The following is a 144,179-nucleotide window of genomic DNA, read 5'->3' as shown; positions in this document are numbered from 1 at the left end:
ATGGGGTCAGTGTGTGTATGGGGGCAGTGTGTGTAGTGTGTGTATAGTGTGTGTATGGGGCAGTGTATGTGGGGCAGTGTGTATGGGGGGGAGGGGAGGAGGGAAGGGGGGCTTTTTTAATAAATAAAAAAAATGTATTTAATAAAATATATGTATGCCCCCCTCATGGGGGGGAGGGGAGGAGGGAAGGGAGGCTTTTTAATGAAAAAACAAAAAAAATGTATTTAATGAAATATATTTATGCCCCCCCTCCCTTCTTACCTTTATTGAGGAGGAGGGGGGACATTTCTGGATCCCTGGTGGTCCCAGTGGGGAATCCCTGGTGGTCCAGTGGTTCCAGTGAACTCTAGCCCGCGCTCCAGGGCTAGAGTTCACTCTCGCGAGATTTGGAGCGTTGCCGTGGTAACCGCGGCAACGCTCCAAATCTCGCGAGAGGAGGACCCGGAGGAGCTGCTGGTAACAGCTCCCGGGTCCTCTCTCCCTCCCCTGCCGGCTGTCAGCACAGTGCCTGCGGACCGGGGAGGGAGATCACTGATCACTCTCCCCGATCCGCAGGCACATTGCAGGGCTGGCGCTTAGGAATGCCAGCCCTGCACTAGCCGGCAGGGGGAAATCTCGGGGGGGGCAATTGCCCCGTTGCCCCCCCCCTGGATCCGCCAATGGAAGGGGCATAACATCACAGCAGATGCACTATTCTATTTTTAATTTCAACAATCATCAACTTACACCCACCATCAACATACATCCGACAAAAAAATGTCAGCACTTACAGAAGCTGGTTATGGATTTATGTTACTTGCACAGTCACTATTCAATCACACTCATTCCATGAATACCAAAACACTTACGTCAGGGTATTAACAGATGTTAGTAGGCTTAGTTTGAGAGTCTCACTGTTGGGAATAACTACAGCAAGACCATGATGACTTTTGGACCTTTCTACCATTTACAAATTAACACATAACACCTCCCCAATCATACACCGTTTTGTTCCTCATAACAGAATTACAACAGTCTCCTAAGACAGCACAAAAAGACCATTCTCTTTCGTCCATTAGTCTACTCATAACCGAACAAAAATTCAGGAGCCTATCAAAAGTATTGGATACCAAACCATTCGATAGTAAAGATAACACAGTTATTTATGTAGCAATTTTCATTGCGTTCCACGGTTTCTCTAGGCCCAGGGAAATCACAGTGGAACACCAATATGAAGTCAACTCCGACCTTGTCAAACACATCGCCCACTACATTTCCCCCTTAAATATTTCAAACTAACCAGACCAACCATCCAACCACGATATCACTATTCCTGACAGATGGCAATTTGACCCCTGTCAATACTAGATATATGCATACCCACATGCAACAGCTTCAACCTCATTCTGTTGCAGTCACTTCATGGGCATTCACTCATCCAATCCACTTTAAATTGAATAGATGGTAATCCCTGTATCCAATACTTAGATTCCGCTTCCTGAATAAGAACTCAGGGAATCATTCAAGTTTATCTTTGTAAGCATGCTAAAAGTGTGTTTTCACCGATCCTTTTCTGGCCCTCTTTATACAGGTTTACCCGTACATTGGTATCGGCAAAACACTACCAACTTACCACTCCTTCTACTGTCACGTTTACTATTACGTTCCGACCACAAGTAGAAGGCCATAGGCCTGAATTTGTGGGAGGAGTTCGTCCTAAAAAACGCAATCGCCCCTGCTTACCTGTGACGTTTCTCCGTTCGAGTGACCTCACTCCCTTAATTTATCTCAACTATTACACCCCTTTACCTTGGTAGGATCTCTTTATACAGGCCTATCCGTATGTTGGTATTGGAATAACACTACCAACTTACCACTCCTACTACTGTCAAAAATAATACATGAAAAATGCACCGAACTTACATATTGCTAACTTTAAAATAGTGAATAAAGTGGAGATTCATCATTTAGATATAATTTAAAAAAAATATGTATGTTTTGAGTGAAGTAAGGTACTTTTGTACTTAAGAAGTTTAAATTATATTGATTTACACAAATATTTTTTTTTAATTTAGGCATTATTTGTAGAAAAATTGAGAGGAGATTAAGTATTAGGTATTATATAGCACACATTTCAAAAACAAAACTGCAAATGGTAGTTGCCAAAGAACCCACAAATAAATACTGTTGCCTATTCACTGCCTTGTCGAAAATATAAGAAAAATGATATACCCTGTTATCATTTCATGCATTTGGAGTGTTAACCACTGTGTTAAATTAATCAGTAGCAATCATGTTGTCCTTTCATAACTTCTATTCATGGGAGTATATACCAATGAATAAGATAATATGAAACACTATTTGTGTTTTTTGGCACACTTAGCAGAATGCTTGTTGTGTTTTTGTTCTATATTTTGCATTTGTATTGTTCTAGTGATGAATAGATGCAAACACAAGACTGCTAGCTCCTTGGGTTTTTTTTTTTGTCATTCTAATATTTGTCTAATAGGCTTCTTTAAACACAATTCGTGTTTAACTGTTACAGATTTTATAATACAACTTTTCTTGGTAATTCTTCCAAAATGATAAAAAAAAACTAAATAGCACACAAAGGTAAATTTACACTTTAGCACAAACAGTAGTGATAAAATTAAAATGCACATAAAATTATGAAATCATTTGTTTATGGCATTTTGACTTTGACTTGATAGGCTTTCCAGATGATTCATTACTGTTTGAAAAACTTTCCAAAGGGTGGCCTCAATATAAACTTTAAATTTTTCTCAAAATGTTTTTTCTCAAAACATTAAAGTATACAAAATATATCAATATATCAAAAATATTACACTATTAAAAAAATGAAAACACTTTTCATATATTACATTTTAAAAGTTTATAATAAATATAAAATAATTTGAAGAACTTATCCAAAAAAGTTAAATAATTTGGAAAGCTGTTTTAAATTGAGACCTTTGATAGAATTGCCTGTCTATTTGAGGGAGCGTAGATTCCCAAAATTCCAGCAGAATATAAAGATGTTAACTGATTACAGACTGCAAGTATACCCTAGTTAACTATACTTACTATATTTTAGTTTGATGCCCTAAATCACGCTTTATAATAGCATATGGCATTTTTGTGGCATATGTGGGAATCTAAATTACAATCACAAAAAAATGTATGGAGCACTCTGTCTAAATTCCTGAAAATGTGGTCGCCCTGAGATGAAGTGCCCACCTAAACAGGCCATAGTTTGGGAAGTCCTCATGAGCCCACCCATCTCTTTCTAAGGTCTAACTTGCCATCTTTCAATCTTACAGTCATTTTCTTATATCTTCAATATCTCTTCTTCTCCTGTCCTTGTCCCTCCCCATCTTCTTGGCTTTAATCAACTCTACCTCTTTCTACCTTCTCAGCATGCAATGGCAACTTGATTAGTTCCTGACTAGTTCCTTGGTAAAGTGTCTTATTGGTTTGTTACATATGTTCACCTATTGCATTTCTGTATCATGTATCTGTTTCTATGTATTATCTGTATATCTTGACATATACCGTGACTATAGTCACCATCACTGGGACTAGAAGGACACCTCACAATGGTTCCTAAATGGCTACTATGTCTCAATCACCATGAGCCCATTATAGGTGCAGGGTGTTTATAATGTGTGTGTGTATACTGTTAAATGTTTTGCCTGCTCTTCTGTACTAACTAGGTAGATTTGGCTTTTGAGCCTGTGTAGTGCACAAGGGGTGGATAAATTGCATATTCAAGTAGATTTGCATATTGCTGTTTTCTGCAGGCAGGATAGATGTTTTGTGTTTATTACCATCTTCCCCACCCCATTATAAATATGTCATTGTGTTATAATAAGTTGCTGTCTGTTGTCTGCTATGATTTGGTTATTTGTATTTTATTAATTTGTCACAGCAATCTACATATAATGAGTCTTTGGGCTAGTCCCAAGAAAAATAAAGTATTTTTTATGTCAGTTGCTTTTGGAACTTAGGGATCCTAGTGACAGAGTCTTCGGACCTGTTTGATGGTTGCAGGATCCCTCTAGCTCTAGGATAATTCAAGAGAGCTGGGCCTGAGAGCCGCACAGCACTCCTCTCCTGATGGTCAATTACTGTAGTGTGAGCGCCAATACCTCCGCAGTCCGATGCGGAGCAGGTGAAGAGGCTCCCTCGCGCGCCCTGTAGAGGTCCTGGGAGCTGGAATAGGACGTCATATTCCAGCTCCCAGGACCTCTACAGGGCACACAAATGCGGATCTGGATAAGAACTCACGCAGAGGAGCCCCCGGATGTGGATCCACTCCAGGTCTCAAAAAGGTAGGGAGACTGGGTGGATTGAAGTGTGTGTGTGTGTCTTACAATACTGCCCCTGTTCCCTTACTCCCATAATGCTGCCCTAACCCCCCATAATGTTCCTCTCCCCCCATTAGCCCACAATGCGGCACCCTGTCCCTTCCCCCCACAGTAGCCCCAGTCCCCCACAATACCGCTCCTGCCCCCATACTGTTCTTAACCCCTCAACATAGCCCCAGTCCCCCACAATACTGCCCCCACTAAAGCTCCAAATCCCACAATACTATTCCGATCCCCCACCATTGCTCCAGACCCACAATACTGTTCCTATCTCCCCCCCCACCATAGACTCAATCCCCCACCATACTGTTCATATCCCCTCACAATACTGTCCATATCCCACCACACTAAAGCCCTATTCCCCACAATACTGTTCCTAACCCTACTACGAATGCCCCAATCCCCTATAATACCACCCCCCCCCCCCCCACACACACACACACTAGAAAATCAATCCCCCACAATATGGGCCCTGTCCCCATACTAAAGAATCAATCTGCGACAATACGGCCCCTGCCCCCGTCACAATAAGGCCCCAATCCCCTACAATACTGCAAAATCAGGGGGGAAGAGTCTGCGGTGGATAACAAGAATATAAGCAGCAACCCTAATTAGGGAATCCCTCAAAACCCTAATAAAACAAGCTAAAATTGAAAAAAACACTACCATTCTGATAAAGCCTTAAAGGTGAAACGTGTTAATGGTTTTAAATTGTGTATTTTAAACAATAAAAGTTTTTTTGGTTACCTTTTTTTATAGGACCAATCCTTACTTTATTGTACTTTATATGCACTTTTTTATTTACTGTTTCTGGCATTTTTTTATTTGTATCCTGATTTAAGAAATCCTAGGTGGGGATTATTCCACCAGCGCTGTATTAATAGAGCAGTATTTTCTACTCTATACTTGTAAGTATATTTTATTTTACTTATGTCATTATACTTTTCCAATTGAGAGCACTATCACTGTTTTTATATATTTTGGAGTACCAAGGTTGGATTGACGGACGCACTCTTCCAGTATATCCTGTAGCAGGGATTATACCGCTAAACGCCCTTCATCCTAGAGCTGGTCCAAGCTCCTCTAAATGTGAGTGTATTATCCTCTTTTCTTTTTATCTATTTTATCCTTGGAACCGCAATACTTCACAATTTTGTCTCCACATATACGGATTATTTTGCAACGCGGATGGATCAACTCCTGAGGACTGTACACATATCCCATCCAGCTATATCAGTGAGACGTTTCATTTATTTATTTTTATACAATATTTTTACCACTTCAAAGGACTCTTTTTATCTGTTTTATAGAGACTTTTTTATACTTTTTTGCTGTTACCATTTCATTGTGACCATTTGGTCTGGTTTTTACTGCTATTTATTACTGTGTTTTAGTTTTTAGCGCAGCCCTTAACCCCCTTTTCCCTACAATACTGCCCCTATTCCTCCCTCATTAAAGTCCCTATCCCCTCCACAATACTTCCTCTATTCCCCAATACTACTCCTATCTCACCTTTACTAAAGCCCTAAAGCACAGTGACACAGAAAGGGGCTGGTGAGCAAGTAAGAGACACGGGGGGAGGGGTGTAAGACACTAAAGGCGATATAATACACTAAAGGGGATGTAACACGCACAGAAATACACTAAAGGGGATGTAACACGCACAGGTAATCAAAATTCAGGGTCCCAGCTATCGCTCAACGCGTTTCGTCTCTGTGACTTCGTCAGGAGCTCCTGCTCCTGACGAAGTCACAGAGACGAAACGCGTTGAGCAATAGCTGGGACCCTGCATTTTGATTACCCATATAGTGACTGTGGCGCCCTGTACCTTCTACGGTTTGTCAGCAATATTCTTGGGATGTCTGGTGTGAATCGCTTTCTTGAGGTCATGCCACACCATTTCAATCGGGTTGAGGTCAGGCCACTTCAGAAGGTGTATTTTCTTCTGTTTGAGCCTTTCTGTTGTTGATTTACTTCTATGCTTTGGGTCATTGTCCTGTTGCAACACCCATCTTCTGTTGAGCTTCAGCTGGTAGACAGATGGCCTTAAGTTCTCCTGCAAAATGTCTTGATAAAATTGGAATTAATTTTTCCTCCGATGATAGCAATCCGTCCAGGCCCTGACGCAGCAAAGCAGCCCCAAACCATGATGCCCCCACCACCATACTTCACAGTTGGGATGAGGTTTTGATGTTGGTGTGCTGTGCCTCTTTTTCGCCACACATAGTGTTGTGTGTTTCTTCCAAACAACTCAACTTTGGTTTCATCTGTCCACAGAATATTTTGCCAGTACTGCTGTGGAACATCCAGGTGCTCTTGTGCAAACTGTAAACGTGCAGCAATGTTTTGTTTGGACAGCAGTGGCTTCCTCTGTGGTATCCTTCCATGAAATCCATTCTTGTTTAGTGTTTTACGTATTGTAGATTCGCTAACAGGGATGTTAGCATTTGCCAGTGACTTTTGTAAGTCTTTAGCTGACACTCTAGGATTATTCTTCACCTCATTGAGCAGTCTGCGCTGTGCTCTTGTAGTCATCTTTACATGTATGTACGTAGTGGGGAATCGCGATGCAGCCTAGAACAAAATCTAACCCCATTAAACCCCCCAATAACGACAGACCACTTAGTATGGATGAAACAGGCCACAGCATTTATTATCACAACTAAATTACTGCATAACACATCCATAACTTTATTTATTAAATCTCTTCTTTTCTGTAACCAAAACATTAGACATAAATAAGCATAAATTAACATATATACATATATAACTCCACCCATAGTGTTATACAGTGACCCAACCGTCCTTGCCAATAAAAACATGGAGTGGTTCCTAATCACCACTCCCTCTCACCTCCCCCCTCGTCATAAAAAATCCTTCCAATGCCTGCCATCAGCCGACCTTATCCACGCTCGATGGGCACGAGACCTCAGGCAACCTAAAGTTAAACCTTTAGAGCAGGGGAGGTTTGAGACCTTAAAAAACTTGTTCATCTCATTCCATCTACTTAAACGTAACCTCAAACTCAATTGGCAAGGACATACCCCCGGCTAGCTGCGACAAAATATAGTATAGGGTGGGCGGGAGGGAAGCTGTTTGCTGGCCCGAATCCCAAGTGGCACTGAGGTAAGACCTCCCCCACACTGTCTTACACAGAACATAATCACACCCACAGACTCTTCCCAACCAATCCCATGCATCTATCCCCACACTCCTACATGTGCCCTTGTCCGCTTAGCTGCGCTATCTCCCCAGGGCCTGGACGGCCACTCCTAGGGAGAGTAGCAGCAGTGCTGAACTTTCTCCATTTATAGACAATTGTCTTACCATGGACTGATGAACAGCAAGGCTTTTGGAGATACTTTTATAACCCTTTCCAGCTTTATGCAGGTCAACAATTCTTAATCGTAGGTCTTCTGAGAGCTCTTTTGTGCGAGGCATCATTCACATCAGGCAATGCTTCTTGTGAAAAGCAAACCCAGAACTGGTGTGTGTTTTTTCTAGGGCAGGGCAGCTGTAACCAACACCTCCAATCTCATTTCGTTGATTGGACTCCAGTTGGCTGACATCTCACTCCAATTAGCTCTTGGAGAGGTCATTAGTCTAGGGGTTCACATACTTTTTCCACCTGCACTGTGAATGTTTACATGGAGTGTTCAATAAAAACATGGCAACATTTCATTCTTTGTGTGTTATTAGTTTAAGCAGACTGTGATTGTCTATTGTTGTTACTTAGATGATGATCAGATCACATTTTATGACCAATTTGTGCAGAAATCCATATCATTCCAAAGGGTTCACATACTTTTTCTTGCAACTGTACATCTTAAGGAGGAAGTTCTCCAGTAGGTGCTTGGGTGACAGCAATTACAGTTGTAAACATTGCCCTTTCTTTCAAATAGCACTTTTTTACATTGTCTGAAAAAAGGAACATCATCTATGGGCCAAGAACTGCAGTAAGATAGGATTGATTTTTGTATGTTGATAGTTCCTTTAAAGTTTTACTGCATTTTTGTTTATTAAAACATGATGCTACAATCAAGTGTTAATTTTTACTGACAATGAATACATGTCTTTCTTCCTTCCTGTTTTAGTGACTCTATTAGCAGATGTCAAACATAAATTAAATATTCTAAATTGTCTATGACAATCTATTGTAGTTGCATTAGATTAAATAAAGTGTATAGATGTGATTTCTGGATTTTATTTGTAAGAATCTAACATATTTAACAGAAAATGTAATTTAAATTTTTTTCATTCATGTTAACATCACCATAGAATAAAAATGTCTTTCTATTTCCCTTTTGATGGCTCTTGACAGTGGATGGCAAATGTAAATTATATCTTTTGAATTTTCTAGACAAATCGATTGCAATTGCAGTAGGCGTGTTGGAGTAATGCAGGCTAATATTCCCAAGGTGTGAAATCTTCAGCGTATTCTGACCAAACCTGATTAAGTTCTCATTATTGGCCTCTACATATCCAATAAGCAATCACTGCTTCCTCTGCTGTCTCCATGTTAATTATTTAAACTGTATCCGATTCAAGTCCAGAAATCACTCGTCTACAGTTTGCTGGTGTTAATAGCCTCAAAAATGCAGTTTGCAAAGAAAATTCTTAAATGAAAAATAAATAAAATAATAAATATTTATTTTGTGTTCAGGCTGATGATATACTGTAACTAAATCCCCATTATTTTTGCCTAGATTAGGTGTTTTTAAAATAGACTATTACAATCTATAAGCTTTAAAGTTGTGGTTTAGTGGATGGGTGCGTTGGATCTTGTGTATTATATATATACAAAATAGATATAGGCATTTACTATACTGCTCCTCATTTACATAGTAATATCACATTTTATCATTTTAACATTTATAGAAAAAATACCAACACATTCTACTGCACTGAAGTAAATAAATAAAGTGTCTTCGAAAATATTATTTCAAGAATGATGTTTATTGTAGAATTTACACCATAAAAGGGAAACAGTACGTACCAGAGCATGACATAGGTTATGGGAACACACAATACACTATGTCACAATTCAGAGAATACAATGTTAGAACATTTAAAATCATGGGATAAAATATGCATTTTATAAGCAATAATATAAAATAATAAGACGTAATAATTAATTACTTCTGCGTATCCATGTTTTTCATTTTTTTTCCAGGCATCTGGTGCACCGGTTCTGATTCTTAGGAAAGGCTGAGATCTCTTCCTTGCTGAATATTTCAGGTGGAAACAAACAGATTATTCTGTCATCATCATAAATCAGGATGCATGTCCATTTGTCAAGCTGAGTGTTACAGTGCAGGCATGGTCTGCTTTACTCAATGAACAGCCTTCCTATATGAGCATTAAACTTGGGCCGATTGGGTGATGGGTCGAATTCCCAAACTCCAAGCCGAAATGTACTAAGGCATGTTGACATAAAGGTTTACTGAGCTACAAACTTTTCCTCATATCTAAATTTATGCTCATCCTCTTTTGCAACTAGTCTGTCATTGTAATGTGCCGGTGTCTGCTTCTGCATTGTAATTGACTTAAATGTCCATTTTCTCCTATTTTGTTCTCTCTTTCATTTTACTGGCTTCTCCACTAGGTAAATTGACAATATCATCCACAGATGATTGATCAACAATTCAACTGACAAGCACAAGGAACAACACACAGCAAGCTAATAGCATAAAGTGCTCACAAAGACAAAGCATATTGCCAATCCTTAGTTTGGTCAGAAAGGTATAGAGATCTCAAAGGTATAGAGCAGCGTTTCCCAATTGATGTTCCACAAACACAAAATGGCCACGGGCGGCGAGAGAGCAGTGATATCCCTGCTCAGCTCCCTTGCACCCACAGAAGTGATGCCGGAGCCGAAATATGATGTCACTCCCGCACGCGAGTGAGCTGTGCAGGGAGATCACTGCCCCCTAGCCGCCCGCACACCAGCCGCTCAGCAGCCCCACTGAACCCAAGAAACTGCATGCCAGACGTTCAGCAGCCCCAATGGACCCCCATGGACCGGATGCTCAGCCCAGCTGGACCACAGGGACAGAGTCTCCATGCAAGCACTCCCAAAAGTAGGGAGGCTGGGTGGAGTAAAAGGTTTTAAAAAAATTATAAATGTTATATGTGTCTGTTAGGGAGTTTGTATGTGTTTGCGTATCTGTCAAAGAGTGTATGTGTGTTTGTCAGTGAGAGTGTATGTGTACTTGTCAGTGAGTGTGTGAATGTGTATGTGTTTATCAGTGAGAATGTATGTGTGTTTGTCAGTGAGAGTGTATGTGTGTCTGTCAAAGAGTATGTGTGTATGTGTGTCTGTCAAAGAGTATGTATGTCACTGTATGTATCTCAGTGTGTGTGTATGTCAGTATATGTGTGTGTATGTGCCAGTGTATATCAGTGTGTTTGTATGTGCCTGTGTGTGTGTGTTTATGTCAGTGTGTGTATCTTAGTGTCTCAGCATGTGTATATGACACTGTGTGTATCTGAGTGTGTTTATCTGTGGGTGCAAGTGTGTGTATATGTCACTTTGTGTATCTGAGTGTGTGTATTTGTGAATCAAGATGTGTGTATGTGTCACTGTGTGCATCTGAGTGTGTGTATGTGTATCTGACTGTGTGTATCTGTGTGTCAATGTGTATCTGTGTGCCACTATGTGCCAGTGTGTGTGTGTGTCAGACATATACACACACCCACACACACAGAGATACACACTGACACACAGATACACACACTGGCACATATAAACACAGATACACACACACTTTGACACACAGATACATACACACTGATAAACACTGTGTATCAAGGTGTGTGTATCTGTGTCAGTGTGTGTATCTGTGTGCCACTATGTGCCAGTGTGTGTGTGTGTGTGTGTGTGTATATCTGTGTGTCAATTCATACACACTTGAACCAGAGCCGGCATTAGGCCTTTAGGTGCCCTGTGTGTAATATAGAAAATAGGAGATAACCTAGTGCAATATGTCAATATTATAAAATGCAAGTATATAAGGTTGCAAACTACTCACCCTTTCCAGAACCTATTATACCTGGCTCTTAGTGTGTAGACTCTTGTGTAGACTCTTGTGTGTGAGCAATACATCTAAAACCTGTAAAAAAAAATAAAAAAAAAATAAGCATCAGAAGTATTCTTTCTTCAAATTCTTCTGTTCTTCAGCCCAAACAAAAGGCCAAATTAAAATCCATAATAACCGACGCCACTGCTTAAAATAAAAAAGGCAGGGTGACAAATAAGCCATTTTCACTCGTGGAAAGCTTCCCGTAGAATTAGCTTTGAGAGTGGGGAAATCCCTTATATAGGCTTGCCCATGCTATGCCACATGGTTACGCTTTGCAACATGACTAAGCGCGCTCTGATTGGTTGTCTAGTAAGCAAAATAATCCTATAACTCTGACAGACAAATTTCTGGAGAAGTCTCACTTCTTTTAAACGGTAGTTTAGTATCCCTCGAATGACGATTAAAGTGTGAGCTCATCTGCCACATCAAGGCAAAGCTCTTATGTAAGTCCTACACTAACAATTTGCCTAAAAGGCAAAATCTCTAATGACACAGAAATAGGTATTTTTTATAAACCCCTACATGTTTATTACCCCTTAATAGGGTACACATAGGGTTGGCAGCAGCCCTGTAACATGGCTGTTTGATACGAAAGCAAATAGATAAGAAATTAAGCCTTGCATTGAGATTCCCACTATTCATGGGTGGAGGCATTTACTCCAGTACACATTAGCCCCAATACATAGAATAAAAAACTAAAATAAAAGTTCCTTGCACACTATCCCAAATACCTATTCACATTTGAATAACTGAAGTTTTTTTTTAGTATCACTCCAAAGTTCATCTGCCACGTCAAGGAAATCCTCCCGCATTAATATTAAGGTATCCGTCACCCAATGTCCATGGATAGGGATTAGGGGAGGGCGCTGTGCCTCCATTGTATGACGCTAATTCTAGTGAATGGCAACCCATTTGCTGTTTTTGAACATTTAGTACATATGCCCCCACCTAACACATGTCATGTGAGGCTATTATAGTAATACTGGGGCTTAATTGACACCGAAAAGATTTTTCTTGGATTCATTTTTTATATTTTCTTTACCATCCACCACATATTTAAACCCTGTCCTTAATTAAACCTCGTCCGGTGAGGTTCAGTCTGACCTAAATCCGGACCAAATTCAGGCCAGTTTGACTTGTATAAACAACATCCATATTTTGCAGTCTGCAGCCCCAGACAGCAGGGAATGGTTTTGTCCCATTTAATATAGGGCCATTCGGACTTTAGGGAATAACCCTGTGTATTATATATTTGCCTTTAGGTGCAGGGTTCTGTATCCACAGCCAAAGAGTATTCTTTCTTTAGCTCTGTCCCACAGCTTAAAACGTTTTTTTATTTGGAATGTAGACAAAAACGATTTTTCAAGCAATTTGATATATTCCATGCTTTCTCCATATAGCATTGGAAGCCTGTCTTGCAGATAACAGCCTCTCTTGAATATTTCTACAATATTCCGCTAACACATTCACCAATAAAGTGCAGTTGAAATGTTCCACTCACATAAAATTGAAATGGTAAATAATCACCCCTATTTCAATAACACGATTTGTAGATACAAAAGGAATCCTCTAAAAGCTCTACATATAACCACACAGAATATATCTACAAAAGATTTTACAAATTCCAAAATAGTGTAATAAAGTAACAACACCAAAGTGGTAGTGTGCTGTTGTCTTAAGGTTCAACTCACAAATTTAGGTGAAATAGTAAGCTCATCATTAATAATGATGGTAATTTCTGCTGAGGTTTGTCTTTGAGGCTGGAATCTTAGAGATGCAAACAAAAATGAATGATAAAAACCACAGTGCAACACTTTTAAATAACGAACGCTCTGCTTTATTATGGTACACTTATAAAGTGTACGAAGTTAAAAGGCCCATCAACAATATCAGAGGATCTGGAAACAAGATACAAATGTCACTTTGTTGGCAGTCTTCCTCTCAAAATAGATGTTTATGGGAAATCAAAGTACTAAAATAAACAAACAGACAAACAAAGAAGCAAACAAAAGCAGTTAAAAGTGAAGCACAAACCAATAGGCCCTATGTGTTTTGTCTTATCAAAGACTTTCTCAGGGCCAATAAAGTGCAGCATAATCTTCAACATACACAAAAAACAGTTGTTAAGTCATATTGAATCCACGTTCAGACCTCGGTAAGCCAATCCGAATAGGTTGCATGGATTGTAAGTGATGATGCTTCGGGCTTGGTGCAAATCAAAAAGTCCTCCTGTAAAGCCACAATGGAATGCATATGAGTTCCAGCAAAATTTCTTCACCATCCTCATCCAATTTTCACTCTGGCATCCCCCGGATATCATGTGTAGATACCTGTGATGTCTCATGGAATGCATGTGCGTTCTACCTCCCGGATGCAGCATCCAACGTTTCCACTCTGGTCCTGAACATCAATAATATGTCTCTATTAGGTCTGGAATGCTCATGCATTCCAAACATCCTCTCTTGAGGGGATAAAGTACCTTGTATGCCATGTCCACAAAGATGCCCCATAAAACCAATAAAAAACAAAATAAAAAAAATGCATTAAAAATTGTAATACATGACCCTATTTATAATAATATAAGATTAATGAAATATAAACTGTCCCTACTTATAACTGTAGATGAATAACATTAATGTTAATAATTATTTAAAAAAAAAATTAAAACTCAAAAGAGTGATGGAAAATATATACATATGTATATAAAAATTACACTAACTGTAAGAAATGTCAAATTTATATATAGATGTGTACACAAAAAAAAATGTATAAAGTAGCCAAGAAGGGGAAAGGGGAAAAAAACCTGAATGTTACAAAAAACATACAGTATCAAGTTCAATATTCAAGCCTTTGGGCTGCATTGTTTGGAGTCTGTGTATCCAAAATCCATCTCACCTACTCAGCGGCATCATAATATCCCCTCCTCTGTCAACCAACTGTACTTGTTCAATAATAGTGAACAGACGGCGGGGATCAAATGCCGGACACTGATTGCAATAACAAGGAACTAAATGTGTAGTTTAGACGTAGACGTTTTCTAATTTTAGTAAGGTGTTCTAAAAAACAGACCTTAGCTTGTCTCCTCATTCTTCCAACATACTGTGCATCACATCCGCAAGTGAGCAGGTACACAACATGTGTGGAAGAACAGGTGTCTCCTGGATATATGTTTTGTAAGTTGTCATCTGACACAGTACATCTGTTCATCTTCCCTAGGCTACAAGATTGTCTTCTTGCCCTCAATGTCATTTTGTATAGGTGTATGCTATAGCTATTTAGTGCTGGATCTCTCTAAAGAGTGTTCCACTTTTTTTTGAAAACGGTAAAGCAGTGAAGATATTTACAATACCTTTAGTTACTTTTGTTTAGAATGGTATCAGTCATGATATATTTGGGTGAAGGTGTGATGACCTCTTGTTTGATTGACTTGAAGACTGTTATGGAGCTATGTAATACTCATGGATTAATCCAAGGCTATATAGGGCACCTTGGGAGATTCATTAGAACTGAAATGCTGAAAAAATACACAGCAAAATAAGAAGTAAAAGGGCAAACAATCATGAGGTTATATCTTAGTTCTTTACAAATGACATACATCAGCACTTCTAAGGGAATTAAAATCTCTCCAGGGAAATCTCCATTAAAACACAATTTTAGATTAGAGTGTAAATTGATATCTTATTGGGGTAAACATTTCAACATTTCAAAAGAGCAATTCTATATGGATTACTTAATTCCTTTAAAAATGACCTGTTTGTAATTAGGAGATTGTTGGTTAATTTCCACCACTAGTTGTTTAGCTATTAACATTTATTTTCACATTCATTAAAATTTATTTATTTTAATATTTGTTGAGAGACATGGGTATATTTGCAAATACTATATTGTTCGTACTACTGTGTGTGTGTGTGAAATAATCACAAATAACTTTTCAGTCAAATGTCGCATTGGTGTTACAATTGCAATACTTGCAAGACACACACACACTCAATGCAATTCTATTATTTGTTTTTTGTAATCCAGGGTGATTAGACACAACTAGTCAAGAGCAATTAGTGCAGACGTGCATAAAATCTAGAATGTGTGTGCAGTTTTTTTACAACTTAATGTCCCTATAAACTTGTTAACAGAGCTAATGCAAAAGCTGTTTTGCCTTTATTCTTAAGCAAGGTGAGAAAAGAAGGCAGTGCCTAGACATGTAAATGGAGAATGGTCGAGTATAGCCCCCAGGGGATGTTATAAAATGGTGATAAAATGTTTTAATTGTGTGAGATAAACTCTCAGGGAAATCCAGTTAGTATAAAACTCACTCAATAACAAAGTTTCATTAAATTGAATGCATGGTTTAGGATATTTGATAGGCTGATAATCAAAAACTTATCAACAGTGTGAGTATAAGAAATAAAATCCAATGAGTAGGTAGACGTGCATATAACTGTAGATAACAAATATTATACCAGTTCGATGGTATTTTGTTTATCAGCCATTCTTATTAGGTATTAACTGGTCAACTAGTAAAGGTCAAGAAGTTCCACGTTACATCCTTAATGTTCCTTAGCTTCATGAGGTTAAATAATTAGCGTGATGGAAAGATTTTGGCATAAGTACCTTTATATATATATGACACAATATATATTTATGCTCTTACAACATATTATTGAAATTCCCTTTTGCTTATTTACTACTAGCACTATTTAATTTGTCTCCCATGTTGGAATTAGTGTAGGATCCACCAATACTGGGGTACTCTTAACACAATATGGCTATATGGTGGAACTGAATCCCCATGTTTGTTTGCTGAGATAGGTGATTTTAAGTAGTCTTTTTTTGAACTGTAAGATTAATTTTATGTGTTTGGTAAGGGTACACGAAAAGGTAAGAAGAGAAAGGGAAGGAGAGAAAAATCTACAATTTTTTTTTAATATATTCTATAAAATAATTCTTATTTCTATTTAGAAAAATATATTATTTACTTTAGGTCTAAGTATCCAATCTGCCATTACACAGTGGATGGATATTAGCCAACATATACCAATCACTAGAGTGCCTTACCAATCACAGGGATGTCATGGGATTTAGAAATATTAGTTTAACAATTTCTGACAAATTCCATTGTTCATGAAATTACTGATATATAATTTGGTAATTTGTTGCTAAGATTAATATGTTTAATATATTTTTTTTGCTGAATCGAATCAAAAGAACATGCTTGCCCATTGCACGACTGATTTGGTTCGTGACTTGGCTCCATTTTGGCCTGGAGTTCGTGAATTCAACCCAAATAGCAGTTTGTAAACAAAATTGATTTCCAAGTTTAATGTGTATCATTAGAGACCCCCAGTGTGTTTTACCATTCCCTTCTCTTACCCTCTCTCTCTTCTTTTCCCAAAGTCACCTTTCCCCTATGTCATTAATTTGTATTTTGTATTTTATTATGGTTAAAAACTAAACTAAGCAATCTCTGATTTGTCTATATAGAGGCTGTTTGTTGTCCTTGGAAAAATGTGATCATATAATTAAAATGTATTTTATTTAAAAAAAAATTAAATACCACCAATTGTATTGGTCAACACAAAACAGCAATTTTGCATACTTTCCTAAGACATCATGTAATATAGGTATGTATTTGTGCAAGAAAAACTATTTAACATGTACCAACTGGGACTCCATCTTTCAGCAAATTTACCTGGTGTCTTTTAAATCTAGTACACAGGGTCACCTGAAACCATTACACATCTTTCTGAAACCATGGCAGATTTTGCTGATACCATGGCACATCTTACATAAAGTTTGTGCTACTGTGATCACATGTTCCTCAAACCATTCCTGAACCAATTTTTCAGTGTCGCATTATCCTGCTGAAAGAGGCCACTGTTATCAGAGAACACCATTGCCATGAAGGAGTGTACATGGTCTGTAAATATTTCTTGGTAGGTGGTACACATCAAAGCAACATCTACATGAATGCCAGAAGCCAGGGTTTCCTAACAGAGCGTTGCCCAGAGCATAACACTGCCTCTGCCGGACTGCATTCTTCCACTACTGCACCCTGGTGCCATCTCTTCCCAAGGTAAGTGATGCACATGCACCAGCCATCCATCTGATCTAAAAAAAAATGTGATTCATCAGACAAAGCAACCTTCTTCCATTGCTCCATGGTCCTGTAAGAAATTGATATGCAAAACATTATATATAGTGATGTCCCGAACGGTTCGCTGGCGAATAGTTGCTGGCGAATAGTTCCTGGCGAACATAGCTTGTTCGCGTTCACCACGGATGGCAAACATATGCGATGTTCGGTCCGCCCCCTATTCATCATCATTGAGTAAACTTTGACCCTGTACCTCACAGTCAGCAGACACATTCCAGCCAATCAGCAGCAGACCCTCCCTCCCAGACCCTCCCACCTCCTAGACAGCATACAATTTAGATTAATTCTGAAGCTGCATTCTTTTTTTTTATTATTATTTTTATTTTTTTGTGTTTGTGTTTATTATACATTATCCTCCATAGCCAGTAACCTGTGTGTATTATACATTATCCCCCATAGCCAGTAACCTGTGTTTATTATACATTATCCCCCATAGCCAGTAACCTGTGTTTATTATACATTATCCCCCCATAGCCAGTAACCTGTGTTTATTATACATTATCCCCCATAGCCAGTAACCTGTGTTTATTATACATTATCCTCCCATAGCCAGTAACCTGTGTTTATTATACATTATCCCTCCCATAGCCAAATATTAATATTAGTGTTTCAAAGCAGTAAAATGTATTACAACGATAATATCGTCAGTGAAAGTGACATTTTTCTACACACAAATGGCACTTACCCAGACGAGATAGTTGTTGTGATATGTTTTACTGTTTTGAAACACAAATTTTTGTGTTCAGCGAAGTCTCCTGAGTATAACAGCACCCCTCATGTACAGGTTTTATGGTTGTAACTGATCGACGGGCACCCTGACTGGTTACCTTTGTTGGAGGATGCTCCTAGCGCTTCCTGAGGACTTCAAGCACTCCAGCCGACACCATAACCACCGTAGACTCCTTCAGAGCGCAAACCAGGAACAAGCTCTTGCAAGAGTTTAGGAGTGATTATAGGAAGGGAATATGCAGAGCATAGCAATCCCTTGAAGCAGATTCCCCCAATAAGAGACAGGACTCAAATTGAGGGTGAAGAAGAACTGAAGCTTTTAATGAGACACTGCTTTTATGCACATTTTGCACACATAGTACTGCCCACAGGGTTTTGTAAAACAACAATCAATACGTACAATAAATTCAGACACTCCCAGCAATTACAGACAAAACCCTCCCCTCTGCCTGTGATTTAATTACCTTACACAATGGGTTAATGTAATTATCACTGGCAGAGAAATAAAGTTTTTACACATGTACTATAACTTAAAAACTATACATTCAATATTCAAAAAAACAACATATTATTCAGCACACTTTAATTATAAACATAGTCAAAATTCAGCCAATTACATCCAGGGGTTTAAAAGTTAGCTGGAGGTCCCTTTATGACCGACCGCAAGCACATTTTCCTGCCCAAAACAGTTCCATAGATTTGGGCTGTGCGGTCGGTCAATTTCACACTGAAAAAATGACTAAGTCCCATCGCCGAAGAGTCTCTGCTGCTGCAAAATCATTGTGGGAGAAGGTAATGCTCAGCGGTGTTCGCGGAACTGTATAGCCGATTTCAGTTCCATGGATTTGGCTACACACATTGCTGATCGCATTGAATGAACAAAGATGGCCGCCGCCACGTGTTCGTTTGCACGAACGGCGGCCCCCCAGCGTTCGGCAATTTACCTACAGCAGGCTCCCAGCCTGGGAGGTAAATTGATGGCACACTTCCACTTCTGGGTGGTCCGCCTGTGTGGTACTTGGTTCAGTAAGCCCCATTTACTGAACCACGTGGAAAATAGCAATGAACAAAGGATTTTAACAGTCTGGGGACAATGTCTTAAAGGGGCATTGTTCCCAAAAGTCACAATATGTCCCCAGATGGTTCTTAAAGGGGCATACACAGTCCAATAAAAGTCCATTCACTGTGCTTAAAGGGCCAGTAGCCGCACAATAAAAATCTATTATGCCCAAATATGTTCTTAAAGGGCAATACATAATACGTAGTCACAGGGCAGGAGGCGGGCAAGCAGGCCCCTCCAAAAGCTCATGGCAAACTCCCTTAACCACTTAAGGACACATGACATGTGTGACATGTCATGATTCCCTTTTATTCCAGAAGCTTGGTCTTTAAGGGGTTAAAGGGGTGAGTTTGCTACAATGGTGTTTTCAAAAGTTACTGAGTCAAATATATAAGGTTTCAGTTTTTTCACATTAAAATTAGCCAGATTGGTTACGTTGCCTTTGAAACCGTATGGTAGCCCAGGAATGAGAATTACCCCCATGATGGCATACCATTTGCAATAGTAGACAACCCAAGGTATTTCAAAAGGGGCATGTCCAGTCTTTCTTAGTAGCCACTTAGTCACAAACACTGGCCAAAATTGGCATTCAGATTAGTTTTTTGCATTTTTCACACACAATCAAATATTAACAATAACTTTGGCCAGTGTTTGTGACCAAGTGGCTACTAAAAAAGACTGGACATACCCCTTTGCAATACTTTGGTTTGTCTACTATTGCAAATGTTATGCCATCGGTTTCATTCCTGGGCTACCATATGGTCACAAAGGCAACATAACTAATCTTGCGAATTTCAGTGTGAAAAATGTAACATGCTATATTTGACTCTGTAACTTCCCAAAACACCATAAAACCTGTACATACTGTTATACACGTGAGACATCGCTGAATACATATATGTGTTTTATTGCAGTAAAAGCAAAGCATATTATGACATTCACAGTTAAAATGTCATGCAGAAATAAAAAAATAAATCTTATTTCCTACCATTCTTTAATATATTATTCATATTAAATTATGTTTTATACCTGTGAATTATAGCTCCCAATCCCCCAAACATGAGCCCAGACTTCATGAAGGGGTAAAAACGGTCTGTTTAATGGTGGCCCCAGCTCAGCCTTTTATGCAGGTCCTCCAGCAAGGTATACTCCCACATGGACATTTTTTCACAATGTTAATCACTCCCACAGAAACAGTAAAATCCCTCCCCTCTATCATGGAGATAATTGGGTTAAGTAGCCATAGAAAACGTAAAGGATCACTATAGTGTCAGGAAAACAAAGCGGTTTTCCTGACACTATAGTGCCCTGATGGGGGCCCACATAGACATAGAATACATAGATGCCGCATTGACCGCTACTGCCAGCTGGCGCTGAGGAGCCGCGGGGATGCCATCTTGGAACGGGCACCACTCTACTCAAGGTATTGAAGAACACTTGGAAAGTCCATATGTCATTCTCATTATCCCTGCACTGACTGAGTACTACCATTCTCATTATCCCTGCACTGACTGAGTACTACCATTCCTATTATCCCTGTGTGGCGAAACCGACCTCGCCACGTGTCCTTGGAGGGGGCTGATTGCCCGCCTCTTGCCTTTGGACTATGGACCAGACTTTATGGGAATGTGATACCCCAGATAGCCATACCATGGAGCCTATTCATATAATGAAAGACTATGGGAAAGACTTTAGCTCCGCGGCAATTGTACTGTGTGAGTAGGATCTGCGCGCTATTCGGTAGTTTTGTGCGTGCAGATCCCAGCTATCTGGGGATAGGTGAAATGTCTGTGTGTTATGTGTAAATGTGACTTTATGTATTTTAAAGTGTTTTATGTTGTTTTGCAACCATGTGGTTAATGGAGTCTGCCTTTAGTCCTGGGTAATTGGATTACTTCTCCAATTAACTCCAGGGCAGAAGGGAGGAAACCAGGGTGCATTGTGGGGATGTTTTTCTGCCAGCCAGAAAGGAACAAAAGATACTTTTAGTAACTTTTGAACCCCTGGTCGGATTCATGCCATTTTTTAATATGTTGTTCCCCTGAATGGATTGATTGTGGATATGTATTTTTATGTGAATGTGATGTATGGTTTTAAAGTTATGAAAGTTGTGTAAAAGTATATTTTACACTGTATGCATAATGGGATTATGTGTCACACTAAGGGGAGGGGATGTGTGGGAGGTAACATCTATGTCATTGGTTCTTTTATGCCTCCCCCTGTGTGTGGCCTGTATGTGTGAGTTGGAAATAAAAGCCAGGCTGGATGAGCCAGTCCAGAGTTCCTGTTTTACCCTCAAAGTGATGTGTCGTCTCATTATTGGGGGAAGGATTTATTGTATGCTGTTCCAGTTGACTGCTAGGAGTACAAGCCTATTCGTATGGTTCCTATTCAATGGTCTACAGCATTCATACGCTTGGGAGAATTTAAAGGTTTCTCGGATTCGGTGATTATGGTGTCTGCCAGAGTGCTTGGAGTCCTCAGGAAGCACTAGGAGCATCCATTAACGGAGGTGCCCGGTCGGGGTGCCAGGTGATCCGTTACACCCTGCTCTACACTAACTAAGTACTACCATTCCTATTATCCCTGCTCTACACTAATTAGGCATTTCTCGCCGCTCAGAAGTCAATTCGGCGTCTATGTATACTATGTCTATGGGCGCCCTCACCCTCAGGGTCTACCTCCCGTGGCGCTGAAGGGGTTTAAACCCCTCTCCTCCCCGTCCGACGTCAGCTCCTGAGTGGAGTGGAATGCACATTTGAGGAGCCCATAGGAAAGCATTTCTCAATGCTTTCCTATGGATGCTCTGCGCGATGGATGCAAAATTCACATTCAGCGTCGCAGATGCGCCTCTAGCGGCTGCCCGGAAGACAGCCGCTAGAGCAGGGATAGGCAACCTTCGGCACTCCCGATGTTTTGGACTACATGCCCCATAATGCTCTTACACCCGTAATGCTGGCAAAGCATCATGGGAGGTGTAGTCCAAAACATCTGCAGTGCCGAAGGTTGCCTATGCCTGCACTAGAGGCTGGATTAACCCCTAATGTAAACATATCAGTTTCTCTGAAACTGCTATGTTTACATCTGAAGAGTTCAAACCTGAGGGACCTAGCACCCAGACCACTTCATTGAGCTGGAGTGGTCTGGGTGACTATAGTGTCACTTTAATCATCTCCAGGTACAGAAAATATTTCACATTTTTTACTGTACAAAAACACATTAAAATACATAACTCAAATTTCACACAACTGGACCCCCACATTTAACATATCCCCAGATAGCTTGGATCTGAGCGCTCAATATATCCAAACAGCACTCTGATCCCATGAACACAGTCGAATCGCCATGGAGTTAAAGGACCACTAAAGTGCCAGAAAAACAAACTGGCACTATAGGATCTTTAGGTCCCCCCCACCCTCAGCCCCCCCCCCCCCCCCGCTCCCCCGCCGGGCTAAAGGGGTTAATCACTTACCTTTTTCCAGTGCCGGGCTCCCTCTGCGCTGAAGAAATCTCTCTCTTCCGACGTCAGTGCTGAATGCGCATGCGGGTCAAGAGCCGCATGCGCATTAAATCAGTCCATAGGAAAGCATTACTGTAACGGATCGCCTGGCACCCCGACTGGGTACCTCCGTTGAAGGATGCTCCTAGCGCTTCCTGAGGGCTCCAAGCACTTCAGCAGACACCACAACCACCGCAGACCAAACCTCTCTTCCAACAGAGCGAAGCAGGAACAAGCTCTTAAATGAGCTTAGTAGTATAGCAAGAGAGTATGACGAGCATAGCAATCCCTTGTAGCAGATTCCCCCAATAAGAGACAGGACTCCAAATTGAGGGTGACGTAGAACTGAAGTTTTAATGAAACACTCAGCTTTTATGCCCATTTTCTACCCATAGTACCGCCCACAGGGTTTTGTAAGACGACCAATAAAACACGTAAATTATAGTAAAACACTCCCGACAATTACACACAAATCCTCCCCTCTGCCTGTGATATAATTACTGAACACAATGGGTTAAAGTAATTATCACTGGCAGGAAAAATACACTTTTTACACAGTTACTGTAATTTTAAAAATATACATCCAATCTTCCTAAAAGTAACCTATTACTAATCAGCATCTTTTAAATATAAACACTCTCAAAAACAATACAAATCCCTCCAGTAGATAAAAAGTTAGTTGGAAGCCCTTTGTGATCGGTCAATTTCAGGCATAAAAATGATTGTCTTATTCGAATGCACGAACGGGGCCGTTCGTGAAATTGGCTCAGTATAGCAGTGAGTGAGTCCAAATAGCCGAACTGTACCGAACGGCGACCACCAGCCGTTCGTCAATTAGGTAAATTAGTTGCGGTTAACCACAGCTTCTGGGAGGTTAACAGTCTGCACACTCCCATTGCGTGTGGTCTGGCCGTTCGGCAGTTTATTCGGTAAAATAAAAGGGAATAAATAGGACTAAATGCATGAACGGCATACAAAAAAGGGCACTGGTAGCCACAAAACTGGGGTTTTGTCAGTTACTTACTACACAGTAAAAGATATATAAAAAAAGAATATGATATAGACTTAGCCACGTGCACTGACCGCAGTGATCGGTCACATGGCCCGCCTGGCACTAGGAGCACGGCTCGAGTCATGAGCTCGCTCTTAAAGGGGCAGTGGGAGCCAAAAGTTGATTCAGGCTCCCATTGGCCCACGTCATTCCAGCACCCCCACACACGAACGTTTTGGGGGCGTAGACATGACGTGGGCCAATCACTGGTGTAACAGTAGTGTACATTAAAAAAAAAAAACTAGAAATTTGACTGTGAAATAATAGCAGTCAGTTTCCTTCACACGTGTGCGTTTCAGGGCCTGCCAGGGCACAGTGTCACACCAGTGCAACTCATATCTGGTGTAACAGTAGTGTACTTTTAAAACAAACACTTTTTTGACTGTGAAATAATAGCAGTCAGTTTCCTTCACACGTGTGTATTTCAGGGCCTGCCAGGGCACAGTGTAACACCAGTGCAACTCATATCTGGTGTAACAGTAGTGTACATTTAAAAAAAAAAATACAGGGGGCTTGTTGTCACCTTTCGGGGACCCTTGGTGTTGTACATGGCTGGGTGGAGGAAGAGACCTTCAATGACATCAGTGAGGACAAGGAACGGGACATGGCGAGCTTGGTATCCAACCTTGTGCAAATGGGGAGTTTGCGGTTGTGCAAATGGACTGTTTGCGGTTGTTTGCGGTGCGTTAAACGGGGAGTTTGGTCTGTCACTGTGAAGTGGGCGTAACCCTTACACCACCTGATCGATTCAACATCATACCTGATGTTTTAAAGCACGTTATTCCAAACAATTTAGGAATGTTAGGTGATTTATGCCCTTTATGGATTAAAACCAGACTCTGCATCAACTATGTAATTTTCCATGGGAGTTTTGCCATGGATCCCCCTCTGGCATGCCACAGTCCAGATGTTAGTCCCCTTGAAACAACTTTTCCATCACTATTGTGGCCAGAAAGAGTCCCTGTGGGTTTTAAAATTTGCCTGCCTATTGAAGTCTATGGCGGTTCGCCCGGTTCGCCCGTTCGCGAACATTTGCGGAAGTTTGCGTTCGCCATTCGCGAACCGAAAATTTTATGTTCGCGGCATCACTAATTATATATATTATATCTATATATTGTATGCAACTCTCTGTGCATGTGACTGGTTTCACAACTTGAGGTCATCTATTTGATAACAGTGTGATAATGATGAAAGCTTTCAGTTGTATTTTACAACACCCAGGTAAAACAAAAGCTTACATCACTCCAGCAGTTCTCCTGCCAACCAGTTTTCCATGCATGTTATGAAAAGAGTAATGAACATCTAGGTGTAATCATGGAATTACGTGTTTTCCCAAGCTATTCTGTCTCTAAAAGAAGTCCAGGCCTGCTCCCAACATAAACAAAAACCAACCCTAACTGCTCACATCTTACACAATGTTACAGTATAGCTGGAGGGAAGAGATCAAAGGGAAAGACTTGTGTAAAGACAGAACTCTCTGGAAAAGGGGGGCTGGATAAACCACTTTTGGGAGGGAAAAGGGATTCTGGGACTTTTAGTTAATGACTGCAAGAATCAGTATTTAAAAGAACAGCCAAGGAGGTTGGGCTCCTCTCCTCTCATTCTCTCTTTGCCTCTTTTGGGGAGGACAGCGCAGCAAGCAATGGTGCCATGGTGAACTGAAAGAGACTGTCCCAGACTAATAAAGATGAAGGCGCAAGGGGAAGATCTTAATTTAAATGTCTAAGTACTGCCCTTTTACGATGTATCTTTTGATTATGTGCTGGATATTGTTATAATGTGTATATCCTAAAAACTGTAACAGTATCCCAAATTAATAGTAATAATACATTTTATTATACACTTGTGTTTGTGTCCTATTTGTCACACATTCCCTAAAAGAATATCCTTGTAACAGGGTCATAATTTCTTAAAGTCCCATTCTGATAGCGATGTCTCCACTGAAGGCGGTCTGTGTTCAGGGGTCATCGTGGACACTCTGACCAGTCTGTGGTTAGGCAGCTGCATCGTCAGCAAACTGCCATGTACTGTGTTCTGACACCTTTCTTTCATGGACAGCATTACGTTTTTCAGGTATTTGAGCAACAGTATTTCTTCTGTGTGATTGGTCAAGACAGCTAGCCTTCACTACCCTCATAGATCAATGATCTTAATGCTAGTTCACTGTTTGTCCTTCCTTGCACCACTTTTGGTAGGTACTAACCACTGCATACTGGGAACACCCCACAAGACTTGCCATTTTGGAGATGCTCTGACCTAGTCGTCCAGCCATTACTATTTGACCCTTGGCAAAGTAATTCATATCTTTTTACCTGACCATTTTTCCTGCTTAAAAACACATGAAAGGCAAGAACTGGCAGTTCACTAATATATCACACCTCTATAAGTACCATTGTAACTATATCATAAACGTTATTAATTTCACCTGTCAGTTGCATTAATGTTGTGGCTGATCAGTGTGTATATGGCTTTAAAGGAATAACAAAACAATGGATGTTTTGATTCACATGAGTGATATGCCAGATCTTTTTTATATTTATTTCTAAATATATGCAAGCTCATAAATATGGAAGACTCTGTAACTATACTGTGTGTTCCTTCTTGATCATATGAGTTATTTGTGGCAGATGAGTGTTGTTTTAGTGCATAATATGCATATATCAACTCAAAGACAGGTGTTCGAATACACTGCAAGAATTTGTAAAAGAATGTGCCTTATTTATTTATTTTAGACGATTTTTGTGCAGCCAAGTAAGACAATTATAATGTTTTTACATACAGTTTTTGCAAACCTGTTTGTGAATAATATAATACGTATTGGTGTTTACTAAGTGTCAGGGTCTTACCTGAGATGGGAGTCTGTAGCGCAGATAGTCAAGGGATGCCAGAGGTCAGGATCAACAAAAGTCAGAAGCCGGGGTCAATATGAAGTTGTAGATCAAGAGACTTGAACACAAGAACATAACACACATAACAGGATCAAAGACTTGATAAATTTCACAGGGTGAGGCTGAGTTTATATGCCTTGCTGATGTCTGATCAGGGTCAGGTGAGGCACAGCAATAGTCAAAGCCCAGCGCCCAGTGCTGCAGACAAGCCAGGATGAACAGGACTGGAATAGCTCAAAATAAACAAAACTGCTGTGGCTCAAAGGTGACACTAAGTATTAGGTACATAATAATGCAATATTACCTTTAATAATTATCAGATTATTAAGTGCTGATGAGCTATTAAATATGTATGGGGCATGGAGCTCCTCATGTAACATTTGGAAACATCTTTCTGGAGTAATTACATCCTCAAAGACCATCTAAAAGAATAAAATGGTGCTCTGTGGAAGAGAGAGACATTTTAGCTGCTGCCCCGTTGCCCCATCTGGACCACTGGGGGGTATCCCGGTTCCCACCAAGGAACACTACTGCAACTCAAGAAGCAAAGCAGCTATTACTAACCCTGACGTGGGCATGGTCAAGATGGTCATTACACCAACAGAGGGATTGATACAGCAGTGGGAAACTACGTTCCCTGGAACTTTCAAGGTATTGTGCACAGACTTCTGGAGATGGATTGAGTCTCGACAAGAATGGCGAATACTCACCTTGTCCACAGAGGGGTATCCAGCAGCGTCCGGACAGTTTGCCTTCCTTCTGAGCCAAGATGGATGCCAAGCCCACCAGCCACCCGAAACCATTTGGGTTTGCATACAGAGAGGCTGTCCTACAAGAAATCAACCTTGCGGCTGCAAAAGTGTCCAGTGGCCTTCATTCACCAGCTTCTGGGCTTTTGGGAAAAGAGAAGCCAGAGCACAGTTGTATAAATCCTCGTGGCCTGGGAAGCCCTCCGGATGGACTGGGAAGCAGTGGAAGCAACACGCAGCTAATAGCTGAGAGTAGAGCTTCCTCCCAAGTGCAGTGTGTGTGTGGCATAGGCTGAAGAAAGGGTGCTCAACAACCTCAAGCATGTTACGTTCCTAATCTCCTGCCTCATCATATGTTATTTGTCCATTAGCTGTGTCATTGTTTTAATGCTTTCTTGAAGCTAGCCTACCATTGTGTTCAAATACTAGTTATATACCTGGTGGATTACTTCCATTTGTTGTACCTATGCCTGTCTATTTACTACTGGAATTTTGCATGCCTGTCTATTTACCTCTGACAACTTCTCCACTAGCTACAGATAGACATGTAAACCTAGCTTGTTTATGTAAAAAAAAGTGTGTGCCGTATATAGGAATCCCATGCAGCTTTTTCGTTATATTATATTTTCTGTTATTGATGTCACTGTTGTTGTTACATGCTATATTGTACTTTCACGCACAGAAAAAATAAAGAATTATAGTATATATATATATATAGTGTAAAATGTATCATAATCCTACATTTTCAGTATTTTTTTATATTGGTATTACCAATATTGTATCTGTGAAAGAGGGCCTTATTCAATACATTAACCGCTTTCGGTAGTCATAGCTCCCTGCTGAAGAGGAGTTATCAACCGTTTAACAGGACCATCAGAGACCTAGCAAGTTAAACCAATATCCCAAAATATTTCCAAATGTTTCTAGCTGATCATAAACAAACACCACAAACAAGTCCCCAAACCTGAAAATGTGTAAAAGCAAAGTTAACTAAAATTTCCTGGTTCAATAATTAAACCTATTAAAAGATAAACAAGCACTGTAACTACATATGTTTAAAACTTATTGACAACGTATAAAAGTAAATAAGTGCAAAACATCTAAAATGTCTATTTTGGCATTTTAACGAATCCTGTCCCTATGGAACTAATGGGTTAATGCCACACATGTCAACTATTAGCATTATCAATGCTCTTAGCTGTCTGTAACCTTCGAAGAATAATCCTGAATCAAGCTATCCATAGAGCAATCAAAGACCATGCAAGATGTATAACTTTGTCTACTTCATGGTTTAGAATTCCATAGACAGCTGGCTCCAGTCTTGTCCCATATGTTATATGGATTAGATGCCATTCAGGTTTTTTCAGCTCTGGAACAGATAACAACTGGTGTGTACCAAGCCTTCATTTGTATATTAATAACGATTTATGAGGATGCATTCCTACTTTAACAGTACTTCTACACTGTTAGGTGTGTTGATTGTCTATAACCTTTTAGCCTGTAATGTAATACAAGACCATGTGACAGTTTTTTTGTCGTTAACCTTGCAATATTGACCTATCAGGTTTGTCATGGCAAGACAAATGAGTAGATCAGGAGTTAGACTCAGTTTTAACACAATAACAGTTTCAGACTTTAGTAGTGTTACCAGCAGTCAGGCAGTAAAATATTTTGTGCAATTGATCTCTTTGATAACTGTCGCGCGATATTGTCTGAAACTCAGAAAACGCTATCGATTGGGTACCAACCAACATAGCCCCGAGTTAGTACAAGAATTGGTATATCAAAGGAAGCAAAATATAGAGTAAATGTTTTCTTTACTCATAAAGATCATTCCTAAAATATTTTGTTTTAAAATTCTCGCCTAAAATCCCTAATGGCCAATAAAGCTGTTCTGGCAGCTCTACAGTTTTTAGAGTAAGCTTTTCTAAAAGAGCTGTAAATAACCATATTTTTTAAAGTGCGATTTATAGAATCTATTCACTTCACACATTTTTACCATATGCCTTTTGCCTTTTATCAATAATATCATAACTGCAAAGCTAATTAGACAAGGATATTAGTGCACGTTTATTATGTCTGATCATTTCCTACTACAACTACATGATTAAGGTAAGAGGGTTAACCCCTTCAAGGCCAATAACGTGTTAGCACAGTCACTATCATAAGGGATTTGTCTAACCTTGATCCAGAGGGGCTTTAATAATGCTGAATGCATAACTTTACATCCGCTACTAGCTCCTACAAAAGCTAAAGAACTGCAGCGTTAAGGACACTTAATGCCACTTTAAACAGACTGCAGTTCTTTAGCATTTGAATGTGCTGGTAATGGATGCATAATTACACATTCAGCATTATTTTTATTAAAACCCCTTAGATCCAGAGCTTGACAAATTACTAGATAATCTAGGAGCCAAGGGCAAAAGTTAGGAGCCACATACAATTTTATTTATACAAGCATATAATATATGGGCATGTGTTTGTGTGTGTCTGTCTTTGTAATGTTTGATAATTGTATAACAAAAACTATTAAAACCCAATAGGCATTACATTAAGCCAGTGCCAAGCCAGATACAATTTTCACTATGTATAAAGAATACTCAAAAGTAAAAATACTGCATTGTTACATCAGCTATTCGGAGTAAACACAACTCATTTTGAAAATGGCATCTGGCTCACCATGTAGTCTGGTTTAACTTCTGTTTTCTCACTTCTTCTAGGAAATATTGCCTGATGGTGGTGTATGGTGCTTAGACTGTAGGAATAAATAGAATTACTATGTTCCACAGGGAAATAGAACTCTACTGGAAAAAACAGATCATTTAGCACAAGTGTAAATTTTTTATTTATTACGATGTTAGAAAAAGATGTAACATTTTGATCCAAATAAAAGATGACAAATTTCCAGTAGATTGTAACATTTACATTTTATTTGGTGCAAAAAAAAATTTAAAAAATGCAAAAAAAACACTAGTTTACATATAAAAGTCTTCCTTGAATTTTGTTTTGGATTGTGGCAGATATTCATATTGTTTACATCAGCTTCTGCCTGTTCAGTGTGCCATCGATATGTACCTCTTTCACTTAAGTATGAATTGTCAGAAATGCAAAGTAAATTCAGAGTGAATTTCACATTTAAGGCTAAATTGTCAAACGTAAAACAGCTGACGTGGGAGAATTTCTGTGATCTTGTTGCACATCAGCAATGGTGATGAATTATGTGTTATCTCAGGGGTCTTCAAACTATGGCCCTCCAGATGTTGCTGAACTACAACACCCATGATTCTTTGAATTACATAGATAGCCAGAGAATCATGGGAGTTGTAGTTCAGCTACATCTAGAGGGCCACAGTTTGAGGACCTCTGTTATCTGATTTATACCTTTTTCCTTACTATCTACCAATCAGGCCAGTGGGAGATGTTAATCCATATAAATATATACAAAATATAAAGATGAATATTGATGTAAATACATGGATTTAAACTAGAAAGTCAAACATTAGTGCTTATTCAGGATTTGTTTAGTAAAAAAACAAACAAAAAAAATGAAAATACTTTTCACTAATATGTACAGAAACTTTTCTTCTACAGAACGAGGAAGCTGAAAAGGAAACCACTGTCAGCTCAGCGCTGGACTACAGCCAGAATGTGTATCCAATGACACTGAGTGCTGAGCTATATCCTTCAGTACTGTCAGTGAGAAGCTAATCAGTAATAAAGCCTATATTACGCAACTGAGAATCAAATGGAGAAATAGAGTCAAAATACCACAGAAAACACTTTGAAGCAAAGCATAAGTAAGATTATCCAACCCTTACAAGAAACCAGTTCCAAAGAGAGGATCTTCAATAAGCTACAGGAGAGCAATGATGGACAAACTGAGAAAGGGGTAGAGAGGGATTCATTTTCAAACAAGAGGCCTGCAAGCACATATCAAGCTGAAAGTTCTGAAAGTGCGACAATCATTTAACCCCTTAAATATTCCGTCATGATTCCCTTTTATTTCTGAAGTTGTGTCCTTAAGGGGTTAATGAAAGAGGCTAACTCCATGTCATTGTTGTCATCTGATCATACCTCCCAGCTTTGGAAAGTATAAAATTTGGACAGGGGGTGGGTTGGTCTAAATGGGCATGACAGTGACACAACTTGCAGGGCTAGCCTACCATTGTGTTTAACCCCTTAAGACCGCAGGACGTTCCATGCCGTCCTTATTTGGGCACCTCTAAACGCCGCAGGACGGCATGGTACGTCCTGGGCGGTCTTACCCCCCACGTGGCCGGCGGAACATGGCCGCTGCAGATCGCGGTCGGGGGGCATGCCTGGCCCCCCAGGCAGCCCCCCTGTGCCTGGGGACCGCGGTCTGCAGCTTCCGATCGCAGTGACAGGCTGTCACTGCGATCGGTATTTACCATGTGTCAGCCGATTTTAAAATCGGCTGACACATGGAGCCGGCGGAATTCTCTGCAGCAGATCGCGGTCGGGGGACATGCCTGGCCCCCCAGGCAGTCCCCCTGCGGTCAGTGACCGCGATCTGCAGAGTATGATCGCAGGGAGAGGCTGTCTCTGCGATCTGAATGCAGAGACAGCCTCTCCCTGCGATCTGATCGCAGTGACAGCCTGTCACTGCGATCAGAGGTTACTATGTGTCAGCCTATTGGCTGACCCATAGTAACTGCAGGCAGGATCCCCCTGCAGATCGCGGTGGGGGGCATGCCTGGCCACCCAGGCACTCCCCCTGTGGCCAATTACCGCGATCTGCAGGAGGTGATCACAGTGACAGCCAGTCACTGTGATCACTGATCCTGTGTGTCAGCCAGTGATGTAAAATCACTGGCTGACACTGTCTCTGCCCCTCTCCTCCCCTATTAACCCCTTAATGTAAAAAAAAAAAAAAATTAAAGTTAAAAATAAAATACACTTACATCATTTATATCATGGTTCGTCAACCTGGTCCCTACCGCCCACTAGTGGGCGTTTCAGGATTCCAGGTGGGCGGTAGGGATTTCCAGGTTGATCGGGCGGGCGGGTGCGAGCCGGCGGTACCCGTGCGACTGGGTACCGCCGTGACCATTTGCGGCTCCGGCCCGCCCGGTAAACCGCCGGGGCCGCCTTCCAAAGTGTCCATCGGGTGGCCCATGCTGTCAGGGCCACCCGATGGATGCGGATTGTAAGGGGGCCCGGTCGCGCTGTTAAAGCGCCCAGCGCTGACCGGGCCCCCTGTGATGACATCAGAGCTGGGAGGAAGTGATTCCCCGGTCACTCCTCCCAGCTAAAACTGAGAGCCGCGCGGGAGGAAGCAGAGGGAGTCAGAGTGGGAACTCTGACTCCCATTCACCTGAGCCACCACTGGACCCCAGGGAAAGTCACCCTCCTGCACCTTAAAGGTAGGAAACAGGAGGGTGACTTAAATATAGTGTGTGTGTGTGTGTGTCTTTGTAGCTATGTCTTGTGTGTATGTGTCTGTCTGTGTATATGTGTGTGTGTGTGTCTTGTCTTTGTATGTATATGTCATTGTATGTGTGTCTGCATGTGTGTGTGCATGTCTGTGTGTCTGTTTGTATGTGTGCCTGTCTGTTTGTATGTATGTGTCTTGTGTGTATGTGTGCCTGTCTGTGTCTTTGTGTGTGTATGTATGTGTGTATGTGTGCCTGTCTGTGTCTTTGTGTGTGTGTATGTTTGTGTGTCTGTATGTGTGCCTGTCTGTGTCTGTATGTATGTCTTGTGTGTGTGTGTGTGTGTGTGTGTGTGTGTGTGCGTATGTCTGTATATATATGTGTGTGTGTGTCTGTCTGTATGTATGTGTGCCTTGTCTTTGTATGTATGTGTCATTGTATGTGTGTGTCTATGTATGTCTTATGTGTGTGCATGTCTGTTTGTATGTGTGCCTGTCTGTATGTATATGTCTTGTGTGTGTATGTGTGCCTGTTTGTGTCTTTGTATGTGTGTCCTGTGTGTGTGTCCTGTGTGTGTCTTGTCTTTGTATGTATGTGTCATTGTATGTGTGTGTCTATGTATGTCTTATGTGTGTCTGCATGTGTGTGTCTATGTATGTCTTATGTGTGTCTGCATGTGTGTGTGCCTGTCTGTTTGTATGTGTGCCTGTCTGTTTGTATGTATATGTCTTGTGTGTGTATGTGTGCCTGGCTGTGTCTTTGTATGTGTGTCCTGTGTGTGTGTCATTGTATGTGTGTGTCTATGTATGTCTTATGTGTGTGTCTGCATGTGTGTGTCTATGTATGTCTTATGTGTGTGTGCATGTATGTTTGTATGTGTGCCTGTCTGTTTGTATGTGTGCCTGTCTGTTTGTATGTATATGTCTTGTGTGTGTATGTGTGCCTGGCTGTGTCTTTGTATGTGTGTCCTGTGTGTGTGTCATTGTATGTGTGTGTCTATGTATGTCTTATGTGTGTGTCTGCATGTGTGTGTCTATGTATGTCTTATGTGTGTGTGCATGTCTGTTTGTATGTGTGCCTGTCTGTTTGTATGTGTGCCTGTCTGTTTGTATGTATATGTCTTGTGTGTGTATGTGTGCCTGGCTGTGTCTTTGTATGTGTGTCCTGTGTGTGTGTCATTGTATGTGTGTGTCTATGTATGTCTTATGTGTGTGTCTGCATGTGTGTGTCTATGTATGTCTTATGTGTGTGTCTGCATGTGTGTGTCTATGTATGTCTTATGTGTGTGTCTGCATGTGTGTGTGCATGTCTGTTTGTGTGTGTGCATGTCTGTTTGTATGTGTGCCTGTCTGTTTGTATGTATATGTTTTGTGTGTGTATGTGTGCCTGGCTGTGTCTTTGTATGTGTGTCCTGTGTGTGTGTCTGTCGGTATGTATGTGTGTCTTGTCTTTGTATGTATGTGTCATTGTATGTGTGTGTCTATGTATGTCTTGTGTGTGTCTGCATGTGTGTGTGCATGTCTGTTTGTATGTGTGCCTGTCTGTTTGTATGTATATGTCTTGTGTGTGTATGTGTGCCTGTCTGTGTCTTTGTGTGTGTGTCCTGTGTGTGTGTCCTGTGTGTGTGTCTGTCTTGTGTGTGTGTCTGTCTTGTGTGTGTGTGTGTCTTGTGTGTCTGTGCCTGTCTGTTATAGTGGACTATAGTAAGTGAGCTACCTAGCTCAGCCTTCCTACTGGGCATTGCTATAAGGACGGTTAAAAAATAGAAAAAAGGGGAAAAAAAGGTGGGGAGGGGAATTGAGGAGGGAGAGGAGATGAGCTGACGCACAAATGAGAAATCATATTATGCGCAAACAGAGAAGTCGTCTGAATATCACTGAAAGAGACCTTCGTTTGTTCCTTACGAAAATCGAACCAGATATCAAATATTTAGTCTCGCAGCATCAACCTCAAGGATCTCATTAATCACTAGTAAAGGTAATTTCAATTTACTTTATTGTTTTCTCATTAAACGTTATAAAGTTAAAAACCTTATAAACCTGCATTAAGTAGAAATAAAAAGATAAATGTACGTACATTTATTTTTTTTAAAAACACCCTCCTTTCTTAAAAATATTCCGCATTTGCGCGAAAACTGGTGGGCGGTAAGGAAATTTTTTCAACCAAAAAGATGCATTAGTGGGCGGTAGGTAGAAAAAGGTTGACTACCACTGATTTATATATATATATATTATATATATGATCTATATATAATATATATATATATATATACGCACACATTTACACATACACTAAGTGTATTTTAATATTTATATATATAATTATATATATATATATATATATTAATATCAAAATACACATAGAAGGATATTGATTAAATATATACATAATTATAATTATATATATATATATATATATATTATAATAAAAAAATATGTAAATACGTAAAAAAAATTAAAATAAAAAATAAATAATTAAAAATATATATGTGTGTAATTTCATTCTAACTGTATTTTGATAATATATATATATATATATATCTATAGATATCAAAATACACGTAGAACGAAATAATATATATATGTATATACCCAAGTATATACGTATACATCACTATATGTATACCTATATATAAATAAAAATAATAGTAAAAAAATTATATACATATATATGCATATATATATATACACACACGTGTATATATAATAATTTTACATATATATTTATGTAATAATTTTACATAATTAGGTATCCTAATTAATTACAATTAGCGGGACCTGCCTAACAACCCAGGCCGAAAGTATAGGGAATTTAATTTGCTAGCACTATATTTAACCCTATAACTTTCCAAGACACTATAAAACCTGTACATGGGGGGTACTGTTTTACTCGGGAGACATCGCTGAATACAAATATTTGTGTTTCAAAACCGTAAAATTTATTACAACAATGATATCGTCAGGGAAAGTGAAATTTATTGCCTTTTTCGCACACAAACGGCACTTACACTGACGATATTTTTGCTGTCATACTTTTTACTGTTTTGAAACACAAATATTTGTGTTCAGCAAAGTCTCCTGAGTATAACAGTACCCCTCATGTACAGGTTTTATGGTGTTTTCAAAAGTTACAGAGTCAAATATAAGGCTTGCGTTTCAGTTTTTTCACAATGAAATTCGCCAGATTGGTTACGTTGGCTTTGAGACCGTATAGTAGCCCAGAAATAAGAATTACCTCCATAATGGCATACCATTTGCAAAAGTAGACAACCCAAGGTATTGCAAATGGGGTATGTTCAGTCTTTTTTAGTAGCCACTTAGTCACAAACACTGGCCAAAATTGGCTTTCAAATTAGTTTTTTGCATTTTTCACACACAAACAAATATTAACGTTAACTTTGGCTAGTGTTTGTGACCAAGTGGCTACTAAAAAAGACTGGACATACCCCATTTGCAATACCTTGGGTTGTCTACTTTTGCAAATGGTATGCCATCATGGGGGTAATTTTCATTCCTGGGCTACCATACAGTCTCAAAGGCAACATAACCAAACTGGCAAATTTCAATGTGAAAAAACTGAAAAGTGTAACATGCTATATTTGACCCTGTAACTTCCCAAAACACCATAAAACCTGTACATAGGGGGTACTGTTTTACACGTGAGACATCGCTGAATACAAATATGTGTATTTTATTGCAGTAAAAGCAAACAGTATTATGACATTCACAGTTAGAATGTCACATAGAACTAAGAAAATTAAAAAAAAATCATATTTTCTCTCATTTTTTTATATTTTATTCATATTACGTTATGTTCCATACCTAAATATTTGATGTTAAATGAAAGCCCTGTTTCCCCTGAACAAAATGATATATAATAAGTGTGGGTGCATTTAATATGAAAGAGGTACATTATTGTTGAACAGACATATAGTCAAAATCTGTGGTTTGTTTACATTTTTTTTGGTTCACAACTTGTACATTTGGCTGCGGTCTTAAGGGGTTAAATACTAGCCTACCATTGTGTTTAAATACCAGTTTGATTGACAGCCTCTCTGGCCAACCACAGTCAGGACAGGTCATGCACAGAAAACCACTGAAATGCTCTCAGCATGGTACTACTGCCCTTAGCACAGCACAAGCTCCAGGAGGTTTACAAGAGGGGTATTGATAGGAGCCCCAAGTGAGGTCTTGTAAAGCATCAGATGTAATTTTGTCACTACTAATGTTAGCTATGATCCCCCTGTAATACCAAGAGATACAAGGCTGCAAGGGTAATTGAGACAATGGTGACTCCTGATGATAAATGTCCTCTAGTGTTAGGCTACTTTTGCATTTTTCAATCACAGTGGACCAGTGAAAAGGGGGTGGGGCCAAAGAGAGGTTGTTTTGTTATCACCAATGATAAGCACACCCTCTCTCAAAGTAAGCATTTTCGTTCAATGCTCTTTCAGTGCATACCATGCGCAGAGCCCTGCTGAAGAGCTCTTACATGAGAAAAGGCTCTGGATTTGTTCTGCACTGTGCAAGAAAATTTAATGACACACTTGTGCTGTGTTTGCTTGTGACTTATCTCTGGAGTTTCCATGAGTGTTATACCAGAGGACGAAACAACATATTGTGTTGGTGTTTAGAGATTGCTTGTGGAATTGCGTGTGTGTGATTTAGCGGATTTTGTGTAACTAGGTCAGTTTCAGTTGTTTTGTGATTGTGTAATAGGTGTACGTGTGTATAGGTGATGTAGTGGCTGTGGAGAGTGTGTGTCTAGGAAATGTAGTGTGTTTGTTTTCATACAGAGGATGCGGGATCCTGAGTTTGATTGTCTGCGAAGTAGTGTGTGAGTGTAGGTGGTGTAGTGTGTGTCTATAGAGGTTCTGTTGTGTGTAAGAAATCTGTGTGTTGGTGATCTGGTGTGTGTTTGTGTTGAAGATCCAGAGTGTGTATAGGGGATGTAGTGTGTGTGTTCCTGGAATGTAGTGTGTGTATGTGGTAGAGTGTGTGCATAAGAGAGGGAGTGTCTATAGAGGATCTAGTGTGTAGGGATGCAGTTCATGTGGGGGGGTGCCGCGTGTGGATTTGTTGGGAGGTAAAGGCCTATAGTGTGTATGTGTGGGGGGGGGGCAGATGGGAGCAATTATATACATAGAGTGAACTCTACGGCTAAAGTTCACTCTCTCCGGATGTGGCACTGTCGGGGCATTGCCATGGTAACCACAGCAATGCTCTGAGCTCGGGAGATGAAGATTACAGCCCCCGGATCCTCTCCTCTTTCCTCTCTGCCAGATTAAAGTGACAATGATAGAGATCTTTGGCCTTGGCCCATGACCATCACAGCCGGTTTGCCTGATGCCCTTTTCAGGCCTGGCATCTGCAACATGCTGACTTCTTTCTCTTATTAACTTTTTTTGTCTGATGAGATCCTCTCCACCTCCTGTGTGCAGCTATCCACCATGTTGATTTCTATACCGCCTAGAGTACAGACAGAAAAATTAATTTGAATTGGTTCATCCCAAAATAAAAACAGATTCTGACAAACCCGATTTCACTCATGCTTTGTTTCGTTTGTTTGAATTTTGTTTGCATAGTTTCAAAATTTGAATAAACCTGTTTAATTTCAAACCTCTCACTGATTGCTGGTGAGTGGAGGGGTTAAATGGTCTTTAATGACTAACTCTGTTATTCATAAAAAAATAAAAAAATTAAATGCAATAAAAGCTGGAGAGAAGCCATACCGGTGTCCCATAGTGTCTACCCATTGTCAGTGGGTGTAGATTATAATTATTATACTTGTACTTATGTTAGAGTTATATTAACCCCATAGACTTTTGTTTAATTTGTTTAATTCAGGGTCGACCCTGGGCAGGTGCACAAGGTGCACCGTGCCCTGGCGCCTGAAGGTAGGGGCACTGAAAGGAGCACTATCATAGGGGGCCCAGGAGGTGGCCGACTGGCCACCTAAGTGCACCCCTGAAGTGGCGCTTATTCGGTAAGGCAGAGTAGCCATTTGCTTACCTGGATGTTTGGCGCCTACTCTGCTGATATATGCTGGAGGGGGGGAAGAGAGGAGGCAGGCAGCCAGCCAGCATCGTTGAAGGACCACTGATCTTGCAGCTCTTCACTGCTCCTTTGTGCGCCCTCTGTGATGCCGGGAGCCAGAATATGACATAATTCTAAAAGATCACCGCACAGCCCCACACTGGACCCAGGCACACCAACTCTCCCAAAGGCAGGGAGACTGAATGGGCCTCAAAAAATTAAATTAGTTTGTAAGAGTGTACAAGAATGTGCCAGTGAGTATGTGTGTGTGTCTGTCTGTCTGTCAGTATGTGTGCCTGTCTGCCAGTGAGGGTGTGTCTGTCAGTATGTGTGTCTGTCAATGAGTGAGGGTGTGTCTGTCAGTATGTGTGTCTCTCAATGAGTGTGTGTGTCAGTGAGTGTGTGTGCCTGTCGGTGAGTGTGTGTGTCTGTCAGTGAGTGGGTTTATATATGTCAGTGAGTGTGTGTCAGTGAGTGTGTGTTTGTCAGTATGTGTGTGTGTGTCTGTCAGTGTATCTGTTAGTGAATGTGTGTCTGTCAATGTGCTTGTGTCTGTCAGCATGTGTGTGTGTCAGTTAGTGTGTGTGTTTCAGTGAGTGTATTTATGTCTGTCAATGAGTGTGTGTATGTCAGTGAATGTGTGTGTCTTGTCTGTCAGTGAATGTGCTTCAAATCAGTGAGATTGTGTGTATGTCATTGATGATGCAAGGATAATTAATTGCAAATAGATAAGAGTCACTGAAATATCTTCACACTTATTGAGCAATGTCTGAACAGTCGTGCATTTAGCATATCATAAAGAAAAAAAAATTGTAAAATAATTAGATATATTTTACATTTTGTAACATTAATTTGATTATTTTTAGTTTTAATAATTCATTGTTTAACTTTTCCTACATCATTCTTTACTCATGTAAAATATACATGTGATAGGTATGTGCAAACTGAGGTGGAAAAAAAGGAAAGACATATTAGCCATCAATTATCATTAACTGTGAGGTTTTCTGTCTTGACAATATCCTTCCAAGTTTTTTGACATTATGTTTCAGGAAACAAGCAAACGTGTACATAATGGACTATTTCTGAAAAAAACCAACAACATGTTTGTCTGTCAGTGAGTTTGTTTTAAATCAGTGAGATTGTGTGTCTGTCATTGAGAGTGTGTCTCTCTCAGTGAGTGTGTGTCTTATTGGAAAAATGGGTGGGACTTATAGATGGAGAGGTGGAGTTGTTGCCTTAGAAAGATGCATGTCTGAACATTTGCAAAAGGGAGGAGTTAGTAAGTTTGCCATGCCTACATGGGGGCGCCAAAAGAATTTCTGCACCGTAGGATCTGTGATCCTAGGATCCGCCTTGATTTAATTTCTTAGTAAGTCATTTAAAAAAGACTGATAAGTGTGCTACCGAACACATTTTTTTGAGAGTTTTCCTTGAGAATCTAATTACAAAGATGGATGTTGGTAGCTGCTGCCATGTAATCAGATAAACAAATAACTGAATTGCATGGATGGATTTTCAAACAATAAGCAATTTGGTTTTCATTCATTTCGTCATAAATTTAAGTAGGTCCTTGTACTAATGACCAAATTGCACAATATGTTGACTCACTTGAATTTGGCCAAAAATGAATGCACAAGTCTATAATTTGTTTTCTAATAACCCAGACTCACATCATCCTGCCTTCACAGATTACTTGCTAAAGAATTAATAAAGTAAGTTTTTTTTTTTTTATCATCAAGCAAATTACAAAGCTCTCTGGCTCATTTTATCTTGTTTTTGGTGGTAACACTTCCGGAGCATAAGACTTTACTAAATATAGTCTTAACAAAATTATTTTATTGTTCTTATCATTTATAAAGGGCCAACAAATTGAGCAGCACTGTAGAATATGTGGACTAACAGACAAGTATTTGCAACAAGACAAAGGACACATAGGAACAATAGGCAACCTATATGCAAATATCCACACTACCTTTTTGTTAATTCAGCCTATCCTGCTATATATTTTTCCTTGACAAAATTGACCTAGAGTTTGTAAAACAATTTACATCAGTCATACATCAGCATGGAATTATCATGTTAATCAGCCCTTTCAGTGGAACAAACTATTAATCTTGATTATTTTTATTATTGAAACAATCCTTCACTTTCATTCATATTCGATTTAGTCAACTATTGTAACTGCAGTTGTTATGGATATGTATGCAGGGCTGATGCAATACTATGTTGTGTCCTAGGCAAGACCAGTGAGTTGCGTTCCCCCCCACCCAAAAAAATCACACAACAATTTCTAACTTTGTGTGTGTCTTTCTTCTCCCAGCTCCTTCGTGTGTTTCTTTCTTCCACAACTATTTTGTGTGTAATATTTTCCTTTTCCTCAGCCACTCTATGTGTTTCTTCTCCCTCCAGCCTCTGTGTGTTTCTTTTTTGTCCCTCCCAGCCCCTCCGTGTTTCTCTTTATCTCCCCCAGTCTCTCTTTATTCCTCCCAGCCCTGATGTGCACCTCTTTGATCCCCCTCAGCACTCTGTATGTCTCTCCCCCAGCCCTCTGTGTTCCTCCCCCCCAGCCCTCTGTGTGAATCCCCCCCAGCTCTCTGTGTGCCCCTTCCCCCTTCAGCCCTGTGTGTACCTCTTCCCCCCACCCCTCTGTGCCTCTCCTGCCCCCCTTAGGCCTCTGTGTGCCTCTCCCCCTTAAACCTTCAAACCAACAATCAGTTAATCTGTGCAGAGGTTTAACCTTAAATGGACTGGCCAAAAAAAAGATAAAACTACCACAAAAATAAAACAAATTATGACTCTCTTACAAGGATATTCTTTTAGGGAATGTGTGACAAAATAAGACACAAACACAAGTGTATATAAAATGTATTGTAAATTTTAATGTAAGGATACTGTTAGATTTTAAAATGATATACACATTATACATTATATCCAGTAAATAATCAAAATATAAATAGTAAAAGGGCAATACTTAACCCCTTAAGGACGGAGGACGGTTCAGGACCGTCATCGGCATTTTTGCGTTGCCGACCGGTGACGGTCCTGAACCGTCCTATCCGTCCAATGTACTTATCCGATCGCCGTCGTTCCCCCGGCGGCGATTGGCGGTGCTCCCGGTGTGGGGAGACTGCCTGCAGCCCAGACAGTCTCCCCATGGCGGTTTAGGACCCCTGTGGCCATGTGATCGCCCAACAGGGTGACCACATGGTCACAATAGGTGTCCTAGTCTCTGCCTGCAGGGGGACTGTCTGTGCTGACAGGCAGTCTCCCAGCAACTGTAAAATCAAAAAAAAATTTAAAGTTATAGTTAATAAAAAAAAAAATATTATTATATATGTGTATATATATGATATATAGACATATATTATACCTATATAATATGTCTATATATCATATATATATAATGTCATGCTAAGTGTATTTTTATATTAATATGTACATATATTAATATAAAAATACACTTATAATTAATTTACACACGTATATATATAATATATATAATAACTATATATATTGTATATATATATTATTATAAAATACGAATAATAAATAATTTAAATTAAATTTAAAAAATTAAAAATAATAATAAAAATTAAAAATAAATTATATATCTATACAAAATTTTATTCTAACTGTATTTTGATATTAATATATATATATATTTATATCAAAATACACTTAGAATGAAATTGTATATATATCTATGTATATATAAATAAATAAAAAGAATGCAAACTATTCATATGTCCATATACAAAATTACATAAATAATTATATAAATATACACGTAGACTTCAAATATATAAATATGCATATATATTTAAATTCTACGTGCGTATTTATGTAATATTTTTACATAATTAAGTTATTTTATTGATTGCAATTTAAGGGACCTGCCTGCCAACCCAGGCCGAAAGTACAGAGAATTTAATTTGCTATCACTGTATTTTACCCTGTAACGTTCTACGACACCCTAAAACCTGTACATGGGGGGTACTGTTTTACTCGGGAGACTTCGCTGAACACAAATATTACTGATTCAAAACAGTAAAACATATCACAGCGATGATATTGTCAGTGAAAGTGACTTTTTTTGCATTTTTCACACACAAACAGCACTTTTACTGATGATATAATTGTTGTGATACATTTTCCAGTTTTGAAACACTAATATTTGTGTTCAGCAAAGTCTCCTGAGTAGAACAGGACCCCCATGTACAGGTTTTATAGCGTTTTTGAAAGTTACAGGGTCAAATATATGGGTCAAATATTTTTACATTGAAAATGGCCAGGTTGGTTACGTTGCCTTTGAGAGCGTATGGTAGCCCAGGAATGAGAATTACCCCCATGATGGCATACCATTTGCAAAAGAAGACAACCCAAGGTATTGCAAATGGGGTATGTCCAGTCTTTTTTAGTAACCACTTAGTCACAAACACTGGCCAAAATTAGCGTTCAATTTAGTTTTTTACTTTTTTCACACACAAACAAATATGAACGCTAACTTTGGCCAGTATTTGCGACTAAGAGGCTACTAAAAAAGTCTGGACATACCCCATATTGAATACCCTGGGTTGTCTACTTTTAAAAAAATATGTACATGTGGGGTGTTATTTAGCAATTTATGACAGATAATAGTGTTACAATGTCACTATTGATACATTTTAAAAATGTATGTTTTGAAACCGCAATATCCTACTTGTACTTATAGCCCTATAACATGCAAAAAAATAGCAAAAAGCATGTAAACACTGGGTATTTTTGAACTCAGGACAACATTTTGAATCTATTTAGCAGTTTTTTTCATTCGCTTTTGTAGATGAGTAAAAGATTTTTCACATAAAATTCAAAAAAACGTGTATTTTTTTCAATTTTTCATCATATTTTTTCATTTTTTTTAAAATTAAATTACATGAGATTATATAAATAATGGTATGTAAAGAAAGCCCCTTTTGTCCTGAAAAAAACAATATATAATTTGTATGGGAACAGTAAATGAGAGAGCGGAAAATTACAGCTAAACACAAACACCACAAAAGTGTCAAAAAGATGCCTGGTCGCAAATGTACAACATCGCAAAAAAAGTCCGGTCCTTAAGGGGTTAAATGATCACTATAGGGTCAGGAACACAAACATGTATTCCTGACCCTATAGTGTTAAAACCATCATCTAGCCCCCCTGGCCCCTCATGCCTCCATAAATATAGCTAAATCTTACTGTATTCAAGCCAGAAGCTGAAACTCTGCATGTTGTTTGCCTAAAAAAAAAAACAAGCAGTGTGCTGACATCATCAGAAGTGGTAGCCTGATCCAATCACAGTGCTTCCCCATAGGATTGGCTGAGACTGGCAAGGAGACAGATCAGGGGCAGAGCCAGCATGATTCAAACACAGTCCTGGCCAATCAGCGTCTCCTCATAGAGATGAATTGAATCAATGAATCTCTATGAGGAAAATTCAGTGTTTGCATGCAGAGGGAGGAGATACTGAATGTTTGGGTGCATTTTAGGCAGCCATGACCCAGGAAGGATCTCTAACAGACATCTGAGGAGTGGTGATTTAAGTTATCACTAGGCTGCAATGTAAACACTGCATTTTCTCTGAAAAGACAATGTTTACAGCAAAAAGCCTAAAGGTGATGATTCTACTCATCAGAACAAATTCAATAAGCTGTAGTTGTTCTGGTGACTATAGTGTCCCTTTAAACATTTAAATGGAGATTTTTCCCCTTGCGCCTTCATCTTGGGTAATCTGGGACAAACTTTCTCAGTTCACCATGGCACCTGCTTGCTGCGCTGAGAGAGAGAGAGAGAGAGAGAGGGCCAACCATAAATTTTTGGCTGTTGTCCTTTTAAAGGGAAACTCTATGGGGAAATGAGCAACGCTGGAGGTCCTCACACAGCGTGAGGACGTAAAGGGACGCTCTAGCTATGATGCAGGAAGTGCCCTCTAGTGGCTGTCTAGTAGACAGCCACTAGAGGTGGAGTTAACCCTGCAAGGTAATTATTGCAGTTTATAAAAACTGCAATAATTACACTTGCAGGGTTAAGAGTAGTGGGAGATGGCACCCAGACCACTCCAATGGGCAGAAGTTGTCTGGGTGCCTGGAGTGTCCCTTTAAAGACTGATTAATGCAGTAATTAACTACAAGTCCCAGAATCCATTTTCCCTCCCACAAGTGGTTTATCCAGCCCCCTTTTCCAGAGAGTTCTGTCTTTACACAAGTCTTTCCCTTTGATCTCTTCCCTCCAGCTACACTGTAACATTGTGAAAGAAGTGACAAGTTAGGGTTGGTTTCTGGGTAGATTGGACATGATGGCTTGGGAAAACACAAACTTCATGGTTACACCTAGATGTTAAAGGGAAACTCCTGTGCCAGGAAAACAATCAGTTTTCCTTGCACTGCAGGTCCCCTCTCCCTCCCACCACCCATCCGCCGGTAGCTGAAGGGGTGTAAACCCCTTCAGGTCACTTACCTGAGACCCCGCTGATAGCCCTCGGCAGTGGTTTCTGCTTGCCGCCGCTCCTCCCATTGATTACGTCAGCTGGTGGGCGAGACTGATCTCGCCCGCCCGCGCATTAGAGGTCTCCATAGGAAAGCATTGAAAATGTTCAATACTTTCCTATGGGGAATTGAGCGAGGCTGGAGGTCCTCACACAGCATGAGGACGTCCAGCGACGCTCTAGCACAGGTTTCCTGTGCTATGGACACGGAAGTGCCCTCTAGTGGCTGTCTGGTAGACAGCCACTAGAGGTGGAGTAACCCTACAAGGTAATTATTGCAGTTTATAAAAAACTGCAATAATTACACTTCCAGGGTTAAGAGTAGTGGGAGTTGGCACCCAGACCACTCCAATGGGCAGAAGTGGTCTGGGTGCCTACAGTGTCCCTTGAATTACTCTGATCTCCTGATAGCATGACCCTTGAAACCTTTATAGTAAAGATACACACATTTGTACCCTTTGATGACAAACTCCTTTGGTATGTAAATGGCATTCCATTGTGAAACCAGATAGCTTATTACACAACAGTAGTGATGTCGCGAACATAAAATTTTCCGTTTGCAAACGGCGAACGCGAACTTCCGCAAATGTTCGCGAACGGGCGAACCGCCATAGACTTCAATAGGCAGGCAAATTTTAAAACCCACAGGGACTCTTTCTGGCCACAATAGTGATGGAAAAGTTGTTTCAAGGGGACTAACACCTGGACTGTGGCATGCCGGATGGGGATCCATGGCAAAACTCCCATGGAAAATTACATAGTTGATGCAGAGTCTGGTTTTAATCCATAAAGGGCATAAATCACCTAACATTCCTAAATTGTTTGGAATAACGTGCTTTAAAACATCAGGTATGATGTTGTATCGATCAGGTAGTGTAAGGGTTACGCCCGCTTCACAGTGACAGACCAAACTCCCCGTTTAACGCACCGCAAACAACCGCAAACAGTCCATTTGCACAACCGCAAACTCCCCATTTGCAAAACGTTCGTGTGTGGGGGTGCTGGAATAACGTGGGCCAATGGGAGCCTGAATCAACTTTTGGCTCCGCGCTGCCCCTTTAAGAGCGAGCTCGTGACTCGAGCCGTGCTCCTAGTGCCAGGCGGGCCACGTGACCGATCACTGCGGTCAGTGCACGCGGCTAAGTCAGAAGAGGAGATCAAGCTGCATGCGGCTTGTGTGGAGGCAGGAGTGATCCAGCCACGCGCGGCTCAAGCTTAGGAGCCAGGTCGGTCCCAGGATAAGGTATCCCAATCACACACCTTTCCTAACGTCCTATCCCATGAAAATCATATTACTGCGTATTTAATAAAACAGATAGACCCCCTACTTCATCCAGGTTACCAATCGATGGTTCGATATTCTGAGCCCTCTCTGATTTACTGTACACGACTATTCGATATTCCCACAAATTTTATATAGCATTTTATGTTTGTTTGAGACCACCTTAAAAATATTGGATATCGCTAAAAATCATGATCACTATATACTTTCTCTACAAACCTCTAAAATAAACCAAACTACTCATCCATCCGCTATACCACTTTATCCCACCTAGAACTAGTGCCCAGTTAAAATACTTGACTCTTACTTACCCACACTCAGTCATGCCACACACATTTCACCACTACTCTCACTGAATCCCTCTGACTACGGCTAAATTCATCTTCTACATCAGAACACTACTCCTAAGATTGGGTTGTATCCATGTCTCGGGTCTTTCATTTAGAATAGGGGTAGCTTCGGTCTCCTTCAACACTGACACTCCAGTGCATATTATTAAAAGATTGGGCAGATGGAAATCCTCAGTCTACAACCGATATATTCCTCATCCCGAGAAAGAAATGAGGAAAGCTTTTAAAAGTTTGGCTTTGTAAATTTGATGCAATAAGTGTGTTTTTCTTTAATACCCTTTCACCCTCTTTGCATGAACCCCATTTACATATATTACTAATATGTTTCTGAACATATATATTATATTATTCACTCACTCACTCTCTGGGCCGGCCTACGACATTATGCTGCCTAGGTCCAACGATAAATTACTATGGGGGATAATGTATAATAAACACAGGTTACTGGCTATGGGGGGATAATGTATAATAAACACAGGTTACTGGCTATGGGGGATAATGTATAATAAACACAGGTTACTGGCTATGGGGGGATAATGTATAATAAACACAGGTTACTGGCTATGGGGGTTATTGTATAATAAACACAGGTTACTGGCTATGGGGGGGATAATGTATAATAAACACAGGTTACTGGCTATGGGAGGGATAATGTATAATAAACACAGGTTACTGGCTATGGGAGGGATAACGTATAATAAACACAGGTTACTGGCTACGGAGGGGATAATGTATAATAAACACAGGTTACTGGCTATGGGAGGGATAATGTATAATAAACACAGGTTACTGGCTATGGGGGGGATAATGTATAATAAACACAGGTTACTGGCTATGGGAGGGATAATGTATAATAAACACAGGTTACTGGCTATGGGGGGGATAATGTATAATAAACACAAACACAAAAAAAATAATACAAAAAAAAAGAATGCAGCTTCAGAATTAATCTAAATTGTATGCTGTCTAGGAGGTGGGAGGGTCTGCTGCTGATTGGCTGGAATGTGTCTGCTGACTGTGAGGTACAGGGTCAAAGGTTACTCAATGATGACGAATAGGGGGCGGACCGAACATCGCATATGTTCGCCATCTGTGGCGAACGCGAACAAGCTATGTTCGCCAGCGAACTGTTCGGGACATCACTACACAACAGACCTTCACAAAGTATATGTCAATATATTAAATAGAAAATATTATTTTTAAAGGCACCCCATTTCCTACAACAGCTGTTCCTCTTAAGTTGAAAAAGCCTTATTTGATTACAAGGTTGCTTTCAGGTTTTTCCCTAGATCAACAAGCCTTTTTCCTAAATAATAACTAAAATGTCCAGGAATATTCTATTTTTTAAAACAAAACATCCAGACATTATTTACAAACTCCCCATAAATAACCTCTTAATGTTAATGAACAGTTTATCAGAGAGCTGTCTGTGCTGTATATATTTGTAAAATGTTATCAGATTATAATTGTTTTTTAAACAAATTCAAGTTTTATGTCCTTTCTTCATAGGTATAATCTTCATTTCCCCGTATTAATTTCCCACACGCTCCAGTTTTTTTTTTTTTTTCTCTAGGATCTTTTAATCAGATGGCCAAAATTGCACTGCCTGTTCACGTTGAGGGTATTACCATTGATTTATAAAGAGGTTATATTTTCATCAATACCATTCTACTCTTTTAAACTGGTGACTGACATTGCACATTGTTGCCTAGCCTCAGCTATCACTAACATTATAGCGGAAGACAAGATGAAAATGGCAATGTGTCATTCTTAAATAAGGAAGGACGCAAAAGCAACCCACTAGGATACTTACGAAAGCCAAATTTTATGGCAAGACAGGAGGCTTCATATTTGCTTTATCTTTCTTTACTGAACCTCCCAGCAGCAAAGGAACAGTTAACAGTAATGTAAAAAGTTCAACCAATCAGATAGTATAACAGTATTATATGATGTCATCAAACTCCTCCCATATCCTTTCTTTGCTGCTTGCCTCCCAGGTGAGTCTACTCCAATTATATTGCTGTATCATTTAACCTTTAATACACTATTTCAATTAAAAAATGTATTACAATGGTCATATACCTTTAACACTTTATTCACTTATCATTTTAACAACACTTTCTGTGGAAACATTTATGCTCTATTTATTTTAATTTCATTCTATTCAATCTTGGACTACTTTGTCAATTTCCTATTAAACTTTATTTAGGTTTCCCCTTTAAATCGTAGGAGGTTTTTCCTCCTGCGACTCATTACTGCTTTTACTATTCTCAGTTTCGCGCCCTCGCGTTACCCCGCCCGTTCGCATCAGCACTTAGCAAGTGCATTGTTTCCCGCCCTTTTGCTGGCGGCGGCCATTTTATTCGCATTCCAGTCACCAGAGCAGTGATCAACTCGCCTGACTTCGGATCTGGTAAGTACTATTTTCCTCTTCTGTTATAGCACCTTAAAGTGCTAATACCTGAATTTCTTTAGTGATTTTTCCCCCCCTTTTATTTCCTTCTCAGGATTTTTTCCAACACCTGCTGTATTATCATTGTTGTTACTAAATAAAGGAAGGCTTTGTGGGTGACCCCCACCATTTTATTATCTGCCACTTCATTATATTGAGTGTCTTTAATATCAATTCTTAAGGTGTTTTTAACACCAATATTACTGTTCAGGGTGACCCCCTTATACAAATACACTATAATTACAGTGATACAACACTTTAATATCAATTCTTAAGGTGTTTTAACACCAATATTACTGTTAAGGGTGACCCCCTTATACAAATACACTATAATTACAGTGATACAACACTTTAATATCAATTCTTAAGGTGTTTTAACACCAATATTACTGTTCAGGGTGACCCCCTTATACAAATACACTATAATTACAGTGATACAACACTTTAATATCAATTCTTAAGGTGTTTTAACACCAATATTACTGTTAAGGGTGACCCCCTTATACAAATACACTATAATTACAGTGATACAACACTTTAATATCAATTCTTAAGGTGTTTTAACACCAATATTACTGTTCAGGGTGACCCCCTTATACAAATACACTATAATTACAGTGATACAACACTTTAATATCAATTCTTAAGGTGTTTTAACACCAATATTACTGTTAAGGGTGATCCCCTTATACAAATGCACTTTAATTAAAGTGATACAACACTTTAATATCAATTCTCAAGGTGATTTAACACCAATATTACTGTTAAGGGTGATCCCATTATACAAATGCACTATAATTAAAGTGATACAACACTTTAATATCAATTCTTAAGGTGTTTTAACACCAATATTACTGTTCAGGGTGACCCCCTTATACAAATGCACTATAATTAAAGTGATATAACACATTAATATCAATTCTTAAGGTGTTTTAACACCAATATTACTGCTAAGGGTGACCCCCTTATACAAATACACTATAATTAAGTGATACACAACACTTTATTACTACTCAGTGGTGAACCCCACTGTCTATGGTTATAATTAAGTGGTTAATCCCACTGTTTACTATCATAGTGGTACAACCCACTTGTGTATATTTTAGTGGACAACCCCACTAAATATTGAGTGCCGCCTACGTATTAAACTACACAAATATTTTGGGTGACCCCCATCTATACTCTGAAATAATTTTGGGTGAACCCCATTCAACTCCATTCTTTCAAATTAATATACTTAACTGTTTGGCAACCGCTCTAAGACATACCATGTCTGACAATAATGAGCCCGCTATATCCCAGGTACTCAGAGCCTGGTTGGTTTCAACCATTGCAGATTCCATCCCCAAGGCATTAGCAGCCTTTCATGAGAAGACTTCGGCCGAAGTCACCCCTACTGCACGTCAACTCTCTGATTCCGAGGACTCTCAACCCTCGGATCAGGAGGTTACACGCAAACGCCCCTGGAAAGGGGAGAGTAGGTCTGCGGGCAAGGGCAAGGCTCCTGCCATGTCCCAAAAATTGATTGCCACTCGCCCCGTTCAAGTTAACTTTACCCCTTAGAGGGTCTACATCCCACACGTTAGACGGGGTTGACGATTATTTCCTTGGATATTCTGGTGAGGACCCCTCGGCGAATGCGCTAGGGGATACCCCATCGGAATTTGTCAAGGAATCCTTTCTCACACATAAAGATCTAGATGCTATACTACCTAATCAAAAGGACCCGATTCAGACATCCTTCTGGATGCTTCGGGTGATCCTTTATTTGACCCCAGGGTCATCAGACACCCACGGTCGGCAGAATGGGCTCCACCAGAGCACATTTCCAACTTTTGTAAAATGTGGTTATGCAAACCACTGGACAAAGAAATTAGGGCAAAACTCAGAGCCGAGTGCCCTCGACCGACCATTCCAAACAAGGTAGCTCTCACGCCAGATTTGACCCAAACACAGTTAGAGAGTGAGCCCAGAGAGCCTTATGCTTACTAGGCTAATGTGGCCATGTCCACTGAGAGACGCTAGGCGGCACTGTACAAACTGGATGCAAAATTAGCCGATCTGAGCTCCCGAGAACTGGGACCAGAGGCAATGGATTACTGTTTGGGGACTCGTTCATGAAAGACCTTTCCAAACATGTAGCGGTGTTCACCACCCTAAATAAGGCCCAATCCTCCTTGCGCAGGGTTTTTCGTTCTCAGTCAGGCCGTTTTTCTGGGAGAGCTGGACGTTATAGAGGCCGAACGAACAGCAGAATCGCCTTCACAGGCTACAGGCCTCGCCCCTCTGAAAACTATTGGCAATCGGGACAACCCCGACCCTACCACAGGCAACTATTCACTAATAGAGGGTCTATCCGGGGACGTGGATCTGCCTTCCTACGCGGAAGAGCTGCTCCAGGTAATAAATCTCCCTTCTTTCAATGTACCTATAGCAGGTCGATTAACCAGTTTTTCCAACAGTGGGAATTACTTTCTCAGGATCTATGGATCCTACACACAGTCCAAGGGTTCAAATAGTTTTCCTTTCCACCCCTTCCAGGACACCCCACCTACACCACTACAGATGTCTGCAGCAGACAACCTGACACTACAAACCGAACTGCGCAAGCTAGTAAAAAAAGAGCCAATAGAGAAATCCCCTTTCCCGCATACTTTTCTAAGCAACATTTTTTTTTTGGCCACAAAAAACTGGAGACCTACGCCCAATTATCAACTTAAAAAAACTGAATCACTTTGTCAGGTATCGCCACTTCAAGATGGAGGGCATCCATCTACTCAGGGACCTCCTTTGCGTGGGAGATTGGTTCTCCAGCTTCGATCTCAAAGACGCATACCTCACAGTTCCTATTGCTCGCAACCATCGAGCTTTCCTTCAATTCCTCTGGCAAGAGGAAATCTGACAATTCACATGCCTCCCGTTCGGACTATGCTCCGCACCATGATGTTTCACGAAACTGATGAAACCAGTGATGGCGCTACTCCGATCACAGGGGATTCGATCCATCATATATTTGGATGACATCCTGATAATGGCACAAGACATTCGCAAATTGTTATCAACCCATCAGATTCGCTTACGCGATCTGGCCCATACTATAGGCCTACTGTCCGCCTCTATCCAAGCCATTTACCCAGGACCTTTACACTACCGAGCCATGCAACGGCTCAAGACACACTACCTACACCGTTCCACCTCCTACGATCAGTACATCCAACTGACAGACGAAGTTTGTATAGAACTTTACTGGTGGCTTCACAATATGGAAGCCTGGAATGGCAAAGCCATCTTCGGATCACAACCAGATTTCATTCTGGAACCCGATGCCAGTCTCCTGGGATGGGGCGCCACATGCGCCCAAGGGTCCACAGGGGGACTTTGGTCCCCATCCGAACAAGCACTGCACATCAATTGTTTGGAATTGATTACAGGATCTTTCGCAGTTTCACGAAAGACTGTTTCAACTGTAGTACTGCGCATGGACAACGTCTCTGCAGTGCGCTATGTGAATCGGTTAGGAGGCTCCCGATCCAAGCTACTATCCGATCTGACCAAAGATCTTTACCAATTCTGTCTAGAACGGAACTTATCTATCAGAGCGGAATATCTTCCGGGCACGGACAACCTAGTCGCGGATTGGTTCTCTCGCCATTGGAGGGATGTAAGCGACTGTCAATTAGACCCCCGCGTGTTCCACCAAATTCATTGCCTTCGCGGGCCCCTTACACTGGACCTGTTTGCATCCCGTCTGAACCGCCAGACGGAAGCCTTTATCAGCTGGCTCCCAGACCCCAGTCATGGGCAGTCGACGCCTTTCTACATCCTTGGCCGGAGACAGGAGCCTATGCGTTCCCACCTTTCTCCATGATCCAACGCACCCTCTACCGGGTCAAAGCCCTAATAGTGACGATAGTCATTGTCACTCCACTAAGGAGAACCCAGACTGGGTCAGCTGGTGTTTTTCAGCACCTCTGACGATCAACCTAAATTTTCTGTCTACCCTATTTGATCAAGGTAAATCCTATCGATCAATTAATGTCTATAGATCCACTATCTCTGCGGCCCATAATCCCATTGACAATGCGTCAATAGGGAAACATCCTTCAGTCTGTAGACTTTTACGAGGGATCAGGTTAGCCAGACCCCCTCTTCCTAAATACTCCTGTTTCTGGGATATCACTCAAGTCTTTTCCCTTTTAGAATCCTGGACCGCTAATGAAAATTAGCGAACAAAACTAATTCTTCCTCCGTATTCTACCTTACTTTCCTAATAGACAGTCACTCTGCGTGGCACTCTGCGTAAGGCATTATTTAGATGCCACCACCACTCTACGCCCCCCTACGGGACCCCTCCTCGTGTCTTATGTAAAACCACACAAAGCGGTATCCGCACCCACCGTCGCACGGTGGATCAGATGGATACTAGCGCAAGCAGGCATTGACTCAAATTTTGGCGCATATTCAGTCAGAGGAGCAGCCACATCCTCAGCCTTTCGCGCGGGAAGCTTCCTCTCAGACATTTTGTCATCTGCAGATTGGTCCAGAGAGTCCACATTCCGTACATTTTATTTCAAACCTATGACACATGCTGCATCTTCTATCATATAGGAGCGTTAAAACAGCAAATATGAAGCCTCCTGTCTTGCCATAAAATTAGAGATTATTCTAGCTTTAGTGACTGAATAATCTAAATTTTATTAATGACAGGAGGCGAATATTTTCCCCCCCTTTTTTATTTTCACTTTTTAACACCCGCCCAGGTAAGTTACTATGCATTCCAGTCTACTGGTTACACACACTTTATACACCATCTGCCATAGGTTCACGTCATAACACTTCTAATCTAGTGTTTGAAATATTCAATATTATATTCAAAGAGTAACTACAATTTGTTCTTAACATACATGCCATAAATTGCATTCACCTAGTATGAGAACCTATACTCTCATGTCTCTTCTCTATTCACTTAGTGTGAAAAATACCTACCTTTGTATATACGGCTCCTTCAAGCACGCTGAAGATTCCACATGTTGACTACTTCAGGACTCCAACTTAGTCCGCAGTTCATCATTACAGTTTACACGGTTGACACAGACATATCATCGACCACAGCAAGAAAGAGGATATGGGAGGAGTTTGATGACATCATATAATACTGTTATACTATCTGATTGGTTGAACTTTTTACATTACTGTTAACTGTTCCTTTGCTGCTGGGAGGTTCAGTAAAGAAAGATAAAGCAAATATTCGCCTCCTGTCATTAATAAAATTTAGATTATTCAGTCACTAAAGCTAGAATAATCTCTAATTATGGTCACAAATAAATATTCCATGGTTGCATCTATCAAATAGTTAACACAAATAAAAAAAAAAAAGTTTTCAATGGAGTGTTGCTTTAATAAATTATTTCAAAACAGGATCATTCACTGAACTGAAATTGCAGAAAATTAGCAAAGGAACTGCAAATTTTTAGCTAAGCAATTTCAGTTAAAAATGAAACTTGAAACATGAACATGTAATAAGAACATGCTTACTAATACAGCAAATATACTCATCTAATGTATCAAATATATTGGAAATGATAAACAGGAATTAAGATTATAATCTCCTTATTCCCCTTTTTTGTGATTTCAGCAGAGCATCAAGATCAGTGTATAGTGTATAAGTACTTAACAGGATGAAGATATAATCAGAAACGAACACACAATGAGCATTAATCTATACACAAGTAAAAACTGGGAGATGAAGCTTCCCTGTCCATTAGGAACAGCTGCTCCTAATTCCTGCCCCCTTTATGTCTCTGATTCCTCCTCTGAGCCAATATCAGCTTGTAAACAGCTAGTAGGTTCTCCTTTTCGCATTGTTTACTCCAGCAGTGCCCTAGTTTTGATTTCTTGCACTGTCTGAATATAGTTTGAATAAGTTGAGAGTACTGACTATTTTAGGCATATACGGAATACATGGCTAAGAAACGTTATTTACCCATGATGTATAGGAACAATTTTTCAACCCCTAACTCCTTTTTCAAGCTAAATACAGAATCACCAAAATGTGAATAAATGACTACAAAACAGGAGGTGACATATCTAGAGGGGAGTGCTTGTATTACTTTTCAATCAAATGTATAACAAAACACAAATTATTTGCAGAGTATCCATACCATACCACTAAATATAATGTGTGCACATAAATAAACAATGTTACCTAATGGACCAGTGCTGCTTGTAACACAGTACAAACAGAGCTGAATAGGATATTATTTCAACTTGGGTATATTGGTTAACACAGTGGTTCCCAAACCATTTAGGTTCAAGGCACCCTTAAAGGGACACTGTAGGCACCCAGACCACTTTTGCCCATTGGAGTGGTCTGGGTGCCAACTCCCACTACCCTTAACCCTGCAAGTGTAATTATTGCAGTTTTTTATAAACTGCAATAATTACCTTGCAGGGTTAAGTCCTCCCCTAGTGGCTGTCTATTAGACAGCCACTAGAGGGAACTTCCTGCTCTATAGCACAGGTTTTCTGTGCTAGAGCGTCGCTGGACGTCCTCACGCTGTGTGAGGACATCCAGCGTCGCTCAATTCCCCATAGGAAAACATTGAAAATCGTTTTCAATGCTTTCCTATGGGGTGCGCTAATGCGCATGCGCGGCATTGCCGCGCATGCGCATTAGGTCTCCTCGGCCGGTGGGCGGGATCAGTCTCGCCCACCGGCCGACGTAGGCAGATGGTGGAGCGGCAGGGGAGGAGCAGGCAGCGACGTGGGACATGTCGCTGCCTCAGGTAAGTCAATGAAGGTTTTTTTTTACCCCTTCAGCAACTGGGGATTGGGGGTGGGAGGGAGAGGAATCCTGCAGTGCCAGGAAAACAGATTGTTTTCCTGGCACTGGAGATTCCCTTTAATATTTCAGTATTTTTTCAAGGCACCCCAAGTCAAAATTTCTAGGTATATCTGTACAGCGCTGCCACATTTACTGGCGCTATAGTGTAATGTACAGTGCTGGTGTTTGAAGGGGTGCTTGTATACATTTATTGTGTTTTAATACAGGGGTGTGTTTGTATGTAATGTTTGCATTTGATTGCAGGGGTGTGTTTGAATGTAATGTTCACTTTTAAATGTGGATGTACATTTGTGTGAAGTATTTGTGTTTGGGTGAAGGGGTGTGTTTGTATTTTTTTTTTTAAATGCAGGGGTGTGTTTGTATGTAGTATTTGTGTTAGATTGCAGGAGTGTGCTTGTATGTTGTGCTGGTGTTTGACTGCTTGGATGTATGCACATACATACATACATACATACTTAAACAGATATTCATGCACATTAACACACAGATGCATATACACCGACACATACGCACAAATTCATATAGACACTGACACATACACACATATAGATACACACCAACATATGGATCCTCACACACACAAACATTGATACATGCCCACACCATGACACAGATACACATTGACATAAAAACACACACAGATGCACATTCACAGATGTGTGCGTGCACACAGATACTGAATCACACTGACATATATATACACATACAGATGCACACTCATACACACACACACTCACACGTGATTGTTTTTTATATCTCCAGCCACCCTCCTGATAGCAGTGGCGGATCCAGGGGGGGGGACAACGGGGCAATTGCCCCCCCCCCCCCGAGATTCTCCCCCTGCCGGCTAGTGCAGGGCTGACATTGTCCAAGTGCCAGCCCTGCAATGTGCCTGCGGACTGGGGAGATCAGAGTTCTCCCTCCCCGGTCCGCAGGCACTGTGCTGACAGCCGGCAGGGGAGGGAGAGAGGACCCGGGAGCTCAGCCAGCAGCTCCCCCGGGTCCTCCTCTCGCGAGATTTGGAGTGTTGCCGCGGTTACCACGGCAACGCTCCAAATCTCGCGAGAGTGAACTCTAGCCCTGGAGCGCGGGCTAGAGTTCACTCCTACCACTGGGACCACCAATGAACCCCACTGGACCACCAGGGAACCAAATATGTCCCCCCTCCTCCCAGTAAAGGTAAGAAGGGAGGGGGGACATAATGTATATATTTATTTTAATTAAATTAATAAAACACACACATATAAAAAAAAAGCCCCCCTATCCTTCTTATCATACACACACATTGCCCCTGCCCCCCATGCACACACACATTGCCCCTGCCCCCCCATACACACACACATTGCCCCTGCCCCCCATACACACACACATTGCCCCTGCCCCCCATACACACACACATTGCCCCTGCCCCCCATACACACACACATTGCCCCTGCCCCCCCATACACACACACATTGCCCCTGCCCCCCATAAACACACACATTGCCCCTGCCCCCCATACACACACGCATTGCCCCTGCCCCCCATACACACACACATTGCCCCTGCCCCCCATACACACACACATTGTCCCTGCCCCACATACACACACACATTGCCCCTGCCCCCCATACACACACACATTGCCCCTGCCCCCCATACACACACTGCCCCCAGATACATACTGCCCCCATACACACAGCCCCCACACACATACACTGCCCCCACATACTCACACATTGCCCCCACATACACACACACTGCCCCCATAAACACATTGCCCCCACACATACACTGCCCCCCATACACACATACACTGCAATACACACACACACTGTAACTGTCACACACACTGCACCCCTGACATATACTGCCGCCCTCACTTACACACTGCAACCTTCACACACACTGCTAACACACTGTCCCCCTCACACACACACACACTGCACCCCTCACACATTGCACCACTCACACATACCACTGCTCCTCACTGCTCCTCTGCCCTACTACAGCCCCATTTCCCAGAGGACCTCAGGTAAGTTGTCAAACTGTTCTTAAACAGTTTGACTACTTACTCTGGGAGGGGGTCTCGGCACTATTGGCACAATAACCACTACACTGAGCTGTAGTGGTTATTGTGTCTGGATTATTTATTTAAATAATCTACAAGTGCCCCTCCCGAGATCAGGCTCTGGATCCATATGGAGCCACTGCCTGATAGCTTATCTTATGTGCCAGGAGGTGGCTTGGAGTCGTGCTGCGGCACATAGTTTGGAAACCGCTGGGCTAACAAATGTAAATTCAGCAGTAAATGTCTTGCATTTCCCAATATGAAAACATATAGATATTTATATAGTAATATATATGTATTTATATAGCAGTATGGAAATGAGGGAGCAGCGCCTTCTAGATAGTCTTGAATCCAGGAGCTGGTCAGTGGATATGTGGAGAGAAAAGAGAAAATAATATAGTGTAGTATCTTCTGACACTTGGTGAAAGGAGTATAAAATACACACTTACAAGAGCTATAGATCAGCTCCAGATGGCTTGATTATCTGAAATCTTACATACTAGTTATGTCTTTGTTTCCCACCATTGGTGCTAAAAGTATCAATGTAAATCCTCCCTGTAATACATGTAAATATGTTTTTTCTTTTAATTTATGTTATCAGAATATCCTTATTGGTGCTTCCTTTAACAAATGAAAATGTTTGAATTGTAAACACATAATATGAATCTATTTTTATTTTATTTTTATCTGTTACCCTTGCACATCCCAAAATATATATTTTTTCCAGTTTTGAGAATCACTGCACAGTAAATATATCCATCCCCTAATTTGTCTCTCTTATGTCAGTGTTGACCACCATCTCTTTTTGTCCCTTAACTATTTTAAATGTGATTTCTCCAAAAAATTATAATCTTCTCTCCCGTAATTTGCAACATGAAATGCACTATTAACATTAAAGTGACCCTCTAAAAAAATCTAACCTATGCTCCCTACGTTTCTTCAGGCATTAGCAGGTAAATATGATTTTTTCAATATGTACCTACTTCTTCTTCCTTGCACTTTCCATACCCACCCCAGAAGGGGATAACTCCCCTTCTTTAAAACCCCTTCAGCAGCTTACCTTATTCTAGCGCCAAGCTTCCTCGGCGCTGGTGAACTCTCCTCCCCCGCCGACGTCAGCTCCCTCTGCAAGTGCCGCGCGTGCATTCAAAGTCTCCATAGGAAAGCATTTTTCAATGCTTTCCTATGGACACTCTGCACGATGGAGGCATAATATGCCTCCAGCGTCGCAGATGCGCCTCTAGTGGCTGTCCGGAAGACAGCCACTAGAGGCTGGCTTAACCCAAAATGTAAACATAGCAGTTTCTCTGAAACTGCTATGTTTGTATCTGAAGGGTTAAAACCTGAGGGACCTGGCACCCAGACCACTTAATTGAGCTGAAGTGGTCTGGCTGACTATAGTGTCCGTTTAATACTTTCCCATTGGAAAGCATTGGGAGGCAGCTGTGCATATGCGGCAAAACGCTGTGCTGCGCCAATCAGCATCTCCTCTTAGAGATGCATTGAATCAATGCATCTCTATGGAGAATGTGCAGTGCCTACATTCAGAACGTGCGGACGCTGAACGCTAGTGCTGCACACAATGCAGCATTGAGATATGAAGCGCCAATAGTGGCCTTCTGAGTGACTGCCGGTTACTAGGCAACAATGTAAACATTCTGTTTTCTCTGAAAAGGCAGCATTTACAATGCTCAGCCTGCACAGAGAGATTATAGACATCTAAGCTGTAGTGGTTCTGGCGACTATAGTGTACCTTTCAGTTTGTAGTGTTTAATACTAGCCAGATAGCATGCTGAGGGTGTAGATATAAAGTCTAAGCCGGTCAAAATATTAGGACTTTTCATCTATACATTTGCTATCAATTTGGTTATCACCACACATAGATATCATTTTATTCTATTTCACGTGACACCAAGTCATTCTGGTACTAGTGGCTTGAGAGAACATTTCTTATGCATGCTCACAGTCTAGTAGGGGATGTGGTGATAGGGGCTGAAGGTAAGGTGGCTGCATGGAAGACTTGATCAAATTGACTAAAGAAACTTTTAAAAGATATTGTGACTTTAATGGGAATCTGTTCAATAGTGATGCACCGAACTGTTCGCTGGCGAATAGATCCCGGCGAACATAGCGTGTTCGCGTTCGCCAAGGCGGGCGAACACATGCGAAGTTCTATCCGCACCCTATTCGTCATCATTGACTAAACTTTGACCCTGTGCCTCAGAGTCAGCAGACACATTCCAGCCAATCAGCAGCAGGCCCTCCCTTCCAGACCCTCCCACCTCCTGTACAGCATTCATTTTAGATTCATTCTGAAGCTGCATTCTTAGATAGAGGAGGGAAAGTGTAGCTGCTGCTCATTTGATAGGGAAATGTATAGCTAGGCAAGTGTATTCAGTGTCCACTACAGTCCTGAAGGACTCATCTGATCTCTGCTGTAAGGACAGCACCCCAAAAAGCCCTTTTTAGGGCTAGAACATCAGTCTGCTTTTTTTTTTTCTGTGTAATCTAATTGCAGTTGCCTGCCTGCCTGCCAGCTTCTGTGTCAGGCTCACAGTGGATACTATGCCCACTTGCCCAGTGCCACCACTCATATCTGGTGTCACAATAGCTTGCATTTAAAAACAAAACATTTTTTTTTCACTGTAATAGATTAATTAGCAGTTAGTTGTCTGCAAGCGTCTGTGTGTCAGGCCAACAGCGTGTACTCTGCCAGTGTGCACAGTGCCACTCATATCTGGTGGCACAATAGCGTGCATTTAAAAACCCACAAACTTTTTTTTCACTGTAATAGATTGAATAGCAGTTAGTTTTCTGCAAGCGTCTGTGTGTCAGGCTCACAGTGGATACTGTGCCCACTTGCCCAGTGCCACCACTCATTTCTGGTGTCACAATAGCTTGCATTTAAAAACAAAAACATTTTTTTCACTGTAATAGATTAATTAGCAGTTAGTTGTCTGCAAGCGTCTGTGTGTCAGGCCAACAGCGTATACACTGCCAGTGTGCACAGTGCCACTCATATCTGGTGGCACAATAGCGTGCATTTAAAAACCCACAAACTTTTTTTCACTGTAATAGATTGAATAGCAGTTAGTTGTCTGCAAGCGTCTGTGTGTCAGGCTCACAGTGGATACTGTGCCCACTTGCCCAGTGCCACCACTCATATCTGGTGTCACAATAGCTTGCATTTAAAAACAAAAACATTTTTTTCACTGTAATAGATTAATTAGCAGTTAGTTGTCTGCAAGCGTCTGTGTGTCAGGCCAACAGCGTGTACTCTGCCAACCTCTGCCCGTGCACATTGCCACTCATATCTGGTGTCACAATAGCGTGCATTTAAAACCCAAAAACTTTTTTACTGTTATAGATTGAATAGCAGTTACTTGTCTTCAAGCGGGTGTGTCAGGCCTACAGCGTGTACTCTGCCAACCTCTGCCAGTGCACATTGCCACAAATATCTGGTGTCACAATAGCGTGCATTTAAAAAGAAAAAACTTTTTTCACTGTTATAGATTGAATAGCAGTTAGTTGTCTTCAAGCGGGTGTGTCAGGCCTACAGCGTGTACTCTGCCAACCTCTGCCACTGCACAGTGCCACTCATATCTGGTCTCACAGTAGCTTGCACGGATAGTACCACTAATCCAAAAAAATGACAGGCAGATGCAGGCCACCCCGCAGGGGCCATCATGGTCGTGGTGCTGTGATTCCCTTTTGCCCTAGAATAATGCCCAGTTTTCAGAGGCCACATACCCTGAACTTGAAAAGTTCTGAGGACATAGTTGACTGGCTAACACAGGACACCCAATCTTCTACAGCTTCCGTTCGGAACCTTGACACACCATCCTGCTCCAGCTTAGCTTCGGGCACCTCTCAAGATACCACTCACCTGCCTGCCGCCACCACCAACACTAGCACCACAGCCGCTTTGGTATGTCAAAGGAGTTATTTACACATCCGTTTGAAGAAATGAGTAATGCGCAACCATTATTGCCAGAGGATGTAGATAACACGGATATGTCTCAGGCAGGCAGCATTACACACATGGACGTACGGTGTGTTGATGATGATGTTGTACCCGCTGCTGCTTCCTTTGCTGAGTTGTCAGATACAAGTGAAGCGGTTGATGATGACGATGCGTCAATGGATGTCATGTGGGTGCCCGCTCGGCAAGAAGAAGAACAAGGCGAAAGTTCAGATGGGGAGACAGAGAGGAGGAGGAGGAGACGAGTTGGAAGCAGGGGCAGGTCGTGGCAAGGAGCTAGTGGCACTGTCAGACAGCATGCATCGGCACCCGGGGTCAGCCCCTTCAGCACGCCAATCAACGCATGCTGTGTCCACCACCAGAATGCCGCCATTGCAGAGCTCAGCAGTGTAGCTTTTTTTTGTGTGTCTGCCTCTGACAACAGCGATGCCATTTGCAACCTGTGCCAAAAGAAACTGAGTCGTGGGAAGTCCAACACCCACCTAGGTACAACTCCTTTGCGTAGGCACATGATCGCACATCACAAACGCCTATGGGATCAACACATGAGTACAAGCAGCACACAAACTCAAAGCCGCCATCCTCCTCCTGGTCCAGCATCTTCAGCCATGTCAACCACTGCTGTCCTCCTTGCCCCCTCTCAACCATCCGCCACTCCATCTCTCGCCTGAGCAGTTCCCGCTCATCTGCCCACAGTCAGGTGTCTGTCAAGGACATGTTTGAGCGTAAGAATGTCAGAAAGTCACCCCCTTGCCCAGCGTCTGACAACTGGCTTGTCTGAACTATTAGCCCGCCAGCTTTTATCATTCAAGCTGGTGGAGTCTGAGGCGTTCAAAAATTTGTGGCTATTGGGATACCGCAGTGGAAGGTACCCAGACGAAATTTCTTTGCACAAAAGGCAATCTCCAACCTGTACTCGATTGTGCAAAAGGAAGTAATGGCATGTCTGGCACACAGTGTTGGGGCAAGGGTCCATCTGACCACTGATACCTGGTCTGCAAAGCATGGTCAGGGCAGGTATATCACCTACACTGCGCATTGGGTAAACCTGCTGACGGCTGCCAAGCATGGAATGCGTGGCTCTGCAGAGGAGTTGGTGACACCGCCATGACTTGCAGGCAGGCCTGCTGCCACCTCCTCTACTCCTCCTACTCCATCCTCTTCCATAACCTCCTCGGCTGAGTCCTCTTCTGCTGCTGCGTCTTGCTCCACATCAACGGCACCCCCCCAGCTCCCCAGGTACTATTCCACATCCCGGATACGGCAGTGTCACGCCGTCTTGGGTTTGACTTGCTTGAAAGCAGAGAGTCACACCGGACAAGCACTCCTGTCAGCCCTGAACGCACAGGTGGAAAAGTGGCTGACTCCGCAGCAACTGGATATCAGCAAAGTGGTTTGTGACAACGGAACAAATTTGTTGGCGGCATTGAAGTTGGGCAAGTTGACACATGTGCCGTGCATGGCACATGTGTGTAATCTGATCGTACAACACCTTGTGCATAAGTACACAGGCTTACAGGACGTCCTGAAGCAGGCCAGGAAGGAGTGTGGCCAATTCAGGCGTTCCTACACGGCCATGGCGCACTTTGCAGATATCCAGCGGCGAAACAACATGCCAGTGAGGCGCTTGATTTGCGACAGCCCGACACGTTGGAATTCAACACTCTTAATGTTCGACCGCCTGCTCCAACAAGAACAAGCCGTTAATGAATATTTTTATGACCGGGGTGCTAGGACAGCCTCTGGAGAGCTGGGAATTTTTTTGAGGAGGTGACAAACCTAGTCAGTAACACCGAAGGCACCATCAGCGACATCATACCATTTGTTTTCTTCCTGGAGCGTGCCCTGCGAAGAGTGCTGGATTAGGCCGTAGATGAGCGTGAAGAGGAAGAGTTGTGGCAGGGCCGTCTTTAACAAGGGGCAAACGGGGCAGCTGCCCCGGGCCCTGTTGCTCCTGGGGGCCCAAAGCAGCTGCCCTGTGGGCCCCCTGCCCACAGTCAGGTCTGAACAGCCCACCGGGATACTGAGAAATATCCCGGTGGGCTGCAGCAGGTGAGGTAATCAGGGCCCCCCGGCCCTTTAAGAGAGCTCCAGACCGGGCCTCTGTCTTCCTGCCTGCTGGGAGGAAGTGTTGTGAGGTCACTTCCTCCCAATTAACAAAGTGCCGCTGGGGAGGAGGAGGAGGAGGAGGAGGAGTACATGGAGAGAAGGTGACCAAGAGAGAAGGTACAGACCAAGAAGAAGAAGAAGACTCCCATCAATCTCAGCCATCCAGCTCCCACTGGACTCCAGAGAAGCCACACTTCTGTAAAGGTAAGGAGGGTGGCTAAACTATGTAAATTGATCTGACTGTGTGTGTGTATCTGAGTCTGTGTGTGTGTGTGTATCTGACTGTGGGTGTGTGTGTGTGTGTGTATCTGACTCTATGTGTGTCTGACTGTTTGTGTGTCTGTGTGTGTGTGTATCTCACTGTGTGTGTGTATATCTCACTGTGTGTATGTGTATCTCACTGTGTGTGTGTGTGTATCTATCTGTTTGTGTGTGTGTGTGATTGTGTGTGTGCGTGTATCTGACTGTGTATATCTGACTGTGTATGTGTGTGTATCTGACTGTGTATGTGTATCTCACTGTGTGTGTGTGCAGGGACGTTTTAGCCGCGAGGCAAACAAGGCATTTGCCTTGTGCAGCATTTTCCAGGGGGCGGCAAAAAAAGCCGCCCCAAATGCCCAAGGCAGATGTCTTGTTAGCCTTGCGGCTAACAGACATGCCGGCGGGCTGCTGGGCAGTCAGGGGGCGCTGGCGGGCGGCTGGTGAGGGAGCACTTCCTCTGAGCTGTCTGCTCAGCTCCCTCGCGCGCCGCAGAGTGAGGCTGGGAGCCGGAATATGACAATATGACATCATATTCCGGCTCCCAGCCTCACTGCGGCGCGTGAGGGAGCATGTGCAGACCGCTCAGAGGAAGTGCTCCCTCGCCAGCTGCCCGCCAGTGCCCCCTGACCGCCCAGCAGCCACTGGACCACCAGGGAGAAAGATGACCCCTCCCCCCCCCAGCATTCCCTAAGGAGGCTGGGGGGGGTTAAAGTAAAAAAGTGTTAATGTGAGTGTGAGTGAGTGTGTGTGTCTGTTAGTGTGTGTGTGTCTGTTAGTGTGTGTCTGTTTGTGTGTGTGTGTGTGTCTGTTAGTGTGTGTTTCTGTTAGTGTGTGTTTCTGTTTCCGGAGGCAGGATCCGTGTTTCCGGAGGCAGGATCCAGGGGGCCCAAGCAAATGCTTGCCCGGGGTCCAATCAATGTTAAAGACGGCCCTGAGTTGTGGTCACCATCACCACCAGAAACAGCCTTATCAGCATCGCTTGCTGGACCTGCGGCAACGCTGGAAGAGGATTGTGAGGAAGAGGAGTCAGAGGAGGAATGTGGCTTTGAGGAGGAGGAGGAAGACCAACTACAACAGGCATCCCAGGGTGCTCGTTGTCACCTATCTGGTACCCGTGGTGTTGTACGTGGCTGGGGGGAAGAACATACCTTCATTGAGATCACTGAGGAGGAGGAACGGGAAATGAGTAGCTCGGGATCCAACCTTGTTCAAATGGGGTCTTTCATGCTGTCGTGCCTGTTGAGGGACCCTCATATAAAAAGGCTGAAGGAGAACGACCTGTACTGGGTGTCCACGCTACTAGACCCCCGGTATAAGCAGAAAGTGGCTGAAATGTTACCAAATTACAACAAGTCGGAAAGGATGCAGCATTTGCAAAATAAATTAAAAACTATGCTTTAAACAGCGTATAAGGGTGATGTCACAGCACAACGGGAATCTAACAGGGGAAGAGGTGAAAGTAATCCTCCTCCTCCCACGACCACGCCGGCAAGGACAGGGCGCTTTAAAGATGTGTTGTTGATGGAGGACATGCAGAGCTTTTTAAGTCCTACGCATCGCCACAGCCCTTCGGGATCCACCCTCAGAGAACGACTCGACCGACAGGTAGCAGACTACCTCGCCTTAACTGCAGATATCGACACTCTGAGGAGCGATGAACCCCTTGAACACTGGGTTTGCAGGCTTGACCTGTGGCCTGAGCTATCCCAATTTGCGATAGAACTTCTGGCCTGCCCCGCTTCAAGTGTCCTGTCAGAATGGACCTTCAGTGCAGCAGGAGGTATTGTCACTGAGAAGAGAAGTCGCCTAGGTCAAAAAAGTCTAGATTACCACACCTTTATTACGATGAATGAGGGATGGATCCCGAAGGGATTGACACTGGACGATACATTCGACTAAAAAAGGCCTGATGAGATGAGCTGCCTTGGGCTAAAAATGGTGACCCTATGTAGGAGGAACAGTCCCTATTCTGCTCTGTGTCTGTGTGTATCAGGGTCCCTGAGGACAGGTGTCAATCCATATCTGCCAAGTGACCCTATGTAGGGGGAACAGTCCCTATTCTGCTCTGTGTCAGTGTGTATCAGGGTCTCTGAGGACAGGTGTCAATCCATATCTGCCAAGTGACCCTATGTAGGAGGAACAGTCCCTATTCTGCTCTGTGTCAGTGTGTATCAGGGTCCCTGAGGACAGGTGTCAATCCATATCTGCCAAGTGACCCTATGTAGGGGGAACAGTCCCTATTCTGCTCTGTGTCAGTGTGTATCAGGGATCCCTAGGATAGGTGTCAATCCATATCTGCCAAGTGACCCTATGTAGGGGGAACAGTCCCTATTCTGCTCTGTGTCAGTGTGTATCAGGGTCCCTGAGGACAGGTGTCAATCCATATCTGCCAAGTGACCCTATGTAGGGGGAACAGTCCCTATTCTGCTCTGTGTCAGTGTGCATCAGGGTCCCTGAGGACAGGTGTCAATCCATATCTGCCAAGTGAGCCTATGTAGGGGGAACAGTCCCTATTCTGCTCTGTGTCAGTGTGTATCAGGGTCCCTGAGGACAGGTGTCAATACATATCTGCCAAGTGACCCTATGTAGGGGGAACAGTCCCTATTCTGATCTGTGTCAGTGTGTATCAGGGTCCCTGAGGACAGGTGTCAATCCATAACTGCCAAGTGACCCTATGTAGGGGGAACAGTCCCTATTCTGCTCTGTGTCAGTGTGTATCAGGGGTTTTGAGGACAGGTGTCAATCCATAACTGCCAAGTGACCCTATGTAGGGGGAACAGTCCCTATTCTGCTCTGTGTCAGTGTGTATCAGGGTCTCAGAGGACAGGTGTCAATCCATATGTCAAGGTGTCAATATGTTATATGTCGGGTGTCAATCCATATCCATTGTGATTTAGGAATGTTAGGTGATTTATGCCCTTTATGGATTAAAACCAGACTCTGCATCTGTGTAATTTTCCATGGGAGTTTTGCCATGGATCCCCCTCCGGCATGCCACAGTCCAGGTGTTAGTCCCCTTGAAACAACTTTTCCATCACTATTGTGGCCAGAAAGAGTCCCTGTGGGTTTTAAAATTTGCCTGCCCATTGAAGTCAATGGCGGTTCGCCCGGTTCGCCGGTTCGCGAACGTTTGAGGAAGTTTGCGTTCGCCGTTCGCGGACCGAAAATTTTATGTTCGCGACATCACTACTATTCAATAGACTGTTAAGTGATTAGCTGCTCTGAACATGTGGGTGTTACAATGACTCTTAATATCAGAAAATTGTTTGGTCGCTGCTGTGTTAAAATACCAGGTATACTAGAAAGCTGTAGAAATACAAGGCAGCTTTAACTAATACTCATCTTTCTTGGCATTAAATTACATATGTCAGCCGAACTTACTCTGGCCAGAACTAGAAATAAATTGACTCTTGAATTCCAAGGCATCGGGTTCTTCATTCTATTGTCTTGACATAAAATATCTCCATTTACTTCTTCTAAGCCCACTTACAAAAAATAGATTATGGGCCTTTCAAGCTGCGTCCATCCTGTTAAATTTATTGCCCTGCTGCAGTTTTCATCACTCTCTTTAACAGCTCAATGCACCATTTCCCTGTTTTGTTGCTCTGTATGATTTTTCATTGTGAAACAAATATATAATTATATATCTTCCAGTTGCTAGTAGATTCAATAAACTGTCTTGTTCTTCTTTATGTTTAAACAACACTTTTTATCTCAATAAGAACACAGATGTAATTCAACTTATAAAGTCATGGGGTCTATTCATTGAACAGTAATTATCTAATTACACACACACACACACAAAACAAAATATCTCTATTATTTTACTTAAAGGAAAACTCCAGTGCCAGGAAAACAATCCGTTTTCCTGGCACTGCAGGTTCCCTCTCTCTCCCACCCCCCAATCCCCAGTTGCTGAAGGGGTTAAAACCCCTTCAGTCACTTACCTGAGGCAGCGACGATGTCCCTCATCGCTGCCTCCTCCTCCGCGCCGCTCCTTCTACCAAACATTGTTATATAGGGGAATATTCACTAAATGCAAAACATTGTAATATAGGGGAATATTCACTAAATGCAAAACGTTGTTATATAGGGGAATATTCACTAAATGCCAAACATTGTTATATAGGGGAATATAACAATGTTTGGCATTTAGTGAATATTCCCCTATATAACAATGTTTGGTATTTAGTGAATATTCCCCTGTATAACAATGTTTGGCATTTAGTGAATATTCCCCTATATTACAATGTTTTGCACTTAGTGAATATTCCCCTATATAACAATGTTTGGCATTTAGTGTATATTCCCCTTTATAACAATGTTTTGCATTTAGTGAATATTCCCCTATATTCACTAAATGCCAAACATTGTTATATAGAGGAATATTCACTAAATGCAAAACATTGTTATACAGGGGAATATTCACTAAATGCCAAACATTGTTATATAGGGGAATAAAAATAAGAGGGGGAGGGGGACCTACTGCCCCCCCCCCGGCCCCCACCCCTGAGCGTTGGGTGGGGGCCCTAAAAAATCCAATAAGAGGGGGACCTACTGTCCTCCCCCCGGCCCCCACACCTGCGCGGTGGGTGGGGGCCATAAATCACAATGGGGGGGGACTTACTGTCCTCCCCACCGCCCCCACCCGTGAGCGTTGGGTGAGGACCATAAAAATAATGAGAGGAGGACCTACTGTTCTCCCCCGCCCCTGCGCGGTGGGTGGGGGTCATAAAAATAATGAGGGGGGGACCTACTGTCCCCCCCCTGGCCCCCACCCCTGCACGGTGGGTGGGGGCCATAAATCACAATGGGGGGACCTACTGTCACCCCCCGGCCCCCACCCCTGAGCGATGGATGGGGGCCCAAAAAAAACAATAAGGGGGGACCTACTGTCCCCCCCGGCCCCCACCCCTGAGCGGTGGATGGGGGCCATAAAAATAATGAAGGGGGGACCTACTGTCCTCCCCCCCCGGCGACATCACTACCTGCAAGGTAATTATTGCAGTTTATAAAAAACTGCAATAATTACACTTGCAGGGTTAAGAGTAGTGTGAGTTGGCACCCAGACCACTCCAATGGGCAGAAGTGGTCTGGGTGCCTGGAGTGTCCCTTTAAAGAATTACCGTATATACTCGAGTATAAGCCGAGTTTTTCAGCACGTTTTTTGTGCTGAAAAACCCCAACTCGGCTTATACTCGAGTCAATTGTCTGTATTATGGCAATTTGCATTGCCATAATACAGACTGGGGGCTGTGGGGGCTGCAGAGAGATGTTACTTACCTTTCCTGCAGCTCCTGTCAGCTCTCTCCTCCTCCGCCGGTCCGTTCAGCTCTTCTGTCAGCTCACAGTGTAAATCTCGCGAGAGCCGCGGCTCTCGCGAGATTTACACTGGGAGCTGACCGAGGTGCTGAACGGACCGGCGGAGGAGGAGAGAGCTGACAGGAGCTGCAGGAAAGGTAAGTAACATCTCTCTGCAGCCCCCACAGCCCCCTCCTACACAGTGCCCATCCACTGGACCACCAGGGAAGGAGAAACCCCCTCCATGGCCAGCTAGCAAGCAGGGAGGGGGGACAAAAAAATGTATATATCTTAATAATAATAAAAAAAATACAAATAAAAAAATAATAAAATAAAAATAATAATAAAATAAAAAATAATAATAAAATTAAAAAATAATAATAATAAAACATGTAATGAAACAAAAAAATATTAAAATAATAATTAAAAAATAAAAATGCCCACCCCCCACCAAGGCTCTGCATCACACTCTGCATTACACACACACATACACACACTGCATTCATACACACACACTGCACTCATACACACACACACTGCATTCATGCACACACACTGCATTCATGCACACACACTGCACTCTCATACACACACACTGCACTCATACACACAGCATTCATACACACACTGCATTCATACACACACACTGTACTCATACACACACACTGCATTCATACACACACACTGCATTCATACACACACACTGCATTCATGCACGCACACTGCATTCATACACACTGCATTCATGCACACACACAGCACTCATACACACACACAGCACTCATACACACAGCACTCATACACACAGCATTCTCATACACACACACTGCACTCATACACACACACTGCACTCATACACACACACTGCATTCATACACACACACTGCACTCATACACACACACACTGCATTCATGCACACACACACTGCACTCATACACACACACACTGCATTCATGCACACACACACTGCATTCATACACACACACAGCACTCATACACACACACAGCACTCATACACACAGCATTCTCATACACACACACTGCATTCATACACACACACTGCACTCATACACACACACTGCATTCATTCATACACACTGCACTCATACACACACACACTGCATTCATGCACACACACACTGCATTCATGCACACACACTGCATTCATACACACACACTGCATTCATACACACAGCATTCTCATACACACACACTGCACTCATACACACAGCATTCATACACACACACAGCATTCATACACACACAGCATTCATACACACACACTGCATTCATACACACACACTGCATTCATACACACACACACTGCACTCATACACACAGCATTCTCATACACACACACAGCATTCATACACACACACTGCATTCATACACACACACTGCATTCATACACACACACTGCATTCATACACACAGCATTCATACACGCACAGCATTCATACACACACACTGCATTCATACACACACACTGCATTCATACACACACACACTGCACTCATACACACAGCATTCTCATACACACACACAGCATTCATACACACACACTGCATTCATACACACACACTGCATTCATACACACACTGCACTCATACACAGCATTCTCATACACACACACTGCACTCATACACACACACTGCACTCATACACACAGCATTCTCATACACACACACTGCATTCATATACACACTGCATTCTCATACACACACACTGCATTCTCATACACACACACTGCATTCTCATACACACACACTGCATTCATTATATACACACACTGTAAATAAATATTCAATTAATATAATTTTTTAAGGATCTAATTTTATTTAGAAATTTACCAGCAGCTGCTGCATTTCCCACCCTAGTCTTATACTCGAGTCAATAAGTTTTCCCAGTTTTTTGGGGTAAAATTAGGGGCCTCGGCTTATATTCTGGTCGGCTTATACTCGAGTATATACGGTAGTCCAGAATTTGTCCATTCATTAAATCAGATGAAAACAGATATTGATTGAGACATTACATGCAGTGAGCATATTAATTTAGATGGACAAATAAGAAAGCAAACCTATGAATTAGAAATTAATGCCGTTTTCAATTAACTCTTAAGACTCCTCAAGAGGTGTACTAAGCTTGGCTAAAGTATTCTCTAATAGGGCAGATGTCAAAAATTACCTAAATTCTACACATGCCCAGCTTACTCAGACACCTATGAGTTATCAGTGAGTCAGTTTGTGCTCTAGTCGAAGAATGAGAGGGAAAAAGATAGCACTGAAGCGCTTTATGGTGTGTTTTGCCATTTATAATATTTTTTTTTCTTGTTTTACCTGATCATATTTCACGTTTGCGATAATAAAATTAACTTGTTCAGACATTACACCCCTAGCTATATCTGCATTTTGTTCATTCTTTGTGCTTGTAATTCAGTTGGTTATTTCACCCTCTGCTAATAAAGATAGCGTGTAATATACAAGGTGTTGGAAAAGTCAGAAACCTAAATGCCTGTAAGACATTTTGCCTCAATATATGATTAAAAAGGCTGTTTTACTCTTGTATTGCAATTATGAAAGTAGTTTACCACATGTGTTAAATTATTTCCATTCCCTTTATCGGTTTAAAGCCTATGCCTTGTGCTATGAAATTGCTAGCCTAGTTGTCCAATCAACCTAGCTCACATTAAGTGTATTGTTTATTGATGTTAAAAGTCCAGAGTTTGCATAGTTACAGCATTATGGGCTGTTTTTTGATAGTTTATGACTTACCTTCATTTTTAGTATCTGCACCTATCAGTCTCTATTTTGCTCAAAAAGAGGTCAAAAAGATCAAAGGTTTTTGTCCCCACTCTGGAATCCTATGTTTACTTCATTACCAGTTTAATTATTCATGTTAAAATGTTTTAAATAGCTCATTGTTGTTTACATCTTATTATATTTTTCAGCACAGCAGGGTGCGCAAAATGTAAATCTATAGATGTTTCATAACAACAGCTCCCATAATCCTTTGCCATTCTAAAAGGGGTTTGCAATTTTACAAGACCCGAGAATCCACTTTTCAGGCAATCTCCTGTTGCTTGTTCATCATGTGGAGCGCAGTCCACTCACTAAATCAAAGCAATAATGTGGAAAACATGTACCGTATGTACGTAGTGGGGAATTACGATGCAGCATAATACATAACTAACCCCATTCAACCCCCCAATAACGACAGACAACTTAGTATGGATGAAACAGGCCACAGCATTTATAATAACATAAAATAAATTACTGCATAACACATCCATAACTTTATTTATTAATTCTCTTCTTTTCTGTAACCAAAAACGTTAGACACAAATAAGCATAGATTAACATATATACATATAACGCAACACATAATGTTATACAGTGACCCAACCGTCCTTGCCAATAAACATACATTGTTCCTAATTAACTTCCTCTCACCTCCCCCCTCGTCATAAAATCATATCTTTCCAATGCCCGCCATTAGCCCGAACTTATCCACGCTCGATGGGCACGACACCTCAGGTAACCTAATGTTAACCCTTTGAAGCAGGGGAGGTTGAGACCTGCAAACATATTGAAACTTACTCCATCCTTAAACATAACCCCTCAAATTTAATTGGTAAGGACATACCCCCGGCTCGCTGTGACTAACTAATACTACAAGGGGCGGGAAGCTGTTTGCTGGACCAAATCCCAAGTGGCACTAAGGTAAGACCTCCCCCCACTAACTCACATAGAACCTAACCCCACCCACACACTCTTCCCAAACCACTCCCACGCATCTCTCCCCACTAGTGATGTCGCGAACATAACATTTTCCGTTCGCGAACAGCAAACGCGGACTTCCGCAAATGTTCGCGAACGTTGTCTCAAGTGGACTAACACCTGGACTGTGGCATGCCGGAGGGGGATCCATGGCAAAACTCCCATGGAAAATTATATAGTTGGCCAGGTTTTAATCCATAAAGGGCATAAATCACCTAACATTCCTAAATTGTTTGGAATAACGTGCTTTAAAACATCAGGTATGATTTTGTATCGATCAGGTAGTGTAAGGGTTACGCCCGCTTCACAGTGACAGACCAAACTCCCCGTTTAATGCACCGCAAACAACCGCAAACAGTCCATTTGCACAACCGCAAACTCGCCATTTGCACAAGGTTGGATACCAAGCTAGCCATGTCCCGTTCCTTGTCCTCACTGATGTCATTGAAGGTCTCTTCCTCCACCCAGCCACGTACAACACAAGGGTCCCTGAAAGGTGACAACAAGACCCCTGTATTTTTTTTTTTTAAATGTACACTACTGTTACACCAGATATGAGTTGCACTGGTGTAACACTGTGCCCTGGCAGGCCCTGAAACGCACACGTGTGAAGGAAACTGACTGCTATTATTTGACAGTCAAATTTCTAGTTTTTTGTTTTAATGTACACTACTGTTACACCAGATATGAGTTGCACTGGTGTGACACTGTGCCCTGGCAGGCCCTGAAACGCACACGTGTGAAGGAAACTGACTGCTATTATATTACAGTCAAAAAAGTTTTGTTTTTTTTAAATGCAAGCTATTTTGACACCAGATATGAGTGGTGGCACTGGGCAAGTGGGCACAGTATACGCTGTGAGCCTGACACACACGCTGGCAGGCAGGCAACTGCAATTAGATTACACAAAAAAAACAAAAAGCAGACTGATGTTCTAGCCCTAAAAAGGGCTTTTTGGGGTGCTGTCCTTACAGCAGAGATCAGATGAGTCCTTCAGGACTGTAGTGGACACTGAATACACTAGCCTAGCTATCGATTTCCCTATTAAATCAGCAGCAGATACACTGTCCCTCCTCTCACTAAGAATGCAGCTTCCGGGGGGCGGGGCCTAGCTGTCATGGAGGAAAGACGCACTTCGTGTGAGCTCCCTCAATATCTCACTTTAAGCAGCGAACAAGCGAATTTCACCCCAGAAGGGGATGATCCAGCAATGTTGCTCCTACCTGACCGACCCGACATGCTTAATAGCAGTCAGCAACTCGACAGAGTCTTACTTACCTCTGCGTGGCAAGTGTGGCCTGGTGCTCACCGGGCGGGAGAGGCGGCCGATCTCCCTATCCTGGGATGCTCAGGAGCAGCTAATTCACGGCAGGAGCTCCGTTACCCCACCCCTCGGACCGCTGGGGGTTATCCCGGTCCACCCCTGAGAGGCTGTCTGGAGCTAATGGACGCACAGAGCACAGCCGCCCAGGCTGACATACTCATCTGCGACTCTCCCAATATGGCGGCAGCCGCATGTCCTCCTGGTACCAGCAAAGCATGGCAGGATATTGAGTCTAAGCTGGACAGACTCTTTAATCAGTTTTGGAAGCATATAACAAGCAGGAAGCCCCAACAAGCTCCACCACAGCTAAGTGAAGCAGTCCCCATTAAAATCCACCAACGCAAATGGCATCGAAGACGGGACCGGAGGCACAAACAGAAATGCAGAGCCTGCCCCACGTCAAGCACTCGCCTCCACCTTAAGCCACCACAATCCCGCACCGGACGTGAAGAACCAACGGGGCAGATCCGACCACCCGACAAAACAAGCTTCCACCACCTCAAGCCACGAACTCGGCACTCAGCCAGAGACTTGCCTTTGTTGTTCCAGGTATCAGGGACTCCCAGGGTCTGCACCTGGCGCCCAGAACGGATCGGATGAGCACAAGCAGTAAACAGCAGCCTGCCAAGCATGTCCCACTATAGCCGATCCTCCACACCATGCCTTTGATCACATGAACTGCTCTCTGCACATTAACTAATCGTAAAGTAGCAAGCATTTAAACATGTCATTATTTCACCTCCTAAAGAGTTTATTGTCGTAGTTCCTTACATGCCTTTACCTTAACCGTTCATGTATTATGTTATTCACTAGTCTCATCTCATGGGGCGACTCACACTTGATTTATAACTAGTGGTGGAGCTGCTGATATAAATACACAGTTGATAACGTGCAAGCTACACCCTAAACATGACAGCCATCTTTCACAACAATGTACTGCTATATACTCATACCCTCAGTGCAACTAGCCATGATATACGCACGTTCAGCATAGCATGCTCAAATATAACACACTTCTGTCTAAAAAAAAAAAAAGAAAAAAGAATGCAGCTTCAGAATTAATCTAAATTGTATGCTGTCTAGGAGGTTGGAGGGTCTGGGAGGGAGGGTCTGCTGCTGATTGGCTGGGATGTGTCTGCTGACTGTGAGGTACAGGGTCAAAGTTTACTCAATGATGATGAATAGGGGGCGAACCGAACATCGCATATGTTCGCCGTCCGTGGCGAACGCGAACAACCTATGTTCGCCAGGAACTATTCGCCACGAACCGTTCGGGACATCACTACTCCCCACACTCTTACATGTGCCCTTGTCTGCTTAGCTGTGCTATCTCCCCAGAGCCTTATAAGGGCTTCTTTACTAAAATTACTATTCAAAGTGAATTTCACATTTTAGGCCAGGGTAGCCAAACTTGAAGTATTTTTCTTAGATTATTTTTCCAGTTCAGCTATTTTGGCCTTTAATTTTACTTTAATATCACTTTCAATTTTACCTTGAATGACCTTGATATAGTGCTGCACCATTTTACGGAGTGAAAAATATTTCTCCTTACTTGATAAACTTGTCTGGAAACAAGAACTATATTAAATCTCGGGATGAATGAAAGCTTCATTTAACTTAAATGGACACTATAGTCACCAAAACAGCTTTAGTTTAATCAAGACGCTTTTCTATATAGATAATGTCTCTGAAGTCTCACTGCTTAATTCTCTTCCATTTAGGAGTTAAAGCACTTTTGATTCTGTCCATGCAACCCTAGCCACCCTTGGTTGTGACTCCCACAGGCTGCATAAAAATGGTTTAATTTTTCAATCACATGTGACCTTGCTTTAGAAGTCTTTATCTCCTGCTCTTTAAGGTGAACTTAAATTACACTCAGGAGGATTCTACAAGGCCTAGCAAGCTATTAACAGTGTAGGAGATAATACATTAAAATAATAAAGTGTAATCATTAGATCTCACTTTATAGGAAGTGTTTAGGAAAACTGTGTCAGTCACATACAGGGAGGAGTGGCTAAGGCAGCATAAACAAAGTGAATTTAACTCCTAAAAGGCAGAGAATTGAGCAATGAGACTGCAGGGGCTTAATTTTTACACCAAAACAGCTTGATTAAGCAAAATTTGTTTTGGTGACTATAGTGTTCCTTTAACCACTTAAGGACCACATGACAGTCTATGCTATTATGCAGTACAAGGCTTTAGATGGCATAGAATGTCAAGCAGCAAAAGTACTAACAGGGGTTAAATTCCTATTGGTGCTAAGGATTTTTTGATACCTCGGGGTACCCTCTATCAGCTGGCCCCATACTGACATATGATCTGTTTGCAGATCTCAAAGTTAACACTACAATCAGGGATTTAAATGGGGATTTTAAATCCCTGCTCACACCAGGAACCCAGGTACCAATAGATACCTCGGGCCAGTGGCAGATCCGGGGGGAGGGGGAACAGGGCAATTGCCCCCTCCCCCTCCCTGAGAAAACCGAGCAGACCAAGGGTCTCCCTCTCCCCTGCCAGCACATGCAGGTGCCGGCCCTGCAATGTGCCTTCACGGACCGGAGGGGAGATCAGAGATCTCCTTACCCGGACCGCAGGCACATTGCTGGTAGCAGACAGTGGAGGGAGGGAGAGAGGAACCGGGAGCTCAGCCTGCAGCTCCTCCGGGTCCTTCTTTTGCGAGCACGGAGCGTTGCCGCGGCTACCATGAAAAATGCTCCAGATCTCGCGAGAGTGAACTCTAGTCCTTCTTATCACACTCACACACATTGCCCCCCACACACACATACACTGCCCCATACACACATTTCCCCCATTCACATATTGTCCCCATACACACACACTGTCCCACATACACATACACTGCCCCATACACACATTGCCCCCATACACACACACTGCCCCACATACACACATTGCCCCCAGACACATACACTGCCCCCATACACACACTGCCCCCATACATACACACACACTGTCCCCCATACACACACTGCCCCCCCATACACACACTGCCCCCCATACACACACTGCCCTCATACACACCCACGGCCCCCATACACACACTGCCCCATACATACATATTGTCCCCCATACACACACTGCCCCCCATACACACGCACTGCCCCCATACACACACTGCCCCATACACACACTGCCCCATACACACACTGCCCCATAGACACCCACTGCCCCCATACACACACTGCCCCATACACACATTGCCCCACACACACATACACTGTCCCCCACACACATACACTGTCCCCCATACACACACTGCCCCATACACACATTGCCCCCCATACACACATTGCACCAGTGGCGTACATACCAGGGTCGCAGGGGTCGCGGCTGCGACAGGGCCCGGCCCACCAGGGGGCCCGGCCGCCCCTGCGACCCTGTATGTACCCACTGGGCCAGCCTCTTCTCCTGGGGGCCCCAGGAGCCTGCCACCTCAGGGCCCCCCAAGGCTGGCCCTGCTTACACCCAGCGGCCGGTCAGGCTGGCTGGTGCGCGAGGGAGCACTCTCCCCTGAGTGCTTCTTCTTCAGCTCCCTCGCGCACCGCACAGATACCGGAGCCGGAAGATGATGTCATCTTCCGGCGCCGGTATCAGTACGCGGCGCGCGAGGGAGCTGAAGAGGAAGCACTCAGGGGAGAGTGCTCCCTCGCGCACCAGCCAACCTGACCGGCCGCCTAGGAGCCCAGCAGCACCACTGGACCCCAGGGAATCCCCTCAGCACTCCAAAAGGTAGGGAGGCTGGGGGGATTAAATTAAAAAAACAACATGTGTAAGTGTGTGTGAGTGTTAGTGTGAGTGTTAGTGTAAGTGTGTGTGAGTGAGTGTTAGTGTGTTAGTGTGTGTGTGTGTGTGTGTGTGTGTGTGTATGTGTGAATGTGTGTGTGTTAGTGTGTGTGTGTGTGTGTTAGTGCGTGAGTGAGTGTGTGTGTTAGTGTGTGTGTGAGTGAGTGTGTGAGTGTTTGTGTGTGTTAGTGTGAGTTTTAGTGTGTGTGTGTTAGTGTGAGTGTTGGTGTTTGTGTTAGAGTGTGTGTGTCTGCTAGTGAGTGTCAGTGAGTGTGTTACTGTGTGTGTCTGTTACTGAGTGTGTGTGTGTGTGTTAGTGAGTCTGTTTGATGTCTGTTAGTGAGTGGGTGTTTGTCAGTGAGAGTGTATGTTTTGTAAGTGAGTGTGTATGTATGTCTGCCGCTGAGTGTGTCTCTGTCAGTAAATGTGTGTGTCTGTTAGCTAGTGTGTATGCATTTGTTCGTGAGAGTGTGTGTGTGTCTTCAGCACTTACCTTTCTCCAGCGCCGGACTCCCATGGCGCTGGGGATCCCACCCCATCTCAGCTCCGAATGTGCATGCACGGCAAGAGCCGCTCACGCATTCAAACCGCCAATAGGAAAGCCAATGGACCGCCAATAGGAAAGCCAATGCTTTCCTATGGACGTTCAGTGTCTTAAAATGGCGGAAGCGCCTCTAGCGGCTGTCAGTGAGACAGCCACTAGAGGCTGGATTAACCCTCAGTGAAACATAACAGTTTCTCTGAAGCTGCTATGCTTTCAGCTGCAGGGTTAAAACTAGAGGGACCTGACACCCAGACCACTTCATTGAGCTGATGTGATCTGGGTGTCTGTAGTGGTCCTTTAAGTGTGTGTGCATCTGCATGCACTGGCGTACATACCGCGGTCGCAGCCCCTGCAACCCCTGCGACCAGGTGCCCGCCGCCATGTGTTGCTGCCCCGGCCCGCGCAGAGTAAGCGCGAGGGGGGGCCCACGGATCAATTTTCGCACCGGGGGCCCCATGGGTCATGTGTACGCCACTGCATTGCACACATTGCCCTACACATACACTGGCCCCACACTCACACATACACTGCCCCCCAACACACCCACTACACCCCTGACATACACTGCCACTCTCACTCACACAAACACACTGCTCACACACTGTCCCCCTCACACACACACACACACACACTGTTCTTATACGGTTTGACTACTTACTCTGGGAGGGGGTCACGGCACTATTGACACCATAACCACTACACTGAGTTGTAGTGGTTATTGTGTCTGGATTATTTCTTCAAATAATCTACAAATGCCCCTCCCGAGATCAGGCTCTGGATCCACCACTGCCTCGGGCTTCCCTCTGTCAGCTGGGCCATTTTTAGCAGCCCCATACTTTTTGATGAGCTGCATACAACTCTGAAAGACAGCACTGTATATAGCCTTTTAAATCCATTGAAAGCACCTCAATAACGCTCAAAATATATTATGCGAGAGCCCCCATGGTTTCCACTTTTGCAAATGGTATGCATTTATGGAGTAATTGAAATATGGAGGCTATTAAAATGCTATTCAATTTGTCATTAAAAAAAAGAAAAACTGCAATGGGCATGTTATAAATTCAGCTCTGAATATTCACAAAAACTTGACATGGGTATACAAAGGGGGTAATTCTGTACTCAGGATATATAGTTGAGTACACTTTAGTGATTTTCATTACAGTAGCACATATCAAGTTTACTAAATAAACTGCTAAACTGCAATGTGCAAAATAAAATAATGATATAAACTTTAAAATAAATTTGTGCTAAAATGTCTCTATAATAAGATTCAATATTTATCATATGAGATATGATGTCTGCTTTCACAAATGGCATGCATTTTTGAGGTGATTTGAACTGTGAAACTACTACAGTGCCCTAAAGTGCTGTATAGGTCCATCAACTTCATCTATACAAATTCTTATTGTAAAAACTGAAATAGTCAGGTCTCTTATATGGCACAGTAACTTCACAAAATAGTTCCAAACGCATATATTGGGGGTAGTGGTTTGTTCAGAAGAGTTTGTTGAGCATCATTTGAAGGATTCCCTCACACATTTTAGATTTCAGGACAGTCATATTGTAATGAGTATGTAAAAAATGCAAAGAAAAGTATCACAAACTTTGTCATAAAATGGTAAAAAAAAAAAAAAAAAAGGCAGCATACTAAGGCACCATATGAGGTACTCTGGAAAGTCTACTTTTAGAAATGTTAGGCCTTTGTGGGGTAATTGTAACAGCCAAACTGCTATACCCCAAAATTAGAGATAGCCCCTCAAATCCATCTATAACAATTCTAATAATAAAAACAGAAATGTTCAGATCTCTTATATGGCACTGTAGCTTTACAGGATAGTGGCAAATGCATATATAGAGGTATTGTTGTACTCAGAAGTTGTAGCTGAACACAATATAGGGTTTTGTGCCGTTGTAGTACTGTCATGCTGCATCTCGTCGCGGTGTATTCCCACATCGTGAAGGGAATGCAGCCGAATACTAATCTTGTTTTAAGGTGCCCACCAGGTCTGCTCCTGCCTGGGAGCACGCTAGGACCCGATGGGCGCATCTCGTTGTGGCGGCATTTCCACATGGTAATGGGAATGCCACGGATCACTCACCTCCTCCTGCGACGCCTGCTGGCCTCACTGACAGGCACTCCTCCCCTCACTAAGCGGACAGGTCTGTAATCATTAGAGTACTTGGGGAGCTAGCTGCAAAGATAATGTCTTCTCTCCGTCAAACCATTAGGTCGTATTAACGTGCCAATGGCCGATCCATTATCCACAGTAGTTCCCCCACAATATATCAAGGTTAAGGAAGTCTTTAATAAAACCAATGTTTCCCTACACACAGGCCTTATGACTGTGCCATAGACCTCCTGCCAGGTACTATGCCACCCATAGGTTTGGTGTATCCTTTGTCCCCCCATGAAAGTGAAATAATGGAAGAGTATATCCAGGACACTCTTGCCAAGGGTTTTATATGTAGATTTTCCTCTCCTGCAGGCGCATAGTTTTTCTTTGTCTCCAAGAAAGAGAAAGATCTACAACCTTGCATGATTATAGAGGTCTTAACAAGATTACTATAAGAAACGTCTATCCTATTCCCCTCATCACGGAATTATTTGATAGACTTAAAGGGGCCACTGTGTTTACCAAACTTGACCTTAGGAGTGTGCACTATCTGGTCAAGATTAATACTTGTTTATTCCCCAGACATTACTACTCACTATGTTCATGTGTATCAGGTACTCACAACGCGGTTACGCAATGGTTTGTATTGTAAATTGGAGAAATGTTTAATTCATCAAACAGAGGTACAATTCTTAGGCTATGTTTTCTCAGTCAAGGGTTATGAAATGGATCCCCAAAAACTAGAGGCAGTCTTGCAATGGCCCAGACTTAAAGGCCTTAAAGCCATTTCAAGGTCATTGGATTAGCTAATTACTACCGCAGGTTTATAGATTCGCTAATTACTACCGCAGGTTTATAGAAGGATTTTCCACAGTCATTTCTCCTATTGCTAATCTCACATGTAGAGGTGCTGACACACATGCTTGGCCTCCTGAAGTCCTGTCTGCCTTTGATCAGCTTAAAACCCTCTTTTCTACTGCCCCTATTCTCATACTCGCTGATTCTTCCAAGTCTTTTGACCTAAAGGTTGATGCTTCTGAAACAGGAGTAGGGGCTGTCCTCTACAGTCTCAAGACACTCCACTCCATCCTTGTGGTTTCTTCTACAAGACGTTAAACCCTGCAGAAGTTAATTATGATATAGGGAACAGGGAATTTGTAGCTATAATCTTAGCATTAAAATAGTGGAGACATCTTGTAGAGGGATCTAAAGTACCCATAATGATCCTCACTGATCATAAGAATTTGGCCTAAATAAGTGAGGCAAAACGTCTCTCATCTAGACAAGCTAGATGGTCTTTGTTTCTTTCTCATTTTAATTTTATGGTCACGTATAGGCCTGGTTCTAATAACACTAAGGCAAACGCCTTATCTAGACAGTTTGAAACTGACTCTGATCATGACCTAGACATCGTTCCCATTATATTACCTGAACTTATAGTGGCAACTACTATATTAAGCATGTCCTCCTCCTTGATGGATAAAGTACATGCTGAACCAAATATTGTTCCTGACAGTAAACCCCACCATAAATTGTATGTTCCATCTACGGAGAGAATGGAAGTACTCTCCTTGAATCATGATACCAAGTCCGCAGGCCATCCCAGTATTTTGAAAACCATATCCTCCATATCTAGACAATTTTGTTGGCCTTCTTTACATACATATGTGTGACGGACCACCTGGCACCCCAACTGGGTAACTCCACTAATCGATGCTTCCTAGCTGATGCTGAGGACCATAAACCAGACACCATAAGCACCGTAGATCCCATGAACCACCACAGCTTGGTTGGGGTCTCACCGTCTCTTCCCACCCTGGACCAAACTCCTTGATCCAGGGACTCAGTGGAAAGGCCTCTACTCCAAGATAGTATAGCTGTGAAGCTCTTACGAGAGCTAGTGGTATAGCTGTATAGCGGTTCCCTACAATCATGAGACAAGGCTACGTGTTGAGGGTTAAGCAAGAATTAATTTTAATGGTGCAACACTGGCCTTTTATGCAAGTCTCCAAGCAAAGGTGACATCCACATGGACCTTGTTAGGGACAGGGCCCCAACCTTTACACCAATGATAACCAAGTTACAATTTAAGGCAGTCCCACACATGGCATACAATCCCTGCCCTTTACAATCTCCAGGCAGAAAAAAAAACATTTCTAAAAATTCCCAAAAGTACCCCAAAACACATAATATCCTCTAATATATCCAAAAATAACCCAGATCAGTTCAGGGGTTCAGACATTTTAAGGAAGTCATGTATTTGACCAACCGCAGGCATGGTCCCATGCCAAAAACAGTTCCGGAGAATTAGGGCTTGCAGTTGGTCTAGTTCTGTAGTTTGAAAATGAACAAACTACCGAACAGAGTCAGTAGTCTTACCCTGGAGCTTGTTCCCTTCGTCCAGACGAATGATCTCACCAAACAGTGCATTTCTAAGTTGAATAGAATCAAACACAGGCGATGATGGAAGTCCAGCAGTGTTTGGGAGTTTCTGTATCCGATTTTAGTTCCATGAGATTCATGCCCAAACAAGAAACAAGATGCGAACAAGATGGCCCCCACCTCTCCATAGGAATTGCGGCCACCCAGACTAACAATTAGAACACTGTGGTGAGAAACTTTCCAAGTTGTTAATAGGTGTTAACAAGATCCAGGGTGGTCTTGGTTCATGCAGTTTGTTTAGTAATTGGAAGTGTCGATTCAAATTGCTTTGAGAATTCAAAGTGCTGCTTCACAAGTCCAAAAAGGCACAAACAGTGATTTAAACCAAGTTTTATCACTGTGGGCATAGTCACTGGGTAGGAGGCTGCCAAACAGGCTCTACCAAAAGCCAGTGGCGAGGCTACTTTCGACACATCTTTTCCCTCCCAAGGGGAGACTCCTGTCGGTCGGCACCTGAGTTAATCGAGTAGCCCACCCGTACGCAAATACAAGACCTGCAGGCCTTTGGTGTCCAGCTTTGTCCTGTCTGTCCCCAGCGGTCTAGTGGACATTGGATACTCCTGGATGCTCAGTAGCTCTCCGGCTTGTAGTTGGTGATACTTGGTAGGCAGAGACCAGTGGTGCTCTGCCCCGCAGCCAGCATTACAGCTAGGTAGTTAAGAGGGTTGCCAGTTCCTGTATTAAGGACAAGGGGAGGGCAGAGGCCAACTGCGCTCTGTTTCTGGTGCCAGCGCTTCTGCTGGAGGGACTAGTACGTAGTCCTGCCCTGTAACAAGGGGGTAGGTAGGGCAGAGGCCAGCGGTGCTCTGCCCTGATGCCAGCTCTTCTGCTGGAAGGGGGTCCGTGGGTATTGTAGTCCTATCCACTAACCCTAGGACCCAGTTGGGAATTGGAGGGGAGGGATTGCTTACCTCCTCCTCCTGGTATTCCTGCGGGGGCGGTTGGGGATCTGGACCGGAGTTCGGGAGTGCAGGAGAGTCACGTTTTTGGGACATACATGAGTATAGGGAAGCCTGGCTTGATCTCCCTAGTGCTGTCAATCTAGGGCCAGACAAGGAATGGAATCTGTAGCAGAAGTACCAATACCTGCTCAGCTCAAGTCGGCCCCAATATACCCTACAGGCAGAGCCGGAGAGCAGGGTGGCACTCCAACATTGCAAGTGGAATGCCGCTGAATACTTACCTTGTTTCAAGGCACCCGCTGGGTTAGCTCCTGCCCAGGAGAGGACACACACACCATGACAGACAGACACACACCATGACAGACAGACACACACCATGACAGACAGACACACACCATGACACAAACACACCCCATGACACACACACACCATGACAGACACACACCATGACACACACACCATGACAGACACACACACCATTACAGACACACACCATGACAGACAGACACACACCATGACACACATGCACACACCAAGACACACACACACCATGACAGACAAACACACACCATGACACACACCATGAAAGACAGACACACACCATGACAGACACACACACACACACATACACTCACACGGACACATAATATAGCTACCTGTGTGTGACCGGCCAGGTGTGCTGGTGGCCGCAGGGGGGAGCTGTTTTGGCGTCCGCAGGGGGGAGCTGGCTCCTGGCTGTTCTGGCAGCCGCCGAGGGAGCTGGCTGTGCTGTTTCTGCTCCCCAGCGCGCAGCTTAATGAGACTGGTCTCATTAAGTAGCGTGCAAGGGCGGGGGAGCAGAGCCAGCACAGCCAGCTCCCCCCTGCGGCAGCCAGAACAGCCAGCTCCCCCCTGCAGCCGCCAGCACAGACAGCTTTCTGTCCGGCCCCAGGTGCCGACAGCCCACCGGTGTCCCGGTGTCCCAGTCCAGCTCCGTGTATGTATGTGGGGGTGCTCTATGTGTGTGGGTGCTGTATGTGTGATGGTGCTGTTTGTGTGTGTGTGCTGTGTAAGGGTGCTGTGTGTGTGTGTATGTGTAAGGATGCTGTGTGTGTAAGGGTGCTGTGTGTGTGAGCGTGCTGTTAGTGTGAGGGTGCTGTTAGTGTGTGTGCTGTGTGTGTATGTATAAGGGTGCTGTGTGTGTATGGGTGCTGTATGTGTGAGGGTGCTGTTAGTGTGTGCTGTGTGTGTGTGGGTGCTGTTTGTGTGTATTGTGTGGGGGTGGGGGGGCATTTAGTTAATAGCCCCCTCCCTTCTTACCTTTTGTAGTGAGGGGGTACCATGCTGCTGCCATCCCTGGTAGTCCACTGGTAAGTGAACTCTATCCTGTGGGGCTACAGTGCTCTTCCCTCCTGTCCCTTAGTGCTTTCCCATCCTGTCCCTTAGAGCTCTCCCCTCCTGTCTCCTAGTGCTCTCTCCTACCCCTCCACCTTGGTTCTCCCCCACCCCCCCACATTCCTTAGTGCTCTCTCCTACACCACCCTTGGTGCTCCTCCCCATTCCTTAGTGCTCTCTCCTAACCCCCCTCCCCTTTAGAGCTCTCCCCTGCCCCCTGTCCTTTAGAGCTCTCCCTTGCGTCCCATAGAGCTCTCCCCTGCCCCTTAGTGGTCTCTCCTCTTCTTCTCTGTCCCTTAGTCGTCTCTCCTATCCCCCTCCCCCCCCATCCCTCCTCAGTGGTCTCTACTCTCCTCCCCCGCCTCTCTTAGTGTACTTTCCTCTTCTGTTTCCATTTCTGTTGCATTTTTGTGCTTTTTTTTTCTGTTTTATAACAAAGGTATTTGTCACATAAAATTAAATTAAAGACATTTTTCCCTAACTAAATCGTATAGAATTTTCTGTTGCAGTAAATGAGAAAGATGGAAATTGCTTTGGTCCATAACTGAAAAGCAAACAAATTAAGATTGATCCGTAAGGGGTTAATGATGTTCAGTTTACCAGACACAGGAGGTATAGAACTATAAAACGTACACTTAGTGAATAAACTTAGAACTAAAATAAAATACTACACCACAGGAAATAAGTTGCAGATCAAAGTACTTTGTGCAAAAGAACATCACCAAGATATGTTGAGCTGTCCAATCCTTGTACATGGTGTCCCTGCCTGCATTGTAATCCATATTAAAAATAAATAAATAAATTCCAGTAATATAGGATTATTTTCTTTATGCTTATGATCTGATGTGTATTTCCAGAATTTGGTTTTACTTATTTAATACATTCAGGCAAACCAATTATTGCAGTTGCACACAAAGTTACAAAATGTGTTCTTTACAATTTTTTTTATTTTTTTTTTACTAATATTCAAAATAAATATATATATATATATATATATATATATATTTTTTTTTTTTTACTTTTAATGTGTCCACAAACATTTCTTTTATAAACAAATATCACGGGTTATTATTCCTTTAACCCCTTAAATGACTTGTTCTGCTAGAGAAACCTATAGCAAGCATATACAGTTGCACTAGAACCTAGAATATCTGTACACTAGAACTGCATTCTGACAAAACGTAAAAGCCACAAGGGTACCTGCAGGGGAAACAATTGCTTTTTCACATATTGTGTGTACTGTTATTAGAGATCAGCATTCATTCAAAAGATTTCTCTTCATTTTGTTAAGCAAACGTCAAATCATGTTGTTCAGGTAGACAGTGTAATGCACCAAGTTGTCATTTTGAAACTTTTCTTTAACCAAAGTGATTACTTTAAAAGGGCTCTGTACAATCTCATCAGTTATCACATAGAATTCTGAAGTTGAAGACCGTAGCAGGAGCAGATCAGTATGATTCAGCGTGTAGAATTAGAAAGGATTTGACTAAGCCTGATTCCAGTCAGGAAGCTATTGAGCTTCTGCCATTAGATGAGAAAGTGTGTCATAGCCTGGGGCTGGAAAATCAAATAAAATAAAAAATGTGTGTCTTATTGGACTGAAAGAATGTAAACTTTAATTATAAAAAGTTTGATAAGGCATAAACAATGACCTGTCTTTATGTCTAGCTATCTATAAATCTATCTATCTATCTATGAAATTCGACAATGATTTATTTCAAAATATACCAATTTCAAACAATATAACATATAATAAATATATCAATTTATCAAAAAAGATCCATTTATTAAAATATTAAAGTATTTTTCTAAATATTAAATCATTTTAAAAGTTTATCAAAAAATATGAAATTATTTCAAAAGCTTATCCAAAAATATTAAATCGAGGCCGATGTTGTTGCAAGCACAATCCTTCACTTTTAATGTTCTGTAGTGAAGTGGTATCCAACCCACTCCTCAATGCACACCAGCAGACCAGGATTTGGACATATCACTATTGTGTTCCAAAGCGGAGAGGAGAACTACTGATTTGAGAACTAAAGCATCAGTGTGTGCAATATAGTTGTCAGGATCATATCCTGATGAACAAGACTTATGTTCCTTTAAAACAAGTTCCTGCTCTGATGTTATTATTTACCACTAGTGGCCTCCCTTGCCTCTAGTTCTGGAGTCTCACCTGCACATGTTTAATTACTTGCTTCAGCTACAAAAGGCTACACCCAACTAACCTTAAGTTAGCTCCGGCATGCCACAGTCCAGGTGTTAGTCCCCTTGAAACAACTTTTCCATCACTATTGTGGCCAGAAAGAGTCCCTGTTGGTTTTAAAATTTGCCTGCCTATTGAAGTCTATGGCGGTTCGCGAACATTTGCGGAAGTTCGCGAACGGAAAATTTTATGTTCGCGACATCTCTATTCATATGTCAAAAATCACTAATAAAGTACCAGAAGTACAGTTCAACCCTGGCATAAGTCTCCTATCTGACCTGCACAAGATCATGACAATAGTCTCAAGACTTATTCTTGATATGGAGCTGTAGCAATCTGCCCTAACTCAAACCCCTCACCATAACTCTAAATCTCACCTCAAATGCACATTTAAGTTGGTGAGATTCATTTGTTAGTTAGAGAGGGCAAAAAAGCAGGGTTTGGAACTTTTTCTTTCTACTGTATGTAAGTGTCTTTGTCCAATGTGCACCCATGGGCAGTTGCCTACTGTGGTTTATGAAAAAATCAGGCTTGATTCATACATTGTTTACCTCCTATTCAGCATTTAATTTAAAACATTTATCATTTGCAGAAAAGAATAAGGAAGTAACATCATTTTTTTAGCATGAAGAAAATGTTAGTTGTTTTTTACTGATGGGACAATTTATTCTGGAGAAAAATGATGTATCCTTCCTGAACGGAGTATGTCAGGTTTGACATGTGAAAGCAATTGCTGATGGAATGAACAGATGAACTAATGTAGAAAGAAAAGATCTGTCTTAGTAAAATACAGCATTGCAAGTCGTGTTTGTGTGAAAAGACATAGAGACAAAGAAAATATAGTCAAAATTTGAATAACTGAGCTCAGGTTTATATCTTTCAGAGCTTACTTGTAATAAAAACTGTACTAGTTGGAGTGGGTGTCTTGACGTACCTGGAAATCAGCATTGATGGAAAGAAACTGATATTTAGGTACAAGGATTATATAGATACGCATGCAAACATAAATGCTGAGAAGTGGTTGAGTCATAAGTTTGCCTTGCTTTCCATAGCGTTTCAGTAGTGCTACTGTCATATAGAATATTCTGTTTGTGTGAGAGTGTCATGACAAACCCTATAATTAGTTGTACTCACCTTGTGTTAAAAGCAATCACACACCACAGCATGTCTATAACACCTCTCTGACTCAGGCACATAGTTGATTATCCCATTAGAGAACTACACTTCTGTCTCCAATCCCACCCACTGTGAACCAGGTAATGGTCCCAACAAATATATAGGGTAGAGGCACTATTGACTCTTGGCAATAATCAGTGCCATTTTGATGCAGTAGTATGTATTAACATGCAAAGAAATGGCTCCGACATAGTTACATCCATCAGGAGCTCTGGAAATTATAGTCCTGTTTCTAATAATAAGAGACTCACTCATAGGTCTGGATCTTGTGTAGTTTTGCAAAGAGAAAAGTGACGGCAGTCAAAACCAATTCAATCATACCCCACACACCATTGGTGCATCAGTGGATGTGAGGTGGCAATGATATTTCTGTATCTGATTCTGATTAATCAGAATCGCCCATCTGGCGTGCTCAGATCTAGTTCAGTTCCTATATAAACCCTGCTGTAGCTTATCCCAATGCCCAGTTATGATAACCCAGTAGTGTCTACTTCGGTTTTTGCCTTGATTCCCTGGTATTTGACTCAGCTTGTTATTGGTTATCTTTGACTTTCTTGACCCAGTTTGGCATTATTGATTCGGTACCTTCTACAATCAGTGGACCTTAGCCTGTTTGTCTAAACTATTTTGTTTGAAATTTTTCCTATTCTATAATAATAATTAATTTGCCATTTTTATAGTGCGTTTATCCCTGTGAGACTCAAAGTACTTTACAAGTATACAAACATAAAGACATAAAAGTTAGGAGTTTCTGAAGGACAGCTGAACGGACTGAATGCCTGGTGGGTCTTTAGCTTTTTTTTTAAAAGTGTGTAAAGATGGTGCCTCTCTGATTGCGCACAGTAAAGAGTTCCAGAAGGTAAGGGCAGCGTGACTGAATGGAACCTGAGCCTGTCTTTATTCTTGGCACTGACAGGAAGGATTTGCTGGCTGACCGAAGTGAACGGGATGGAATTTAGGGTGTGAGGAACTTTCATGTACTGTTGGCCTTGATTCTTTAAGACTTTGAAGGTTAGCAGGCCAATTTTAAAATCTGTTCGCCATTTAATTGGAAGCTGATAAAGGGAGTGGAAAATAGGTGTTATATGGCAGGAGCGAGTTTGATTGGTCAGTAGTCTGGCTGCTGCATTTTGTACAGTCTGAAGGCGATGGAGTTATTTTTCTATACATTGCAGTAATCTAGCCAAGAGGATACAAATGCATGGATTAATGTTGGCATATCGACTGGTGGAATTAAGTGTTGTATCCTGGCTATGTTTTTCAGATGAAAGTAGGCAGATTTTATTACGGAAAAATCTGCTGTTTAAATGATAGTCCAGAGTCAATCAGCACTCCAAAGTTGATGAACTGATGAGTTCAGAGCCTCCAAGCTCCAGACCAGTTGGGTGATCATGGGATATTTTTGTTGACCGGGGTCCCCCCACCAAGAGTAACTATGTTTTGTCCAGGTTCACTTTAAGCCAGTTAGCATTCATCAATATTATGAGGTCTGCTAAGCAACTGTTGATGCGGCATGTTGGGTCTGTTGGGTATCTGGAGCAAAGTAGAAGTAGAGTTGTGTGTCATCACATGCGCATAACAATTATACCTTAGGCCATGTTGCCTAATGATGTCCCCCAGTAGTAGCAAGTAAATTGTGAATTGCATGGGAGACAAGATGGATCCTTGTGGAACTCCACAGGCCAGTTCTGTTGGTGCCGATGAGCTTGATCCTGATGTTACTCTCTGTGATCTACCAGTGAGGAAAGATTTAAACCAATTAAGGACTGTGCCTCCTAGACCACAGATGTGCTGCAAGTGCTCTGTTACAATCCTGTGGTCAATGGTGTCAAATGCAGCTGAGAGATCCAAGAGGATTAGGATGGAGTAACCACCTTTGTCTCTTGCCATAAGAAGATCATTTAGCACTTGGACTAGTGCTGTGGCAGCATCTGAAACCTGACTGGAAAGGATCAAAGATGTTTAAGCTTGATAGATGGCCCTCCAGTTGAGTTGCCACTACTTTTTCAATTATTTTCCCCAGAAATGGAAGGTTGAATACTGTTCTGTAATTTGCCATGCAGTCTGGGTCTAATAAAGGTTTCATTAGGAGTGGTTTTACCACAGCTTCTTTTAGAGGATCTAGGTAGTCTCCAGTTTTTAGTGAACACTGCACTATTTTTGTGAGGGCTGGGGCGAGTGTTTCAATGCATGCAGATATAAGCTGAGTTGCTTCACACTTATCCTGAGAAAAGGTGGTGGGGATATGCATCCATGCAGGTTTGCAGAGCCTTTCTACAGTGCGAAACAGTTGCCTGGGTCTATTGTGGGATAGTGCAATTTCACGTGATAAAAATGAAGATATTTTCGGAGTTATCTTGAATTGATATTCATTTACATGTTTCGGAAGAGTGGTTTTATCATCTGGATCATGTGTCCTGCACCACTTTCTCTCCAGTTTACAGACTGTTCTCTTCATTTCTCTGATGGTGCTATCAAACTACTGTGCATTGTTGTGGGTTTTGACAGTGCATTTGCGTGTTGGTGCAATGCTTTCTAGGGTATCTCTCATGGTTTTGTTGTAGAGTTGGACTAAGGATCTGTGGTCTTCACAGGTGCCCATTAGTTCACATAGATCCATATGTGATGTCACATCCAATGGCATCACGCCTTTTAATGAGCGGTGTTTGACCAGGTTCTGAGGCTGGGGTCTGGCTTATTGTGATACAATGGAGAAGTGAATAGAGTGGCAGTCTGACCAAACAACTGGATTTATAGTTACTGGTGACACTAGACTGGAACACTAGATCAAGTGTATGACCTTTCCTGTGGGTGGAAGTGGCGATGATTTATGTGACGCCGTGTGCACTCATCAAGCTAAGGAGATCCTGCCCAAGCAGGGATAAGGTGTCATCAATCCAAGTGTTGAAATCTCCCAATATAAGCCATCTTGGGTGTTCAAGGATTAAGCCAGCCAAAAGGGTCTGAGAGTTTCTGAATAAGTCTCTTCCCATCTCCTTGGGGGTCTGTATATTAATAGTATCCGGAATCCTCTATCTATTGAGAGGCTGGCAGCTACGCATTCAAAAGATTGGGGTTTGTGGACTAATCTTGGTCTGGGGTTTAAGGATGATTTCGCACAGATCATAACTCCACCTCCCTTGCGATCTTATCTCAGGCGGTGGAACACCATGTAATTGCCTGGAATAGCTGCCTCTAGAATAGGCCCCACATTTTTATCTAGCCAGGATTCTGTAATGCATGCTAATTTGCATGTTTCAATAAGGTTGGCAATTATAGCTGTTTTGTTTCTTATTGATCTGGCATTGCACAGAATTGATCTGATAGGACAGTCTTGGGATTCTGAGTTTTTGCTCTGTACCTTGGAAACAGTGTGTCTTCTAATGGGGATCACACAAAGAGGTTTTTTGTGGCTTCTATGTTGAATCACTTAAAATTGGGATTGCTGGTGGAGCAGCTGTGATAGTGTCAGGAGATTGAACTTTAAGTTTTGATTTTCCTCCACGACAGCCCCTGTCAGTCCCTTTGAAGATGCCAAGTGATTTAAGGGTAACCACTAGCGAGGAATTGAGTGCAGCGACTGCTTTTTGGGGAGTTAGGGAATACAGATATGAGAGAGTATAGGTGATCATTCGCTCATCAGTGAAGGAGTTAAAATTGCTTCTAGTTTTTGTGGGAATGTTAGCAGTAAGGGCTGGTTTCATTGCCATGCTCTATAGGATTCAGAGTGAGGTGTGAGATTTTGCACTTTAGCCTGCATTGTAGATAACAGATAAGACCCTGAGAAACCAGGCAAGGACTAAGCAGAACAGGTACATGTGAGTGAGAGGGGAGTTTATACAGAGGAATGTGGTAAAGTGGTCTTGGGATGTGGGTGGAGTAGTGTGGGGGAAGATGGGTGGGCTAGTATAAATAGGTCGCCATCTTACAGGGTGGCAGTCATCTTAATTATCAGTTGGGAACAGTTTCCTACCCTCCATCTCCATTATTTGTTTCATGTTTGTTTGTCTGTGTGATTTGTCTGTCACAGATTGTTTGCCCAGCGGGCATGTGGACGCCCAGCAGGCATGGTGGGAGACCAGCGGGCATACGGATGCCCAGCAGGCATTGTGGGAGCCCAGCGGGCATGTGGATATGGCCCTTGTCAATCGGGGGTTGGACCAGTGGTCCGTGGAAAGTGGATGGGTAGGGCTGTCCCTCCCCTAACCTCAGGTACAGTTATGGATAACGGACGTGCCCAATGAGCCAATAAGCGGCTAGTGGTTAGCATTACGAAATGGAAGGCTCAAGAAAAGGCCTTGGAATGAGTGGAGGGGGGCAGCTGCCCTAAGTTATGTTTGGTTGACAAGGTGGTACTCAGTGACATATCTATTTACTGAGTAATAATGTATATAGTGTTTTATGTTATAAAGTTGAAGTTTAAAGATTTATATTTTAATAAAGCTGTGGCCTACTTTAATCCAAAGCATGTCTGTTGTAGTTCATTTTGGGAAATAAGCGGTTGGGGTGGTTTATCAATGGTGAAGGATTATGCCCATACACACTTGCCCTCTACCTACGCACAAGAGAGCATGCATGCAGGTCAGATTATACAGGAGTTCAAAACCAATGTGTTTTAGTAAAATAGTTTTCATCAATTCGTTTTGGAGGTGAGTCGTTTTTTAGTTTACATGTACCTTGTTTGTGGTGTTCACCTAAAGATATCTCTTCCTGGTAGTAAGATGGTCCAGTGATATAGTATATTTCAATCCGTTGTGTATCTCAGTTTAGTAATACCATCCGTTCAATTTTGGTAAATCCAGTTGTGTGATATGCGGAGTCGATATTGGTCCTTGAAATATTTGTGATGAATTAAGGAGGTTAAAATTAAGATAATTCCTGCAGAGGTCAGGAGCCTGAGAAAAGTGTGGCTGCCAGCAGGGGCACCTGCAATGTAGATCTAGGCATTATATTAAAATCAGTCGCTCTAAGGACCGATAATAGTTTTCTAGGACTCATTTTCCTGTATTTCTTTCTTTTTTCTTTATATTTTTTAAAAAACGATTGTTTTTTGTTTTTTTTGTGCTTCAGAGGAACAAAGAGTCAACAGCAGTAGCAAGAGAATCAGTATACATAATGAAACAGTAAAGGGCAGTCGATGGTGCAGCACATTTTTTAGTAATTATAAATGAGAGCAGGCTAAGGCAAACATGTCTAGCATTTAGGTAAGGATAATGTTTATCATAAGTGTGTCAAGTTAACTAGGCATGTAAAACATAAGGAAGCTTTAAGAGTGTATGAAACAGGCAAGGAAATACCAAATAGCTAGCATAATTAATTGGACCACTGGGTCATCAGAGAAATAAAGCATATTACTAAACCAAAATAGAACAGATAAGTGTATTGCATGTATCTGTAATGCTTATAGAGCAATTGAGATAAGTAAGTCTAGACACCACCAGAAATGATCCCACTCCACAAGCAGGCCATAGCATTGTGTCATATAAGGGTTAGGGGTTTCAGGGCTCAATATATATGCAGACTGCATAGAGAGACCAGTCTAATTACTAGACATGCCGAAATAATATTAGTGATGCTACATTCAGTGTGTTTTAGTATGGTGCCACTGGATCCACTGATGAAAATTCACGTGTAGAGCAGACACCACTATGTGAGCTAAGCATCGCCAACCAATTGTAACCAAATAAACTAAAATGCTTAAGGCTAGTACCAAAAAAAAAAAAGTCCACCATAATATAATGAAGCTTAGGTGATATCCAGGATGTCGGGATCGCCATAGTGCGCCAGATGGCAGCTAGGAACTCCATCCATCTTCAACCAATTCCTAGTGTGTGGGCAGTCAACGTATGCCAGCTGCTGGCAGGCACGAGTCACGAAGTTCAGTAGAGTGAGCGCAAAGGTGGACATCCCTCCAGCCCCAGGCCGGTATACAGGCCAACACCAGTGATCCACGGACTTGGGGGGTCAAAGAGATCAAGTCCTGCACCATAGTGGGGAGACAGAAGGCCCAGATGTTGTGCTGTCGCTAGAAGCGATGATCTCCAGCCCGTGTGGTCAGTGTGTTAGGGTCTTGCCCTTATTAGCCCTCGGCCAAGGTGGGCTTAAAGCAAGGTTTTTTTGAACATGAGGCAGTAGAGTGCCCGAATGTGGCCCACTACCCTCACTCATCTCTCCGCTCCCGGCCTCCTGTTCAGGCTGATGCACCGCAGCAGAGGTGGTTTTATCTCTTTCCATTAAATATTTTATATTTAATTTCCATTTTACTTAGGTCTAGTTTTATTATTATTATTATTATTATTCCTTTTGCAGTTTTTATAATGATATAGCCATTTCTCATTTATTTTCACTTTGTCTCCTTTTGATTCTATTCGAACATATGGGCAAGTGCCCACAATTACGATGGACCTTTTTCGACTTCATAAGGACCTATTCCACCATGCTTGTGTATCAAGTCAGCTTGGAATGCATGGTGGGACGCAATGTGACCGCGCCAAACCGGAAGTCACATGACTACGACACGCCGGAAGTGACAAAACCAGCAACGGACTCGAGCTACAGCCGGAACAGTTCAAGCACATCAAGAGGGGTATTTAAATCCTCAAAATGGACCTGTTGGATAGCACTGAGGAAGGCCCCATCTAGGGCTGAAACACGTTTGCTTCATACTGGACATACTCTAGGACTTTTGCTGGCGGTATTTATTTGTGTTTGTATTTACCTGTATTTGCACTGCTTTTTTTTTGGCAAAACTTGCGGTGTATTATTACTTCACATGATACCTGCCATATCCTTTTGTCAGGTATCCTTTGGGAGGCATAATGACAGTGGGGCTAGATGGTGGTTTTAACACAATAGGGTCAGGAATACATGTTTGTGTTTCTGACCCTGTAGTGTTCCTTTAACGTTACAAAAAATTAGATTTTATTTGTATATACAAATCTTTTATTTTCGTTTATGTTCTTGTGACATGATAAGCAGTTGTATACTTGTCAGTAATGTTTAAATTTTTTATGTCTCAAAAAATTAGAATTTTACAAAAATATTTATAATAATAATAATCAACAAGGATATGGTGTCTTTTGCAAGAGGAAGGTTAATACCTTGCTTTGTAAAGCCAAGTAAGAGTTGTATGTGTAGTGATTCTGTTAATGCCTGTTCAAGGGTATATCAAAAGAAGCTTAACAACCACATTTGCTTTAATCACAAAGGTCAAAGAAAGCTGCTGGCTGCATTGTTGGTCATTAATATATTATTGCACTGTGTAGTGACATGATGATCTCCAAGTTGTGGCCCTTATGTTGCTTGAATCCCTGTACATTTTATTCCATTGTATATATTTTATATAAAGGAAAGCACTCACTCATTGCTACAGATTTTTCTTAATGTACTTTTCTTGACTCCTTGCAAAAGAAAAGAAAAATAATTTGCAGCATACAAACAATTGTGATTGAAGCTTGTTAAATTACATTTGAATTAGTTTTTTTTTTTTTTTTATAAATATCAGTTCACATAAATGACATTTCAGTTTTAACAACCTGGCACCTAAAATGAGCTCTCTATGACGTGTATTTAACACATTCCAGTTGCAGGAGAAGCAGAATGACTTTGTCTATACAGTGACCATAAAAATTCAATCAATTGGAGGGATGGGGTCTGACTGCCATGCTGACTAGTTGCACAGAGCTGCAGCTCCTGAAAGTTGTGGCTTTTCACTGCAATATCGGCTGCTCATACCCCTCTGGAGCCAGGAACTTGAGGCTTATTGTACGTACAACAGCTGGTGTTGGGAATGAGCCCAGATATGGGGGTTGTTGAACCCCCACAATGACTGAGACCTACTTAGGTAGCGAGTGAGTTGGACGGCCATTGTTTTGTGCTGATCCCATTCACCCCCCACCCTTGGGCCGGTGGGGGTTATCCCGGTCCCTCTGTAGGAGGCTGCAATTCTGGCCTGACACAGATAGCTTCGACATAAAGGGGCACGGATACCTACACCTCAAGATGGCAGATTGGCCATGTGGCACTGCACCATCCCCACAACTGAAAGCAATCCTCGCTAGGTATGACCGGCGGTGCAAGAGCTTCTTGCAACGAAAGAGCCAGCGACCCTCATTATACTCACCTGCCTCGCATCAGCCGACTGGTGATTGTTGTCTTCAGGATCCCAGGCTGGGACCCTTTGCTGCAACCCACACTACACCCCAACGGAAGTGCCTTCCCAGGCTGGTAACCACCCTGGGTAAATGTCTCCTATACCACTCACAACCACGGAGGGCTGTGCAGCAAAAGCCACAAACAATCTGTTATGCTTATGCCTCAATAATAAAAAAAAAATGATTGGCAAAAACAATTCTATCAGACCTCTATGGAAAAACTCGTTGAGGGGGTCGACTAAAGAGGCTTGGTTACACTGCTGAAATCAGCCAAACATTTTACAGCACTGCAGGACAATTACACAGAATTAAAAGAAAAGAAACTAAACACAGATGTTTGAGCTTATTAGCTTTAATTTAAGCTTAAATTGGAGTGTCCCTTTAACCCCTTAAGGACACATGACATGTGTGACATGTCATGATTCCCTTTTATTCCAGAAGTTTGGTCCTTAAGGGGTTAAGTGAATAGTGTGTGATTTGAACAAATATTTTGCTTGAGGTCTTAGAGTGTGATATATGCCATAATTGGGATAAAATAACCATAATAACCGATACTGTTTTGTGTATGTTTATGATTAAGCAGTTATTTAGGCATAATTTGTTTCAGCTCACTGACCAAGGTCTCTCTATCTGTCTGCTTGCTTGTCTGTCTGTGTAAAAGCCAAGTTGCTTAACTGTTCATAATCTGCTAAAAGCTAATTGCATTAAAGCTCTCAAAATGATATGGATATAAAATGTTTTCAGATTTGTTAATAAACACATTTTTAATGTAAAAAAGAAAGTGCCCAGATGTCTTCGATTTTGGATAATGATATTTAAATCCCTTAAAAAAAACCACACATAATAAAAGACATGCCAGATGTCATCTTTTTAGATATAATGATTTCTGATGCCAGACTAAAATCTCAAGGGGAAACTGTTCTTACAATAGAATACAATTAAAACATCCTACTCATGCCTTTTCACGGCCATCAAAACACCTTTCCATGCATTTATAATGCTTCATACTCAACTGTCCATGGATCATGCATATATCACCCACTCTTTTTTCATGTTTTCTAAAGGTATACACTGACACAGACATGCAGTGGATACAGCTCTAAGGTCTTCTTACAATTTTCACAACGTTCATACAGTACATGACACATTCTCATGTGATTGAAACAGGCTGCACACATATACATATGATTCCAATTGCACTTTTCTGTCTTGTCACATGTTTCAGACCATTTGATGAAAAGCATTCTCAGAGTCGGCAGAAGCATCATTTTGTTCATAAAAAAAACTGCATGTGCAAGCTTTTTGTGAGTATCAAGCATTCACTTTAGCTTTTATAGAAAATTAATCCGCTTAAATACAATGTCACATCAACCATTTATGAATTCTTAAAGGGACACTGCAAGCACTATAACATCTGTTCATTGAGCAGGCAATGCTGCATTGAGATTCCCTGTCACAGCCTTACTCTAAGTCTACACAGTTCCTCAATAGTGTTGTCGCGAACCCGAAATTTTCGGTTCGCGAACGGCGAACGCGAACTTCCGCAAATGTTCGCGAACCGGCGAACCGCCATTGACTTCAATGGGCAGGCGAATTTTAAAACCAACAGGGACTCTTTCTGGCCACAAAAGTGATGGAAAAGTTGTTTCAAGGGGACTAACACCTGGACTGTGGCATGCCAGAGGGGGATATATGGCAAAACTCCCATGGAAAATTGCACAGTTGATGCAGAGTCTGCTTTTAATCCATAAAGGGAAGAAAACATTGACACCTGTCCTCAAAGCCCAGCCCTGATACACACTGACACAGAGCAGAATAGAGACTGTTCCCCCTACATAGGGTCACTTGGCAGATATGGATTGACACCTGTCCTCAAAACCCCTGATACACACTGACACAGAGTAGAATATGGACTGTTCCTCCTACATAGGGTCACTTGGCAGATATGGATTGACACCTGTCCTCAAAACCCCTGATACACACTGACACAGAGCAGAATAGGGACTGTTCCCCCTACATAGGGTCACTTGGCAGATATGGATTGACACCTGTCCTCAAACCCCTGATACACACTGACACAGAGCAGAATAGGGACTGTACCCCCTACATAGGGTCACTTGGCAGATATGGATTGACACCTATCCTAATGATCCCTGATACACACTGACACAGAGCAGAATAGAGACTGTTCCCTGTCCACAGAGACCATGATACACACTGAAACAGAGCAGAATAGAGACTGTTCACCGTCCACAGAGACCATGATACACACTGACACAGAGCAGAATAGGGACTGTTCCCCCTACATAGGGTCACTTGGCAGATATGGATTGACACCTGTCCTCAAATCCCCTGATACACACTGACACAGAGCAGAATAGAGACTGTTCCCTGTCCACAGAGACCATGATACACACTGACACAGAGCAGAATAGAGACTGTTCACCGTCCACAGAGACCATGATACACACTGACACAGAGCAGAATAGAGACTGTTCCCTGTCCACAGACACCATGATACACACTGACACAGAGTGTCCGCGTGAAATAGGGCCGTGAGTAATGACGTCACGGGTAGCCTGCCCATAGTATCGCAGAGGGTGGAAGACCACCACCCCATAGTGAATCTCTGCAAACTTTAATACCATCAGAGGAGGAAGAATGTGGCAGCCCACTGGGATTATTCGAAAAATTTCAAATTGATGATTTTCCAGACCCTGGGGTTGACATTAGTCCAGATTTACATCTTGTGACCCATGAGGATGTTCCAGGCACTACTTGTGAAATAAAGACAGATAATAAAGTGAATGATCCTTCTCCTTGGGACTTGCACCCTGTCGTTGAAGGTGGAGTAGGCAATGGCAAGAGCATGCTGTGGGTAGTCAGTGCAAACACTCTCTTCCCGGTGAATAATGAGGAGACTAACTATGATGACATTATTTGCGTTGAAAGTAATGATGCCAGAGATCTTTTGAAACCATATGGAAGGAACGAATTGGTTAAAAGAAAGGCAAGAGACCACCTGCATATAGACAAGAATACGCATAAGAGAAAGAAGAGAACACGTGAAAAAGAGAAGCTGCAGACTGCAAATAGTTGAGTTATGTCCTGAAGATGTCCGTGTTACCACAGTGCAGACTCTGTTTGATACACTACTGAGGAGAGTCAGAGAAACCCCAGATCTTCACGTATTGGATGAGTCGGTGCGTGGAGTTGCAGAGAACGTAGAACAAGAAATATTTAAACTTTTCCTGTGTACTGACAGCAGATATACATAGGGTCACTTGGCAGATATGGATTGACACCTGTCCTCAAAACCCCTGATACACACTGACACAGAGCAGAATAGAGACTGTTCCCTGTCCACAGAGACCATGATACACACTGACACAGAGCAGAATAGGGACTGTTACCCCTACATAGGGTCACTTGGCAGATATGGATTGACAAATCCCTGACAAACAGCTACCACATGCAAGGAAGGCAGCAGGGGCGCAAATGACCCACTCCCGACGCGGGAAGGTAGTGACGACAAATAACAATACAGGACTCTTTAGAGGCCCTGTAATTGTAATCAGTCCACTTGAAATCCTTTAACTTTGATCAATTGCAGGGAAGTCTGGTGCAGAACCACTGACCCATGCGCAGGGCCAGCCTTAGGCCTTTGGGCGCCCTGTGCAAGAAATCTTCACCCTGTCACACCCATGTGCAAGAAATCTTCACCCTGTCATAGGGTCACTTGGCAGATATGGATTGACAAATCCCTGACAAACAGCTACCACATGCAAGGAAGGCAGCAGGGGCGCAAATGACCCACTCCCGACGCGGGAAGGTAGTGACGACAAATAACAATACAGGACTCTTTAGAGACCCTGTAATTGTAATCAGTCCACTTGAAATCCTTTAACTTTGATCAATTGGAGGGAAGTCTGGTGCAGAGCCACTGACCCATGCGCAGGGCCAGCCTTAGGCCTTTGGGCGCCCTGTGCAAGAAATCTTCACCCTGTCACACCCATGTGCAAGAAATCTTCACCCTGTCATAGGGTCACTTGGCAGATATGGATTGACAAATCCCTGACAAACAGCTACCACATGCAAGGAAGGCAGCAGGGGCGCAAATGACCCACTCCCGACGCGGGAAGGTAGTGACGACAAATAACAATACAGGACTCTTTAGAGGCCCTGTAATTGTAATCAGTCCACTTGAAATCCTTTAACTTTGATCAATTGGAGGGAAGTCTGGTGCAGAGCCACTGACCCATGCGCAGGGCCAGCCTTAGGCCTTTGGGCGCCCTGTGCAAGAAATCTTCACCCTGTCACACCCATGTGCAAGAAATCTTCACCCTGTCATAGGGTCACTTGGCAGATATGGATTGACAAATCCCTGACAAACAGCTACCACATGCAAGGAAGGCAGCAGGGGCGCAAATGACCCACTCCCGACGCGGGAAGGTAGTGACGACAAATAACAATACAGGACTCTTTAGAGGCCCTGTAATTGTAATCAGTCCACTTGAAATCCTTTAACTTTGATCAATTGGAGGGAAGTCTGGTGCAGAGCCACTGACCCATGCGCAGGGCCAGCCTTAGGCCTTTGGGCGCCCTGTGCAAGAAATCTTCACCCTGTCACACCCATGTGCAAGAAATCTTCACCCTGTCACACACACACACACAGGCAGACAGCCATACACACGCACACACACAACTGCGACTGACTAGGTTTGTCACCTCCTCAAAAGGACGCATGAGCCTACAGGCATTGCGCATGAGCGTCCAGTAACGTGGCAAAAAAATTCCCAGCTCCCCAGAGGCTGTCCTAGCACCCCGGTCATACAAATATTCATTAACAGCTTTTTCTTGTTGGAGCAGGCGGTCGAACATTAGGAGTGTTGAATTCCAACGTGTAGGGCTGTCGCAAATCAAGCGCCTCACTGGCATGTTGTTTCGCCACTGGATATCGGCAAAGTGAGCCATGGCCGTGTAGGAACGCCTGAAATGGCCACACACCTTCCTGGCCTGCTTCAGGACGTCCTGTAAGCCTGTGTACTTATGCACAAAGCGTTGTACGATCAGATTACACACATGTGCCATGCACGGCACATGTGTCAACTTGCCCAACTTCAATGCCGCTATCAAATTTTTTCCGTTGTCACACACCACTTTGCCGATATCCAGTTGCTGCGGAGTCAGCCACTTTTCCACTTGTGCGTTCAGGGCGGACAGGAGTGCTTGTCCGGTGTGACTCTCTGCTTTCAAGCAAGTCAAACCCAAGACGGCGTGACACTGCCGTATCCGGGATGTGGAATAGTACCTGGGGAGCTGGGGGGGTGCCGTTGATGTGGAGAAAGAAGCAGCGGCACAAGAGGACTCAGCCGAGGAGGTTATGGAAGAGGATGGAGTAGGAGGAGTAGAGGAGGTGGCAGCAGGACTGCCTGCAATTCGTGGCGGTGTCACCAACTCCTCTGCAATGCCACGCATTCCTTGCTTGTCAGCCGTCAGCAGGTTTACCCAATGCGCAGTGTAGGTGATATACCTGCCCTGACCATGCTTTGCAGACCAGGTATCAGTGGTCAGATGGACCCATGCCCCAACACTGTGTGCCAGACATGCCATGACTTCCTTTTGCACAATCGAGTACAAGTTGGGGATTGCCTTTTGTGAAAAGAAATTCCGGCCGGGTACCTTCCACTGCGGTGTCCCAATAGCTACAAATTTTTTGAACGCCTCAGACTCAACCAGATTGTATGGTAAAAGCTGGCGGGCTAATAGTTCGGACAAGCCAGCTGTCAGACGCTGGGCAAGGGGGTGACTTGGTGACATTGGCTTCTTATGCTCAAACATGTCCTTGACAGACACATGACTGTGGGCAGATGAGCGGGAACTGCTCAAGGCGGGAGACGGAGTGGCGGATGGTTGAGAGGGGGCAAGAAGGACAGCAGTGGTTGACGTGGCTGAAGATGCTGGACCAGGAGGAGGATGGCGGCTTAGAGTAGGCGTGCTGCTTGTACTCATGTGTTGATCCCATAGGCGTTTGTGATGTGAGATCATGTGCCTACGCAAAGCAGTTGTACCTAGGTGGGTGTTGGACCTCCCACGACTCAGTTTCCTTTGGCACAGGTTGCAAATGACATCGCTGTTGTCCGAGGCAGACACACAAAAAAAATGCCACACTGCTGAGCTCTGCAATGACGGCATTCTGGTGGTGGACACAGCATGCGTTGATTGGCGTGCTGTCCGGCTGACCCCGGGTGCCGATGCATGCTGTCTGACTGTGCCACTAGCTCCTTGCGACGACCCCCCCCTGCTTCCAACTCGTCTCCTCCTCCTCCTCTCTGTCTCCCCATCTGAACTTTCGCCCTGTTCTTCTTCTTGCCGAGCGGGCACCCACGTGACATCCATGGACGCATCGTCATCATCAACCGCTTCGCTTGTATCTGGCAACTCAGAAAAGGAAGCAGCAGCGGGTACAACATCATCATCATCACACCGTACCTCCATGTGTTTAATGCTGCCTGCCTGAGACATATCCCTGTTATCTACATCCTCTAGCAATAATGGTTGCGCATCACTCATTTCTTCAAACGGGTGTGTGAATAACTCCTCTGACATACCAAGTAAAGCGGCTGTGGTGCTAGTTTTGGTGGTGGCGGCAGGCGGGTGAGTGCTATCTTGAGAGGTGCCTGAAGCTAAGCTGGAGGAGGATGGTGCGTCAAGGTTCCGAGCTGAGGCTGTACAAGATTGGGTGTCCTGTGTTAGCCAGTCAACTAAGTCCTCAGAACTTTTCAAGTTCAGGGTACGTGGCTTCTGAAAACTGGGCATTATTCTAGGGCAAAAGGGAATCACAGCACCACGACCACGACGGCCCCTGCGGGGTGGCCTGCCTCTGCCTGTCATTTTTTTGGGATTAGTTGTACTATGCGTGCAAGCTACTGTAAGACCAGATATGATTGGCAATGTGCACTGGAAAAGTTCTGCAGAGCACACGCTGAAGGAAGGACTGACAGAGCCGCTTGAAGACAAGTAACTGCTATTCAATCTATAACAGTGAAAAACAAATTTTGGTTTTAAAAGCACGCTATAGAGACACCAGATATGATTGGCAATGTGCACTGGAACAGTTCTGCAGAGCACACACTGTAGGCCTGAGACACCCGCTTGAAGACAAGTAACTGCTATTCAATCTATAACAGTGAAAAACAAATTTTGGTTTTAAAAGCACGCTATAGAGACACCAGATATGATTGGCAACTGTCAAAGCACGCTGGAACAGGTCTACAGAGCACACGCTGAAGTAGGCCTGAAACACAGACGCTTGCAGACAACTAACTGATCTTCTATTACAGTGAAAAAAAATGATTTCTTTAAAATCTAAAGCTTAAGCTATTGTTAAAACAGATATGAGTGGTGGCACTGACTGTGCAAATGGGCAAGGCATCCAACCTCACACAGAAGCTGGCAGGCAGGCAACTGCTCTTCTATTACAGTGAAAAAAAAATATTTATTTTAAATGTAAAGCTTAACCAATTGTCAAAACAGATATGAGTGGTTGCACTGGGCAAATAGGCACAGTATCCAATGTGAACCTCACACAGAAGCTGGCAGGCAACTGCTCTTCTATTACAGTGGAAACAAAATTTTGGTTGTAAAAGCACGCTATAGAGACACAAGATATGAGTGGCAACTGTCGAAACACGCTGGCACAGGTCTGCAGAGCACACGCTGAAGTAGGCCTGAAACACAGACGCTTGCAGACAACTAACTGCTCTTCTATTACAGTGAAAAAAAAATATTTATTTTAAATCTAAAGCTTAACCAATTGTTAAAACAGATATGAGTGGTGGCACTGGGCTAGTGGGCACAGTATCCAATGTGAACCTCACACAGAAGCTGGCAGGCAGGCAACTGCTCTTCTATTACAGTGGAAACAAAATTTTGGTTGTAAAAGCACGCTATAGAGACACAAGATATGAGTGGCAACTGTCAAAGCACGCTGGCAGGGTTGTGCAGGGCACACGCTGAAGGAAGGCCTGACAGAGCCGCTTGAAGGACACTGACTGTCTGCTATTAGCTTACACTGGAAACCTTTTTTCTTTGTAAAAACACGCTAAAGAGACACCAGATATGATTGGCAACTGTCAAAGCACGCTGGCACAGGTCTGCAGAGCACACGCTGAAGTAGGCCTGACACCCAGACGCTTGCAGACAACTAACTGATCTTCTATTACAGTGAAAAAAAATGATTTCTTTAAAATCTAAAGCTTAAGCTATTGTTAAAACAGATATGAGTGGTGGCACTGACTGTGCAAATGGGCAAGGCATCCAACCTGACACAGAAGCTGGCAGGCAGGCAACTGCTCTTCTATTACAGTGAAAAAAAATTATTTATTTTAAATCTAAAGCTTAACCAATTGTTAAAACAGATATGAGTGGTGGCACTGGGCTAGTGGGCACAGTATCCAATGTGAACCTCACACAGAAGCTGGCAGGCAGGCAACTGCTCTTCTATTACAGTGAAAAAAAATGATTTATTTAAAATCTAAAGCTTAACCAATTGTTAAAACAGATATGAGTGGTGGCACTGACTGTGCAAATGGGCAAGGCATCCAACCTGACACAGAAGCTGGCAGGCAGGCAACTGCTCTTCTATTACAGTGAAAAAAAATAATTTATTTTAAATCTAAAGCTTAACCAATTGTTAAAACAGATATGAGTGGTGGCACTGGGCTAGTGGGCACAGTATCCAATGTGAACCTCACACAGAAGCTGGCAGGCAGGCAACTGCTCTTCTATTACAGTGAAAAAAATGATTTATTTAAAATCTAAAGCTTAACCAATTGTTAAAACAGATATGAGTGGTGGCACTGACTGTGCAAATGGGCAAGGCATCCAACCTGACACAGAAGCTGGCAGGCAGGCAACTGCTCTTCTATTACAGTGAAAAAAAATTATTTATTTTAAATCTAAAGCTTAACCAATTGTTAAAACAGATATGAGTGGTGGCACTGACTGTGCAAATGGGCAAGGCATCCAACCTCACACAGAAGCTGGCAGGCAGGCAACTGCTCTTCTATTACAGTGAAAAAAAATATTTATTTTAAATGTAAAGCTTAACCTATTGTTAAAACAGATATGAGTGGTGGCACTGGGCAAATAGGCACAGTATCCAATGTGAACCTCACACAGAAGCTGGCAGGCACCTGCAATTACATTACACAGGAAAAAAAAAAGCAGCCTGATGTTATAGCCCTAAAAAGGGCTTTTTGGGGTGCTGTCCTTACAGCAGAGATCAGATGAGTCCTTCAGGATTGTAGTGGACACTGAATACCCTAGCCTAGCTATCAATTTCCCTATCTAATCAGCAGCAGCTAAACTTTCCCTCCTCTCACTAAGCATGCATCTTCCGAATGAATCGAAAATGGATGCTGGGAGGGAGGTTGGAGGGTGTGGAAGGGAGGGAGTGCTGCTGATTGGCTGGAATGTGTCTGCTGACCGAGAGGCACAGGGTCAAAGTTTGCCCAATGATGACGAATAGGGGGCGGATCGAACTGCGCATGTGTCCGCCCGCCGCGGCGAACGCGAACACGCTAAGTTCGCCGGGAACTGTTCGCCGGCGGACAGTTCGGTACATCACTATTCCTCAATAATGACTGCAGCTGTAAACCTGCCTCTTACCTCTGATATATCAAAGGAGGAAACAAACTATGTTTTCTTCTCTGACTGTTCAAAATATTGTACAGTGTACACACATACAAATAATTTCTTGCAGACCAATGGACATTTAAAAATTGACATAGTAGATAAAGTGCCGATTATGTGTATGCCATGTTACAGCTGTAATATGGTTTAAATCTCACACTAAGAGAGAGAGCGAATATTGCACATTAATGACTGATCACAGAACTTGATTAGAATGAGACACAAAATAATCTACAAACTCTTCCAAGTCACATATGTTTAAATCACTATGTTTATTATTTATGGACACTCCAGACAACTAAAGAACTTTAGCTTGCTGAATTGCTTTATGTGTGAACAGGGCCGGACTGGGAAGAAAATTCGGCCAGGGCATTTTTTAATTACAGCGGGCCACTAAAAAGGGGGCGGGGCCAGAAAGTGAGCATGTTGGTTCAATGCTCTTCCATGGTAGACCATGTGCAGAGCGCTGCTGAAGAGCTCTGGCATGAGAAAAAGACCCTGTATTTCTTCTGCACAGCGCAAGCAAATTTAATAACATGCTTGCCCTGTGTTTGCTTGAAATTTGTCTCTGGTGTCTCCATAGTTGGGATACCAGGAGACAAAAATGCTAGGAAAGAATATTGTGCAGTGTGTGTGAGGGTGTGTGTAAGGGGTGTAGTGTGTGTGAGAGAGGAGTGCAGTGTGTGTGTGTGAGGGGTGTAGTGTGTGTGTGTGTGAGTGATGGGTGCTGTGTTTGCGTGAGGGTGCTATGTGGGTAAGGGTGCTGTGTGTGATGGGTGCTGTGTGTGTGCTGTGTGTGAGCGGGTGCTGTGTTTGCGTCAGGGTGCTATGTGTGTGTGAGGAAGCTGTGTGTGAGGGTGCAGTGTGTGCATGTGAGGAAGCTGTGAGTGTCAGGGGTGCAGTGTGTGTGTGAGGGTGCTGTGAGTGTCAGGGGTGAAGTGTGTGTGAGTGGGGGTGCTGTGAGTGTCACGGGTGCAGTGTGTGTCAGGGGTGCAAAGTGTGTGTGTGTGTGTGTGTGTGAGGGTGCTGTGAGTGTCAGGAGTGCATTGTGTGTGTGCTGTGAGTGTCAGGGGTGCAGTATGTGTGTGTGTGTGTTGTGAGTGTCAGGGGTGCAGTGTGTGTGTGTGTGTGTGCTGTGAGTGTCAGGGGTGCAGTGTGTGTGTGTGTGTGCTGTGAGTGTCAGGGGTGCAGTGTGTGCTATAAGTGTCAGGGGTGCAGTCTGTATGTGTGTGCTGTGAGTGTTAGGGGTGCAGTTTTTGTGTGTATGTGTGCTGTGAGTGTTAGGGGTGCAGTGTGTGTGTGTGCTGTGAGTTTTAGTGGTGCAGTGTGTGTGTGTGTGTGCTGTGAGTGTTAGGGGTGCAGTGTGTGTGTGTGTGTGTGTGCTGTGAGTGTTAGGGGTGCAGTGTGTGTGATGTGAGTGTTAGGGGTGCAATGTGAGTGCTGTGAGTGTGTTAGTGAGGGTGCTGTGAGTGTTAGGGGTGCAGGGTGTCTGTGAGTAAGTGAGGCTGCTGTGACCTGTATGATTATATCCCCCCTCCCTGCTTACCTTATGCCTGGGAGGCGGATCCTGCTGCTGCTGGCATCCATCCCTGGTAGTCCAGTGGTGCGTGAACTCTAGCCTGTGGGGCTAGAGTTCACTCTCGCGAGACCCGGAGCGTTGCCATGGCAACGCTCCGAATCTCGCCAGAGGAACCCGGCGGAGCTGCAAGTTAGAGCTCCTCCGGGTTCCTCTGCTGGCAGACTGTCTGTCTCACTCTCTCCCCGCCGGCGGCTGGAATATACTGTATGTGGGCAGGTGAGGGAGATCTTTGATCTCCCCTCCGGCCCGCTGTGGACTACTGCAGGGCCGGCGCTCGGATAGGGCCGGCCCTGCAAAGACCGGCAGGGGAGATTCTGTGATCTCCCTGCCGGCCTCAGACCCTGGCCACCGCGGCCCACCGGGCATTTGCCGGGTGTGCCCGATGGCCAGTCCGGGCCTGTGTGTGAAGAGTGTGTCCCCTCTTTTATTTTACAAAAAGTGTGGATTTCAAAAGAAATTGGCACTTTTTTAAATTAACCTGGTTACACCCACCTGGCTTTCAAGTAGACAAGGAGTCCTGCTACTTCCTGGTTTGGTTAGCTCAGTGGAGATAAACTCAAGAGGCAGCAATTACTCAGAGTACTTGCCTTGCAAAGATGTCTTATTGCGCTGCATTGGGAAAACTGTGATTGGACAGCTACTGAACGTCTGGGTGGGGTTAGAAGGGGAGGGCTTGTAAAGATTGCAGAAAAGAGAACTGCAGCTTTTGCAAGCTGTTTTAGCTATATCTCCAATGAAAAAACACAAAATTAAATGTATGCAAGTTTTCATTGCAGTTATATTCAGTAGTGGAATAAATAAACAGATTTCATTAACCAGTTCCAAATTTTCATATGGTTCCAAGACACACACAAGCACATTAACACAGTCACACATATATATCCTGGAGGGCAAAGGGAATGCTATTAATGCATTAAATGCATAAACCTTGTATATCATACCAATGAGCAAAATATACAAAAATTAGGTATATCATGCAATGAGCAATACATACATAAACTTGATATTTCATGCCAATGGAAAGTAAATACATAAACTTGGGATATCATGCCAAAGAGCAGTATATTCATACATTTTGTATATCATGCCAATGAGCCACTTGTGCCCCCAAACAGCCTGCCAATGCCATTCTGACCTTAGCCTCTGTGTACCATCTCTCTGCCACCTGCATCTCTTTGCCAGTAGCCTCTCTGCCCTTAGCCTCTCTATGCCATCTCTCTGCCATCAGCCGCTCTTTACCACTAGCCTCTCTGCCTCCGATGAGGATGACAGTGTGTAGAACGGTGACAATCTGTGGAATGGTGACAGTGTGTGTAAAGTGATAGTGTGGAAGGTGACAGTGTAAATGGAAGGATGACATCCCCCTTTCATCCATGTCTCTTCCCCCCTCCTATCCATGTCCCCTTACCCCCTTTATCCATGTCCCATCCCCCTCCCATATATGTCCTGCTACCTCTTCCATCCATGTATCTACCTCTTTATGTCCCCATTGCCCTCCATGTCTCCCTCCCCATTCCATCCATGTCTCTGTTTCCCTTTCTTCCATGTCTCCCTCCAACTTCCATCCATGTGTCTCCCTCTCCCCTCCATATTCCTCTACCCTCCCATCGATATCTCTCCCCCTTCCCCTACATGTCCCCTTTCCCATCTATGTCCCCCTACCCATCCCATGCATTTCTCTGTTTCCCTCCCTTCCATGTCCCCCTCCCCTAATGTCCACCTACCCCTTCCACCCATGTCTCTTAACACCTCCCCTATATGTCCTGCTACCTCTTCCATCCATGTCTCTCCCCTTTAATGTCCCCATTCCCCTCCATGTACCCCTACCCCTCACTTCCATATCCCTCTACCCTTCCATCCATGTATCTCCCCCTTCCCCTGCATGTCCCCTTTACCATCCATGTCTCCCTACCCCTCCCATTAATTTCCCTATTTCCCTTCCTTCCATGTCCCCCTCCCCTAATGTCCCCCTACTCTTTCACCCATGTTTATCTCTGCTTACCCCTTTCATCCATGTCCCCCTCACCTCCATGTCCTGCTACCTCTTCTATCCATGTCCCACTACCCTTCCATCCATGTCTCTCCCCCTTCCCTTCCTTTACCCCTACCCTTCCCTTCCTTTCCTACCCTTCCCTTCCTTTACCCCTATCCTTTACCCCTACCCTTCTCTATTCCCCTCTCTTGCATGTCTCTTCCCCATGCCCCCCTTTCCATCCATGTCCCCTTACACTTTCCATTCATGTCTCTCCCCCTCCATGTACCCCTTCCCCTCCATGTACCCCTACCATCCATGTCCCCTCCCTGTCCTGTTACCTCTTTTATCCTCATCCCTCTACCCTTCCATACATCTCTATCCACATTCCTTCCACGTACCCCTATCCCTGCCATCTATGTCTTCCTCCCCTTTCCATGTGACTCCCCCATGCCTTACCGCCCTAAATCCATGTTCCCCTACACTTTCCCCTCCGTGCCGCCCTTTCCCTCCCCTCCATGTACCTCTACCAGCCAAGTCTCCCCCCCTTCCATCCATGTATCCCCCTTCCTCTCCATGTATGCCTCCCCATTCCATCTATGTCTCTTTTTTCCTCCCTTCCATAGCCCCCTCCCACCCTTGTCTCTCCCTCCTCCATGCCCCCTACCCCTTTCATCCATGTTTACCCCCTCCCCTTCATGTCTCCTTACCCATTCCATCCATGCCCCCCTTCATGACCCCCTACTCCTACCATCCATGTTCCCCTCTCCTCCATGTTCCGTTACTCATTCCATCCATGTCTCCCTCACCTTCCCATCCATGTCCCCCTACTCCTCCCTTCCATTGCCCCTTACCCATTTCATACATGTCCCCCTAATCATGTCTCTCCCCATTCATTTCATGTCCTACTACCCATTCCATCCATATCCTCCTCCTCTCCATGTCCCCCTACCAATTCCATCCATATCCCTCTTCTCTCCATGTCTTCCTCCTTGTCCCCTTACCAATTCCATCCATATCCCTCTTCTCTCCATGTCTCCTCCTTGTCCTCTTACCAATTTTATACATGTCCCCCTCCATATCCCCTAACCAATTCTATCCATGTCCCCCTACCCTCCATGTCCCCTTCCCAATTCCATCCATGCCCCCCTACCCCATCACACCCATGTGTCTCTCTCCATTCTTCCCCAAGTGGCAAGCAGCCTGTTCACCTTACCTAACAATATGCCTCCTTCACACTGAGCGCCGGATAGTCATGTGACTCCCGGCGCTCCTACGCTGAGTGCGAGGGGAGGCGCTCTCCAGCTGGCTTAGTCTGCGTGCGGTTTCCTTAGGGAGCCGAAGGGAGGGCAGAAATCACTTGTCAGATTAACAACTTATTTTTGCGCTCCTTGCGGAGGCTGCTTTCAACAACTTTTGCCAACTTGTTAAATGTTAGTAACAGGTTCGCGCGAACCAGTGCGAACCGGGTGAATCCCACCACTGGTTTTATTTGCATATTTTGGGGGGAGCAATGGAGTGTCCCTTAACCCTAGTTTAAATGTTATTTGGCATTAACCAATACCTTAAAGACAATGCAATGTTGGGTGATCACATACTCAGATGCCAATTTCTTTTACAGGTATGGTGGAGCATGCTTATATTCAGAATTTCAGTACAGTAGTACTGCTGTTTTTCTATAACCTGCTCCGGCGTAATGACATGATATTCTATTACCAATAATAAACCACCAGTTTTCCCTTTTTGTATTTTTTTTTTTTAAATAAACATTTTTTCTAGTTTGTTAATTTTAGGAAGTTACAGCTTCTTGCACATCAGTGATTGCAATATACGTGTTTCCTGTGGCTGCTTCTGCTTCCTCTCTGTGCTGATTGAGAAATCTACCTAGATGTACAAAATAAGCATTCATTTGCAATTACTATCTTGTTTTCCTCTTCGATAGGATAGGTGCAAGTTGATTTACAGAAATTAAATGTCAATGTTGCCATCTGACATTTCTGCAAAAGCCTTTTGTTGAAGCCTTTTTTTTCCTAGAGTCCAATTAACTCTTTGATACTTTGCTATTCCACATTTTGAGCTGTGCAGATACCATGAAAAATTTAAAATAATATTCCTAAATGGTATTCAAAAAATCTGCTTTTTAACAGAGCAAATTCACCCACACTACAGGGGAGGGATGTCATGGTGGCAGGGCTGAGGGAGGGCTGAAAGTGACACAAAAAGGGGGACCACGCCATCGCTTTTTAAAATGTATATTTAGCTATACTCACTTTCAATTAGTTTAAAGGGACACTATAATCACCAAAACAACGTTAGCCTAATGAAGCTGTTTTTGTGTATAGATCATGTCTCTGAAGTTTCACTGCTCAATTCTCTGCCATTTAGGAGCTAAATCACTTTTGGTCTGGTTTTTGCAGTCCTCCTCTGACTGTGACTGATAATGAATAACCCTGCTATTCTGTGGAAAACAAAACAAAACATAACAGGTGCACTTACCTTAAAGGGATGCTAGGAATACAAATTTGTATTCCTAACACTATAGTGCCCTCTGGTCCCCCTCTCAGTCACCCCCCACCCTCCGAGGGGTGAGGGGTTAATAAAAACCTTATTTACTCACCCAGTTCCGGTACTGATGTCCCTTGGTACTGGATTGGCACTGCGCCTCCTCCAACGTCATCCAATGTATCCGACAAGGGGGACTAATGCGCATATGTAGCAAGTTCCGTGAGCGCATTAGACCCACCCCATAGGACATCATTGCTTCTATGCTTTCCCATGGGGATTTCACTGGTGCAGAGTGTGAAGACGTCCAGCATCATTTAGGAGATCTAGAGTCTGTTAGCATCCATGAAGTTCCTCTAGTGACTGTATGATTGAGGACCACTAGAGGCAGTCTTAGTACTGCAAGGTAATCATTGCCAGTGGCGTACATATAGGGGTCGCAGGGGTCGCAGCTGCTACTGGGCCCGTCACTCCCGGGTGCCCGGCCACCCTGCGGACCCCTGCGACCAGGTGCCGCTGCCATGTTTTGCAGGCCCGGCCGTGGGGCAAACTGCCAGGGACACCGTCCAAGTGGTCCATCGGGTGGCCCATGCTGTTAGGGCCACCTGATGGGTATGGATTTTCAGGGGGCCCTGTCAGCGCTGCGGCGCTTTTACAGCGCGACCGGGCATCCTGTGATTCACACGCTGGGAGGAAGTGATTGCCCCGTCACTCCTCCCAGCATACACAGAGCCCACAAGGGAGGAAGCAGAGGAGGGTGTCAGAGTGGGATCTCTGATTCCCATCAACCTGAGCCACAACTGGACCCCAGGGAAAGTCACCCTTCTGAACCTAAAAGGTAGGAAACAGGAGGGTGACTTAAACATTTTGTGTATGTATGCGTGCCTGTCTGTTAGTATGTATGTATGTGTCTTTGTTGGGAGGGGGGACGGAAGGCCCCATGGATCAGTTTCGCACCGGGGCCCCATGGATTGTGTGTACACCACTGATCATTACACTTTCTCTAAAACTGCAATGATTTACATTGCAGGGCTAAGTTGGACAGGGATACAATGAGATGAAGTGGTCTGTGTGATTATAGTGTCCCTTTAACAATATAATTAATATATATATAAACATAAATATATCAAGGTTTCCAAAATATTAAATATTTTACACTTTGGCATATTTTTTACTTATTTTATGTATCATATATATTTTTATACAGTCAATATTCAATATTGCTCTTTTTTGATTGATTGATTTATTAATAGTATGATTTATTTTAGTATATGTGATATTGAAACCCTGTTATTCTGCCAATTTATTCTTTCATCTTAAATGTTTATAAACTTGAGTGCATGTTAATACAAGTCACATGTGCACACTGAGGCACCTGAGGTGAATGTTATGTAATGATAGTACTTCTGTGATGGGAATCCAACATGGTCAAAATTTAGTAGGCCGAAATCTCCACATGGCATATGTAATTAGTATCTGGTTACAAACAGTTGGATGAGTCATCAGTATACTGAGCATGTGTGGAAGTGGATAGTAAAATCCTTTGTCTTCAACAAGCCATGTGGTCTGCCATATAAGGTGATCCTGAATGTCCTGTGTGCTGAATGGTCTGAGGAATATAGGAGGGGTTATACTGTATGGGAGGGGATATGCTGATAGGCCTTCTCAGTCTGATCATCAAGTAAGTACTAGAGGTAAATCAGAATGGCTTTAAAAGACATCTATTATAGGTCACGTATGTTTAGCTAGAAGAGGGCCAATGTATAATACACCTGTTGGCGAGTTAACATGTTTGGGACAGAAGTCCTACAATGCCGATACTAAAGATACTACTTGATGGTCAGCTTCAAATGTCTCTGAACCTACTAATCCGTTTGCCAATTACACCAATTTGAAAGAGTTGTGGTTTGACTTATCTGCTACATCTAATTGGAGAGCCCCATCAAATTTGTACTGGATTTGTGGTAAGAAGGCATATTCGGAGTTACCACAAGATTGGGAGGGGGCATGTGTATTGGGTATGCTCAAACCATCCTTCTTCTTGTTGCCAATCGAAACAGGAGAGATCTTGGGAGTTAAGGTTTATGATGTGAATCATAAAAAGAAGCGAGCATCCTTGAATATAGGTAGTTGGCCTCCCCAACGTATCATTAATTATTATGGACCGGCCACTTGAGCGGAAGATGGTACTTATGGTTATAGAACCTCAATATATGTGCTCAACTGTATTATTAGACTACAGGCGGTGGTTGAGATTATCACTAATAAGACAGCACAAGCGCTCAATCTCCTAGCTAAACATAATACCCGATCGGTATGTGAATAAAGGCCTTTTACTTCCTGAAGACCTGTGTCCATATCTCTATGTGTGGCTTCTGCGGTTTCTTCCTGTTATTTCCCCTGTAACACTTCAGATTTACAAATCTACATTTTTTCAGGGTTATTCATCAAAAACTAGGTACTGTGGAAAACTGACAAGAAAAATGCAGCTGAATTGCAGAAAATCTTAAACTTGTTTTAAACTAGTTTTCAGCTACCATTTTCATTTCCAGTCCATTTTCCACAATTTCTAGCTTACTGATTAAACACCATCATATTTTTACCATTTGCATGCTATATTTACTAAGCTACATCAATGGGACTAGACATAGGAAATATGTCTTTTTCTGAAATGTTGAAAGTCACATGTAAAAAGTAAGTCACTAGAACGTTAGCCAGCTAAGTGATTGTTTTGTAATGTGTATGGACCTCATATCAATACATGTAATGCATTTAGGGTCTTGGTTCTCTCATATACTGTTATACGAGGTATGATCTTCTCTGTGTTGCGAATACTGTTTCACTAAAGATCTCAGCTGTGAATGCTAGTTATTCTATATTTAAACATTAATCCTGCTTAACCATTCACTGTTGACAACACACCCCTAGCAATCCCCTTTGGACATTCAGTAAGTAATCCCTGCCCTCTTCAAACACATTCATGAAGTCTGCTTCGACTCACAGCCATCTGTTTGAGTGGCATTCTGCCCATTCCTCAGATGGCTAAATTTTGCTTTAGGGTATAGGTGACAGTCAGTGAGGGGACTGAATAGACAGCAAGGAAATCTTTACACATATTTTCGTCTCAGCAGGAGGGCCATATTTCTGCCAGTTTCAGCAGCTTTGTCACTTAAAACAGAGATCACAGAAATATCTCTCTGCCAGTTGGACCAGATACGACAATAAAAAAAACGACATGTTCATGAATTGGAAAAGTAATATCCAAACACATTGTAGCTGGATGTGTTATTTTATTCCAACTTTGCTGTTTTGGCCTCAAGTACTTTGTCCACTCACCACAACTAATTCTTCAGTTAATTGAACACGAGCAGGTTATTCAATAAAATGTGAGAATTCAAAGTTAATTTCAAATTTAAGGTTATGATAGCCAAACCTGAAAAATTCTCTCAGTCAACAATGCTTTCAGTTTGGCGAGTCACTTGGAATTCTCACTTTGGTGAATAACCCTGCAAATCTTTTAGATTTGGAAAGAACATAATAAACATCCATCTCTTTGTGATCTGTTACCAGATGCTGGCTTTATGCATCTGCAGCTAAAGGTTTACATTAGGGGTCTCAAAGTCAATTTACCTGGGGACCAGTAGAGATGTTGCATTGCAGCTGCAGATGTATATTGTCAGATATGGACCCCTACACACAAATCGGAAAAAAAAAAAAATTCAGGCGAAGAGGTTCAGCCAAAACCATTTTTTTTTTGCCGTCCACAAGTCTAGTATTCACAGAACTCAGATATCATTCTCTTTTCCAGGGTCACATTAAAGTATTTAGGCAGATGGAAATAGCTCCCAGGCCAGTACATAGCAACCTCTGGTTTATAGAGACATAATTACATTAGCTCTATCTAATTTACATCTGTAAATTAACAGGACTTTGCAGTCATATGTAAAACCATGTACCCATGTGAACACCGCAGACAAACATACATGCAATGGAAATAAACCACCTATAAGATGGTGTTTTATAAATATGATTAATTTACAATGGAAATAGCATATATTACCTTAAAGAGAAAGAGAATGCACACGAGAAATCACAATGAATAATCAACCAGGTTTAATAAAACCAATATCAGGTTGAAATAGAATGCAACAAATACAATTAAACAATAATATATAAAGTGATACAAAAATAGGCATCAAACATAAACAATAAACAATAATAATATACCAAAATTCTCACAAGCCTAACTGGGCAGAAACAGGAATCAAAAATAACCCCCCAACGTTTCGGCACCTGGTTGATTATTAAACCTGGTTGATTATTCATTGTGATTTCTGGTGTGCATTCTCTTTCTCTTTTTGGTCACTATTTAGATTGGTATTTGAGGGAATACCAGCAAGAGAATTAGCACCCAGGTGCCTATAGCCTGTAATAATAATTTAAGTCTCTCCATACTGTATTTATTGTATGCATATATTACCTTGACACATTCACTTGCCTGAATTTAAATTGACAAAAATAAAAACTAGGTATTTTAGGCTTGTATAAAATCACTTTACATATTAAGATGTAGCTCAGCTAAACTTCTATAATCATTTATTTTCTACCCAATATATACTTTATCTTACCCTTTTACACCAACATATCTTACAGATATGTGTGATGTATTAATGTTTGTATTTGTGAAATGTTTGTAGATGCTCATAAATACGTCTAATGTGTTCACATGTGTGCAGTGTTTAGTTCTGTGTATAATTATTTTTTTTTCCAGCTCAGTTATTTTTGCATACAATCTATCATTCCCTTATATGTTCTCCAAAATTCCCAGTTTAGTGAATAAATCTGGACCTTCTGGAAAAAGGATGTGAACAAGTTATGGCACTCTTTCCAATCAGAGCAAGGGAGTCCAGATTTTTAAGAGACTTTCTCTAATTTCTTCTAATTGTGCTGTCAACTCACATCTCAAGAATAAATATGATTTTATGTGTGATATCATAAAGAAAATAAATGTGCTCATTTTGACAGTCTTGAAATGGGTCTCTTCAAGCTACGATCTGTCTGTCCTTGATTGTTTGTTTAGCTGCTACATTGCACATGGGGAAATAACAGAAAAATCAAGATGGTAATTTTTGAATTTTCCCAACACTCCCTTCTAAATAGTAGATTATTTGGTTTATTTTTATTTTTTTAATTTGTATTTTTTTTTTTTTTTGGAGTTTCCACACTCAAAATACATCTGGTTCACAGTAAAGAAAGGCGGTATGAGGGACCAGTAGGTAGCTATCAGTTACTGAACCGTTCTTATATTGTACTGCTAGGCATTGTATCTGGTAAGTCATGAATTTACATTTGGTCTCGGTGCATCACAGCCTAGGTATGGCTGGGGGTTATAACCCAAACATTACTTAGTGGTAAGTAGTACATAACGGTCACACCAAAACATATAAAGACATAAAAAATGAATACTAAAACATATAAAATTAACCGCTTGAATATCAGAAGAGGTCAGGGCTGGATTAAGAGCACAGTGGGCCTGGTGCTGACAATTATGATGGGCCTAATTACGGAATCGTATCGACCAAAATCACTAAAATAGTCATACCTCCCAAGCGTCATGTATCTGATGGAGATGGTGCTGGAGGGAAACTCAAAGGATGCAGCTATAAGAAAACACACACTCTATGCTAATTTCTCTCTAATTTATGCTTTCATCTTTCAAGTAAATCCATAACCCCTAACAGCAGTGTCCAGTGAAGCAGGAAGTCAATGGGCGGGGTAAAAGGGTGGGCCACTGGCGCGAATGACGTGACAAGACCTGCCAAAAGGGGTGAACATGCCCAAAAAGGGGGCATGCTTGTCCAAAGAATTGGAAGGTCAGCCTGGCATGAATGCATGTCAGGCTGCCTGCCAATCCTGCAGGCTGTCCAACTAAGGACACACTATGCAGGCAGCACCTTGAGCTTGACATAAATGCGTCTAATGATGCGCTCACTCTATGCTTTCTAAGGACTGTCCCCTAGCACTCGCTGGTCCACTTGTCTCCTTACCTTCTTACTAGCAGGCAGAAGTTCCTGGTATATAGTCTGAGACAGAGAAAAGGTGTATGTAGTGAGTGTAGAAGAAAGGGGACATGTCACAGTGTTAGAGAGACCGACGTCTGCATTACCTAAACTAATTTTAATGTCAGCCAGTCCACAAGTTTTGTTCCCATACATCTCTCTTAAGCTTCCAAACTTAAAGGGACACTATAGTCACCAGAACAACTACAGCTTATTGTATTTGTTCTGGTAAGTAGAATCATTCCATTCAGGCTTTTTGCAGTAAACACTGTCTTTTCAGAGAAAATAACTCCACTGGCCGCTCCTTAGATGGCTGCTAGAGGTGCTTCTTGGGGCAGTACTGCATAGTGTGCAGCACTGCCATTCAATGTCTCCACCATCTGCATGCAGACACTGAACTTTCCTCATAGAGATGCATTGATCCAATTTATCTTTATGAGGAGATGCTGATTGGCCAGGGCTATGTTGGACTTGTGCTGGCTCTGCCACTGATCTGCCTAGTTGACAGTCTCAGCCAATCCTATGGAGAAGTATTGTAATTTGTTTAGACCACCACTTCTGAGCCAGCAGCTGCAGAATTGAATACAAGTACTATTTTACTATATTTACAGAGGCAAGAAGGGGCCAGGGTGGTGGTTTTAACATAATAGGGTCAGAAATACATGATTGTGTTCCTGACCCTATATTGCTCCTTTAAGCAAGAGTAGTTAAGGTTGCCACCTTTCTTGAAAAACAAAATACCAGCCTTAATCATTTGTATAATTAATTAGTTATGCATGACATCACATGATGTAAATCACAAGGAGTGGCATCAGAGAAAATTCTGTAAAATCACCAACAAACTACTCACAGTTTGATTCTGCTGTATAGATGGATTGCTCCCAGTGTCTCCCTGTCTCCCAGTGTCTCACAGTCTCGCAAGTCACCCAGTGTCTCAGTGTCCCTATGTATCACAATGTCAGTGTCCCCATGTCGCCCAGTCCCCTAGTCTCCCAGTGTTTGTGTCCCCATTTCTCCCAGTGTCCCAATGTCTCAGTGTGTCCCCATGTCACTAGGATACTGGGGACACTGAGAGACATGGGGACACTGAGAGACCCAGGGACACAGAGACATGGGGACACTGGGAGACATGGGGACACTGAGACATTTAGGGAAACTGGGAGTAATGGTGACACTGAGACACTAGGGACACAGACACTGGGAGACTAGGGGACACTGGGAGACTAGAGGACACTGGCTGGGAGACAGACACTTGGGGACAGTTGTGGACATAGACATGTGGACACTGGGACATATAGGGACACTGGGAGACATGGGGACACCAGGCACACTGAGACACTAGGAACACAGACACTGGGAGACATGGAGACACTGAAACATGTGGGGACACTAAGACACTAGGGACACAGACACTGGGAGACTAGGGGACACTGGGAGACTAGGTGATACTGGGAGACATGGGGACACTGGCTGGGAGACAGACACTTGGAGAGACATGGGGACAGTTGTGGACATAGACATGGGGACACTGGGACATATAGGGACACTGGGACACATGGGGACACTAAGCACACTGAGAGACATGGGACACAGACCCTGGGAGACTTGGGGACACTGAGACACTAGGGGCACTGGCTGGGGGACATGGGAACATAGTGTCTCCGTGTCCCAATGTCTCAGTGTCTCCCAATGTCCCTATGTCTCACAGTGTCCCCATGTGTCTCAGCATCTCCATGTGTCCTAGTGTCTCAGTGTACCCATGTTTTCCAGTGTCCCCAGGTCTCCCAGTGTCTGTGTCCCCATGTGTCCTAGTGTCTCAGTGTCCCCTAGTGTTTGTGTCCCCATGTGTCCCCTAGCGTCTGTGTCCATTAGTGTCTCAGTGTCCCCATATGTCCCCAAGTGTCTCAGTGTCCCCTAGTGTCTCAGTGTCCCCATGTTTTCCAGTGTCCCCAAGTGTCTCAGTGTTCCCAGGTCTCCCAGTGTCTGTGTCCTAGTGTCTCAGTGTCCCCTAGTGTCTGTGTCCCCATGTGTCCCATAGTGTCTGTGTCCCCTAGTGTCTCAGTGTCCCCATGTGTCCCCATGTGTCCCCATGTGTCCCCTAGTGTCTCAGTGTCCCCATGTGTTCCTGCTGCCTTCCCCCCCATCCATCACTTACCTGTGCTGTTGAGCTGCTGTCTGGACTCTCTGTGCTGTGCAGCTGCTCCCCCCAGGATCAGTGAGTAGTAGAGAGAGGCAGAGATATTCTGTAACTTCCTATCCCTGCCTCTCTCCACACACAGTGACCCCTACTGGCCGGTGCTGGTATTGCAGAGTAATTTCCATTTATTCTGAGAAAATTACTTGCATTTGTATTGCCGGTATTACTGCAATACCGGCACAGCCAGGCAGCCTCAAATACCAGCTGTGCCAGTAAAATACCAGTCAGGTGGCAAACCTAAGAGTAGTGTGTAAAAAAAAAAAAAAATTTGTTTTTTTTCAAATGGGCCAATTCCATGGGCCTGGGGCTGGGCCTGGAGCTGCAGCTCCATCAGCCCCTATGTTAATCCGGCCCTGGAAGAGGTAAAGGGATGCTAGCTCTGAGGCCCTCGACGTGTTCTGCCTTATTACTAAGCAATGCTCGGTGGCAGTTTATGTTCCTGACAGTGATCTAAGAGGGTGGGCTGTGAATCGTCGCTGTGTGCAAGTCCCTGTCTTCTGGGCTTTCACTGGGGTTGGTGCAGTTACCTTCAGCTTCTGGAGGACAGTCTCTTGATTTTCAGGATAGGATAGGGGGAGGGCTCCATCTCCTTGCAGGACCATGAGGGAGCCGTCGGTCCCCCAGCGATATTTGATTGTCACATCTCACAGCAGTTTGGCCACCGGTGCCAGCTGTCTTTTAACTGCCAATACTGCAAATGGGAGGTCTTCGTAGATGGCTATGGAACTGCCTCCAAATTGAATGCTTCCCAGTTCTCTGGATCGGGACATAATAGCAGACCGTACAGATACATCTTTGGACACAGCAATTACGTCTCTCGGTGCATCCGCCGGGGCGGCAGCAGCTTTGCGGACTTAGAAAGCTGTATTATTAGTCCCGGATCTTAGCTGCCTCTGATGCCCATTAAGCTTAGGAGAGCTCCACACAAATCCGTCTTCTCTGTAGCTCAGTCAGCCACGCCCCTATTTGGTTTATTTGATATGGTTATCTGCTTAATTTTTTTCACAGATTACCTGCCAAACATCCAACCATGGCAGGGTCAGTTTTAAATCTTTAAAGAAAATTATATATATAAAAAAAAATATATAAAAAAAATAAATAAAATTAAATAAATGAAGATCCTGCTTAAGGACCGAAACGTCGGTTTCACTATGTAAATACTTTTGCTGGATCAATAAAAAAGATACTCTGAAGAAATTGCCTGATTTTAAAGCGATATATATATATATATATATATATATATATATACACTGCCACTCCCTAAATATGCACAGTTATAGACTCAGCAAGTAGTGCACGCCCGAAGCACTTTAAAATTGCCAATGCCACACTTCCCCCAAAAATATAAAGTATAAATAAAAAAGTGAATGTTAAGTGTGCAGAATTAATACCTTCCAATAATAATAACTAGTGCAAAATATATGAGAGCTTGGTTTCTAGAGCGTATGCTTGAGACAGGTAGGCAGCTCAAACTCCCAAACCAATTCCGATCCTGTAAAAAGTGCATAGAATAGGAAGAGGGAGTAGTGCCTTGATATCTTTCTTGATGTAGGTGCGTTCAAAATGTAACAGGAACAATAGGTAGTTGAGGACCCTGCTTAAACAAGCTTACAGTCTATATAGAAGGTGAAATTGTATTTACAGTTTGTAGAGCTAAAATAGCTCTATGTAGATGTGCTTGGGCGGTTAAAATCCCCACCTAGGGATATTCGTGGCCTTCGTTTTTTAAAGTGCTAAAGCGCAGTGCACCTTTGGTTTGAACAAAACCTTATTTTTGCTCTTTATTTTAATTTAATTTTTACTTTATATATACACTATACTATCAGTAAGCACTATATATTTTAATTTCAGTTTTTAATATATACCACCAATATACCAACAAGCCTGCAAAGTCCCAAGGTGGGGCAGATGTTATCCTGAATCACCATACCTAGTTAGAGGTCCTCTGCACTGTAGCACCTCAAGAAGACACAAAATGTCCTTAGGCAGAGTTTGTGCCATCCAAGAGCATCTAGACAAAGGGGTGCCCAAAACGTTGATCCCTAGATGTTTTAAAACAACAGCTCTCATGATGCAAAGCTTCATAGGAGTTGTGCAACATCTGGGGATCTACCTTTTGGGCACACCTGATCTAGATAGAGCTATTTAAGCTCTACGAAATGTAAGTGCAATTTCACCTTCTATATTTTCACCTTATGTGGGATATACTACACTATATTTTGCTGCATACTTCTGTCTCACCATATTCTACTACCTCTGAGAATAAACCTACCTCAAGAAAAATGTCAAGGTGCTACCCATTCTTCCTATTCTACTCAATAATAATTAGTACCTTCCAATAATTGCATTCGATACTCTGTGAAAACGATCAATAGATATGTTTTATGTTTAAAAGGTATATTGCTTTTGAGAAAAACATAAGGTATTATTCTCTTTTAACATTACAAAAAAAATTGTAAAACATTAGACCGTAAAAAAAAAAAAAAAAATCCCCTCATAAACGTGTACCATTGTAAGTCACATAATCATTAATGTAGATTAAATATAGGAAATAGAGATAAAGGAAAAAAAAAAAAAAAAAAAAAGTTTGCAGTGGCGTAAGGTATTATGATTGCTGTAGACCACTGCAGCGGAGACTGCACCTGGGAACTTCAGAACTCATGGTCACCTGACAGCAAAGCATGAAAGGTATTACAGAAACGAGTAGATATATTAACAATGATTACTCATTCACTGCTATACTAACTGCAGCCAACTGAGCATCGTGAGCATTAACTACAAAGGATAGCCTCTGATCATGTGCAGACAGCCATCAACAATGAGAAATATGGAGGTGCAATATTTTTTTTACATTTATTTTTTTAATTTAAAACACATATAAATCCAGAAAATACCTAGCGTTGTGTAGATTGCTTATTGCGTGATTTTCTAGTGTGTCTGCTGTTAGTTCAACTATATGACTATAAATTTCTATTTGAGCTTATATATTTATTTACTGATTTGTTTTATTAATCTGAACACTATGTTTAAAGTTAAGAAATTATACTAAACCGTCTCTTTAAATAACTAGTGCATGAGCGGGAGGAGGGATAAGACCACAGCCTAATCATAAGTCAAGGTCATGACTTACAGATTGCCCTAGCATTCTGTGCCAGCATATTGCAAACCAAAGCTTATTTAGAGGCCATTGTAGGTGAAAGCATCAAATGCTTTGATATTCACAATTGATCTACAGAACCACTGAACGTTTCAGTTATATAATATAACTTAAAGTGATCTGCTATATAGAATTAAAATCTTAACAAATCACTGGATTATTATTTTTGTTAATACATAGAGTGGTATATGTATATTCTCAGCAGATATTATAATTTATAGTATGTTGCTATATACAAGTGTTGCCATTAAATATGTTTTAACAAAATATCATAATACAATGATGTTATGGATGAGTAATCAGACACTAGATAGGTATCATCAATTTCACTGTTTATTTTACTGCTTCAAGGTAAACATGTTTAAAGCTACAGTATATATTAATTAGAAAAGAGGGAATATAGGATGTATGGTAAGAAACTGCAGGAAACAGTTTGGTGTGTCTGATTAAAATGTATTGATCACTAAGCTTGGCATTCTTTAGTTGCCAGGGTGACAGATGGACCTCAAGGAGAGAATATGATAATCCCTTTATTTAATGCAGAGCTTTTGCCGCTAAATGGTTTAGAAGTGCATTACCCTAATTTAAAATTCTGTTGATTATTTATTTATTTATTTATTAAAATAAAACACAAAACAATTTGAATTTATTTTACAAATTAACTCAAACTCAACTCCAATGAATCACTGGAAATAGCATAGCCTTTAGTAAGAAAGATAATCCAAAATACTTAAATGTACATATATTTATGGAGATTATGGTTGCACATGTTAAAAGGTTACTCCAAGCATGGGCTTGTCACCAGTGGGATACCTCAGGGGTCTGTACTAGGACCCATTCTCTTTAATATTTTTATTAGTGATATTTCTCTTGCTAAGGTCTTGATGGTAAGGTATGTCCTTTTGCTGATTATACTAAGATATGTAACAGGATTGATGTTCCAGGAGGGATACGCCAAATGGCTAATGATTTAGGTAAACTAGAAAAACGGTCAGTTGTGGCAACTGACATTTAAAGTGGATAAGTGCAAGATAATGCATCTTGGATGTAAAAACCCAAGATCAGAATATTTGATAGTGTTCTAACCTCAACATCTGAGGAAAGGGATTTAGGGGTAATTATTTCTGATGACTTAAAGGTAGGCAGACAATATAATAGAGCAGCAGGAAATGCTAGCAGAATGCTTGGTTGTATAGGGAGAGGTATTAGCAGTAGAAAGAGGGAAGTGCTCATGCCATTGTACAGAACACTGGTGAGACCTCACTTGGAGAATTGTATGCAGTACTGAACACCGTATCTCCAGAAGGATATTGATACTTTAGAGCATGAGTAGTCAAAGAGGTCCCTACCGCCTACTAGTGGGCGGTTTGGGATTTCAGGTGGGCGGTGTGGATTCTGCAGAAAACGCCCAGTGGGCCTCGATGTCCATGGACGAAGGCCCGCAGGGGAGATTTGTGCTGTAAAGATCTTTATAACACAAACACGCCTCAAACACACACTGCACCCCCCACACACACACACACTGTGCCCTCACACACTGCACTTCTCACACACATAGGAGTCTTCACGCACACACTGCACCCCTCACAAACACACACACACACACAAAAACACACAGTGCACCCCTTACACACACTGCCCCCTCACAAACACACACATACACACGCTGCCCCTCTCACACACTACACCCTTCACACACAGCACCTCACCGACACACACAGAAAAAAAGTAAAATAGAAAATAGAAAGGGAACAAATAGATACATTTAAGGACAAATTAAAAAAAAAACACCTTTAAACTTTTTATTTTTTTATTTGCTCTTGTGCTATTAGAATTGGTGCACTGGTGGGTGGTAAGGAAATTTTACCATGAACAAAGAGACAAAAGTGGGTGATAGGTAATAAAAGGTTGACTATCCCTGCTTTAGAGAGAGTTCAGAGAAGGGCTACTAAACTGGTTCATGGATTGCAGGATAAAACTTACAAGGAAAGGTTAAAGGATCTTAACATGTATAGCTTGAAGCAAAGACGTGACAGGGGGGATATGATAGAAACATTTAAATACATAAAGGGAATCAACACAGTAAAGGTGGAGACTATATTTAAAAGAAAAAAACTACCACAACAAGAGGACATAGTCTTAAATTAGAGGGGCAAAGGTTTAAAAATAATATCAGGAAGTATTACTTTACTGAGAGGGTGGTGGATGCATGAAATAGCCTTCCAGCTGAAGTGGTAGAGGTTAACACAGTAAAGGAGTTTAAGCATGCGTGGGATAGACATAAGGCTATCCTAACTATAAGAGAAGGCCAGGGACTAATGAAAGTATTTAGAAAATTGGGCAGACTAGATAAGTCGAATGATTCTTATCTTGCTTACATTCTATGTTTCTATGTTTCCAAGCATCATAACCACTATAGTCCACTGTAGTGGTTATGATATGAGGAGTACACTGGTCTCATTCCCTAGTAATGAGGCTAACTATTTAGTAACGGTTTGTCTTCTTGCCCGGGTTTTCTTGGACATCTGGTCTGCTCTAAAGCGGGGCTAACGACATCCGGCTTCTGCAGAGCTACAGAAGTCTGATGCCAATCATGCCAGTAATTCATTGACTGAAAGCATCAGCTTGGCCCTCTCGGCCAATGAATGCCATTCTAAAAAAAATATGCACACTATTGACTAGCTCAATTTGCTAGTTCGGAATGTTTGTCCAAGTTGTCTAATGATGCCCTAATGACACTGCCAGAGGTAGAGTTGCACCTCAGTCAGCAAAGGGGTTAAATTCAGTATTTACATTGTCTTATAGCTAAACGCTGCACATACAGACTCCAAACACCATATTCAATACACTGAAATGGCCATGGTGCCTGGAGTGACCTTTTAAGCAATACAAAAATAGCAAATGAAATTGTATCCAGAGTTTCAGCAAGTAAGAAAAAGGTAATTGAATTATAACTGATACTACATACAACTAGAGAAAAAGTTAAACATGAAGAAATTAAATGGTTTACTTAAAGGGGCACTATAGTCACCAGAACAATTACAGATTAGTAGTTGTTCTGGTGAATATAGCATGTCCCTAAAGGCTTTTCAGAGAAAAGGCAGTGTTTACAGTGCTGCCTAGTAACACGACTAGCAACAGTCACTCAGTCAGCCACTAGAGGTGGTTCCTATTTCAGTGTTGTATGCTGAGTACTCAATTCAATACATCCCTATGAGAAATGCTGATAGGAGCATTGCTGTGTTTTTCCGCGCATCAGGGACTATCTTAGGGTCACAGATGCTTGCAATGGTGTACATAGAGCATTTTGTACCTGGGGCGAGTCCTATTTTTGGCACCCACCACTTTAAAATTTAAAAAACAAGCACAATTTTTAAAAATGTATTTAGCACTGAGCAGTGTTTGTGTATTTGAATGTTGGCATGTTTTTGTATGGAGTATGTTTGAGTGAATGTAGGGGTGTGTTTGTATGTAGTGTTGATGTTTGAATGCAAGCATTAATTTGTGTGTAGTGTGGTTTCTGAATGCAGTGGTGTGGTTATATATAATGGTGGGGTTTGTATGTAGTGTTGACAATGAAATGCAGGGGTGTATTTGTGTGTAGTGTTGGCGAGATTCTGAGATGTATGTACATATACACACTGACACACACATATAGACACACATGCAGACACAGTGTCGACTCTAGGAATAATATGTGGGGGGGGGGCATAAGATACCACAGTCAAAACTGGGGGGCACTAAAACTTTTCATTAGGAGATGGGTTAATATGCTGCCATTGGCTGTCTGGCATCTGGCAACAAATTTGCATAGAATTCACATTAGCCACCCAGATTTCTTGTTGTGGGCTGGCTGACACCTCTTAACTTCGATTTTTATCAGATAACTACCCTATTTGCTATACTTATGTGTGATTGCCATATTTAAGGACACCAAATAAGGGAACTATCTGCTAAACAGCACCCTAATTTAGTATCTTTAACCTCTTCCCGACCTCTGACGTACTAGGAACGTCCGACAAAAACAGTCCTTAAGGACCTTAGACATACCTAGTACGTCCACGATATTCTTAGTACTTACCCGATAGCCGCAGTTCCCCCGTCGGCGATCATTGTTCCTCTCCATCTAGGAGGACTGTCTGAGAACTCAGACAGTTCCCCCTCGGCAAATTAGGACCCCACAGGCCATGTAACCAATCTGAATGCATCAATGGTGATTGTGGGCAAGCTGGAGTTCCAGAGATTTATGACCAGGTCCCGCTGTAAGCAGTGCGGTAACTCTGGCTTTCAGGAGACGTTCTCAGGCACAATGGAGATGGACGCTCTACTGAGCTATAATGATGGGAAGCTATTGAGAGGTAAGGGAAGTGAAATAGCCTTTTGGGGAGGTCTTTAGATGAATTAGGTGGTATCTGCTACAAAGGGAAAACTACACTTTTTGAAAAATGAAAAAAGAGGACACACTCTTCACACATAAAGCTTTTTAGCAGGCTAAATTGTTTTAGGGGTCTGGAGTGTTCCTTTAATTTATAGCTTAGATGTTAGGGATGACTTTTAAACATTACTCAAGAACCATCCGATCCTGATATATATGCAAACTACTAAATAATAACATAACTCTACAGTTTTAATATACAGAGGAATACACAGTACAATATAAAGAGAAGTATTCATGTAGTCAGAACAGAATGTTATTGAGTGTAACAAAGATGCTAACTGTAAAGACTGAAGAAAGAAATGCTGAAGAATGTATTCTTAAGTTTCAGCTATTACTAATCACATTAAGTGTGCCAAAATTCATGCCCTGCTAGGCACCTTGTGAAATTAAGCTAATTGCAGTACATGGAGCTTGTTGAAACCAAAACTCCTAATATTGATCCTTTGCTCTCTACAATAGAGATACAGAGGTATAATAGACTGCTGTTTCTCAAATACTGGAATAGGCCATTTATGTAAGGTCCAAATCACAATGATAAACCATGATTAAAAAAAAATATATTTTTTCCCATATAGTGTATACCATGTAGAAAATCTATGTAAATTATTATTTTTTTGTTTTCCCACATTGCCTTTAATCATTAATACACCTCAAATTAGCACTACAAGCACAATAACCACTATAGTGCTCTATAATTGGTGTCAAGTGCCGCATCAATATAAGCAGTCAAAATGTTTGCTAACGATTTGAGCTTTTATCTGGGGTCATCTGGACGCTACTCATTGCCTCTCCCCTTCAGCTATGGACAGCCAGACACTCCTGCTGGAACTACTGTTAGTCCCCCTTGGGTAAGCCATGCTGTGCAGGACTAGCTAGGAGCATTAGCTGATTGCTCTCAGCCAATAAATGTCTCCCTGTAATGATAAGCTTAGCTAAGCCAGAGAGCCTCCAACTCTCATAGAATCAGGTAGCAGCACCCAGGGACTACTGATTTAAGGTGGGGCACTCTTAGCGCCATAACCCATACAGTGTGCTGTAGTGGTTATGGTGCTTGGACTGCTGCAAACATGTTATATAAAAGTAGACACCCTAAATGTATTCTTAAAAGGTATATTTATAAGTTGATTTTGTCCCAGATCACCTGCTTAGAAAAACAAAGAAAAAGGAACATAATTAACAAACGTCAGTTAAATATATAAATAGATATGTCTTGCAATATAAAACTGAACATATTAAAAGTAGGAAGCTTTTGAGTACCTCAAATCATCTCAACAATAAGAAGGTTATGCAAGACAATTATATTTTTAAAAAAATCACTATTTTACTTCAGTGGAATGTTAAATGCATCATTACTTGGGAAAGAAAACTGCCCAACCATTTATAGTTTCAAAACAAAATCACAAAAGCAAGTTTATAACACATTTTCAAAAATGACTTACTAAGTTGTGAACTGCCATGAATTCAAAGGGAATTTCCAATTTTTGGGCAAAAGAGCTTAAACAGCAAACATGGATGGGGATTTTAACAATTTGCTATTATGGGCCTAAAATGTTTAAATTAATTTAATTGTCTACTAATGGCACCATATAAAAACGCAGTGATGGACTTACCATATAGATTTCTTCTCAGGACTTGTTCAGCAATAAACCACACTAATTAACTGGATCACAGCTTGACATCCCCTTCTACTTATTACAACACCTTAAGTCTTTATATCTTTACAGCTCTATCTTAAGTTTTGCTTTCTCAGCATGGCAACTTGAATCATGAAGTGTTAGTATATGCAATAAGAATGTGCAGGCCAGTTTGGTTTGTGGATAGAATTATTGTTCTAAGGTTGTGTAAGAAATTAAAGGGCATTGAACACCCAAACCACTGCAAAACGGTATCTTGCTTACATATTATAGTCTACAACAGGAGTCAGCAAACAACAACACTTTACACAGGCTCTGGCCTCTCAGGAGTCCCAGTGGGACTTCAGATATCCAGCTAGTGCAAATTGAGCTGTGATTGCAGGTGGTGGGGGACAATCCTCAATAAACGCATTGCAGCACTTAGAGGACGTGAACACTTCCTTAAAACTCATCCTCCCCACATTTGTGAACGGGAATTGCAGTGGTATACCCTCCTGAAGATAGGTTTCTATCGCCTGTGGTCGCCCCTTCCTAGTTGTGATAGCTTCAGAGTGATTATAGCTGCCAGTGATTATAGGTTTTGTTGAAGGGGTAACCGCTGTATCACCCAAACACAAGCTGACGCTTAGTGAAAGGTTAGAACTGTTTATTCCCAGCCAAATGGCTCACATTTATACAAAATCTGGTACAGTACACACTCCCCAAAACACGCCCATAAACACACCCAAGTCTCAGTGTGAAAAGCTTGTCACATCATACCCACAGTAGCGTACATACTGCGGTCACAGGGGTCGCAGCTGCAACCGGGCCCGTCCCATCACGCGCCTTGTGTTGTGGCCCCGGCCGTGCGGTATAATTGCCGGGGCCACACATGAAGGGGCCCATCAGGTGACTGTTAGGGCTACGCGATGGAAATAAATATCATCATCAGAGTGGGCCTGGTAACAGCGCGACCGGGCCCCCTCTGATGATGTCAGATGTTGGGAAAGAGTGACTGCTCTGGACGAAGGAGAGGGAGTCAGAGTGGGAACTCTGACTCTCCTCAACATGAGCCACTGGACCTCAGGGAAGTCACCCTCCTGCACCTAAAAGGTAGGTAATAGGAGGGTGACTAAAATATTTTGCATGTGTGTGTCTGTGTGTCTGTATGTATATGTTTATGTGTATGTATGTCTGTATGTATGTATCTGTGTGTGTTTCTGTATGTGTGTCTGTGTGTGTGTGTGTGTCTATGTATGTGTCTGTCTGTATGTATGTGTATGTGTGTGTCTGTGTGTGTGTCTTTCTATGTGTGTCTGTATGTATGTATCTGTGTGTCTCTGTGTGTGTGTGTATCTATGTATGTGTTTCTGTCTGTCTGTGTGTGTCTGTATGGGGTAGCGGTGGGGGTTAGGCCCCATGGATCAGTTTTGCACAGGGGCCTCATGGATTGTGTGTACGCCACTGCATACCCAAAAAGACTTGACAATGTAATAGCTGCCAAAGGTGTTTTTAACTATGTTAGTAGTGAGTTAAGGGTCTGAATACTTAATAAGCATTTAACAGAGCAGTAGATACAGAATTCTAACTCAAAAACACACTGTGCAATTAGGAGGCTAAGAAATATCCTTTTTGAGGAAGTATGTAGGGAGAATGCCGTATGCAGGGAAGTTGTTACTAGGGCTGCATAACTTATTTAATTCCTAAATGGCAGGGAATTGAGCAGTAAGACTGCTGGAGCAGGATCTATGCATTCCAACCACTTTATTAAGCTGAAGATGTTTTGGTGCCTTGATTGTCCCTTTAAGGGTAGGACATTCATGATGGAGTTATTCAGTTGTTGGTTCTTAATGATACTGATATTAGACATAAACTTGGAATGACTGAGTTATTCAATTCTTTTATGGGTGGCGCAGAGTAATGCCCAAGTAGCAAGCAAAATTCAGAAGAGGTTTTATCTTAAAAAAACTTAAAGGGACACTATAGTCACCTGAACAACTTTAGCTTAATGAAGCAATTTTGGTGTGGAGAACCTGCCCCTGCAGCCTAACTGCTCAACCCTCTGTCAATTAGGAGTTAAATACATAGTTACATAGTTACATAGCTGAAAAGAGACTTGCTCACATATGCTTTTGCTGTTGATCCAAAAGAAGGCAAAAAACCCAGTCTGAAGCGCTTCCAATTTTGCAACAAACTAGGAAAAAATTCCTTCTTGACCCCAAAATAGCAGTCAGATGTCTCCTTGGATCAAGCAGCTATTAGCCCACTAATTAGAAATTGTATCCCTGTATGTTATGTTTTTGCAAGTATTTATCCAATTGCAATTTAAACATCTGTATAGACTCTGACCTCTTCCGGCAATGAATTCCATATCCTTATTGCTCTTACTGTAAAAAAACCTTTTCTTTGCCTTAGATGAAATCTCCTTTCTTCAAGCCTAAATGTGTGACCTTGTGTCCTATGTATAGCCCTGTTTATGAATAGATTTCCAGATAATGGTTTGTACTGGCCCCGAATATATTTGTATAATGTTATCATATCCCCTCTAAGGCACCGTTTTTCCAAACTGAAGAGATTTAAATTTTTTAACCATTCTTCATAACTAAAATGCTCCATTCCTTTTATCAATTTTGTAGCTCGTCTCTGCACTTTTTCTAGTGCCATGATATCCTTCTTTAGAACAGGTGCCCAAAATTGCACAGCATATTCAAGGTGTGGTCTTACCAGCGATTTATAAAGAGGCAAAATTATATTTTCATCTCCAGAATTTATGCCCCTATTTATACATGACAAAACCTTACTGGCCTTAGCAACGGCAGATTGACATTGCATATTGCTTCCTAATTTGTTGTCTATAACAATTCCCAAATCCTTCTCATGTGTGGTTATCCCTAGTTCACTACCATTTAGGGTGTAAATTGCTTGTGCATTCTTAACCCCGAAGTGCATAACTTTGCATTTTTCTACGTTAAATTTCATCTGCCATTTTAGTGCCCAGTCCCCCAATCTATCCAAATCCCCCTGCAGCAAGGCAATATCCTGCTCACATTTTATTACTTTACAAAGTTTTGTGTCATCTGCAAACACTGATACATGGCTTTCAATGCCCATTTCAAGATCATTTATAAATATGTTAAATAGAAGCGGTCCCAAAACAGAACCCTGAGGGACACCACTTACCACTTTTGTCCAGCTTGAAAATGTACCATTTATGACAACTCGCTGTACTCTATCCTTAAGCCAATGTTCTACCCAAGAACAAGAATATTCATCTAGACCAATTTCTTTTAGTTTGAAGACTAACCTATTGTGAGGAACCGTATCAAATGCCTTGGCAAAATCCAAGTAGATCACATCCACTGCAACACCCTGATCTATATTTCTACTTACTTCTTCGTAGAATGCAATTAGGTTAGTTTGAAATGACCTATGTTTCATAAAACCATGCTGATTATTGCTTCCCAATTAATTCCTGAATATTATCCCTTAATAGCCGTTCAAATAATTTCCCAGTCACAGAAGTTAAGCTCACAGGTCTATAATTTCCAGGCAAGGATTTTTAACCCTTTTTAAATATAGGAACTACATCTGCCTTCCTCCAATCCTCCGGTACAATACCTGAAACAAAAGAATCTATCATATAATCATATGCATATCTCTTGCCATAGGATCCTCATTAATATATACCAAAGAAAAATAGTTATTAAAAATGTCTGCCTTTTCCTGGTCTTCATTTACTAACAGACCCATCTCTGTTTTCAGTGTACCTACACTTTCATTTTTTGTTTTTTTAGAATTAATGTACTTGAAAAAATGTTTGGGGTTGGTTTTGCATTCTTTGGCTATCAATTTCTCATTTTCTAGTTTAGCCACTTTAATTGCCTTTTTGCAAGAATTATTGGCTTCCTTATATCTTATATAGGATGCATCTGATTGGTCCGATTTAAATGCTTTAAAAGCCCTTTTCTTATTTTTAATCTCTTGTTTTACTTCTCTACTAAGCCACATTGGTTTTAATTTGTTTCTTTTATATTTATTACCCAATGGTACATACTGTGAAATGTACCTTTCTAATATTTGTTTGAATAGTTTCCATTTTTCCTCAGTGTTTTTATCACTAAGGCGTTTATGCCAGTCGATATGTTGTAGAGCTGCCCTAATCTTATTAAAATTGGCTTTTTTTAAATTATACGTTTTAATATACCCCACATGCTTTTGCTTTTTTGAGTTTATTTCAAAAGTTACCATATTGTGATCACTATTTCCCAAATGCTCCCCTACTTGAATGTTGGTTAAAAGATTAACATTGTTTGTTATAACGAGATCCAGACAAGCATCCTTTCTAGTTGGTCCTTGTACCAGTTGTGACATAAAGGTGTCATTTAACACATTCAAAAAACGGATTCCCCTAGCTGAAGTACTAGCTGAATCCCTTTGTTTATGAACCCTAGTCACACCTCCCTGCATGTGACTTGCACAGCCTTCCATAAACACTTCCTGTAAAGAGAGCCCTATTTAGGCTTTCTCTATTGCAAGTTCTGTTTAATTAAGATTTTCTTATCCCCTGCTATGTTAATAGCTTGCTATACCCTGCAAGAGCCTCCTGTATGTGATTAAAGTTCAATTTAGAGATTGAGATACAATTATTTAAGGTAAATTACATCTGTTTGAAAGTGAAACCAGTTTTTTTTTTTCATGCAGGCTCTGTCAATCATAGCCAGTGGAGGTGTGGCTAGGGCTGCATAAACAGAAACAAAGTGATTTAACTCCTAAATGACAGTGAATTGAGCAGTGAAATTGCAGGGGAATGATCTATACACTAAAACTACTTTATTTAGCTAAAGTAGTTTAGATAACTATAGTGTTCCTTTAAAGTAAAGCTATTGCATTAATGGCAGTATGTGAACATTTGATGTGGAAGGCTAGAAAGATGAGCTAAGAAAAAAAATATTGGTTTAGCTTATTGGATGATATTTGTTTTCTCATATAAAACTGCTTTTACTAGACACTTTCCGTGCCTTAGAAAACAAAATCAAAACCTTGAAACTTTGCCACATTTCAGAGGAAACAAAAAAGCAGATTGCAGTTAATAGAATATCTTAATTGGTCAATATTTACACTTTTCAATTAGGACTGTATTGCTAAACCAGGTAATTGAATACCATGGGGAAATTAGTAAATATTGAACTCTATAAAACACCTTACTTTGTAAGATTTTGTTTAAATGATTAAAAATAATGCTAATTTCAGTGTCAAATATTTCTCAGCCCTAATAGAATCTGCCTAAAGCTGGGAATAAGTAAAATCAGGACATAACTCTCTGTAAATTTGCAATGTTGAAGGGTTTAAGGATCTTATTGTACAATTTGGTTATTTAAATAAATTATATTTAAAGAAACATTATAGCGACACAGACCACTACATCTCAATGAAGTGGTCTGGAAACAGTAGTCCTTTAGTTTTCACCCTGCAATGTAAAACATTAAAGTTTGTTAAAATGTAGTATACATCACCTAGAGGTGCTTCCTCCTCCAGACCAAGTAAAACTCGGTTTAAGAATTGAATTCTGCTGATAGCAGCATTTTATTGGAGGACTGCAGCATTTTGCCGTTCTCTATTAGGGATGTGCATGGGCAAAAATTCAGTTCGGTTTTGGAAATTCGGGTAAGTAAAAAAAAAATTGTCTGCTTCAGCAATTCGGACCAATGGCATTTGGTTCAGTTAGGCACTTCAGAACTGCCGAATGTCGTCACTTGGAACTTCGGCACTTCAGACATTCGTAAGCGTCCGAATGGCATGAAATTCATATGAATGTACATTCGGAACGAAACAAATTGCACATGTCTACTTTATATATCCTATATAATAATTGGCTAAGGATGTTTGTCCGATGCAGTCATGTGCAGTAGAGACTGCGTGAGATTGCATGGGACAAACATCCCATGCCAGGCGGCGAGGGAGCAAAGTACTTACTGTGCTCTTGCAGCACAGCTCCCTCGCACGTCCTTCAGGGTCCGCTGTCAGCCGTGATGTGATGCATACAGGATATGACATCATTGGTCAAGATTCCTGTCATCATTCACGTAATTTTCTCTCCCTCTCTCTTGTTTTGCCTCTTTTCAGAAATCCGAATCCCTACGGCACTACCGAACTTCGTCTCTTTGGAACTTCGGCACTTCGGACATTCATAAGCATCCGAATGTCCGAATGGCATGAAATTCTTACAAATGTACATTTGGAACGAAACAAATCGCACATGTCTATTCTCTATAAAAAGCATTGGATTGGACAAGATCGTGGGTGACGTCAGTATACTTGCTGACATAACTGGAGACAAAGCTGGAAGCTGCAGCACAGGAGTCCTGGTGTTAGAAATGAGGTGAGTAATATTTATTCTACTTAATATTTAAAGGGCAAAGGCGATATATTGAATTTTATGAGTCACAAAAGCAACTAGGGCGCCACTATCACAAATGTGTGAAATATAGTTACCACTCAGTATTCAGATGATAACATGTAAAAGATCATAAGAAAGCACATATGGTGAAGTATTTAATAATAACAAATATTAAAATCCAAACCGTAAAAAACACTCACAAGAGAAATGACACATAAAGAAATATAACTTAATGTGCAAAAAAGCGTTTCAGCCACCAATGGGCTAGGTCCCCTTAGAGAGAGTCTGCCAATGATACGTCAGGACACCAGTTTGTCAGTGTATGCCAATCCAAGAGAATGTTTGTAGATAAGATGTAGGCAATCTTCGTAGTCCTGCAGGTCGCTGCTTGAATCTCAATTCTCTGCTGTAAAGGCTCGACGCGTTTCTTCCGTGGACTTTCTCAAGAGCAGTATCCTCTCAAAGGGCTTCGGCATTTAAATATAGTGGTTTGCGTGACTTTCTACTGCGTGCGCATGTACAAAACTGGGAGAACGTAACATATGATGTCATCGCGTTTCCATTCCCTGTCGCGCATGCGTGCGCATCCAACCTGGAGTGCAGATAACTTTATTGACAATATACGCTGGAGGACACATGTTCCGAAACATGTAATAAAAAACTGTCTTAAAAAAGTGCAAAAGCGATACAAATTAAAAACAAAGATCAATAGAGAAGAAAGAAACCTAACCTTCTCTAAAATAGTTATGTATAAAATAATATTAAACAGTTTATACCTTATATTAGAGAACTGTTAGCATGTAAATCCTATTTGTGAGGGTCAAAAGCATAAACATACAAAGTGGTTCGAATGTATGCAAAATTATATAACAATATCACCATTAAGAATACAAATAATGATACAAAACAGATGGAAGGCAACCAGAAGATCATGCTTGGAGATACATTGAAATACATTAGAGAGACAATCTCTTTCATTGAAAACTTTACATAATAGGTAATTATTCATACTCCAGAAAACGTAAAAGAGGGAAAGGGGAAAAATAGAAGAAATATAATCATTAGACCGATATACGAGATAAGCCATACACTTCTTAACACTATAAAAAACTTCTTAACACTGTAAAAATATATACATATATATATATATATATATAAAACAAATCCAACAATAAAATGAATCCATACAAATGTGTATATCTAAATCTACGTTTAGACCCATATGTGTTGTAGTTCTTAATCTGTGGATCCATTCTGTCTCCTTCATAGCCAATGCTTTTTCTGTATCACCTCCTCTCCGGAGGGGGGGGGGGGGGACAGGGGGGGGTGATTACATCAATATCCATACAGACAAATTCCTAGAAACTAAAATCTTTACAGTTTCCACAATGTTTAGGAACACTATGTTTAAAATGTCCTAGTTTAATACTGTTAAAATGGTTTCCTGATCATATGGCCTACGTACTGCATTCCACATTTGCACTGTAATAAATAAATAACATTTTTCGTTTGGCAATTAATAAAATGTTTAATCTTAAAATTTTCATTCGTAACTGTGCTTTTAAACTCTGATGTTTTAGATTTCTGTAACTTGCACGTACTGCATCTGCCGCATTTAAAGATACCACTGGGTTTATCACTAAGGCAATTATTTGAGACAGAGTTAACATTCTTAGTTTTAATTTTCGGTAAAATACTAGGGGTTAAAATGGATTTTAGATTTTGAGTTTTTTTTTATAAATTATTTGTGGTTTTGCAGGTAAAATGTTTTTTAAATATTGATCTTGTATTAAAAATCGTCCAGTGTTTCTTTATAGCTTTCTCAATTAAACGTGCTTTGATGTTATATTTTGTTATAAAAGAAACATTAAAATTCCTTTTCTTCTTTCTAGAAGTTACTTTTCAAAAGGTCGGCTCTATCTAATTCTTCTACCTTTTTTTAACATATATATATTCAACTATACTATGCCTGTTCTTTGTATTAGTGGGATTTGGGGGTGATCCCTTATTGTGACTTTCCTGCACCCAGTTTTGCACTGTTTCCATCTACTAGTTTTTACTACAAAAAGCAACTTACTCCACGAATGCGCGTGAATTAGTTCTTCAGTGAAAGGGTTACAACTTACAATTTGACTGCACTAGACTGAGATTAATGATTAAAATCCCCCTTAACACCACCCACACATACTTATAATAATCTAAGTAATATCATAATGCTGCTGCCATCACAAAGAAAATGTATAAATGGGGTGCCTTAGTCAACCAAGAAAATTAGCCTAACAACCCCCAAAATAAGATTTAGCACAATATTTGAAATTTATAATCACTGATAAATTGGTAGGCATTACATTTAAACCTCCTGTATTCATCTCAAGTTTCCAAACCAAAACCCAGAGGTGGTATAGGTGGTTGGAATGCGTACCTAGAGGAACAATAAGTGACCTTCCCTTGTGTGATAGTAAGTGATGTCCCGGACGGTTCGCTGGCGAATAGTTCCTGGCGAACATAGCTTGTTCGCGTTCGCCACTGACGGTGAACATATGCGATGTTCGGTCCGCCCCCTATTTGTCATCATTGAGTAAACTTTGACCCTGTACCTCACAGTCAGCAGACACATTCCAGCCAATCAGCAGCAGACCCTCCCTCCCAGACCCTCCCACCTCCTAGAAAGCATACAATTTAGATTAATTCTGAAGCTGCATTTTTTTTTTTTTAGACAGAGGTGTGTTATATTTGAGCATGCTAGGCTGAACGTGCGTATATCATGGCTAGTTGCACTGAGGGTATGAGTATATAGCAGTACATTGTTGTGAAAGATGGCTGTCATGTTTAGGGTGTAGCTTGCACGTTATCAACTGTGTATTTATATCAGCAGCTCCACCACTAGTTATAAATCAAGTGTGAGTCGCCCCATGAGATGAGACTAGTGAATAACATAATACATGAACGGTTAAGGTAAAGGCATGTAAGGAACAATGACAATAAACTCTTTAGGAGGTGAAATAATGACATGTGGAGGCGAGTGCTTGACGTGGGGCAGGCTCTGCATTTCTGTTTGTGACTCCAGTCCTGTCTTCAACGCCTTTTGCGTTGGTGGATTTTAATGGGGACTGCTTCGCTTAGCTGTGGTGGAGCTTGTTGGGGCTGTGGTGGAGCTTGTTGGGGCTTCCTGCTTGTTATTTGCTTCCAAAATTGATTAAAGAGTCTGTCCAGCTTAGACTCAATATCCTGCCATGCTTTGCTGGTACCAGGAGGACACGCGGCTGCCAACATATTGGGAGAGTCGCAGATGAGTATGTCAGCCTGGGCGGCTGTGCTCTGTGCGTCCATTCGCTCCAGACAGCCTCTCAGGGGTGGACCGGGATAACCCCCACCGGTCTGAGGGGGGTGGGTAACGGAGCTCCTGCCGGGAAGTAGCTGCTCCTGTGCATCCCAGGATCGGGAGATCGTCCGCTTCTCCCGCCCGGTGAGCACCAGGCCACACTTGCCACGCAGAGGTAAGTAAGACTCTGTCAAGTTGCTGACCGCTATTAAGCAAGTCGGGTCGGTCAGGTAGGAGCAACATTGCTGGGTCATCCCCTTCTGGGGTGAAATTCGCTTGTTGATAGCTGCTTAAAGTGAGATATTGAGGGAGCTCACTCGAAGTGCGTCTTTCCTCCATGACAGCTAGGCCCCGCCCCCCAGAAGCTGCATTGTTAGTGAGAGGAGGGACAGTGTAGCTGCTGCTGATTTAATAGGGAAATCGATAGCTAGGCTATGTGTATTCAATGTCCACTACAGTCCTGAAGGACTCATCTGATCTCTGCTGTAAGGACAGCACCACAAAAAGCCCTTTTTAGGGCTAGAACATCAGTCTGCTTTTTTTTTTTCCTGTGTAATCTAATTGCAGTTGCCTGCCTGCCAGCGTGTGTGTCAGGCTCACAGCGTATACTGTGCCCACTTGCCCAGTGCCACCACTCATATCTGTTGTCACAATAGCTTGCATTTAAAAAAAAAAAAACTTTTTTGACTGTAATATAATAGCAGTCAGTTTCCTTCACACGTGTGCGTTTCAGGGCCTGCCAGGGCACAGTGTCACACCAGTGCAACTCATATCTGGTGTAACAGTAGTGTACATTAAAAAAAAAAAAACTAGACATTTGACTGTGAAATAATAGCAGTCAGTTTCCTTCACACGTGTGCGTTTCAGGGCCTGCCAGGGCACAGTGTCCCATCAGTGCAACTCATATCTGGTGTAACAGTAGTGTACATTTAAAAAACAAAATACAGGGGTCTTGTTGTCACCTTTCAGGGACCCTTGGTGTTGTAGGTGGCTGGGTGGAGGAAGAGACCTTCAATGACATCAGTGAGGACAAGGAACGGGACATGGCTAGCTTTGTATCCAACCTTGTGCAAATGGGGAGTTTGCGGTGTTGCAAATGGACTGTTTGCGGTTGTTTGCGGTGCGTTAAACGGGGAGTTTGGTCTGTCACTGTGAAGCGGGCGTAACCCTTACACTACCTGATCGATACAACATCATACCTGATGTTTTAAAGCACGTTATTGCAAACAATTTAGGAATGTTAGGTGATTTATGCCCTTTATGGATTAAAACCAGACTCTGCATCAACTATGTAATTTTCCATGGGAGTTTTGCCATGGATCCCCCTCCGGCATGCCACAGTCCAGGTGTTAGTCCCCTTGAAACAACTTTTCCATCACTATTGTGGCCAGAAAGAGTCCCTGTGGGTTTTAAAATTTGCCTTTGAAGTCTATGGCGGTTCGCCCGGTTCGCCTGTTCGCGAACATTTGTGGAAGTTCGCGTTCGCCGTTTGTGAATGGAAAATGTTATGTTCGCGACATCACTAGTGATAGTAGCACCAAAAAATGTAATATTCTTAACTATCCTTTAAATGTGTTGTGTATTAATACTGTTGTTATTTCCCTTGTGTATTAGACCAACACCAACCCAAATAGAATGTTTGTTTTCTTTTGTTCTAAATTATTTTGTTGTGCCTGCCAGATAAATAAGTCTTGCATCTCTTAATGTGTTGCAATTTTTTTTCCTACTTATGACCAAACACAATGGTCTTCACAATTTCTTCCAAAAGGCTTAAGTTGCGTTAGCCATATTTATACTCTTTTGTAGGGTGCACTTTTCCTACTATGAATATGCAAAACAGGAGGCACTGTCAATTTTCTGATTTACTAAAGCCTAATGAGGTCAGGATTCAGACAATTTTTACAGTAGGAATTTAGTTGGACTTAGTGTGCAAGCTGCGTTCACACTGTCTACCAGGTTCTACTTCAGGCCTGCTCACAGTGCTGCCAGCAAGAAACGAAGCTGGTTACGTCCATCGAGAACAGAGTTTCAGGCTGGCTGAGTCATTTGTGCCAGGGATGTAACTAGAAGAGAATTCTCTATACAGATTACATGAATACTTCTAACAACAGACATTGTCATGGAGGTTGGAATAATCCTCTAAGTACCTGTTAATATAATCTTGTAGGTCCCTGTGCAGATTTAAAGTTTGTCAGTGAGTTTTAAATTTTTATACTTCCCTATTGCCAGTTTATTTAAACAGTGCAGACAGTCTCTGAGAAGGAAAATGAAATTAGCCAAATCCAGTTTCTAGAGCCCCAGCTGATGGGTTCTCTACTGGGCACTTAATAACTCACACGGGAAGACTGAATCTTCAAGCTGGAGTGAGTGGCATGTTCAGGCTGGTGAGATCTTGCACCATTATGAACGTTGTTTTCTTAATTTTATTTTCATAAGGATATTTTTTTTTGATTGCCAAAATAAGATCCAAAAGACCTTATACCTTATGAAAGTGTTAATGTGACACAGCTTGTCATATCTCTAAGGAGTTAAAACTGTTAAAGGAAATGTCTCTCCAACAGATGTTACACAACATTAGAAAACCATGGAACAGGACTTCCCAGGCAACCAAACATAAGCAATGCTTGCAGTCATGGAGAATTGTTGTGCTTATTACATATACTCTTTTCAGATTTTCCACTTTATATACTCTTATAAGGGAAAGTTGTGCACTATTTAGCACATCAATTTTCTTTATATCTGATAAGTTACAAATTATGAACTCTAGAAAATCAATCCACATTATGATTAGTGTAGAAACTCCAAATAGCCCTGTGCCAAATGGAGCAAAACATCCAGCTGCATATGTCGTCATTCAGAATGCAAAATCCTTGAGTTCATGCTATTTAACAAGGTGTGCATTTTGTAAAACAGGCTAGATTGGGCCGCAGGTTTGACATCCCTGGGCTAGAACATGACACAAGCACTGCTGGATGGCTGAATTCTGGACTTGGATAGTTAAAATCTGGACCTGGATGCTTGTTAGGATATCAGAGCCGAGGTCAGAAGCAGCAAGGTAGAGGGATGAACTGATGATTTATAAACATGAATATATATCAAAACAAAGTCAGAAGCCCAAATTTTATGGACAGGTCACTTGGAGCAAACATGGACTGAAGCGGGAAAGGAATGTTGTTTCACACATGTAACATAGACCAGGAAGACTCAATGGCAGAGTAATGGGTATAAAAGAAACAATTAACTCTTAAACAAAAGAACAACATACGTGATTAATCAGTAAAGTGGACAAAATTCGGTGGAAATGGGCAAATTCC

The sequence above is a fragment of the Pelobates fuscus genome, chromosome 4 (assembly GCF_036172605.1).
Source record: "Pelobates fuscus isolate aPelFus1 chromosome 4, aPelFus1.pri, whole genome shotgun sequence".
Taxonomy (NCBI): Eukaryota; Metazoa; Chordata; class Amphibia; order Anura; family Pelobatidae; genus Pelobates; species Pelobates fuscus.
The sequence above is the reverse complement of the archived record's forward strand: the minus strand, read 5'-3'. Positions refer to the sequence as shown.